General features: G+C 45.0%; 1 protein-coding gene across 1 annotated transcript; it reads right to left on the reverse strand.

Moving 5' to 3' along the window:
* Nucleotides 1-26,220: 26,220 nt before the first annotated feature.
* ENTHD1 (ENTH domain containing 1) lies at nt 26,221-115,987 on the reverse strand. The gene is made up of 6 exons (XM_033932830.1): nt 115,798-115,987; nt 96,083-96,289; nt 73,130-73,248; nt 68,721-68,832; nt 37,332-37,424; nt 26,221-26,519 (listed from the first exon to the last, which is right to left on the reverse strand). Exons 1-6 carry the CDS (start codon nt 115,985-115,987, stop codon nt 26,221-26,223), a joined length of 1,020 nt encoding a protein of 339 aa, XP_033788721.1.
* Between the last annotated feature and the right edge of the window lie 5,909 nt (nt 115,988-121,896).

The following is a 121,896-nucleotide window of genomic DNA, read 5'->3' on the forward strand; positions in this document are numbered from 1 at the left end:
GCCGGGACCCTAGGAAGCTCTATGAGGTTAACATTACTGTGGGCATCATGAAGGTCAAATATCTTTGTCAAAGGTGGCGCTCTCAACCCCTCTCTTTGATGGGAAGAGTTGCCTAGGTTAAAAAAGTTCCTTTTCCAAAGCTTTTGTACCCCATGCAGACTATGCCTGTGTGGGTTACCAGGGCTGATGTGCTTAAGTTCAAATCTCTCATCCGCTCCTTTATTTGGAATTCTAGGGCGGTGCACATTAGTTCTCAGAAACAGTCCAGAGCTAAACATCTAGGAGGCCTAAATTTACCAGATTTATGCTTATATAATATTGCATCTCTCTTTCGATGGATTGCAAAATGCATTTTACTGCATCACTGTTACTCACCTGAGGGGCTGCTGAAGACTTGTTGTTCCCCTCTATCCTTCATTCATGGCTTGCGAGTGCTGAGAGGGAGGGCCCCACTTCTCTGGAGTTCCTGCATCTGAGAGCTTCTTACCATAGTGTTTAGCTTACTCTAATTGGAAGATAATTGTGTACATAAGTCCGATATTTGGTTGGCTGATAAAATTTGGGGGGACTTTTTTCCATTGAATTGAAGAGTAGTATTTCCTTTTCGTAAAGCCTGGCATTGGTGGAGCACTAAGCAGAACAAAGTTGTTTCTACCTCTCCCTTTCTTTCCCTCCTTCGTAATTCGAGTTTTCTACCGGGTATGCACTCCTTACAGGGTCTGCAGGGCTTAGAGGAGAGACTCCTTACACTTGGGGATGTAGTGGATGGGGGGAACACTTTCCTTCCTTTTCACAATTTAGGGAGCAGTGGGGTGTTCCGCCTATGGACTAGTATACACTTTTCCCTCCGTATTCGCGGTTTCAGCAATCGCGGTTTCAATTATTCATGGGTTTTAGCTTGCTGGCTCCTCCCCCCTCCCCCCCCCCCCCCAATTATGTCAGCTTGCATAGAGAAATTGTTGATTCCAAGCTTTTACAGAGAAAAATCACTGATTCCCAGCACTTTCTTCACCGTGTTTTGCCTCTCCTTCAGGAACAGGCCAGGTCTCCCACCATGTTATTTGCGGTTTCACCATATTCACGATGGTTTTTAATAGAAAACAGCAAATAACATATGAAAAAGATATTTGCGGTTCTGTTAATCCCCTATCACAGTGAATATGGAGGGAGTAGTATATTTACCTGCAAATTCAACACTACTACACCTCCGTAGTGCAGACTCGTGCTGAGAAATGGGAGTATGGGCTGTTAGACAGGGAATTACCTTTTATCCCCCCTCACTTGAATAAGATTTGCACATGGTATAGGCTTGGTCAGGATATGTGGGGGTAGGAGTCCTGTCTTCTACCATTGGCCAGGGATTGGTCTCTGGAACTGGGACTGAAGGTGTCTGGTCTTGACTTGCAGACCTTTTCAGAACATTTTCCTTTTAGTGAAAGCAGTGTCCCTACAAGAGACCCAGTTTTGAATCTTATATAGGGTGTATATAACTAGAGTGCAGGGAGCCCGGATGGGCCTCTGGAATGATGATACATGTATTAAATGCCAAAGCACACACAGGCACCTTGATTCACTCTTTCTTTGATTGTTCAGCATTGACATTCTGGTCCGACATACTTTCTTGTGTCGACAGGGTATTGCAATGTGATGTGGACTGAAATGTCATCACTTTGCTTTTGGGAGATGTTCATCATTTGGTGCAGCAGGGCTTAGCTGTCCCAGCTCAGAAATTTGTATTTCATGCTATTCTGTTGGGCAAAAAGGCTGTTCTACAGGTTTGGTCCTCCAAGCAGGCCCCGCAATATTCTCAATGGATCGCCAAATTGCATTTGCAGGCTCAATTTGAACTGGACTCATATGCTAAACGGCATCAAGGTGCAGTGGAAGAAATACTGCTCTATGGACTTGCTGGCTTACTCTCTTTGTCTCGAGTGATTCTTGAGTGTGTTTGGATTGAGCTGACAGATTTTCCCTACCAGCCCAGGTTTTTCCAGAATCGTGATTCGGGACTGCGGGCCTGCTCCTTGCACAGCTCTATATATGAAGGGAGATGGATGTCTTGTAATTTCACACCATGTTCTCACTGTCTATTTACTTCTTGGAACCATTGTTATGTTTTTTTTTGTCCTATTGGTGCTCTGTAGGAATGTACCCACTATGACAATAACAATGTTGAGCGACCTCTCTCTTTTCTACTGTTGTATGTGTATGTTTGGTTGCATGAATGATTGTGTGCATGGATTTATGAGTACTGTGTGTGTTGTGGGGGTGAATGATTTGGGGAAGCGGTTGGGGACTTTATTTCTGTTCTCTTTTCTGAAAAACTGGTGAAAATAACCTTTGTTTTGTTCCTGATATATTGCTTACTGATGGACTGTGTAACTGTGTTTGCCTGATCCTCCTTAATTGCATTCTTTTGTATTTGCATGACTTTCACTTTAATAAACATGATTATACAAAAAAAATCCAGAACAATTTGCTACAATCCATTCTGAATAACTAGAATAAACCAGGGCAATTATTGCATTTATATCATTATGTGGGTTTTGCATTTGTAATGAAATTATGGAACGGATGCAAAGGATCTAGCAAAAGTGCTTGCTTCCTCCAAAATAATTTATCCTGCCTAGTAATTATTTATTAGAACAGGAGACTATTTCACTCTCAAAGATTTTCTGTTCTGTAGAAATATTGTACATTAAATGGAAAAGTTGCTTTAAGAAAAAGTTACTCAACTGTAGCAGGTGTTAGCTGAGGACAGCAGGCAGATATTCTTACATGTGGGTGACATCATCCATGGAACCCGGCACGGACAGTCAAAAAGTGTACTGTCACTTTAAATTTTTTAAGACCGCCTAAACAGTATGGGGCTCATAATCGAAAAAGAAAAACGTCCAAAAACCGGCCTAAGTTGGCACTTGGACGATCATTTCCCAAATACGTCCAAGTGCCGATAAAAAAATGGGTTTTGGATGTATTTCTAAACAACCTAGGCCTTCATAGTGCTGCTGAACGACCAAAGGAGTGTCGAGGGCGGGAGTTGGGTGGGACGTGGGCCGGCTTAGACTTAGTCGTACAGCATGTATAACCGAAAGTTATACAGCCGACGATCGACGGAACTTGGACGTTGTGACTTAGACCATGTAAAACATGGTCTAAGTCACATAAAAACCACCTAAAGTCACCAGAGAAGCACTGCAAACACATAAAACAGACCCACACACACTACCCCAGTGATCCCTGACCCCTCCCACCCCCATAAAAGTATTAATCACACCTTTAGAATTCAGCCTCCAGACCATCATCACCTGGCCGCCTGGCATAGGAAAGCTTAGTCATCCAGCACAGAGGCAGCTTAAGTCGTCTTGGGGGTGGGTTAGGGCCTCATGGAAAGGAGGACCCATGCCCATAAGCCCCTGCAATCACTGCATTGATAATGAAACATGTGCACTCCCCTATACACCCCCAAAACCCTTTTGTACTGGCATATAAGTGGCTCCTGCAGCCATAAGGGCTATTGGGGTGGTAGATAGGTGGGTCTAGGGGATTCTGGAGGTGGTTTGGGGAGCTCACCGTGACCTATAAGGGAGCTGTAGTAAGGAGAAGACATGGCATCCTTTTTGTGATGTTCACAGCAGTGCCCTGTAAGGTACCCCACTATTTAGGTAGCATATCTGGGTGTTCAGTCCATCACTTTGCAGACCCCTCCCATGTCCAACAGGGCTTCTTCTATGCGTTCTTGGACGAAAAGTTAGACGAAAATGTGGTATAAAGATGGACGATTTAGCGACTTGGACGATCAGATCTGCAGGACGTATAATTAGACGATTTTCGAAAGTAAAAAAATTTTGGACGTATTTTTTGAAAATGTGTCCTAGGCTGTTTTTTACTAGAACGACTTGCGAGTTGGACGTAAACAGACTTAGACATCCCTTTCGATTATGCCCTTCCAAGCGTGCTGGTGCTTTTCTGCCCGACATCAGTTCGTGGGACCATTAGTTCAGTAAGAAAGCTAAGAAGCCAACTAGGGGAGGTGGGAGGGTTGTGAGAATATCTGTCTGCTGTCCTTGGATAATACCTGTTGCAAGTGAGTAACTATGCTTTATCCAAGGACAAACAGGTAGCACATTCTCACATGTGGGACTCCTAGTCCCTAGCTGCCAGGATCATGCTTTTGAGAAGAGGGTTATTGACTACTTCAATGAGTCTGGCGAAACCAAAAGAGTTGGAGGGAAGTTGGCATCTAAGTAGAAAAAGCACAGTTACTTACCGTAACAGGTGTTATCCAGGGACAGCAGGCAGATATTCTCACTAATGGGTGACGTCACCGACGAAGCCCTGGTACGGACCATTTCAAAAGTGCATCGCCACTTTAAGTGTTTAGAAAGTTCGCGATAGCCCGCACCACGCATGCAGGCGGGACATTGACGGGAAGACCTCCCTGGCAAGATCGAAGTCGGTGGCCAAGGTTGTACCACAGGCCCCGCCGTGCCGAACCTGCGAAAGAGAAAAAACGAAAATTGTTCTTTCTTTCTTTTTTTTTTTTTTTTAAATCAAAGAAAGAAATAAAGTAAAATGAAAAAATGACTGAAAAGTTCCAAGCCATGAGAGCGGGAAGGCAGTGAAAAAGAAAAAATTTCAACGGTTGTTGAAACGCGACTTCTTAGCTACGCGGAAACTAAGAAACTGAAGGGACCGTGTGCCATCGGGTGTGAAGGCTATCACAAACTTTCTAAACACTTAAAGTGACAATGCACTTTTGAAGTGATCCGTACCAGGGCTCCGTCAGTGACGTCATCCATTAGTGAGAATATGCTGCCTGCTTGTTCTGGGATAATAAATTTTACAGAAATGCTTGGCCGAACCGACTATCCTGTCTGGTATGATTCTGTTAGCTAGCATATGGAACCTTGAAGAACTGTCCTGCCAAATTTATCCAGTGTTCTGCCCTCTCTGCATAAATTCTGGAACTATTAGCTCACTTTAAGGCAAATTTGCTAACCAAGGACTGGTGTTGTAACTGTGAACATAAGAACATAAGAACATAAGCAGTGCCTCTGCCGGGTCAGACCACAGGTCCATCCTGCCCAGCAGTCCGCTCCCGCGGCGGCCCAAACAGGTCAAGACCTGTCTGAATCATCAGAAGGGGCTCCCTTGCCACCTTGGTTTCCCATTTAAGTCCTGCCTTCCTATCGAAGTCCTAGCCCTCCGGTCTTGCACATGCACGACCTGGTTGGTTTATACTCATCCTAGTTTGTCAAATCCTAGGCATGATTGGATTCTGTAGAGTATCCAATTTTCGTGGAACCACTGGAACAGAAAGTGGAGATTCCCAGTTTTTGAATAAGGCTTCCTTCATAAGATTGTACAGAGAAACCTTTATGCAGTCTTTAGGCCACTCTTTGGAGTCAACAGCATCCATGAGCTCTGCTTCAGGCTGACTCAGATTCTATATTAATTTGAAGCATCTGTCCTATCTGTCTGATAAACTTTGCAAATGTCAGACTTTCTGGAGATGACCTTTGATGAAGAGGTGGAGGAGATAGATCAGAAGGAATCCTATAAGACTCATTTGCAGACTAGTCAGGGTAGATACTAGAGAGTGTGGTGACAGGTCTGAGTCATACGCTTCAATGTCAGCCCTTGTAGATGTAGATCGTCAAGGTGATTGTTGAGAATGTCGAGGACAGCGTCACAATGAATACTGAGAGGAGCATTGTGATGATGAACTGCGCTCCCTGGAAAAAGATGGCTGTCTCGTCGACTTACACACTCAATGTCATAGTGTCAGAGATCAATGCCTTGATGGAGTTTGAAGGTGGTGCTTGGATTGGCCTGAGATTGGATGTGTCAATGCAGAAACTTGCACATAATGCAAGTAACATCTCAGCTAGTTCTTTCTGCAGCAGTGCTCTTAGCTGTTCTTGCAAAGATGGCGCCGGTACCAATATTGGTAAGGGTACATAAGGCACAGACTACATCAGGTGTCAAGGTGTTGGGAACTTCAATGTTGAGGCACACCTCAGAGAAGATACAACTGCAGTGATAGCAATCTGGCATCAGTGCATCGATGCTTAGAATGTGTTGATGGATGGCAATGCCTGCTTAGATGGGGAAGCATGTTTATGCTTCTTAGCTTTCTTACAAAGCTCCCTTGACGATGATAGCACAGGTGAGGAAGATGAAGCTGTCGGTACCGGTGTCAATGCTGGAGTAGTTTGAGGTTGAATGTTGGCATCTGAGTCTCTAGGCATAGTCGATGCATGCGAAGTTGACCTGAAAAATATCTGAAATTGCAACTTCCTGGCTTTTAGCGACCTCTTTTGCAACTGAGAGCAGAATGTGCAAGATATATCTCAATGGTTAGGACTTAGGCACTGGACACATCATAAGAACATAAGAATTGCCCCTACTGGGTCAAACCAGTGGTCCATCGTGTCCAGCAAACCGTCAAGCGGCAGCCCCAGGTCAAAGACCAGTGCTCTAAATGAATCCAGCCTCACCTGCATACGTTCCAGTTTAGCAGGAACTTTTCCAACTTTGTCTTGAATCCCTGGAGGGTGTTTTCCCCTATAACATACTCCGGAAGAGTGTACCAGTTTTCTACCACTCTCTGGGTGAAGAACTTTCTTACATTTGTACGGAATCTATCCCCTTTCAACTTTAGAGAGTGCCCTCTCGTTCTCCCTACCTTGGAGAGGGTGAACAATCTGTCTTTATCTACTAAGTCTATTCCCTTCGGTATTTTGAATGTTTCGATCATGTCCCCTCTTTCCAAGGGAGAAGAGGCCCAGTTTCTCCAGTCTCTCACTGAATGGCAACTCCTCCAGCCCCTTAACCATTTTAGTCGCTCTTCTCTGGACCCTTTCGAGTAGTACTGTGTCCTTCTTCATGTATGGCGTCCAGTGCTGGAAGCAGTACTCCCAGTACAGCGGTATGATCCCCTTCTTTATCATTCCTAGCATTCTGTTCGCCCTTTTTGCCACCGTCACCGTACAGTGCATGGACGACTTCATCGACTTGTCGATCAGAACTCCCAAGTCTCTTTCCTGGGAGGTCTCTCCAAGTACTGCCCTGACATCCTGTATTCGTGCATGAGATTTTTGTTACCGACATGCATCGCTTTACACTTATCCACGTTGAACCTCATTTGCCATGTCGATGTCCATTTCTCGAGTTTGATTATGTCACATTGCAGATCTTTGTCATCCCCTTGTGTCTTCACTACTCTGAATAACTTTGTACCGAACACAAATTTAATCACCTCACTCGTCGTACCAATGTCCAGATAGTTTATAAAGCTGTTGAAGAGCACGGGTCCAAGCACTGAGCCCTGCGGTACCCCACTGGTGATGCTCTTCCAGTCCAAGTATTGTCCATTTACCCCCACTCTCTGTTTCCTATGCTCCAGCCAGTTTTTAATCCACGTGAGTATTTCACCCTCGATTCCATGGATCGCAATTTTCCAAAGTAGTCATTCATGTGGAACCTTGTCGAACGCCTTTTGAAAATCCTGATATACAATGTCGACTGGGTTGCCCTTGTCTATCTGTCTGTTTACTCCCTCAAAGAAGTGCAGCAAGTTCGTCAAACAAGATCTGCCTTTGCTGAAACCGTGCTGACTGGTCCTCCTCAGACCGTGTCCGTCAAGGTGATCAATGATGTAGTCCTTTATCAGCGCCTCTACCATCTTTCCCAGTACCGAGGTCAGACTCACCGGTCTGTAGTTTCCTGGATCTCCCCTCGAACCTTTTTTGAAGATCGGCTATTAGTTGGAGCAGTTCTACTATAGTCCTTTTGAGTTCCTTGATGACCCTCGGACGGATGCCATCCAGTCCCGGAGATTTATTGCTCTTAAGCCTATCGATCTGCCTGCATACTCTTCTAGACTGACCATCAACCCTGTTAGTTTCTCGACTTCTTTTCTAGCATATAGCCTGATGGGTTATGGTATACTGTGCATATCCTCTTCGGTAAATACAGACATTTTCAGTTTGTTGGCGATTGCTTTGTCTTCCTTTAGCACTCCCTTTATTCTATGGTCATCCAACGGTCCCACTGCTTCCTTCGCGGGTCGTTTCCCTTTAATATATCGAAAGAATGGCTTGAAGTTTTTCGCCTCCTTGGCTATTTTTTCCTCGTAGTCTGTTTTAGCCCCTTTTACCGCCTTATGGCACCTGCATTGATGTTGTATATGCTTATTCCAATTTTCATCCATTCTTGACCTTTTCCATTCCTTAAACAAAGTTTTCTTGTCTTTGATCGCTTCCTTCACCTCTACAGTGAGCCACGCCGGTTTCTTGTTCTTTTTCCTCTTGGATCCCTTATTGATACACCTCGGTGACTGTGTCCTTAAAAAGGGACCAAGCTTACTCTAACTTATCCTCTTCTTAATCTTCTTCCCCACCATGAATCTCATACAGTGGCGTACCTAGCATATGCGACACCCGGGGCCCATCATTTTTTGACCCTCCCCATCTATATGAAAAACATGATTTTTAGTAACAATCCACACAGCACACATGAATACCTAGGAAAAGGCAGCATCTTACATACTGCAGTGAGCAGTACATCAATAAACCCATTGTAAAACTAAACAAGCCAGACTAGTACAGATTAATCCTACACAGTCACTCCTAACAGAAAACCATGTCTTTTTGAACACACAGAACACAGAAAACACCTTCGCCTAGTATGTAATCACAAACTAACCCCTCCCCCTTTTACAAAACTGTAGTGTGGTTTTTAGCCACGGTGGTAACAGCTCAGATGCCAATACTAAAAAATGCTCTACAGTTTTCTAAATGGGGAGATAGAATAAAAATACGTAGATAAAGGTTAAACTGAAGCACCAAGAAGCTGGACTCTGCATACAATGCAAATCACAGAAACAGCGATGCATCTCACCTAAAGCAAAAAAAATAAATAAATATAATTTTTTTTCTACCTTGTCTTCTCTGGTTTCTGCTTTCCTCATCTTTTTGTCACTCTCTTCCTTTCATCAACTGTCTACCCTCTCTCTGCCCCTTCTATATGGCATCTTCTCTCTTTCTATTCCCCTTCCAAAAACTTTATGCCTCCCCCTTCCATCTCTCCCATCACCCCCATTGGTCTGGCATCCATCTTCTTCTCTTCCCTCCTCCAGTGGTCTGGCATCAATCTCCTCTCCTCTTCTTCCCTCTCCCACATCCCCATGGTCCGGCATTTCACTCTCTCCTCTCCCATCCCCCCACTTCCATCAGCAGCTGCCCCTTTTCTCTCCCTCCAACCCAATTTCCTGCCGTATCCTTCCCCCTTATGTCTCTTTCCCTGCAATTCCATCAGCATCTGCCCCTTTATCTCCCTCCACCATGCTTCCATAACACCCTGACCTCCTTTCTCTCCCTTCACCACCCTACTATGCTCCTATCTTTATCCATCCCAAATCAGCAAGGCGCGATGACTGCTTCTGCTCCGGATGGAAGAGGTAAGTGACGTCGGAGGGGACTGGGCCGGCAGATCAAGTTTATCAAGTTTATTAACACAATTTGATAAATCGCCTATTATAATCACTAAGCGATGTACATAACAAAAATGCAGATGCAGGGAGTTGTGGCAAGATCTCGCGATGACTGCGGCTGCCAGCCACCCCCCTCCCCCGAAATCACTTACCTCTTCCGGAACAGAGGCGGTAGACGGCACAGTCATCGCGGGACCTACGTTCACTTCAGCGCGGCTGCTGACTCTGCTCTGTTATAAGTATGGTAGCCGCGCTGAGTTGTCGTTTGGAGCAGCACGGGAGGTTCCAGATAGAGAATGACACGAGGAAAAAATCTGTCCCCGTCACTGCACCGTCCCCAGCCCACCGGCCCCTTCACTGCCCTGTCACCACCATCCCATTAACCGCCCTGTCACCGTCACTGCCATCCCATTCACCGCCCCATCACTGTCCCTGCAGCATCCATACAAGCCTCAGTACTGCAATATTTAGCTTATTCCTTCCTTATAAATCAAAGTTTTGGCTGCTGAACTGGAGAAAGAGATGTTCAGCTGGTAGGGCTTTGTTTATAAATTTTTATCAACACAACTAATATTCTACTTTATCCTGAAGCAAAAAAAAAGAAAAAGAAATAGAATTTTTTTTCTACCTTTGTTGTCTGGTTTCTGCTTTCCTCATTTTCTCATTCAATTCGTTCCATTCACTGTCTCTCTTCTCTCTGCGTCTTCCATTTCTGTTACTGTGCTTCTCCCTTTCTCCCCCCCTTCCAAATTTGTCTGGCACCCTTCTTCCTTCCGCTCCCCCCATAGTCTGGCATCTCTGTCTTCTTCCCTGCCAGCATCTTCTCCCCACTCTCTCTTCCCCATTTCCCTTCAGCGTCCTTCTTCCCACTCTGTCTTCCCCATGTCCTTTCAGCGTCCTTCTTCCCACTATGTCTTCACCATGTCCTTTCAGCGTCCTTCTCCCCCCTGTCATCTTCATGTGCTTTCAATGTCCTTCTCCCCACTTTGTCTTCCCCATGTCCTTTCAGCATCCTTCTCCCCCCCTCTGTCTTCCCCATGTCCTTTCAGCGTCCTTCTCCCCCTTTGTCTTCCCCATGTGCTTTCAGCGTCCTTCTCCCCACTCTGTTTTATTTATTTCCCTTCAGCGTCTTTTCTCTCCACCCCACATTTCCTCCTCCCTGCCCCTTACCTTTGTGGCGCTTTCACCCCCCCCCCCCCCGGACAACAGGCCCAGCGCAATAAACCTCCCTGCCCTTGACCTGTGGCCGCAATGTCTAAACTGCCTTCTTACATCAGCCGGAGCGTTGTAGTTGCATATGGCTGCCGTAAAGGTCGTCTCTGATGCAACTTCTGGTTGTGTCAGAGATGACCTTTACGGCAGCCACATGCAACTACAACGCTCTGGCTGCTGTAAGAAGGCAGTTTAGACGTCGCGGCCACGAAGGTAAGGGGCAAGGATGGAGTAAGTAGCACTTTAAACTTGGCGGCGGCAGTAAAGAGCAAGGGAGCGCGATAGGTGACCGCGCGCATTCCCTCCCTTAACTGTGGGGACAAGGCCATTCACCGCTCCACGGGGCAGTGAATAGCCTTGTCCCCGTAGCCACGATGGACACATTCTCTAGTTGCGGATCCGGCCGGCTGTGCACCCCCTTGGAGCATGCACCCGGGGCGGACCTCCTCCCCCCCCCCCCACCCCCCCTTGGTACGCCATTGGCCCTTCTTAATTCCCTTTTCGGAAGTTCAGTGCTGTGGCAATCGTTCTGGACCAATGTTTTACCCCTGTGTCTAGCTTGAAGCGGATCATGTTGTGTTCGCTGTTTCCCAGCATCCCTTCTACTTCTACATCTTGTGCCGGTCCTCGCAGTCCATTTAGAATTAAGTCCAGAATTACATTTCCTCTTGTATTTTCCTTGACAAGATGTTCCAGGAAGCAGTCGCCTACAGCATCCAGGAACTTGGCCTCCCTAGCACAGCCGGAGGTGCCTAGGTTGCAGTCTATCCCCAGATAGTTGAAGTCACCCATGATAACTGCGTTGCCTCCCTTGCAGTTGCATTTAATCTTATCCGTCATTTCTCCATCAATTTCTTCGGACTGCACTGAGGTTCAGTAGTTGATGCTGATCTTCGTTTCCAGTCCATTTGTTCCTGGAATTTTGACCCATAGAAACTCTAACTTATTCATCTGTTGTGGCATGTTCTCTTCAGTAGATTCAATTCCCTCTTAAGAACATAAGAATTGCCACTGCTGGGTTAGACCAGTGGTCTATTGTGCCCAGCAGTACGCTCATGCGGCGGCCCTCTGGTAAAAGACCAGCGGCCTAACTGAGACTAGCCCTACCTGCATATATGACGTATTTGATGTATATGGCAATGCCCCCACCTTTTTGAGCCACTCTGTCTCTGCGGTATAGTTTGTATCCTGGTAGCACAGTGTCCCAGATGTTTTCCTCAGTCCACCATGTTTCCGTGATGCTGATGATGTCCACGTTATCTTTTTGTGCCATAGCTTCTAATTCACCCATCTTATTCCTTAGGCTCCTTGCGTTCGTATACATACACTTGAGTTTGCGGCCTGTTCCTTTCTTGCATTTCCTTCCCTCTTGTGTCCCTTTCGATCTGTCTTGCCTGTGATTCGGTGAGTCTTCCCCTCTATCTTCCTGCACGGTATCCTCCGGGTATACCGGTTCCCGAACCATTGACTCTTTCTCTTGGTCTACTGTCGGATTTCCCCTTATTCCTAGTTTAAAAACTTCTCAACTTCTCTTTTGATGCTGCTTGCAAGTAGCCTCATTCCTTCTCTGCTGAGGTGGAGTCCAACCTTCCTGAATAACTTGTTCTTCCCCCAGAACGTCGTCCAGTTGCACACGAAGTGGAAACCTTCTTCCTCATACCAGTGCTGCATCTACGGATCATGTGGATCTGTACCTGAAATGGTCCTTTGGCACTGAGTATACCACTTGAAGCTGCTAAGAGCTTTGAACATTGACGCTTGGTCAAAGCATTCAATTGTCCGGGGAGGTCAAGTAGATGGTATACTGAAAACAAGTCAATGCTCCCGGCCTGAAAAAAGGCTGAAAAAAGCCTGAAGGACAGGAAAAAAACTTGGTAAAAAATATAAAATTTTTAAAACGAAAGAAAATTAAATAATAGAAAAATATGACTAAAAGAAAGGAAAAAATGAAATGAAAAAAAAATAGTTTGACATGCTTAGAGAGACTCTAAAGAACAGCTTCACAGAAAACTGATGATCTCACGAGTCGACATCGGGCGGGAAGGCAACAGCATACATGCGGTATGGGCTGTCTTAAACAATTGAAAGTGATAGTATACTTTTTGACTGACTGTCCATGCCAGGTTCTGTGGATGACGTCACCCACAACTGAGAATATTCTATCTACTTGTCTTCGGATAATTTAACTATATACTTTAAATATAACAACAAAACCATTTTTACTATGTATTCTATTGCTTATCATGTACTGGATTTTTTTTTAAACCCTGTAATCTGATGCAACTATTTTTTACTTATAAATCACTTGCTGTAAATCACTTGGAGCTAATTTTTTAAAAAAGAGAAAATGTCCAAAAAGTGGCATAAAGGGGTAGGTGGACATTTTTTTCTCCAAACCCTTCCAAATTGCTATTTTCAAAATCTATTTTCTAGACAAATTTCTATACTGTTCATCCGCAGTTTATCTAAATCTCAAGTTGATATGTTAGAGGCATGGTGTGGGTGGGATTAGGGCAGGTTTATGACTTGGATGTTTTTCTGTAATAATCAAACATTTTGGAAAATGTACATGGAACAGCTTGGATGTTTGGGGCTAGTCTTGTTTTAACAAAGAATAAGTGACAAACTGACAACATGACCACTGGAGGGATGTAAGCATCCCCCCCCTGACCCTCACTGACCCTCTCACACCTTCTAAAGATGTAAATGAAACAGTACATATCTGCCTGTATAGCAGCTTCAGATGTTATGGGCAGTCCTATGACAGCGGCAAGCAGGTCTCTGGAGTAGCCTGGTGGTCAGTGCAGTAGACTGCAGCAAAGAGGACCCAGCTCATATCCCACTCTAACTACTACACTTATGGTGAAAAGTGTGAGCCTTCCAAAACCCACCCAAAATCTATTGTACCTACATATAGTTGACATCTGCAGGTATTGGAGTGGTATATATACTTGGGTCAAGTAGGTTTTTGGTAGTTTTTGAAGGCGTACAGTATGAGGCGTTATGATGAGATGTGTACCTGGAACCTTTTATGTTCACCCCCCCCCCCAGATGACCCATTTCTCTGTGTGGAGAGTCTACTAAAAAACCTGTCTTATTTTGTGCATTTTTCTTTTAGATGTTTGGGTTTTTTTCCCAAAAATGGTTCAAATAGAAAGATGCACATCTGAAAAATAGCCATTTAAAAAAAAAAAGAAGATAGATGTTTTGCAGTTTTGAAAATGGGCATTTTTGGTAATAGATTTTTGTACATCTTCCACAAAACATCTATACTCAGATTTGGACGTCTTACTGAAAATGGCCCTCCACATGTAATATGAAACCAGACAGAATTATATAATCTTGCTTGGTTGCTCTCTTGCTCATTAAGGGCTCCTTTTACCAAGCTGGCATATGTGCCGCAGCCTATTCAATTTCTATGGGGTGTGTTGCATATGCCATGCTGGGACTTGCTACCACAGCTTTGTAAAAGGAGCCCTAAGTACAAGATGAAAACTCTTAAAATATAGGAGTCATTATTTTCAAGGCCTCTTAACTTACGAATAATACTATACATTGTTTTTACATTATTGATTGGACATCTGAATTACCCTACAAGACACCCTCATATTTTGTAAAAGGATCTCTTGTATACATGTATATCACAAAATGAGGTCTAAATGAAATTTCATGTTTGCAAAGTAGGACTCTATTATTTTGAAGTTTAAAACAATGTCTTTAATTTAAAATTCTATTCCAACATTTCTTAAAATTTGTACAATTGTCTTATAGCAGAGGTCACATTTCTATCTATCAGAACTGCTAAGAATTCCATTATTCCAGCAGGCCAAAAATGTGATTACACTAACAAAAATACAAACAGTCTCTTATGGCATCAGTATTATATTGTATGCTATAAACTAAATTGAATGCTTGGTTTGATGGTAAATTAATCAGACTGATATGAATGCAAGTATTTATGAATGCAAGTACTTAGAAACTATATTTATGAAGAAAAAATGCCATTTCTTGGAGTCTCTGAATTTCTGCAAATCAGTTGTTTCAGAACATTCATATCCTCTGCTTTTCTACATTTATAGCACCATAAATCAAATGCATAGGGAGGAGAATTTTCAAAACAATTCTCATGAAAATCAACTAAAAATTGCTCCATTTTTCTTCGACACGTTCATTGTTCTGCAGCATATCTAATTTTACCCACATACAACAGAGGCATTCCCTGTCCTATGGTTAGTATGGAGATTGCAACAGTGCACATCTTTTTGTATTTCCAAAGTATGTGTATTGCTTTAATCATCAAATGTGCCTGCAGTAAACGGAAGTGCAAATGTCTGGCTTTTTTGGCAGCAATCAAGTGAAAGTAGGCACATAACTTTCACTTTGAAAATTGATGCAAAGTCCATGTGTAAGAAATACCTGCAGATTTCCAACTATTTTATTTATTTAGTTATGCTGCCTTGCCATAACAGTCAATGAAGCTCACAGGGTTACACAGTAACAGTTTTGAAAATTGCCCCTTTATGTGTATAATACCAGTAGTTTTCCCTAGACATAGCAGTAAATTTCCAGTCATTTAGTAAGGAAAGATTAGGTTCTTAACGCAATAATCTTTCTAGTAGACAGACACTCAATTCTAGAATGTGTGGGTAGTTAATCCCTTCTCATGAGAATTCATGTAGGGAGCTTCATTAGCATTCTTTTGCTCTGTCTCCCATCCTTCTGAGCTGTCCTCCAATTCCTCAATTTGTACCAAAGCAGATGGTCAGCCCTGGAGAAGAAATAGAAGAGGGAGGAGTATGGGGATACTCCCCAAGAAACATGTATGTTCCGCTCATATCATTAAACATGTAACAGCTAGACAAAACTTAACCATTTGCAATACATTACAAAGTGAAAACCAAAGTCACCAACTTGAATGCCACTTGCACTAAAAGTGTGGGAGATTTCATATTTACCCCCTAGTTTCTTCAACATGGCAGTCACATCCTCTATTCTTTTCAAGGCTGGACAAAGGAAAGAAACAAGATGTCCAGATTCTGCCCATGAGGAAGCTATGCTTCTAGTACAGTGTGCCTTTATGGATCTAGATGGACATTTTCCACTAACGATATACGCTAAAGAAATGGTCATATGGCTCCATCTTGAAATGATCGCTTTTGAGGCTAATTAACCTTTACGGGCAGTCCCAGCCAATATGAACAGATGATCCAACAACTGAAATTTGTTTGTAACCTCTAGATACCGCAGTAAGAGTCTGTGAACATCCAACAATTCTGCTTTCTCAATCCTGAAGGTAAGCAGACTTCTTGATTGATGTGAAAGGTGGAAGCTACTTATGGGAAGAAAGATGGGACTTTGCATAAGACCATGCCTGTATCTCAAATTCTGAGAAATGGATACCTGCAGGACAAAGCCTGTAGTTCAGGCAGAGGTAATTGCTACTAAAAACAGCATCTTGATGGTGAGGTCCATCAGAGAAGTTTGCTCCAGAGGTTCGTAGGGCACTCCCACCAGTGCCCAGGGTACCAGATTAAGATTCCATGTTGGAAAAGGCTGTCGCATGGGAGGACATAAGCATAACACGCCCTTCAAAAACCTGGCCATATCTGGATTTGCGGCTATGGTGCTCTTTTTTAATCCTAGTTCCAAAACAGGTGAGCCTAGCAATCTGAACTTTCAGGAAGCCATCCGCTAGGCCTTTTTCCAGACCTTCCTGCAGGAAGGCAAGTACCACAGAGATCGATGCTGAGCTCGGGTCCTCACTCCTCTGAGTATACCAATTTTGGAAGCACTTCCAGGCTTTTGCATATACTGCTATAGTTGCTTTCTTCCTACATCTTAGAAGGGTGACCACTCCATCTGAATAGCCATGCCGTAAGATCAAAGTATTCTGGATCCTGCAGGGCAATTAGACCCTGCGTGAGCAGCTGGGGATGACAGGGAAGTTTGAGACTTTGATCCCTTTGCAGACGTACCAGGACTGCATGCCACGGTCATCTCAGCTAGTCTGGTGCTAATACAATCACTGGCCCCTGGTGTGCCATGATCCTGCGCAGAAGTCAGCCTATCAAGGGCCATGGAGGGAAGTCATAAAGAAGACCTGCCTTTGGCCAGGGTTGTACCAGGGAGTAGAGGTCTTTGCTTCTTGGCTCAGGTCTTTGACTGAAGAACCACACTGCCTTCTTTTTTGGCTACTGATGCCATCAAATCGAATGTCAGGTGCACCCACCAATTCACAATGCAGGTGAAGGCTTCCTGAGACAATGACCACAACCCAGGATCCAGGGTCTTCTGGCTAAGTAAATCCGCTTGCACATTGTCCACTCCTGCCACATGTACTGCTGAGAGTGCCAGAACAGGGCCTCTGCCCATCAAAACAGCATTTGCAAAAGCATAGAGCAATGCTTTTGGTCCCCCACCCCAGAAACAGACATAGGCTACCGCTATTGTGATGCCTGAGAAAACTTGTACCGTTTTGTTCTACAATGTCCTCCTTAACTCCTTAAGCACTAGGCAGTTGGCTCAAAGTTCCATGCAGCTGATTGACCACTTCCTCTGGGAAGGGGACCTAAGGCCCTCAACTGGATGCCCTCGCAATGAGCCCCCCAGCCGTTTAGGCTGGCTTCAATTGTCAGAACCACCCATGAAGAGATAAGAAGGGGAACTCCTCTGGAGAGAGACTGGGGTTCCAACCACAAGGCTAGACTGCAACAAGTTCCACTGTCCAAGGCAGCTGCTGGTGAAGTGCATCCCTCTGTGGGCACCATTGGGAGAGGAACGCATCCTGGAGCAGACGCAAGTGCATCCTTGCCCAGGGAGCTATGTCCATGGTTGCAACCATTGATCCCAGTACATGCAAATAATGTCAGGCCATCAGAGCAGATTTGCTCATACAGTACAGTTACTTACCGCAGGCAGATATTCTCACTGATGGGTGACATCACCGACGGAGCCCCGGTACAGACACTTCAAGAACTTGAAAAAGTTATTGACGCCCGCACCGCGCATGCGCTAGTGCCTTCCCACCCGACGTAGGCACGCAGTCCCTCAGTTAAGATAAGCTAGCTAAGAAGCCAACCCGGGGAGGTGGGTGGGTTGTGAGAATATCTGCCTGCTGTCCCTGGATAACACCTGTTATGGTAAGTAACTGTGCTTTATCACAGGACAAGCAGTCAGCATATTCTCACAGATGGGTGACCTCCAAGCTAACAGAGATGGGATGGGGGAGAGTTGGCCAAAGAAAATACAATTGTAAAACAAAATGGCTGAAGTGCCCATCCCGTCTGGAGAAAGACTCCAGACAGTATTGAGAAGTGTAGGTATGAGCTGAGGACCAGGTGGCAGCTGCACAGAGTTCCTCAGTAATGTAACTATAAGGAAAACAACAAAAGCTGCCAGAACTCAAACTTAGGGTCTGGGACACGATATCCCCGTGCCAGGTGAGTCTGAGTAAAGAAGAACAAGAGGGAGGCAATCAGTCAAATGAAAATCATTGACATGAATATAGGATATGCAAACTGAGTTGAATCAAAAGAAAAGTTTGGAAGAAAATCACTGTGGGTCCGATCTGCATAACAAGGAGGACAAAAAAGCCGCTTTTAGGAGAAAACATTTAAAGCCAGGATCCTCGTAGGGAAAAACGAGGTGCAGAAAACAACACAGACAGAAGAACTGGCTGAGCGAAAAGAAAATAGTAGAAGGTACTGTGGACATGAACACAGAATCACCTTGGCTTGATGAAAGACTGTTAAGGAGGTAAGGAGGAAACTGATAAGGAGGAAACTGCTAGCAGAGCATGAAACTCACCGATCCCCCTGGAAGAAGTGAGAGACAGAAGGAAAAACCATTTTCTAGATAATAAACTCAAGTGGAGCTGACACCATTGTTATAAATTGTTATAAATAGCATCAACAACCAGGAAAAACAATTGTTATAAATAGCATCAACAACCAGGAAGAACCACAGGAATAGTCCAGACGACAGAGGGTGGTTATACACATGAAAAATCCCCTGTCATGATACTGGGAACCAGAGGAAAAAACAGAAAGAGGGTGCTCCTCGACAGATCAGAGAAAAAAATGTAATAGCATTAAAAAGAAGTCTGAGAGCTATAGACTCAAGACTAGAAGCAAACAAAAAAAAATTCCACCAGTTAAGAAGGTGGAAACAGGCAGAGAAAATAAAACCACTTTTGATATCAACAAGGGCGAGTGGCTGGTGTCCTGGCAGAATTCAACAAATGGGCTGAGAAAGATGTAAATGAAACGGAAGCAGCCCAAAGAAAAAAATCAATGAAGATTGGAAGAAATCAAGATTCCTGAGTTGGAGTAAACCGAGCAGGAAAATGAGAAGAAGAAAGGGCTCCCTAAAATTTGAGTGGACAAAGAAGGGAGAACCCATGTTGACTGGGTCACCATGCATCATGGTGATAACAGCTCTCATGAGCTTGATGAAAAAGCTCAACAGGAGAAGAAGCGAAGGGAATGCATATAAAAATATGCTCACCCAATCCAGGAGAAAAAGAACCGTTGAAACTGGCTGCTAGGAAATTCAGCTTCCCAAGAAAAGCAGCAAGAGGAGATGACCAATCACCTCCAAGGTCACAAAAACAGGGCCTCCTGACCTAACAGGAGAGAGCCCAGACTCCTTGCTCAATCACATGTAGTGTAAAACCCCTGAATTGGCTGTGCAAGGAAGGAGGACTTGAGGGCAGAGTAGATGATGAAAATCATGAGGTCCTAAAATATCATAAGAAAAAATAGGAAAAAATCCGATGCCTGGCAGTTGAAAAACCGTGAGGTTGTAGAATGTCCATATGAACCCCCCCAGGCAGAAATTAAATGCAGCAAGCATGAAGACTATGCAAGAAGGTAACAAATAAAAAAGGGAACCTCCGTAGAGACTAGAGGAGATCAAGACTAGAGGAGATCAAGATATACAAGCTTTGAGAGACAAGCCCTCGCCTGGTACCACTGGAAAACAAAAGACCACTGAAGAGTACAAGAATGTAGTCCGATCCGTGGCATAACAGAAACAGAGAATGCCAGTTGTTCAAAAGAAACAGCATGTGGAAGATTGAAACAATCTGAAAAAGAAACACTCTCAGAAGAGTGGAGTGAAAAAGTACCCCAAAGAAACACAGACAGGAAAACAGGTACGGAAAATGAAATGGTAAAGAAAATGAGATGGGTGAGAAAAACGGCTGAACCATCTCTCAGGGAAAAAACAGGATGTTCAGAAATGGGAAAACAAGAAGGCCCTGTAATCGAATAGATGTGGCCAGCACAAGTAGATACCCCCTGAATCTGGGATGAAACAACCCAAAACTGGTAAGGAGAACGGTTGAAGAACACAGCTCGAAAGCCGTATGAATTGGAGCCTGTATCAGGAAGCAGAGCCATGAGGTCTGAGATCCAGAAAAAACACCATTATCCAGTGGCCTTGACAATGAAGAGAAAGACCAGTAAACGAAGAGGACTCTGCAAGGGGAATTAGCAGGAGAAAAACAGGAAGGACAGCCTAAGATCCCATTTAGACTCTCAAAAGAAAACAGTCTGAGAATAGTGAAAACAATGAAGGGGATAAAGCCTCCACATGAAAAGAACTCAGAGAAGCTAGGCTCGTAGGAGTACATGAAAACTGATAAGACAGCCGCTGTTAAAGGGAAAACTGCTACACGGATGCGGCCAGAGAAACTCACTATAATGGAGAGGTCCATAATGGAGAGGAAACATGTTCCAGCACAGCCCTAGGAACACCTCCCCAAAGCAGATGTATGCAATAACCAGTCCTGTTGAGTAATGATAAAAACAGACACTCAGATGCAGACCAGATCCATAAAAAACAGATCTGCCAAAACAGGTACTGAAAGTGAAGTGAAAAGCGGCTATATGGAATGTATACACAAATGTATGCCAAGGAAAACTATTCAGGCAGGAGAGGAATCTAGTAAGCCCATCTGGCTAACCGGTCCCTAGCCTTGTCCACTCTGCCCAGAAAGACAGAATCCTACACACTAACCGTGAGGATGAACTCTACCAGGAGGGAAACAATGACACATGTTAACCGCTTCAAAGGGTGTGTCAAAAAAGACCCCATAAAGATCAAGGAAGGGAAGTAAAGGACCCTTGAGATAAGTACAAGGAAGGAAAAGACATTCCATAGGAAAAGAAATGACTGTACAAAGTCAACTCCCAAAGGAATGCAGTTACAGAAAATTCCCTAATGGATCTGTAAAAAATAACATGGCATGCAAATATGAAGGCTATGCAAACCCCACTCATGGGGAAAAAAGCACATGTGATGAAGAAGCACCCACCACTTCAGATAGGATGGGGCGTAGTTCCAAAAGATACCCCAAGCCTCTCAACCAGTCAAAACCAAGACTATTAAGGAATCGATACAACACCGACATCGGTAACTGCAAGGACAACTGGTGTCACGGGGCAGGAGTCAACAAAATCAGAGAAGACTCACGTGAAAATATCCCCGGAATCAAAAGCTGATCTGGGCAGCACTAGAAGAGACAGTGTCGACAGGGCTGAGAACCCAAACAACCGGAGCACAAATGAACATGTCGATGTCGATAAGAAAATCCAACCTCGACCTGGATGTTGATATGGATTGCGACATCGATCAGAACTGACGACAATAACATGGCGTTGATAGAGAAGTCAACATTGAGGTCGACACCTATTAGAAATGTCGACATCACCCAAAGGAACAGTGAAAACATGCAGATGCCAACCGAAGTCGTGAAAGAAAACACCGGTAAAAAGGAAGAACCGGTACCAATGGATATAATGCCGGTACCAAGGGTCAACACTCCCGAGATGAAAAAAGCCGGTATCAAGGCACACAGCACCACCGGAGCAGACGGGAAAGGACACCAGTACCGTTGGCCCATGACCGGTACCCATGGTGTCATCGCCAAGGAGAGAGAAAAGGACATTGGTACCATTGGTCTATGACCGGTACCCATGGTGTCATAGCGAAGCAGAGAGAAAAGGACACCAGTACCACGGGTCCAGGACTGGTACCCATGATGTGATTGCTCAGCAGAGAGAAAAGGACACCGGTACCGTTGATCCAGAACCGGTACCAATGGTATTGGTCCAGAGTAGAAAGAATAAAGCACCGACACCGGTACCAGTGGTGCCGCTCCCGGAGGAGAAACCGGTACCCTGGTTCGATGACCGGTACCATAGGTGGGGCTGCAGAATAGAAGAAAAGAACACCGGTACTGTTGTCTGCTGATGGGTATCAATGGTGTTGCTCCACGCTTCCCAGATGGACATGCCCATATCTAGACAGTCATCAACGTCAAAGTGTAGCCCGAGAGAGGACTGAAAGAAGACAGGAGTAGACTCACTGTTACAAACACCTGAAAGAGAAAACCAACTTACCAAAAGAAGATCTCCGATGGCGCGGACTGGAGAAGCGGTACCAGAAGTACGCTGAGTACCGGATTAACGACTTCGACTGGAGCCGGATTCAGGATGGTGTCGATGGGAGACAGCCTCCAGAGAAAACACATGAAAATGCGCCATAGAGGAAAAAGCAAAGGAAGAAAAAATCAACACGGCCGAGGCCCGATAGTGCTAAAATGACCGAAGGATGTCAGTGAAGAAAAGTGCCACCACAAAACAATCATGTGGAGGAAGAATGGGCAGGAAAAACCAGCCCAGGACAAGAGCCATGAACAGAGGAGAAAAGAAAATGGCGATCCATAAGGCCCCACTATGCCAAACCGGCAACGAAAGAAAAAATCAAATATAAAATATATATATATATTTTTTAAACTAAAAAGAACTTATAAAAGAAATAAAAGAAGAAACTGACAAAAAGTCAGTAAATCACGAGAACGAGAAGGCAACAAAAAGAAAAATATTTCAACAGTCGTTGAAACGTGACTTCTGAGCTCTGTGGAAACTAAGAAACTAAGGGACCGCGCGCCTATGTCGGGCGGGAAGGTACTCGCGCATGCGCAGTGTGGACGTCAAGAACTTTTCCAAGTTCTTGAAGTGTCCGTACCGGGGCTCCGTCAGTGATGTCACCCATCAGTGAGAATATGTTGCCTGCTTGTCCTGGGATAAACTCCAGTATCTGATGCAGAAACTTCTCTCTGTGGGCTTCTGGAAGAAACATAGATACTCCAAGATCTGCACTGGCTGCAGGTGACTTTTCTGAAAGTTGACCACCCAGCCCAGCTTCTGCAGCAGTTGAATCACTCTGTGAACTGCTAGTCTGCCTTTGGATTCGGACTGGGTTCTTAGCCAATCATCCAGATATGGATGGACTTGTATGCATGCTCTGTGCAAGTGTGCTACAACAACTGCCATTACTTTGGTGAAGGACCATGGCACAGTGGCCAGCCTGAAGGGCAAGGCCATGAACTAGAAGTGTTGCTCCAGCATATGGAATTGCAAAAACTTCCTGTGCTCTGGTAAAATGGGAATGTGCAGATAGGTTTCCGTCAAATCCAGGGAGGCGAGAAATTCCTCCGGCGCCACTTACAAAATCACTAACTTTTCCATTTGGAAACATGTATCTTGAGGGTCACATTCACTGCTTTGAGGTCTAGAATCGGCCTACAAGCTTCTGAACCTCTTTTGGGCACAATGATGTATATCGAGTATCTTCCGGAGTCCAAGTCTTCCTCTGATGTGGGTTCTATGGCTTCCATATCCAGCAATCTTTGCACTGTTGCTCTGACTTTGGCTGCTCTTTCTCAGCCTCCCAGCCGGAGAATCTAGAAAAAGGTCTGAGAGGAGATGAAAGAACTTGAGCTTGTACTCACCTTCTCACCCCCCCTGTATAATGATCAGCACCCAGTGATCTGTGATGATCTCCAATCACACTCCCCAATAGGCTGATAACCTCCCTCTGATGCATGGAGGCTCAGTTGACAGCTTGGCATCATAACTACTTTTTGGGAAGATTGGGGGTGGAGAGTTTTGGGGCACCTGCCCCCCCCCCAAAAAAAAAAATCTTTGGAGTTTTGAAAGGATCTCTGGCCTGAAGGTCCTCCCATGGACTGGTGATATTGGCTGGAAGCCCCAAAATCACCATGACCTAACCCTCTAGGGCAGGGGTAGGGAACTCCAGTCCTTGAGAGCCGTACTCTAGTCAGGTTTTCAGGATTTCCCCAATGAATATGCATGAGATCTATTTGCATGCACTGCTTTCAATGCATATTCATTGGGGAAATCCTGAAAACCCGACTGGAATACAGCTCTCGAGGACCGGAGTTCCCTACCCCTGCTCTAGGGGCTTAAAATCCGCGGTCCACTAAACTTCGGCTTGTGATCCCGTATGCTGGCCATAAGATCATCCAGACCTTTCCCAAAGACTAAATGTCCTTTAAATGGTAATTTACTCAAGGTGCCTTAGAGGAGGAATTCCCCATCCACTGTCTGATCCATAGCATCTTGCAGGTGGAAATGGAATAAGCAGACATTCTGCTACAATTCTGAAAAGTCATACAGAGCATCAGCTACATAATCTACTCCAGACATTAAAAACTGGATTTCCCTCCTGACAATAGTCTCTGGATCATGGTGCAAATTGGAGTGGCAAGACCAGGTGACAAAAAACACCATTGCAGCTGCTTTCAAACCTGAGGCAGTGGTTTCAAAAAGCTTCTTATGAATAAAATCCAGCCTGTGGTCCCAGGTATCTTTAATACCATGCCACTTTAACTGGGAAGGGAGGTACTCTTTGTAGCCTTCGCCACAAGTGAATTCACTTTCAGAAGAACAAAGAGCTGGTTAAATTCAGCATCCATCGGATAGAGCTTTGACATTGCTGTGGCCACCCGAAGAGGCCCCTTATGGACCTCCCAGTGGTCCAAGAGCATTTTGGTAATGTCTTGATGAGAGGGAAAATAGGAAGTTTGTGCCTTTGTGATGCTTATAGGCAAGCACAGTGTAGCAGAGGACTTTGGAATCTCTGTTTAATTCCTGGAGGAAGTCCATGATCACCTCCAAAAACGATGAAGCCTTATACAGCCTATGTACAATCAGGTCCTCCCTGAGATCAAGGGCCTCCACCAGATCCTGATCTGGCCCTTCTAGAGATGAAGCAGCATCTCTTGCTACAGAGGACCCTGACCGGAAGAGTAAAGGCATTGAAATAGAGCCCAGCAGGGTGTGCTACTTGAGGGTTCCATGTGGTCCTTGTAAGCTTCAAACATCATATTGATGAATTCAGAGTGAAACCCCTGACAGGATGTCCAGATGACTCCTCAGGATGCTCAAAGCTCCTTTCTGGAGTTTTGAAGCCATGTCACAGCTGTGCTTCACCATGGATGCACTTGCGCTGCTCCCTGTTTCAAACCTGGACTTTTTTCCAGGCCCTTGGACCAACAGGACACTAATAATCCCCAAAGGACTAGAGGAGGCTAAGCCAGAGGCTGCTGCCTCCCCCGCCCCAATGTGTCACAAGGCATGTGGAACATGGACGATCCTCAGATGGCTATCCACCACAAACTTGGCATGAATTCAGGGTAGCCTGGTTGAAGAGTCCATCATACCTGTTGTTAAGCAAAATCGAGATGTTTTAAGGTAGATAGAAGCTTTTATTTTCAAATTGGGAAATCCAAGATGGCCACCGCAACAGCAATTTTAGCACCAAAAAAGGCCCTAGGAGCTACACTGGGGAATAAAAATTAGCAATGTTAGGATTTTAGAGGTGAGGGAATCTATCTCTAAACCCAGAATCCAGCTGTGCTGGGAGTGGAAGCTGTAAACAACTTACATAGAGAACCTCTGCCTCAACAAGTCTGGAATCTGGACTGTTTGTGTCTTCTGACTGCCTCTCGGGCCCAACGAACCGACCATAGACTTCAATCCCCACCGGATCATGCGCACACAAACGGGGAGGAAAGCAGTCAGCCCTGATCCTGGAAAAACCACTATGGAGCTACTCAGCCTGTGCTTAAGCCCACTGCAGACAAACTGAGGCGAGCCTTGTTCCCAAGGGAACTGTTCCTGAGCCCCTGAACTGGTAGTGCAGGCTGTCAAAGTGGATGCACTGCAAAGGAGTCTGCCCCTTGGAAGCAAACCTTTGATCTCAGAATCTACGCTCTCCCACAACAAGAGCTGTCCCAAGAGTGGGATCCTCTGCAGCACTGAAAAGCCTCACAAATGGTCCAAAAAAACCTGAATATAATTGAAAAATATACACGAACAGAAAAGACCGGCTCCTACTATCTTGCTTGTAGAGAGACAACTGAGGAATTGGAGGACAGCCCAGAAGGAGGCAGAGCAAAAGAATGCTAATGAAGCTCCCAACAAGAATTCTCACGAGAAGGGACTGACTACTACACGTTCAGGAATGGAGTGTCTATTGCACTAGAAGTAGTGCTTAAATACAATGAATAGGATTTTCATCTACAAAACCATTCACTTTCTTTGTATTATAAAAAAAAATCCCAATAACTCATTTAGACAATTAGAAAGCAAGGCTAAAAGATGAAAGATGAGGTTAGAAAGATAACTCTTATTCAGTTATAAAAATGGGTTTTTAGAACTCGACAGAGCAGAAGAGAAGGACAGTGGATTATAAAACGGAGGTGCAACTAACGATGAAGCCATCATGGGTATCCTTGTTCCAATCGATGTCACATAAGAAGTAGTCACTGGAGCACTGAATTGTGTGATAGCTGAATACATGCCACCGTAGGCAGGCATGCTACACTGCACTGGTCCTGCAGGTCTAAAATCGGTCTGGAATCCACCAACTCTTAGGCTTGCTAGATTTGGTGCCAGGAAAAATGGCCTGTATACAACTGATGATGTGGGCATAACTAGGAAAGAATAAATATTAATTATAGAAATGTAGCTTACAAGAATATCCACAGACTTAATTAAGTTTGTCATATCATATAGGCCAATATAATAAAATAAGCAGAATGCATACTATTGAGCTGCACCCAAGAAACAAACTGGCCCACATGGGCCAGACTGGCAAGCAGTAAGAAGCAGACCAGTCTGCTCTGTACCCCTTGCTGGTCTGGCCCTTGTGGACCATCTGCCTGTTTATTTCTTGAGTTTGTTCCAGTCTGCTCCTTACCTACTGTTGAGCTGCATACAGGATTACTTTAAATTCAGCCAACTGCACTAAAAATTAGCACTTTTTTATTTCCTCAATCTGAGGTTTCTCTTCACTTCCAGAGATAAAGTTTTAACTTCTCACTACCTTCAAGTTAAATGGGCAACCAAATACTGGAATTCCCAAGGAGGAGTAACCTTGAACAGGGATTCTCAATTTAGAGAACCATGGACATAAATCCCTTGACCCAAGGCTACTAGGTATCAGGAGACCCTGCCCCAGGACCCCTGAGCCAGGGATACTCTGTCCTGGGAAACATGAACCAGAAAGATACTGTACTTGATCTATAGATAAGTGTCTTTGAACCCCTATTTTCTCTATGCAGTCACCAACTTGCACAGTCCGCCCCAATACTTTATCTGAAAAAACTTTATTTTCCTTCTTCAGCATCTGCTCCAGTCAATCACAATTTAAAAAATGGCAGAGGTTCAACTGAAGTCAGTTTCCTTTCTGAGCATGCTGCCAAGACCATTATCCACATCCTCATCACTTCTTGTCAGGATTACTGCAACATGCTCCTTGCAGATATCCTGCAAACCCTTCTCTTCCCCTTTCAATCTGTTCAGAATTCTGCTGCACACTTCATATTCTGCCAGTGTCATTGAGCTCATATTACTCCTCTCCTCAAGTAGCTTCACTGACTACCTGTCTGCTTCCGCAAAAATTTCAAACTCCTCTTACTGACCTACAAGTATACTCATTCTGCAGTTCTTCAACAAGTCTCCTCTCTTTTTTCTCCATACACCCCACCCCAGGAACTCCTCTTGTCTGTACCCTTCTCCTCTACTTCCAATTCCCAACTCCGCCCCTCCTACCTTGCTGCGCCGTATGCCTAGAACAACCTGCCTGAATCAGTACACCAGGCTCCATCTCTGGCAATATTCAAATCCAGGCTCAACACTCACTTTTTCGAAGCTGCGTTTAGGTCCTAACTCTTCCAACTTGTAATACACTGTATTTGTTTCTCATTCCCTCTGTAGCCCTTATCCTTTCTACTTCTTCATTCCAAGATGATAAAGGGGATGGAACTCCTCTCGTATGAGGAAAGACTAAAAAGCACAGTTACTTACCGTAACAGGTGTTATCCAGGGACAGCAGGCAGATATTCTCACATGTGGGTGACGTCATCTACGGAGCCCCAGCGCGGACAGCTTTTCAAGCAAACTTGATTGAAGTTTCAAGTTTGCTACACTGCACCACGCATGTGCATGCCTTCTCACCCACTAGAGGGCGCATCCCACCTCGTGGTCCTCAGTTCCATAACTAGCAAAGAAGCCATCCCCGGGGAGGTGGGCGGGTTGTGAGAATATCTGCCTGCTGTCCCTGGATAACACCTGTTACGGTAAGTAACTGTGCTTTATCCCAGGACAAGCAGGCAGCATATTCTCACATGTGGGTGACCTCCAAGCCAACCAAAAAAGGGCAGGTGGGAGGATGGCAATTTAGGAAAACAGATTACGTAACACCAACTGGCCAAACCGGCCGTCGCTTCTGGACAAAGTGTCCAGACAGTAGTGGGAGGTGAACGTATGAACCGAAGACCAAGTGGCAGCTTTACATATGTCCTCCATCGGAGTAGATCGGAGGAAAGCAACCGAAGCTGCCATCGCCCGGACCTTATGCCCCGTGACTCGACCCAGGAGCGTAAGACCAGCCTGAGCGTAGCAAAAAGAAATACAAGCAGCCAACCAGTTGGACAAGGTGCGCTTGGAAACAGGATGTCCTAAACGATTAGGATCAAAGGACAAAAACAATTGGGGAACCTTCCTATGAGACCTGGTATGTTGGAGATAAAAAGCCAATGCCCTCTTACAGTCAAGCGTATGGAGCGCCGTCTTGCCAGGATGGGAGTGGGGCTTAGGAAAGAACACAGGAAGGACAATGGACTGATTGAGGTGGAAATCAGACACAACTTTAGGTAAAAATTTAGGATGGGTGCGGAGAACCACCTTATCATGATGAAACACAGTAAAAGGCGGGTCCGCAACCAAAGCTTGCAGCTCACTAATCCGTCGAGCAGATGTGAGGGCAATCAGAAATACCACCTTCCAAGTAAGAAATTTCAGAAGAGACTTGTCGATAGGCTCAAAGGGAGGTTTCATCAGTTGAGCTAAGACAACATTCAAATCCCAAACGACGGGAGGAGGCTTCAGAGGGGGACAAACATTGATTAGACCCTTCATGAAACGCGTCACCAGAGGATGAAGCGAAAGAGAACGTCCGTCCAAGTGCCGATGGAAGGCAGAAATGGCACTGAGATGTACCCAAACAGATGTCGTCTTCAGGCCGGAATTAGACAGATGTAACAAATAGTCCAGTACCGAAGACACCGGGACCGAATCCGGATCCAGATGACGCGAGAAACACCAGGAGGAAAACCTGGTCCATTTCTGGGAATAACAAAGCCTGGTCGAGACCTTGCGCGAGGCTTCCAAAACTTCCCTCACCGACTGAGAAACCGGGACCGAAGTCAAGGGGCAAGGAACCAAGCGGTCAGGTGTAACGACTGAAGATTGGGATGCAACAGCGAACCTCGACTCTGAGATAGCAGAGAGGGAAACACAGGGAGAAGCAGAGGCTCCCTGACACTGAGTTGAAGAAGCAGGGAGAACCAGTGTTGACGAGGCCACCGAGGCACAATGAGAATCATAGTGGCTCTGGATGATTTGAGACGAACCAACGTCCTCAAGATCAGGGGAAAAGGAGGAAACGCATAAAGGAACCTCCCTCCCCAGTCGAGAAGAAAGGCGTCCGCTTCTAGACGGTCCAGGGAATACATCCGAGAACAATATAGGGGTAGTTTGCGAGACTCCGGGGAGGCAAACAGATCCACCTGTGGAGTCCCCCAGCGGTGGAAGACCTCGCGCAGGACTCTGGAGTTGAGTGACCACTCGTGCGGCTGGAGAAGCCGACTGAGTTTGTCTGCCAAGCAGTTCTGTTCTCCCTGGATATAGACAGCCTGTAGGAAGATGTTCTGGGAGATCGCCCATTCCCAAAGGTGCAGAGCTTCCCGGCAGAGGGACCAAGAGCCCGTCCCACCTTGCTTGTTCACATAATACATGGCCACCTGGTTGTCCGTTCGCACGAGGACTACCTGATCGCGGAGTAGGTGGCAGAACGCTCGAGCCGCCAGAAAGATGGCACGAAGCTCCAACACATTGATGTGACAGCGGCGGTCCTCCGCTGACCACAGGCCCTGGGTCCGCAGACCGTCGAGGTGGGCCCCCCACGCGTACTCCGAGGAGTCCGTGGTCAGAACTTTGCGATGAGGAGGGACGAGAAAGAGCAAACCCCCGGAAAGATTCGAAGAGTCGGTCCACCAACGGAGCGAGCGTCTCAAAGAAGGAGTCACTGCTATGCGACAAGAGACAGGATCGCGCTCCTGGCGCCACTGAGAGGCCAGAGTCCACTGAGGAATTCTCAGGTGCAGTCTGGCGAACGGAGTGACGTGGACCGTAGACGCCATGTGGCCCAGAAGCATCATCATGCGCTGAGCCGACACCACAGGTAGCTGAGAGATCAGACGGCCCAACCGAACCAAAGCCTCCAAACGAGGAGGAGGGAGGAATGAACGGAGGCGAACAGTGTCCAGCACTGCGCCTATAACCTGAAGTGATTGGGTCGGGCACAACTGTGACTTGGGAAAATTTACTTCGAACCCCAGTCGCTGATAGATAGACTGTAGGGTCGCTGAGATAACCCCCTCCCTGGTCGGGGCCTTGATCAGCCAATCGTCCAGGTACGGGAAGACCTGAAGCCCCCGAGACCTCAGGGCTGCAGCGACTACCACCATACACTTCGTGAAGACTCGAGGGGACGAAGCCAGGCCGAAGGGGAGGACCCTGTACTGCAGGTGTAGCTCGCCCACCTGGAACCGTAAGAATTTGCGGAAGGTGGGATGCACCGGAACATGGGTGTACGCTTCCTTCAGGTCCAGGGAGCACATCCAGTCCCCTTCCTCCAAGAGCGGATACAACACCGGAAGTGACAACATCCGGGAACCTCTCCCGTACCAGGAACTTGTTGTGCTTCCTGAGGTCTAGAATGGGGCGCAAGTCCCCGGTCTTTTTTGGGACCAAAAAGTAACAGGAGTAAAACCCCCACCCCCCCTGATCGGGGGGTACAGGTTCCACCGCCCGAAGCCTCAACAAGGCCCTGGCCTCGGCCATGAGGATGGGGAGCTGGGTCCGATTGTATGGGCAAGTCCCCGGTGACTGTTCCGGCGGCGCAGACCAAAAGTTGAGAGAATAGCCCTCGGAGATGGTCCGGAGCACCCAAGCGTCGGATGTTATCTCGGTCCAAGCCGCGTAAAAGGACCGGAGTCGACCCCCTATGGGAAGGGGGTCCGGCGCGATCGCGGAGGGGGGCCGGCCCCATCCGCCTAGCCCGTCAAAAGGACGGCGCTGGCTTGGACGGACCCTGCGCCGGAGGTTTCGCTTGTCCCCCTCTTCCCTGTTGAGGTGGGCGCCGAGGCGGTGGCCTAGAAAAGGCCGGGGTCGACTTCTGAGGGTACCGCCTCGGGGGGGGGGGTCCGGAAAGGTTTCTGCGGTGTGGCCCGAGGTCTCGTACGGACCAAGGAGGCCAACGAGCGCTCCTGCTCCGACAACCGTTTGGTCGCCGCCTCTAGGGATTCATCAAATAATTCGGACCCCACGCAAGGTAAGTCCGCAAGGCGTTCCTGCAGGTTCGGGTCCATATCGAGGGTGCGTAGCCACGCCAATCGGCGCATAGCTACCGCAAATGCCGACACCCTCGACACCAGCTCAAACGCATCATACACAGCATGAAAAAGGTACAGGCGCAATTGAGACAGGTTGGATATAAACCTGTCAAACCCTTCCTTGCGGGGGTCCGGCAAGGCTTCGCGATACTGGGGCAGATCCTTCACCATGCCACGCAGATAGGATGAGAAGGTAAAGGCATAATTTAAAACCCTGGTTGCCATGAGGGAATTTGAATAGAGGCGACGACCAAACTTGTCCAGGGTCCGACCCTCCCTGCCGGGCGGGACTGCCGCAGAAACTCGGGAGGGTTGTGTCTTTTTGAGCGCAGACTCAACCAGTAAAGACTGGTGGGAGAGTTGAGCCTTCTCGAATCCCTTGGGTGGTATTGTCCTATACTTGGACTCCATCTTGGACGGAACCGCTGTGACCGTAAGAGGTGAAGTCAGGTTCTTAAGCAAGGTCTGATGAAGGACCTTATTCAAGGGTAGCCGAGGGGTTTCCCTTGGGGGAGTGGGAAGGTCCTGCTCCTCGAGGAACTCCTTTGTGTATTGAGATCCAGCCATGAGGTCCAGACCCAAGGCACGTGCCATGTCCTGCACGAAGCTGGAGAAGGAGGACGGTCTGGCGGGCGGCGAGGGAGTCCTCGACCTCTCCGCCGAACAGAAGGGGGAAGCCTCGTGGGAATATCGTGGTTCCCTACCGGACCCCGAGTCCCAAGAGGCCAGATCCAATGGCCTCGAGGGGGTCGGGGAACGTCTCCGTCTCGAAGAACCCCTGGGAGAGGTCCCAGGCGTCCGAGGGACCGAGGCACGCCCCCTCCTCTTCGGCGAGGAGTCACGCAAACCCCCTCTCGCGGGGGAACGGAGAAGCCTCGGGTTATCGAGGCGGAGCTCCGAGACCCGCAAGGCTTCGCCTCCGAGCGGCGAGGAGCAACCACGTCGTCGAGGAGAGCCTCGCGAACGCTTAGGCTTCCTCGGGCGACGCCTCGCCCGAGGCCGGCCCGAGGGTGAGGAGCCCCGGGAGGACCTCGAGGAGGAGGAGGAGGAGATCCGTCTCACCCTGCGCACCTTGTCCCGGGGCCGTACGCTGCTCTCAGGCAGGGCCCCCGAAGCCGAAGTCGAGGGCAAGGTCGAGGCCGAGGTCGGTGGTGCCCCGGTACCCGAGACCGAGGGAGTCGAGACCGAGGTCGCCGAGGTCAGCGCCCCCGAGGCCAAAGCAGTCGAGGTCGAAGCCTGCTGCAATTGTTCGAGGGCCCCAGACAGCTCCGAGGCAATCAATGCTCGGAGCAAGTCCTGGAACGCCGGGATCCCGACCATGGTAGGCAGGTCCGAGGCCGGGGGATGCTCCCTGGAGGGCGACCTCGGTCTCGAGTATTCCCTCGGGGCATTAGTGGCCGGAGTCCTGGGCGGGGCCGAGGACGACCCACCCGCCGTTGAGGAGCCCGCAGATGGCTTCTTCGTTGACCCTGGAGTCGGGGATGGAAAAGAGGACTTACCCGAGGCAGGTTTGGTCGCAGGCATAGGCTTCGATGTCGAGGGACGCGGCGAAGCCGAGGACCCCGAGGCCGAGGTCAAGGCCGGGGCCGAAGCCGAGGCCGACGTCGAGGCCTTCCCGGGCGCGGAGTCAACCGCGAAGAGCTCTGCCATCCTGGCACGGCGTCGGCGGAGCGCTCTGGCCTGAAAGGTGGAGCACCGATCGCAGGAGTCAGTCGGATGCTCGGGTCCAAGGCAGAGCAAGCACCACCGGTGTGGGTCAGTGATGGAAAGTAACCGCTCACACCGGGTGCACTTTTTGAAACCCGTCAAGGGATGGGACATGAAAACCGAACCGACCGAACAAGGAGGCCGGGTCGCGGCTCACGGGAGCCCCCGGAGCCGAACGGAGGAAAAACTTTTTTTTTTGATTCAAAGAAGTACAAAACGAAAATAAAAGAGAAATCAAGTACCACGACCGAATAAAATACACCGGACGCGGCGACAGAAGGCAAAATAGCAGAGCTCAAATTCCACAGGGCTTCTGGCTCCGCGGAAAAAACTGAACTGAGGACCACGAGGTGGGATGCGCCCTCTAGTGGGCGAGAAGGCATGCACATGCGTGGTGCAGTGTAGCAAACTTGAAACTTCAATCAAGTTTGCTTGAAAAGCTGTCCGTGCTGGGGCTCCGTAGATGACGTCACCCACATGTGAGAATATGCTGCCTGCTTGTCCTGGGATAACGGTCAGCGCTCTTAAGTTTGGAAAAGAGACGGCTGAGGGGAAATATGATTGAAGTCTACAAAATCCTGAGTGGAGTAGAACGGGTACAAGTGGATCGATTTTTCACTCCGTCAAAAATTACAACGACTAGAGGACATTCGATGAAGTTACAGGGAGATACTTTTAAAATCAATAGTTAAGCTCTGGAACGCATTGCCATAGATTGTGGTAAGATCAGATAGCGTAGCTGGTTTTAAGAAAGGTTTGGACAATTTCCTGGAGGAAAAGTCCATAGTCTGTTATTGAGAAAGACATGGGGGAAGCCACTGTTTGCCCTGGATCGGTAGCATGGAATGTTGTTACTCCTTGGGTTTTGGCCAGGTACTAGGGACCTGGATTGGCCACCGTGAAAACAAGCTACTGGGCTTGATGGACCATTGGTCTGACCCAGTAAGGCTATTCTTATGTTCTTATTGATTCATCTTTTGTCCTGTATCCTGTGTGCCTGTCATAATTAGATTGTAAGCTCTTTCGAGCAGGGACCATCTCTTGTGTGTTTAATGTACAGTGCTGCAACCATCTGGTAGTGCTATGGAAATAATAAATATAGTAGTAGTAACCCCTGACAATTTTTATAATGGAAGCTGGCAGGAACAGATGCTGAACGACTAGGACATTTTCCATGAATAAAGTATGTATAGAGGGCTTATTAGGGAGGCCTAGGACTAGCATTAGGGGTAGGCAAACAGGGCAATTGCTATGTCGCAGAGGGCCCCAAACCTACCTCGTTGAAAGAGGAGCAACCTGCAAGCAAGCTTTGGGGCCCCCTTCTAAGCATCCTTCCTGGGCCCCATCATGTCCCGAGGAGGCCTATATGTGTATGAATGGGTAGATAAACAAATAGGTGGGGTTGGGACTAGTGCTGCCCAATTCGAATCGATTCAAATCAATTTGTTCTCTGAAAAAATCGACTCACCAATTCAGTGACCCAACCCCCACCCCACACTTGCTGAGACCTGAAATAACCTCCAGGCCTCTTAGAGCAGCAGCAGCGGTTGTCAGCCGGCAGAAGAGGTGCTCTGAACAGGCTGCCTATGGCCTGTCCCGTTGGGGCCTTCCCTTTGCCGTGTCACTGATGACACAAGCAGCCTGTTCACAGCACTGCCTCTGCTGGCCAGCCACTGCTGCTGCTGCTGCTGCTTTAGGAGGCCTGAAAATATGTCAGATCTCATGCTGGGGGGCTTGGTCGGTTGGTACTGCACAGGGAGATAGGAGGAAAGGATGGAAAGCTGTGAACAGGGGGATAGGAGGGATGCAAAGCTGCTACACATGGGAGGAGAGAGGAAGAATTGTTGGACATGGGTGGAAGAGAGGAATGGAGAGATGCAACAAAGAGGTAGAAAGGGGTGAGGAGAAATCCTACGTATGGTGGAGGGGTGGGAGACATGTATGGAGAAGAGAGAGGGAGAAATGTTGGACATAGGGTGAAGGGCAGGAAGAGATGATGCATGGGGAGAAAGAAATGTTGTACATGATAATGGAGGCGAGGAAGGGAGAGATGCTGCATAGACGGGAATAGAGGTTTGATCCAGGGCACAAGGCAGAGAGAGAAAGAGATGGTAGACAGTGGGAAAGAAACAAATGTTGGATATGGCAGTGAAAGGGAAGGTACAGAGATGGAAGATAGATGGTGAGCATGGAGAAAGAAGAAAATGTCAAATGGGTAGGAGACTCTGGTGAGAGAGTTAACAGAAACCAGAGTCTGGGACCAACATGATTTGAATAATGAAATGATCAGACAACAAAAGTTAGAAAAAATAATTTTATTTTCTATTTTGTGATTACAATATGTTAGATTTGAAATGTGTATCTTGCCAGAGCTGGTGTAAGACAGCGAGTGTGAGCTAGGACCTAACAGAGAGACGAAAAGTCTCTTAGTTTGTTAATTTTGTTTACACCACAGCGCTGGCGAGGGGTTGGAGAGGGTAAAGGGGGATGGGGTGGGTAAAGAGGCTACAAAATAAATAAAGGCTCTGGCTCTAGTCCCAAGAGCGTTGAAAGCTCCGGTTCTGATCCCGATTACTAAATAGCACAGAATTGAAGAAGCTCAGAAATGGATGAATAATGAAAACACTAAAGATAAGTAATTTTCTGTGAGGTTTTTCAAATCCTGAAGCGGTCTGCACTCAATTAGTTAATGTGCAAAATAAGAGATATAAGTTATAACAAAAAAGTTTTTAAAATAGTTTTAAAAAATAGTTTAAATTAGCAGAAACATAATATGGATAATGAAATAAAAGAACAGGTTTTTGGCCAGTGATTTCAGTACGGAGTACGTGTTTGGAATACACCTACGCTGGTAATGATTACCACTGAAATTATAAGTATAGTACTCCTTATTTCTGAGGCCTTTTCCTGAACGAATATCAAGCTCCAAGTATAGATAAACTATAAAAGTGGAGTGCGAGTGTTTGAGTATAGACTTCTTCATAGGAGTGGAGATTTGACTTTTGTGATAAAAAATAAATCTGCCAGGATGTTTGAAAAAAAAACAAAAACAAACCAAAAAACCTGATTGGGCGGGAAAAGCATCCCTCCTGCCGGGCAACTTCGAGAGGGGGTTCAAGGGGTTGTGGTAGTGGGCATCCCTCCTGCTGGGTAATTTTCTTGTGGGGGTCCAGAGGGGTGGCAGCAGGAGGGAGTAGGCATCCCTCATCAACTTTGGGGGTACTTGTGGGGGGTCCCCTGCCGCAACCACTCAGGTGAATGTGGCAGGGGTATTTTTTCCCTGATCAGCCACGTCTTTGGGGAGGCCTGCCAGCTCAGCTGATTGGGGATTCCCTTGCCGCGATCATCTCAGCTGGCCATGTCTAATTTTAGCTTTTGAAATGTAGGCCAGTATTTTGCTGTCTTACATTTCAGGCATGTGTTGCAGCTCTAGGAAGAAGCCTAGTGTTGCTTAAGCTCACCCAAGGCCACTTCCAGGCGAAACTACACCTATGCCCAGCCTTGAGCAAGCTTAAGTGTCCCTAGGCATCTCCCTGCTCCCGCAACAAATGCATACAGTGTAGGCAGCCTGCCTTGGGTTTTTTTTAACATGCATCCCGATTGGCTGCCAGATAGCAGTAGGACAGCTATCACCACCTACAATCAGAGGACACCCTTTTATAGAATCTGCCCCTTTGTGGATTTTTTGAAAGATTTTTGTTTTTAAGTTATTTGGATGCTTATTAAATTACAAACTGGTACAAATGATCTTCTGTTCCACAATCTTTTTGTTGTTTTGCTGCTTCATTTCCTTTGTGGAACCTTTTGGTACTATTTGGATTTTGTTGTTTTGTCTTAAAGATAATCTCATAATGAGCTCATAAATGTAGATTGTAACAATAAATAAAGCTGTAAAACTTCATGTTGAAATTCCATGCAGCTGCTGAGAAAACACCAAAAAAAAAAAAACCAACCCCCAAACAAAACAACCAACAAACAAACAACTAGACTGTTACTTTTTTTTGCCTCACCCCATATCGTATGTTGGGAACATTCTATATTTGTACATTCAGAGACTTATGGATAAAAGCAATAACCTACTGATTTTATCATCACTGGTCATTTGTAGCATCCTCATATTTTGTTCAACAGTTTCTGGACTTCTTAGGCTGGTAGATGATGAAGATGACATTCCTGCAATAAAAGTTCAGAGAAAAATCATCACTGGGCAATACACTAGAATAAAAGGTAAATGTGTATTTGTACCAAGAAGAGATACAGACTCTGCTACTGAAGACGTTATTGTTTTTGCATTTTATCAAATTTTCACATACATTAATAAGTATCAACACTTGTGTAGAAAAACATAGCAGAATGAGACTTACAAAAAAGAAAAATACATAAAAAGGAAATGGAATCCACCAAACACATACGGTATGGAGGAGAGGGTGCTCAAGGAAGAGTGGAATAACTACAGTGTAATACTCGTACTTCAAATGTTTTACACAGAAAGACAGGAAACAAGTCAATAGCTATACCAAGTTTTTTAGGTTAATTATATTCATGAGTCACTGATATGATATAAAGGAGATATTCTGAGAGGTATCCATCAGCTTCTGCCTTGGCGTAGCTCCCCCAGGAAATGGGGAGACCCTGGCGCCTGCTTAGAATGATCAGGTTATACTGAGCAGTAGACACCACAAAAATAGGAGACCAAGGCAAGGTAATATTGAACCAAGACTTAGGCTTAGATTCACTAAGCCCACCGATCTTACCCAATCCGTGGGTGATCGGAGGCAGGCCAACCGATTCTCCAATCCTCTGCATGTAAATGGGGGCGATCGGAGGCCCGCCCCCATCCGACAACACAGATCGCTGGGTAGCGATCCCGACGCATGCGCAGACCATCTACTTTGCCTGTAGATGGTCTGCGCATGCGTTTGCTGTCCGTTTTTTAAAAACTTTTTTTTTACTGGCCCCGACTCTCCTGTTCTCTGCCGCCCTTCCCTGCAGTGCGAGTCTGTGGTTTTAACCTCTGGGTTTAAAGCGGGTTAAAACCATGGGCTTGCACTGCAGGGAGGGCGATCCCCGGTGGCAGAAGTCTCTTCGCTAACTCAACACCAGGGATCCCCCTGTCTCCTCCTCCTAGGAGCCCCCGATGACAGGTCAGTAGACAACAGCAATGAGCTCCATTCAAATAAAAGGCACTTCTTTAAAGATGCTCCGGCACAGAGGCTCGCAGAGAGGCAGCAGCCCACACAACTTCTGAATTTTTGCCTAGCCCACACTGCTTCTGAATTTTTGCGTCAGCCCGCACGGCTTCTGAAACTAGCAGGAACACGAGAGTCTAGGCAGAGAGCAGGGCGTTCTGACCACGGTTTTTGCACAAGCAACTGGTCCTCACCAGTCACTTGTTTTTGGATCGGCCAGCCCAGTCGGTGTGCCTTCTTTAGCTAGTGAATCGCATCCTTCCTACTTTGCATGCCATTTCCCCTCATTTGCATGCGTGGATCGGAGGATAATTAGCACAGAGGTTAGTGAATTGGATCAGGGTCGCAAAGGGGTCGCTAAGTGGTTGGGACATGATCAATGGACTTGGTGAATCTAGCCCTTAGTCTTTATTTGGTACTTTAGTCTGTCTCTATTGAGCACAGCCACCTTTAGTCATGCAGTTCATAAACAGAAAACAGTTCAAACACTTTGCAGTAATGCTGCCTGATTCCCGATTCGAATCGATTCACCGATTCACTTTGGGTGAATCGATTCAAATCGATTCATATTTTTAAAAAATCGGCCTTGCCAATTCAGGGCCCAACCTTCCTCCCCATGCCACAGCTTCTAAACTTCAATAAATGGCAGCACTTTTGGCAAACCTGAAAGACAGCAGAGGCCTCTCACGGAGCACAAGTGAGGAGAAAGTAATGTAATACCCTCCCCCTTCATCAGCCACAGGCCGCACACGTTCGTGGGAATGCCGTACCATTACCGCATTGTCCCAGTCCCGGCATCTGGTGCACTTTTCCCAAGCCCTGCCTCCCTGCTTGCTCCCTCGCCAGTTTCGCTGTTGAAATAAAGCCGTTCGCCTCATGACAGCTGCTTCTCCAAAACAAAAACCTGAGCTTCCATCTGAAGATGAGCTGTTGGTTTAGCGAAGGGAGGGGAAGTTTACATGTTGCTTTGTAGCCCTTTTTTCCACCCACCCCCCTTTCAAACCTATAGCTTAGCTCGATCTGATCTGAAACTACTGGCACAGATTCTTGACCCTGGGGTGGTGGGGAAAGAGGGAGAGATGGTGGATGAAAGGGTAGATGAGAAAAGGAGAGATGGTGGATCTGGGGATGGTGGGGTCCATCGCTGCAGCTGCGGGGATGGAGACAAAAAAAAGGAAAGATGCCAGACCTCCGGGGGAGGGAAGGGAAATGGAAGGAGAGGACAGAGATGGAAGATGGATAGTTAGCACGGAGAAAGAAGAAAACAAAAGGGCAGGAAACCCTGACAAGCGAGTTATCTGATTTGAATAATGACCAGACAACAAAAGGCGGAAAAATTAATTTTAATTTTCTGTTTTGTGATTACAATGTGTCGTATTTGAAATGTGTATCCTGCCAGAGCTGGTATTAGACCACGAACATGAGCTAGCATTTAAAGAGAGAGGAAAAGTATTTTATGTTTGTTTACATCACAGCACCAATGTGGGTTAGAGAAGGCAAAAGGGGGTGGGATGGGTGAAGAGGCTATAAAATAAACCCATCAGGATGTTTGAAAAAAAACTTTACTTCAGATGTTTGAAAAAGAACTTTACTTTAGACCGTTCGTGCTGCCGTTGGGGGGGGGGGGGCAGTAAGGGGGGTGCAACCCCCCACATTATAGAGAAAACTTAACTTTTTCCTAAAATATTGGAAAAAAGTTAAATTTACTCTATAATGGAGGGTTCCAACCCCCCCCCAACAGCAGCACAAACAGTATGAAGTAAACTGGGGGGTTCCCCACTCACACCCCGCGTCGGAGCTCTTTAAAAGTCACTTTTAAGACGGCGCGCTAGTGTCTTGCACCGAATTGTTGGCACTGCAATGTCGGCGCACTGAAGTCTCACGCGCGAATGACTATGAACCATATTCCACACATCCTAGATGAGGATGGAGTGATCTATCATAAGGCAGCAAAAATAAGGCAGATTTTTTATACTCTCTTTAAAAGTTTATATGAAGCCCAACCCCATGTATAGGCCCAAATATGGCAGATTATATAGAGGATTCAGATTTTCCACATCTTACAGAGGAAAAGCGAAGGCATTCAAATGCACCTCTTTTGGCTAAAGAGATCCAAAGAGCTATTACGGTAAGCTTTCCAAAAACCACACAGCTTCAGGACCTGATGGATTTTCACTGGAAATGTAAAAATTTTTGATCTCCCATCTATGTGGGCCCCTATAAGCAATGCATACTACTCACACATTATCCAATATGGGACCACTGCAGAGACTAATGAGGCATGGATAACTCTCATATCTAAGCCTGAGAAGTCTAATTTATCCACTGAATCCTATAGGCCAATATCCTTAATGCTAATCGTAAGTTTGTAGCCTGTATCTTAGCAACATAACTTCCTAGACTGATGGAAACTCAGTTGGTTTTGTAACAGGCAGACAGTTTTTACTAAATGTGCATAAGGTCCTCTTTGCTATGGCCCTTGCTAAATACAACCAACTCCCTACACTAATGGTCAGCCTAGATACAGTGAAGGCCTTTGGTAAGGTAGACTAGAGATACCTTTCTTGTGTATTAGATCATATAGGTCTGAATGGGTGGTTTCTCCAAGTGGTGAAAATTTTATATGCATCCTCTACAGTATGGATATTAATTACAGTAATGGAACTATAACTGCTCCTTTTTCAGTTCAGAGAGGAACTCGTCATGGTTGCTCCTTCTCACCTCTTTTATTTTTGTTATATCTAGACCCATTTTTACGTGCTGTCCAGAAAGATCCTGCTCTTGAGAATTTCTCACCCGCACAGAGTGATTATTTAGTTTGTTTTTAGCTATTAATTCACAAGCTTTTATATCTGGATCTTTAGCGACCCCATCGTCGAAACACAGACCGTGTTGGGTCCATAGCTCCCACACTTTGGGTCCTAGATATATTTTATGTGGATTATTAAATTGTATTTTTAATAAAGCCTGCATCTTGAACATCACCATCTCCATTTAAGACAAATTTAAAAACATTTCTTTTTCGTGATGCTTTTGTGACCTAAATGCCCTTTTTAGGGCCACATAGTTTTATTCCCTCCCTTATTGTTTTTTCCCTATATGTTCTCTCTTTTACTTGATAAATTGTAGTTCTACCCTTCTTTCCCTTTTTTTGGTTCCTGTTTGTTATGTATTGTTTTTAAATGTTTTTAACAATGATTATTGTTTTAACGGATGTATAGTTACCCCATACAAGTTTTTAACGTAATGTTCACCACCTAGAAGACCGATTAGGCGGTTTATAAAATTCTTAAATAAACTTGAAACTTAAACTCCACAGCGGTTTTTGTTTCTACTGTCTAGAAAGATCCAGCCATTGCGGGGGTTTTAATACACACTCAAATTGTGCTACTTTTTTCAGACTTGCTTTTAATACTCACCAAAGTCACAACAATCTCTGGGTGCCCTTCTTCAAGTAGTGGAGGAATTTAGTTTCTATTTGGGTTTTGTACTTAACTTGCAAAAATCTGTAGCCATGCCAATACAGTTGGAAGTTTGTAATGGCTGGGTTGGGACCTTTCCTCTCACTTGGGCGGGCAACTATAAAATATATTTATGAGTAGAGCTTTTAACAACTTATCCATGCTATATATTCACAATATTGAACCTTTGTTGTCAGCTACAAAACTTAGACTAGTCTTGGCTATCTTTTCCATTATCTGTGATGGGGGAGAGTGCCATTATATAACATGATTGTTTTACTACAGTGGTTATACATATTTCAGGTTTTTCCTTTGCTTCTGTCTTTGGCTCATGACAAACTATTAGCCAAAATGTTACAGTTTTATTTATGAAAATATAAAAGTGCACGAATGCTGATCTCCAAGGCACATTTGCCTAGGGATAAAGGGGTCTTGGGTTAGTTGAATGTTCAACCTTCCTCTCTGGGTGTGGGATGAGACACATTAATGATTGGTTTCAGGGTGTTTCTCATTTTTCTCTCATGGCCGGTAAAGACTGGCCTTTTATACCCATATCATTTTAACTATATACTACATCACAGGTGTCAAAATCACGGCCCACGGTCCGATACCCCCAGTGTTACCTTGTGGCCGGCTCCCACCTCCTCACAGCTGTAGTGCGCACGGAGCTATGTGCAGCGGCTCCTCATGCATCCCACACCTCATCCAGAAGCATTCCCTCTGACGTTGCGACATCAGAGAGAAGGCTTCCGGTTCAGGTCCAGAGGAGCATGATCAGTGGTAAGGTGTGAGAGGGAGGGGGGTAAATGCTTCAAATGTTTGAGGCTTCCTACAGATCCCTGGTGGGAGGAGCAACCCACTTATCCTGGAATACAGTGGGATTATACAAGAAAGATCAATATGTCAGGGACAAATGTGAGGGAATAGAAAAAGACAGGAGGAGCTAGAATAAAAGGTGAATGGATGGTAGGCCCTGGAAAGAGGTAATAGATGACAGACAGGCAAGCTTAAGAATAACCATACTGGGTCAGACCAATGGTCCATCTAGCCCAGCACATATCCTGTTTTCAATAGTGGCCAATCCATGCAGCATTTTCCTTTATTGCCCAAATTATCATTAAATCAGTTAATGTTAGTTTATACAATTAATTTTTGCCTGGATTATGCAATTACTTCAAATGTCTCTGTTTGCAGAGATAGAGTAATTGCAGTTATAAATGTCAAAAATGTTATACTACTATGCAGTATTCCTACACCTCCACTCAGCTATTCATTTATGCCACCTGGCTGCCAAAAATTCTGAGAAGAAGGCTGTTATATCAAAAGTGTAAATGCTGAGAAAAACACCGATTAGTCCATGATTTTGTCCATAATGTTGCATATTTGTCAGGGCTTGAAGTTGGAGTCTTGGAATCTGAGTTGGAGACGGAAGCAATTTTAAGTGGAGTCTAAGTTGGTCAAAATGTACCAACTCCAGCTTCAAAATAAAAACTTACATTATAATATATGATAAATTTATTATTTTATACATAATTATTACAGGATAACAACTGATACATTCAAAGCTCAAAACACAGTAATAAGTTGTTCAATTGTGGTCACTGAAAGGCACTGCATTTCAAACCTGGTTACAAAATTGTGAGGGAGAAAAAAGCACCATACAACAATCAGTATCTTCCTCACACCACACCCAAGCTTAGAAATGAAAACTGCCAGTCAGGTGCAGAAACAGGACTTTTTCCTATCCACTGTGCCCAAAACTTGATCATCGTCTCATAGCTCCCGACAAGATACCTTGTTTTGCCGACTTCTTTGGCTGCTTCAGGGGAGAAATTCAAATATCCTCCATGCACATTGCCACGTCTAACAGCAGTCTTGGACAGCAGGATGCCAAACATTCACGGTCATAAATACTTCTGGTTTCATGATGTCATCTCTGAGTTCCTAATTTATGAGTTCCTAATTTACTCGCAAAACTAAACAATCATCCGGCAGGTTAATAAAAAACATGCCACTCGATTCTTTGATTAAGTCCTTGTAAAAGCACAATTTTAATGGAAAAATCCAGCGCTGTTCAATTTGATGAAATTTCTTTCTGATATCATTCCTACATTGGGAAAGAGTTAAAGGGCTCCTTTTACAAAGCCGCGGTAGTGGCTTCAGCGCACACGACTTTTAATCACGCGCTAGCCAAAAAACTACCGCCTGCTCAAGAGAAGGCGGTAGCGGCTAGCATGGCCGGCGGTTTAGTGCACGCTATTATGTGCGTTAAACTGCTACCGCGCCTTTGTAAAAGGAGCTCAAAGAGTCCAACACAGTACATTTTAAATCCTGAAATTTATGTCCTGCCGTAGCGCAAGGTTGACCCAGTGCATTCACTCCTTTATGATGATTGATGTTATGGCGATGTTCAAATAGACGAGTCTTAAGTGGGAGAGAGGTTTGTCCAATGTAACAACAGGCATATGAGAATGTAAATCACAAAAGATGTCATGTGATGACACAGTGTAACTATATGTCTCAAAGGGACTTTATCTGCTTCCAACATGTTCTCACATACTCCACATTGGTCATATTAAAATCAATAAAATCTTTAAACTAAAAAAATTTCCTCTCATCCCATCATGTGGCTCAGTCCAAACATCTGACCTACATAGTTGATCCTTCAGGTTAACATCTCTGCTGTAGGCAAAGCATGCAGTTCATATTTTTAAATTTTTGATGAACTTGAAGCATTCTCCAGTATTTCTTAAGGATCGAGTTGGAAAAATTATTTCGCAAGATTCAGTTGAAATTACATTTTACAGAGGAAGATGGTTTTTAAGATCGATTTGTTGTGAACTTTTTGAGTATTTTTTCATTGCAGTTTGATTTTATCTTTCCTTCTCCACAGCCCACATCCTTCCTCAAACACTTGCAGGATGTGCAAACACATGTTGGAGAGATATCAATCAGCAATGAATATCACTTGTATAAAACTGAAAGGTTCAAAGATATTATCAGTGTTTCTTGGGTTTCAAACAGCCTCACCTCTTTCTGGTGATAAAACTTACCATATATGTGAGTTTTTGAATCTACATATTACTATTTAATGGCTTCTAGATTGTATAAAATTTATTAGATATAATCACATTCTCAAAAATTATTTCTTTAGTGTCACAATTTGGGCTTATACAACTTAGCATAAAAGAAACTTAAGAAGTTGCCTCCGCTGGGGCAGACCAGAGGTCCATCCTGCCCAGCGGTCCGCTCCCGCGGCGGCCCATCAGGTCCACTGCCTGAACAGTGGTCTCTGACTAATTTTTATAATTTACCTCTAATCCTGTCCCTATAACCTTATCTCTATTCCTATCTGTACCCCTCAATCCCTTTGTCCTCTAGTTACCTCTAATCCTGTCTCTATAACCTTATCTCTACTCCTATCTGTACCCCTCAATCCCTTTGTCCTCTAGGTACCTGTCCAGACCTTCTTTGAAGCCCTGTAGCGTACTTCTGCCTATCACATCCTCCGGCAGCGCGTTCCATGTATCCACCACGCTCTGGGTGAAAAAGAACTTCCTGGCGTTTGTTCTAAACCTTTCCCCTTTCAATTTCTCCGAGTGCCCCCTTGTACTTGTGGTTCCCCTTAGTTTGAAAAATCTGCCCCTGTCCACTTTTTCTATGCCCTTCATGATTTTGAAGGTTTCTATCATGGTCTCCCCTGAGTCGTCGCTTTTCCAGGGAGAAAAGCCCCAGCTTTTTCAGTCTGTCAGTATATGAGAGGTCCCCCATACCCTTTATTAGCTTAGTTGCTCTTCTCTGGTCTCTCTCAAGTACCACCATGTCTTTCTTGAGGTACGGCGACCAGTACTGGACACAGTACTCCAGGTGCGGGCGCACCATTGCATGATACAGTGGCAGGATGACTTCCTTTGTCCTGGTTGTGATTACCTTTTCTTAATGATACCCAACATTTTGTTCGCTTTCCTTGAGGCTTTTCCCTGAAAATTTTCCAAATTTCTCTATCAACTCAAGCAAGTATGGAATAGTAATTTCTGGATTTCTCAAATAAAGCAGTATAGATGAACTTTCTTTTTTTCTCCACTCTAACATCCTATAAATGAATAATTTAGTTAATCATCTCCATAAACTTCATACAACAGTATTCAACTTCTATTAATTAATTCATATTTTTCTAACTTTCTTCTATATCCTTTTTAAGTTTTACCATGACCATTCCAAAATGCATCAATTTTCTTTTTCCATCTTGTTGGTAGATATTAGTCTTTTTCCTTCTTTATAGTCCATCCTTTTCTTTAAGTTAACTTGTCCAAAATCCTCAAAAATATTGTATATCTGCTTTTCATAAGGCATTTGACAAGGTTCCGCATGAACGACTTCAGAAAATTGTGAGCCATGGAATCGAGGGTGAAATACTCACATGGATTAAAAACTGGCTGGATCATAGGAAACAGAAAGTGGGGGTAAATAGACAATACTCGGACTGGAAGAGCGTCATCAGTGGGGTGCCACAGGGCTCGGTGCTTGCACCCGTGCTCTTCAACATCTTTATAAACGATCTAGACATTGGTACAACGAGTGAGGTGATTAAATTTGCGGATGATACAAAAATATTCAGAGTAGTGAAGACATAGGGGGATTGCGAAGATCTGCAACGTGACATAATCAGGCTCGAGAAATGGGCAGCGATATGGCAAATGAGGTTCAACGTGGATAAGTGTAAAGTAATGCATGTAGGTAACAAAAATCTCATGCATGAATACAGGATGTCCGGGGCAGTACTTGGAGAGACCTCTCAGGAAAGAGACTTTGGAGTTCTGATCGACAAGTCGATGAAGCCGTCCACGCAATGTACGGCAGCGGCAAAAACGGCGAACAGAATGCTAGTAATGATAAAGAAGGGGATCACGAATAGATCGTAGGTTATCATGCTGCTGTACCAGGCCATGGTGCGCCCTTACCTGGAGTACTGCGTCCAGCACTGCTCGCCGTAAATGAAGAAGGACACGGTACTACTCGAACGGGTCCAGAGAAGAGCGACTAAAATGGTTAAGGGTCTGGAGGAGTTGCCGTACAGTGAGAGATTGGAGAAACTGGGCCTTTTCTCCCTCGAACAGAGGAGATTGAGAGGGGACATGATCGAAACATTCAAGGTACTGAAGGGAATAGACTTAGTAGATAAAGACAGGTTGTTCACCCTCTCCAAGGGAGGGAGAATGAGAGGGCACTCTCTAAAATTGAAAGGGGATAGATTCTGTACGACGTAAGGAAGTTCTTCTTCACTCAGAGAGTGGTAGAAAACTGAACGATCTTCTGGAGTCTGTCGTAGGGAAAACACCCTCCAGAGATTCAAGACAAAGTTAGACAAGTTCCTGCTGAACCAGAACATACGCAGGTAGGGCTAGTCTCAGTTAGGGCGCTGGTCTTTGACCAAGGGCCGCTGCGTGAGTAGACTGCTGGCACGATGGATCTAACTGCGGCAATTCTTATGTTCCTATGTTTCTTCCCCATGTGCAACTTTAAAAATTGCTGCTCCTGCTACATGTGGAAAGTCTACACGTGCAATCTTGAGCCTATTTTAGAAGATGCTCTGCATTTGACAGAGCATCTTGTAAAATACTCTGGGCATTCTCCACATACTGATCTGGATGTATACTATGCACCTCTCCATGAACTAAAATCTGCCTTTAGTGTTTCTACATCGGTCAACATATTAATGTTTCTGAAAAGCTTATTGTGTCAGTGTTTCATTTTTGTTTTTCAAGAAATTGCTACCTCTTAATCTGTTTAAGACTTGCTTCTTTGGAGCTTCTGATGAATATGTAGCTTTTATACACTATTGCAGTGGTTCTCAGCTAGGGAAGTGAGGGCAGTCCTGAACTGAGATCAGAGGAAACACAGGAAGAAGTGCTGAATAAGAAGGAGAGAGGAAAATGGACTTAAGAGAAAGGAAGAGATAGGGGATTTCTGTACATGAAATGGGAAAGAAAGGGAGATGCTGACTAAGGTGGAGGAAGGGAAAAGAGAAAGGAGAGATGCTGACTGGAGGGGAAGGAGAAGAGAAGTGAGAAATGCACTGTTTATGGGAAAGGAAGGACAATGAAGCTACACTGTCTGTTGAGGGAGAGAAACGAGGGGGAGATACTGCTGTGTTGGGAGAAGGGAGAAGCTGCAGTGTTGGGGTAGGAACGGGAAAGGAGATAAGCTGCAATGTAGGGGAAGAAGAGAAGAGGGGAAAGCTACAGGGTTGGAGGAGGAATGGGAGAAGGGAGAACTGCAGTATTGGAAGGGGAGGAGAAAAGCTGTAGTGCTGGAGAGAGAAGAAAGGAGAGGGGAAAAGGTCATGGGCTACAAGGCTGGTAGGAGAGAAAATAAAAGAAAGATTTTATGCTGGACTACAGAGTTGCAGGAGGGAGATGGAAGGGATATATTGGACATAATGGAACCAGGTTGGAGTGGCTATGGGAGATTGTCAAGGAGATGAGTAAGAAAAGAATGGTGAGTGCAGAGGATAGAAATTTAGTAATAGGTGAATTAAGAAGCTTGTTTTCATAAACACAGTACCCCTGATATTCAGACCACGGGAGATAAGCACTTGTTTCCTGCGGTCTGTGGTAAATACAGAAATTCAATACTAGCACTATTTCTGGTGATCAGCATTGGATTTTGGTATTTTTTTGGGGGGGGGAGGGATAGTCAAGACATAGCTGGTTAAGCCAATATTCATTGGCTGGTCAGCTGAGTCCTCGCAGCTAAAGACAGACCTGCTTCTTAGGCACGTTTATCTGGCTGCTGAACTTAGCCAACCCACCAATGAATATTGGCAGTGACCACCTATGTTGCAGACTATCCACCGAATGGGATATGTAGCAGGAGATAGCCAGCGATCTCCTGCTGAATATCGGCGTATAGCTAGCAGGGGAAGAGGCGAGAGCTAACTCCGCCCACCCCTGACATCACCAGCCAAACTCCCCCCATAAAAGGGGACGAGCCAACGGCGCGCAGCGAAGGGCCTCAAGAAGGGCATAAAGAAAGGGCTATCAACTATAGCCGGACTCCCAACTTATAAGACTAGCTAACTAATCAATTGTCTTCAGTCTTTCTTTAGCGTTCTACCAAGTCTTTAACTATCAATCTACAACTTTCTACCAAATCTTTAACTCTCAATCTTACAACTTTCTATCTCACCAACAAGCTACTAAATCTTTCGCACTAAACAGGCACACTAACAAACAGACGTTCTTAACTGACAATTAACTAACTGTTAACTAACTAACTACTACTACTAACTAACTAACTAACTACTCCATCCCTCAGACCAAGAACTAACTAACTACCTCTATCCCTCCCTCAACACTTACTGACCAACACCTAACAGCCCCCACCCTAACAAACATCCTAAAAAAAAAAAAATAATAATTTTAAATTAAGAAATAATAACAATAAACCTTTGTAATGGCAGGTAGGACTAGAAGCAGCAAGACTTCAATCAAAACAGGCAGTTCAGTCACCGAGAGCACCCAGGGGATGGCTATGGTCCGAGTACAGATGGAAGGAGAACCAGGACGGAGGGCAGAGGTCTCTGTACAGACCGAGGCCATCCCCTCAAAGATGTCTACAGTCTCAACGCAGACAGAAGTAATGGTTCAACCGGACGAAAGCCTTTTGATGGAGCTAAAGAGCCTGAGAGAGGAGGTTCAGCGCTTAAGGAGCATCCGAGACGACGAGACCTTCATCGATGGAGTCATCCAGGAGCTGTCTCAGATCGCTGAACAGGAACCTGACAAGACCACCCTGGGAACACCCATAGCATCCAAAACGGCCACCTTGAGACAAACTACCGGAATGCAGGAAGTGGTTGGAGATGCTGACTCCTGGCAGTTGGTGACTTCCTCCACAAGAAAATGCAGAGGACCTAACTCTGTCTCTTTTTCCCCCATACAGGACAGCTCAACAACGACACCTCATATCGCCCTGAGGAACAGATATCAGCTGCTACAGGAAGGTCTGGAGAAAGAGCTACAAGTAGTTGTTCAGCAGACGGTTCCAACTCCGGAATCAACAGTACAGCCCACCCCTAAGAAGCGCAGAGTGGTGGTCATCGGAGATTCGCTGCTGAGGGGCACCGAGGGACCAATCTGCAGACCAGACCTACAATCAAGAGAGGTCTGCTGTTTGCCAGGGGCCAGGATCCGGGATGTCACTGCTTGCATTGACAGACTCATCAAGCCCCGAGACCACTTCCCCATGGTTCTAATCCACGTCGGAACCAACGACACCTCAAGGAGCAGCCCGGACAGCATACCTGAAGACTTCAGGGCCCTGGGGGAGAAGCTGAGGAGGATGGATGCGCAGGTAGTCTTCTCCTCGATTCTCCCAGTGAGGGGCAAGGGCAGAGCCAGAGAGGATCGAATACAAAGGGCGAACGACTGGCTGCGAGGATGGTGCAAGGAGATGAACTTCAGGTTTCTGCACCATGGAGAAGCATTGCAAGGACTACAGGGACACGACGGGCTACACCTAACCAGAAGAGGGAAGAATGTCCTTGGACACCGCCTAGCCCACCTACTCCACAGGGCTTTAAACTAGGTAAGTCGGGGGAGGGTACAGGCACAAACAACATACCAGGCGAACTAAAATGCCAATACATTTATGAGGCTGAGGAAAGTAGACACCGAAATTCTGGGTCAGGGGTGAGTGCACACACTTTTGAGTCGGGAGTAGGGTCACATCATATTTATGGGTCACATTGTAATTCCGGGTCTAGGGGGAGTACACACTGTAGTTCTGGGTATATGGGGAGTACACATTGTGGTTCTGAGCCTCAGGAAAGCACAAATAACACAAACAATGCTAAAGGTGTTCAAATAGCTCAAACAGGAATATCCCCACTGAGACATAACAAAAATATAACATGGAGGGCTATGTACGTCAACGCACACAGTTTAGGAAACAAGATCCTGGAATTGGAAACAGAAATAAGGAATGCCGACCTGGATGTAGTGGCGATATCCGAAACCTGGCTCACAGACTCCCACGGGTGGGACATGGTCATACCGGGTTACAACTTGCTTCGCCGGGACAGAGAGGGTAGGAAGGGGGGGGGTGTAGCATTATATACTAAAGATGACATTAAGGTCACGAGAATCTCAGATGTCCAGTATACTGGGGAATCCCTTTGGGTTAATTTGGCCAGAGGAAAGGACAAATGCTTGTATCTTGGCGTAATTTACAGACCCCCAAGACAACAGGATGACCTGGATATGGAAATAATCGAAGATATAGAAAATATCACCTTGCGTGGGGACACAGTATTGCTAGGTGACTTCAACATGCCTGATGTGGATTGGGTTACACTTACCTCTGCTTCCGGCAGCAGCAGGAGGCTATTAAACTCTATGAAAGGAGCAAGCCTCAGGCAACTGGTGTTGGAACCGACAAGGGATCAGGCAATACTGGACCTGATACTTACCAATGGAGAAAGTGTCACAGAGGTCTCGGTGGGCGACACATTGGCCTCCAGTGACCACAACATGGTATGGTTCAATATAAGGAAAGGTTTCACTAAATCTACTACACTAACCAAAGTCCTCAAATTCAAGGACACAAATTTCAAAGAAATGGGAGACTTCGTTCACCAGGCGCTACAAAGCCAAGAAGAAACCGATAACGTGGAAGACATGTGGTCGACTTGGAAAGCAACCATACAAGAAGCAACAAACCGCTATGTAAAATCAGTAAGTAAACGGCGAAGGAGCAATAAGCCACAGTGGTTTACTGCGGAGATCTCAGACCTGATCAAGGAGAAGAAAAAAAGCATTCATCTCTTACAAACAATCAGGGAAGCAGGACTCTAGAGCAGACTACCTGGCCAAATCAAAAGCCGTCAAAACAGCAGTCAGGGAGGCTAAATTCCTCATGGAGGAGTCTCTAGCAAAGAACATCCAGAAGGGAGATAAATCCTTCTTCAGGTATATCAGTGATAGAAGAAAAAACTCAGGCGGGATTGTACGTCTTAGGAAACCAGACGGAGACTATGTGGAAAAAGGATTCGGAAAAAGCCCAACTATTAAATGAATACTTCTGCTCAGTCTTCACCCGAGAAGCGCCAGGGCTCGGCCCTCAGCTACAGACAAGGGTTGGCTCAGTTGACCCGTTTAGTAACTTTGAGTTTACGCCCAGCAGTGTCTACGGTGAGCTGTCAAAGCTCAAGGTTAACAAAGCAATGGGGCCGGACAACCTGCACCCCAGGGTGCTTAGGGAGCTGAGTGATGTCTTGGCGGAGCCACTGTCCGCGCTCTTCAACCTCTCCCTTAATACAGGCAGCGTCCCGTTGGACTGGAGGACGGCTAACGTCATTCCACTCCACAAGAAAGGCTCAAAGATGGAGACAGCAAACTACAGACCAGTGAGTCTAACATCGATAGTGAGCAAACTAACGGAAACTCTAATCAAACATCAATTAGATAAGATCCTGGATGAGGAGAATCTACGGGATCCCCGACAACATGGATTTACTAAGGGGAGATCCTGCCAATCCAACCTGATCAGCTTCTTTGACTGGGTAACGGGAAAGCTGGATATTGGGGAGTCCCTGGACATCGTGTACCTGGACTTTAGCAAAGCATTCGATAGCGTACCACACCGCAGGTTACTGAGCAAGATGAGTTCTATAGGATTAGGTAACGCATTGACGAAATGGGTTGGGAGCTGGCTTGGAGGTAGGCTCCAAAGGGTGGTGGTGAACGGCACCCCCTCCGAAATGACGGTGGTGATTAGTGGAGTACCACAGGGCTCAGTCTTGGGCCCAATCCTATTCAACATCTTTATAAGAGACTTGGCAGAAGGGCTTCGAGGTAAAATAATATTATTCGCCGATGACGCCAAACTGAGTAATGTAGTGGGCAAATGCACAACAGACGAAGATTCAGTGCCCGACAACATGATGCACGACCTACTCCTACTGGAGCGATGGTCTAGGACATGGCAACTCAACTTCAATGCCAAAAAATGCAAAGTTATGCACCTGGGCAGCCAGAATCCATGCAAGTCTTATACCCTTAATGGCGAGATCCTAGCAAAAACGGTAGCAGAACGAGACTTGGGGGTAATCGTCAGTGAGGTCATGAAGTCTGCCAATCAAGTGGAGCAGGCTTCGTCCAAGGCAAGACAAATCATGGGCTGCATACGAAGGGGTTTCGTCAGTCGTAAGGCGGAAGTCATTATGCCATTGTATAGATCCATGGTGAGGCCCCACCTGGAATACTGTGTGCAATTCTGGAGGCCGCATTATCGCAAGGATGTGCTGAGACTGGAGTCGGTGCAAAGAATGGCCACCCGGATGGTCTCGGGACTCAAGGATCTACCATACGAAAAACGGCTTGACAAATTACAGCTATACTCGCTCGAGGAGCGCAGAGAGAGGGGGGACATGATCGAGACGTTCAAGTATCTTACGGGCCGCATCGAGGCGGAGGAAGATATCTTCTTTTTCAAGGGTCCCACGACAACAAGAGGGCATCCGTTGAAAATCAGGGGCGGGAAACTACGAGGTGACACCAGGAAATTATTTTTCACTGAAAGAGTGGTTGATCGCTGGAATAGTCTTCCACTACAGGTGATTGAGGCCAGCAGCATGCCTGATTTTAAGGCCAAATGGGATTGGCACATGGGATCTATTCACAGGGCAAAGGTAGGGGAGGGACATTAAGGTGGGCAGACTAGATGGGCCGTGGGCCCTTATCTGCCGTCTATTTCTATGTTTCTATGTATAGCCAGCTAAGTAGTATTCATCCGGCTAGGAGCTCTTCTCGGCCAGCAAAATAACACTGAATATCAGGTCCAGTGATTAAAATAACGGTCAGTACAACTGACTGATTGCATACTATTTACAGACCAAAGACCTGCAATAGCTGGAAAGAGAAAAACTAAATCTAAAATACTGCCTTGCTCATGAGTTGAAACAAAAGATTAGGTTCTTACTTTTTCTAATCTTCTTTCTTGTAAATCCACACTCTATTCCTGGACAAGTGGGTTATGCCTCAGTCACATATTTTTTCTGACCCTCCCCTCTTACCTCAGGACTGCACTCTGACTTCCAGTTAGTTCAAAAGCAGAGAAGCACACCTACAGAGGACACAGAAATAAGGGAGAGGTACAAGGACACTACCCCGGAAAAAAGTCTAATTTGCTCATACCATGAAACTGAACAACAATGTGAAACAAACATGAATAATTAGAACAGGAGACATAGCCTGCACTAATGGTCTGGGCGACTGGGCCAGAACCCCCCCCCCCCTAGATAAAGTGCACAATACGGTCTGATGTAACTCTTAGAAAGGCTGGTCAATGAATCATAAGTCCAACTTACCAGTACTCACTGAGGCAGATATGGGCTGCTGAGAGAGACAGAAGATGAGTTTCCGCCCAACAAAACAACATGCGAGCCTCTTGGCCCAAGGGGGGGCACTTCTTGTGCCCTCTTGACTATTTACGTACACCACCGTGCACACTGCTTTTTCCTCCAGAAGTGGCTGGAGAGCGAGAAGTAACAGCCAAAGTGCTCGGAGCTCCAGACAATTGATCGACCAACGTTTCTGATGAGGAGTCCACTGCCCCTGAATGAAGTGGGCCTGCAGTGAGCACCTCAACATGACAGGCTGGCATCCATCATAAGAGTCATCCACTCTGGAATCTGAAGAAGCCAGCCCTGGCAGAGAGCCTCCCCCTGAAGCCACCAGCTCAAGCAACTGTAAGCTGGCTCCATCCAAGGGAGTGGCATCTGAAGGGGAGGACGCTACGGAGATCACTGAGAGAGAAGGGGCTCTTGTAAAGGGTGCATGTGCGCTCTGGCCCAGGGGACCGATTCCAAGGATGCTGCCATGGACCCCAGAACCTACATATAATGCCAGGCCGTGGGAGCCAGACAGTCCAGAAGATCTCTGATCTGATTTGGAAGTTTGCATATTGTAGAAGAAACACATGACCCTGTCTGGTGTTGAAAAGAAGGCCCAGATACTCCATGGACAGGGAGGGTGGCAAGTGGCTCTTCCCAAAGTTGACCATCCAACCCAACACCTGCACAAGAGACACCACATCTCTACCGCACTCCTGACGAGATGCGGCCCGGATCAACCAGTTGTCCAAGTAAGGATGGATCTGGAGCCCCTGCTGGCATAGAAAAACTGCCACAACTACCAACACCTTGGTGAAAGTTTAGGGCACTGTCATAAGGCCAAAGGGCAGAGCTGCTAACTGGAAATGCTGTTGCAGAACATGGAAGCGCAGAAACCTACAATGCTCCGGGGAAATTGGAATATGGAGGAAAGCATCTTTCTAGAAGGACAGTAGTTAAACTTAAACTACTGTCTCCTGTTAACAGTGCATTAGAAACTTGGGAATCAAAATATATAAAATTTTACCCAAGTAAAAATAAGGAATGGAGAAATGAGTCAAGATAGATGTGGCCCTGAGTAGTAGATAAGTACCACATGAAAACACGTGTACCTAAGAAAGTGAATAAGAAAAACAAAGTAACAAACCTGTGTCATTGAACTCCTGTACCCTCTTACTTTGCTATAGAAGAGGGATCATGGGTAACCATAGCTTAGCAGTGTGGTACCCAAAAAAAAAAAATATCAAAGAAATTACTCCTGAGCCAGTGGCATCAATTGAAGGTAAGGAGATACTGTAGAGTTGAGAGTGACCTAACTAAACGAAAAAAGGCAATGTGCCTGCAGAGTTGAGCTGAATAGAATCTTCTTGGGAGCAACAGAAGTACTTCATGAAAAGTGGTCATAAGTAGCAGAAAACATGAGAGGAAATAGACAACCAAAAGGAGAAAACTTCAGTGTTACACAGAGAAGTATGCAATGGAGAAAACCAAAATGAGGAGAACTAAAATTGCTGGAACAGAAGCATAATACCAGAGGTCCAGCAAGAAACCAACGTAGACTCAGAATAAGGTCTTGTGTGTGAATTTTAGAAATAGAAACCAGAGAAACGTGCAAGAACATTTCCCGCATCCAAACTCATTAAAGGAACTACGAGTAGGATGAAATACACACCACAATATTTCCTGTTATGTTAGAATTGCATGCAAAGTCATAGTCCTTGCTATCACTTCCTAGTGAGTTTTCTTTCCACCTATCAGAATCAAGATTTAGGTTCAGAGCTAAAGCATTCAGTGGTTTGGAAGTCGCAACCTGACTGGCAATGCTGTGCTGCCAAGTAATTATGCCACTTAGTAATGTTTCTTTCCCTCTCAGGATTAGGGCTCTGACATCCTGCAAACACTACAGCTTCTTCTTTTAGAGCAGAGGGTTTTACCTTGAAGTATGGCAAACTTCCCTCCTGCTGCAAGCTTGGATGCCCTGGAAACTGCTTCCACACGGTGATTGCCTTCCTGTTCCTTTTCCAGCTGAAGACTAGAGAGTTGTACACTTCTCTCTCTCTGTATTCACGGTTTCAGCATTCGCAGTTTTGATTATTCACGGTTTTTAGCTTGCTGGCTCCTCCCCCCAAATTACATCAGCTTGCATAGAGAAATCGCTGATCCCATGCATTTACAGAGAAAATCGCAGATTCCCAGCACTTTCTTCACCGTGTATTTGCCTCTCCTTCAGGAACAGGCCAGGTCATCCCACCATGTTATTCACGGTTTACACCATATTCACGATGGTTTTTTAACAGAAAATAGCGAATAACATATGAAAAAGTTATTCGCTGTTTTTCTGTATTTGCGGTTCTGTTAATCCCCCCTATCACAGCGAATACGGAGGAAGAAGTGTACTCCCCCAACTGCCTACTTATTTCTGCTTCCCTGTTTTACATGCTCAGCATGGGGTGAGGTTTATTGGGTTAAGAATTAACTCTCTGCCTGCTGTCTTCAGAGCTCTGTCACAAGCTCTGTAAATTAAACGCTTTACCTCACTTCCCCCTCTGCGTTTTGTGCAGGGACCTAAATTACCCTTGTGTTTAGACTGTTTTTAAAGGGACAGACTCCTTATCTGAGAATAAATAAGTTTGTCTAGAGGAAACCTTGTGTTTGGTGTTTGTTAGCTGAGTGCAAGTGTCTTCCCCCTCTGGTGACAAGGGAAGTTTCTTCCTGCTGGATCCTGGATTCAGGATTTTTACTGGGCTGCACAGCTTCCCTGTCACAATATATACCTGGTTATGCTAGTATTCTATAAAAGAAAAAAAGCACCTATTTTCCTTCATAGAATAGGATTCTACTGTGCATCCTCTGAACATCTACTTCTAGGGGTCCTGTAACAGAATTTTTACCCATATCACACATTCAAAGCAGATATAAACTAGAGGTCTGCACGGGAACGGGGATCGCGGGGATCCGCGGGTCCCGCGGGGATACCGCGGGTTCCCCCCCCTGGCCCACGGGACTCCCACGGGGACCCCCCCTGGCCCACGGGACTCCCACGGGGATGCCCCCCTGACCCACGGGACTCCCACGGGGACGCCCCCTTGCCCACGGGACTCCCACGGGGATGAAAACAACCTACCTAAATTCTGGCGATGCAAGTCTGGCGTCGCGTCGGGAAATAGCCATGTTGAGCAGTGAGCTCAGCACGTACACAGATGAAAAGCCTTGCTTGCTGATTGGTCCGGCGGCCCCGCCCCACCGTGCCGCCGGACCAATCAGCAAGCAAGGCTTTCATCTGTGTACGTGCTGAGCTCACTGCTCAGCATGGCTATTTCCCGACGCGGGCATTAGGCTGTTTTTTGTCATTTCGGCTGGGGGATGGCAGCGGCAGCAGCAGCCTGAAAAAGAAATCATCCTGGCCGGGGTTCGGTGTCATGCTCCGGAGCTTCTACAGCCTTCCTATCTCCACTCTCCCTTCTACCTGCGGCTCTCTTCGGCAACTTAGCAGCAACGATTCGACACAAGCTTCTGGCGTCGGGGCCTACCCTCTGCGAGTCCCGCTTGTTTCAACTTCCTTTTTCCACAAAGGTGGGACCTCGTAGAGGGAAGGCCTCGATGTCGGCAGCTTGTCTTGATCACCGCTGCTGACGAGTTGCTTAAGAGAGCCGCGGAGCAGGGGGGTGTTGCCAGGTGCAGGTAGAAGGGAGAGGGCCAGATGCAGGACTCGTGGGTGAGGGAGGAGAAGAGAGAGGGGAGAGAAACAAAAGGAAATATTTCATACTGGGCTGGGCCGGAGTGGAGAGAGGGTGGAAAGATTCTGGCTACAGGGTGCATTAACAAAGGAAAAAGGGGGAAAGCTGAAAATGGAGATAGTGACACAAAGAAGAGAAAGGGTAAGCAGGACCTTCTGAATAAGGATAGAGATACAGAGGGGACATGAAGAGGAGGTGAAATAGAGACATAGAAGTAATGCTGAAAAAGTGTGTGTGGGGGGGGGGGGAGATAAAGACATTGAAAGGGCAAATGGTGAATATGGGGTAAAGACAAGGACAGAGACAAATGAAGATTCTGAAAAATGTGTGAGATAGGGATATAGGTGAGATGGACACAAAGAAGGGGTGATGCTGAAAATAGGTGGAATGGTAATTCTGACAGGACACAGAAGGGAATGCTGGATCAAGGAGAGATGGGGCTCAGGCTGGATGGAATGAGGAGAAATGCCTTGTTGCCCGGAACTTCCTCTCCTACGTCAGAATTGATGTCAGGGAGCGGAATGCTGGTCAGCGCGACGCTTCTGCAGGGAAAGCTTGGGACAGCGGTGGCTTGGGGACTATTCCCCGATGGCGGTGGCAGCAAACCGAGTGGCTTGGGGGAGGGCACGGAGAAAGAAAGAAAGGGGGCAGACAGAGAGACAGAAAGAAGGGGGAACAGGGAGACAGAAAGAAAAAGTTGGGGGAGAGAATGAGGTCTGGAGGAGAGGAAACATACAGGAGGCTGAAAGAAAGGAAGAAAGATTGGATGCACAGTCAGAAGAAGAAAGTGCAACCAGAGACTCATGAAATCACCAAACAGCAAAGGTAGGAAAAATGATTTTATTTTCAATTTAGTGATCAAAATGTGTCTGTTTTGAGAATTTATATCTGCTGTCTATATTTTGCACTATGGCTCCCTTTTACTAAACCGCAATATTGTTTTTTAGCGCAGGGAGCCTATGAGCATTGAGAGCAGCGCGAGGCATTCAGCGTAACTCCCTGTGCTAAAACCTACTATTGTGGTTTAGTAAAAAGGGAGGGGGTGTATTTGTCTATTTTTGTATTTTGTTACCGAGGTGACATTGCATAGAGTCATCTGCCTTGGGAAATGTATATGGCAGATATCTTTGTTTTGTGTTCAAAAGAAAAGGAAATGCATTTCTGGTTTTATTTCTACAGTGTTGAAGTACTTGTTGGCCCTTGCTGTGACTGGTGGGGATCCCCAAGCACCGCCAGCAGAGGACCTCCTCTAGAGATGGTCAGAACTCCCCTCCACCAAGCGCAGCAGTCGCTGGCAGCATCCATGAGCCACTGAGGTGCCAGCATCTGTGACTCAGGGACGCTACTGCTGCCTGCCAAGCTTGGCAAAAGGGACCCCAGGCCAACTGCAAAGGAAGTCCTCAGCTGACAGTTTGTGGGTTCTCATCAGCTGAGTATTTATATTTTATATTTACATTAGAGGTTCTGGTAGAAACCCATTTACAAAGTATGTATTCTTCCCAATTAATATTTCCAAATTAATAGTCTCTTTGCTTATTTGTAAATGGGTCTCTACCAGAGCCTTTAATTCAGTAGCATAATTAAATAAAATAACTATTTCTGAAGTTTATAGGAAGGATGGTGACGGAGGGGATTCCTCGCGGGGACGGGTGGGGGACGGAGGGGATTCCTCGCGGGGGAGGGGGGGGGACGGAGGGGATTCCTCGCGGGGACGGGTGGGGACGGAGGGATTCCTCACGGGGACGGGTGGGGACGGAGGGATTCCTCACGGGGACGGGTGGGGATGGGTGGGATTTTGGCGGGGACGGGTGGGGACGGGTGGGATTTCTGTCCCCGCGCAACTCTCTAATATAAACTCATGTTTGAGGGTTTGTATGGTACTGGTATTTAGGGTTACCGTATGGCTCCAGAAAAAGGAGGATGGATTGATACATCTGGGTTTTACTTCCATTGCTGTCAATTTAAATAAAACCTGGATGTCTCAATCCATCCTCTTTTTTCTGGAGCTATATGTAACCTTACTGGTACTAGTTCTGGGTGTCTAGTTTATAAATGTACCTAGATGCTTATGTTGCCTTTCTAAAACATAAGCATATGGAGGGGGTGGAGTTTCTAAAGAACATCGAAGTCAGAACGGGATGTAATGCTTGTAATGTCCAAAGAAAACATCCATTTCACAGCCATTTTCAAACAATAAAAACATTAGAAATTTCTGTTTGAAAATATGTGAGAAGGATGTTTTTCAACTACATCCAATATGACCAGTCATTTTCCAAAATGAAATGTTCAAAACATGATTTAACAAAAAGCAGGAACAACATCTGTCTGGCGTCATTTGAATAAAAATTGTCACACAGATATCCCTGCAGAGCAGTGGGGAAGTCTAGTGGTCAGTGCAGTGGACTTTAAACAATGGGGCCCAGGCACAAATCCCACCTTAATTCCTTTGTATGTTATTGTAAGCTCTCCAGGGACAGATAAAATTCTAAAGAAGCACCACTACAATAGCCACCATGCTTACAGATGTCTTATAAATTTAGATACAGAAGGTATTTAATAGCCATTATGTTTGCAAGTATTTTATAAATTTAGATATAATCAAGTTTCAAGTTTTATTTTAATTTGATGAGTCGTTTATTTAGATTTAGATTTTATGTTCTAGAAAAGCTCATATTTCTACAGAAATAAAAGAGTTAAAAGCAGATTTATACCTAGGTCCCATTATTTAAAGTCCACTGTACTGACCACTAGACTATTAATTTTACTTCCCCTATTAATTTTCCCTCCCCTACTCTCCTTCTGTCTCATGTATGTTAATCCGAATGTGTCTAGTATTTTTAATATTTGATAAAATATTGTTTTTATTTACCTACTAGCTGATGCCCCGGCGTTGCACGGGTATTTAATTATAGCAATAACACTGTAAATGATTTAAAAAAAGATACTTTATAGTGGTGAAAGAAATTATTTTTTTACAGCTTTATACAAAGTACAATATTCAAATTATAATGTGAAATATTTGACAAAATGAATACAATACAACTAACAGAAAACTTGATTATAAACAACATTTTTAGTTTCACCTCCAGGAGCAAGAACATATAAATTCTTGGGTGAACCCACCCTTGACCCAGAACATATCACCCCAGGTAGTGTTTTATAGTTGGAATTACAGTGAGAATGGCAGCTTTTTACAATTTGTCCATTGACACGAATGGGTGAAATCTGATTTTCTGTTGGTAGCTCCGCCCACGTATGCAGGTGTGCCGCGAGACCCCCAGAACATATCACCCCAGGTAGTGAGGGATCTGCATACCAAGTTTCGTTCAAATCGGTCAAGCCGTTTTTGCGTTATCGCGGCTTTTTACATATTTTCCATTGACATGAATGGGTGAAATCTGATGTTCTGTTTGTAGCTCCGCCCATGTGTGCAGGTGGGCCGCGAGACCCCCAGAACATATCACCCCAGGTAGTGAGGGATCTGCATACCAAGTTTCGTTCAAATCGGTCAAGCCGTTTTTGCGTGATCGCGGCACATACACACATACACACATTCTGTTTGTAGCTCCGCCCACGTGTGCAGGTGGGCCGCGAGACCCCCAGAACATATCACCCCAGGTAGTGTTTTATAGTTGGAATTACAGTGAGAATGGCAGCTTTTTACAATTTGTCCATTGACACGAATGGGTGAAATCTGATTTTCTGTTGGTAGCTCCGCCCACATATGCAGGTGTGCCGCGAGACCCCCAGAACATATCACCCCAGGTAGTGAGGGATCTGCATACCAAGTTTCGTTCAAATCGGGCAAGCCGTTTTTGCGTTATCACGGCTTTTTACATATTTTCCATTGACATGAATGGGTGAAATCTGATGTTCTGTTTGTAGCTCCGCCCACGTGTGCAGGTGGGCCGCGAGACTCCCAGAACATATTACCCCAGGTAGTGAGGGATCTGCATACCAAGTTTCGTTCAAATCGGTCAAGCCGTTTTTGCGTGATCGCAGCACATACACACATACACACAATCTGTTTGTAGCTCCGCCCACGTGTGCAGGTGGGCCGCGAGACCCCCCAGAACATATCACCCCAGGTAGTGTTTTATAGTTGGAATTACAGTGAGAATGGCAGCTTTTTACAATTTGTCCATTGACACGAATGGGTGAAAATATGATTTTCTGTTGGTAGCTCCGCCCACGTGTGCAGGTGTGCCACGAGACCCCCAGAACATATCACCCCAGGTAGTGAGGGATCTGCATACCAAGTTTCGTTCAAATCGGTCAAGCCGTTTTTGCGTGATCACGGCACATACACACATACATACCACCGATTTTATATATATAGATTTTAATTTTCCTTTACAATCTTTTTATATTGTACATGGACATTTGTTTGATAGACGGTATATCAAAAATAAAGAAACTTGAAACTAGCTATTCCTTATACTTGCTTGTGGCTCTATTAGGAATGACAAAGCACAGTTACTTACCGTAATAGGTGTTATCCAGGGACAGCAGGCAGATATTCTTGACTGATGGGTGACGGCACCGACGGAGCCCCGGTACGGACAATTTTAGAGTGATTGCACTCTAAGAACTTAGAAAGTTCTAGCTAGGCCGCACCGCGCGTGCGCGAGTGCCTTCCCGCCCGACGAAGGCGCGCGGTCCCCAGTTAATATAAGCCAGCTAAGAAGCCAACCCGGGGAGGTGGGAGGGACGCAAGAATATCTGCCTACTGTCCCTGGATAACACCTGTTACGGTAAGTAACTGTGCTTTATCCCAGGACAAGCAGGCAGCATATTCTTGACTGATGGGTGACCTCCAAGCTAACAAAAAGCGGGATGGAGGGAAGGTTGGCCATTAGGAAAATAAATTTTGTAAAACAGATTGGCCGAAGTGTCCATCCCGTCTGGAGAATGCATCCAGACAATAGTGAGATGTAAATGTATGAACTGAGGACCAAGTAGCAGCCTTGCAGATTCCCTCAATGGAAGTGGAGCGGAGGAAAGCTACAGATGCTGCCATAGCTCTAACTTTGTGGCCCGTGACAGAACCTTCCAGTGTCAGGCCCGACTGAGCATAACAGAAAGAAACGCAAGCAGCAAGCCAATTGGATAGAGTGCGTTTAGATACCGGATGACCCAATTTGTTAGGATCAAAGGACAAAAACAGTTGGGGAGATGATTTGTGAGTGCGTTCAAGATAGTAAGCCAAAGCACGTTTATAGTCCAAGGTATGCAAAGCCTGTTCACCTGGATGAGAATGAGGCTTTGAAAAAAATACAGGTAGGACTATGGACTGATTAAGATGAAAGTCAGACACAACCTTAGGGAGAAACTTTGGATGTGTACGGAGAACCACCTTGTCATGGTGAAAAATAGTGAAAGGTGGATCGGCCACTAGTGCATGTAACTCACTGATCCTCCTGGCAGACGTGAGAGCTATAAGGAAGACCACTTTCCAAGTAAGGAATTTGAAATGCGCTGTGGCCAAAGGTTCAAAAGGAGGCTTCATTAAAGCGGAAAGAACCACATTGAGATTCCAGACCACAGGAGGGGGCTTGAGAGGTGGTTTCACATTGAAAAGGCCCCTCATGAACCTAGAAACCAAAGGATGAGCCGAGAGGGGTTTTCCATGAATTGGCTCATGAAAGGCAGCAATAGCACTAAGATAAACTCTGATAGAAGTAGATTTGAGACCAGAATCAGACAAGGAAAGAAGATAGTCCAACACCAGTCCCACTGCTAGAGACATGGGATTATGGTGATGTAAGAGACACCAGGAAGAAAACCGAGACCACTTCTGCTGATAACACTGAAGCGTGGCCGGTTTCCTGGAAGCATCAATGAAAGAACGGACAGGCTGAGAAAGGAGTGAGTGAGCCGAAGTCAGCCCGAGAGATACCAAGCTGTCAGGTGCAGAGACTGTAAGTTGGGATGAAGTAGGGTCTGCTGATGCTGAGTAAGCAGAGAAGGAAACAGTGGAAGAATTATGGGTTCCCTGGAACTGAGTTGAAGTAGAAGGGAGAACCAATGTTGCCTGGGCCACCATGGAGCTATGAGAATCATGGTGGCTTGTTCCCTCCTGAGCTTGAACAATGTCCGCAACATGAGCGGTAGAGGAGGAAATGCATATAGGAATAGATTGGTCCAATCCAGGAGAAATGCATTGGGTGCCAGACGGTGAGGAGAGTAGAGTCTGGAGCAAAACAGGAGCAGCTGATGATTGTGAGGAGCTGCAAAAAGGGTCACTTGAGGAGTGCCCCATTGGGCAACAATGGACTGGAGAGTCAAGGGGTCGAGAGTCCATTCGTGAGGTTGGAGAATTCTGCTGAAATTGTCTGCTAATGAATTCTGTTCTCCTTGAATGTAGACAGCTTTCAGGAATAAATGACGAGCTGTCGCCCAAGACCAAATCCGTTGGGCTTCCTGACACAACAGGCGAGAGCCTGTCCCTCCCTGTTTGTTGATGTAGTACATTGCAACTTGATTGTCTGTGCAAATGAGTAGTACTTGAGGAAAGAGAAGATGTTGGAATGCCTTGAGGGCATAAAACATCGTTCGGAGTTCCAGGAAATTGATGTGGTGTTTCTTTTCCTGGGCAGTCCAAAACCCTTGAGTTTGGAATTCGTTCAAGTGAGCTCCCCAGGCATAAGGGGATGCGTCTGTGGTGATCACAAAATGATGAGGAGGTAGATGGAACAGCAGACCTCTGGATAGATTTGAAGATGTCAACCACCAAAGAAGCGACTGTCGAAGAGACGAGGTCACAGATATGTGTTGTGAGCAAGGATCCATCGCTTGCGACCACTGGGTTGCTAGGGTCCATTGAGGAGTACGCAGGTGGAGACGTGCGATGGGGGGTGACATGTACTGTGGACGCCATGTGCCCCAATAGCACCATCATGTGATTGGCAGAGATAGTAATCTGTTGAAACACCTGCCGACAGAGATGAAGGATGGTCTGAAGGCGGTTGGATGGAAGAAATGCCCTCATCAGAACAGTGTCCAGAAAGGCTCCAATGAATTGAAGTCGCTGGGTCGGAATGAGGTGCGACTTGGGTAAATTGATTTCGAAACCCAACAGTTGAAGAAAGTGAATGGTCTGGTTGGTGGCAAGCAGAACCGCCTGAGGAGAATGAGCCTTGATCAGCCAGTCGTCCAAATAAGGGAAGACTTGAAAATTGTGAGAGCGGAGATAGGCCGCTACCACAATCAGACACTTGGTGAATACCCTGGGAGAGGAGGCCAGACCGAAGGGTAGCACCTTGTACTGATAATGAGTTTGATTGATGAGAAAGCGTAGATATTGCCTGGATGTCAGATGGATAGGAATATGTGTGTAAGCCTCTTTTAGATCGAGAGAGCATAGCCAGTCGCCCTGAGTGAGAAGAGGGTAGAGGGTGGCAAGAGAGAGCATCTTGAACTTCTCCTTGACCAAACATTTGTTGAGATCTCTGAGATCTAAGATTGGTCTGAGGTCTCCGGTCTTTTTGGGAACTAGAAAGTACCGGGAGTAAAATCCCTGACCTTGCTAATCTTGAGGAACTTCTTCGATGGCATTGAGAAGAGGGAGGGATCGAACCTCTTGAGCGAGAAGGAGGGACTGAGACTTGTTGGAAGCAGACTCTTTTGGCAGGCCTAATGGCGGAGGAGTCTGAAAATTGAGGGAGTAGCCGTGGGCTATGATAGAGAGCACCCACTGGTCGGTGGTGATTACTTTCCATCGATTCAGAAAAATGTTTAGTCGACCTCCTATGGGCTGTGGAAGAGGACATGAGGAAGACTGGCAATTTCCTGAAGAAGCGAGTCAAAAGGGCTGAGTCGGTTTAGGCTGAGTAACAGACTTTATGGCAGGCGGCTGTTGTTGTTGAGCCTGTTGTTGCTGCTGCCGTTGCCTCTAAGGCTGAGGAGGATGAGGTTGAATCGGCCAAGCAGAAAAACGCCTTTGGTACGACGTCTGTTGCCTAAAAGGACGAGGAGGAAGGGGTTTCTTTTTGTTTTTCAATAAAGTGTCCCACCTCGTCTCATGGGCAGAAAGCTTCTGAGTGGTGGTATCCAGAGATTCACCAAACAGCTCATCACCCAGGCAGGGAGCATTGGCAAGGCGGTCCTGGTGGTTCACATCAAGGTCTGAGACGCGAAGCCATGCCAATCGTCTCCTCGCTACAGACATAGCAGTAGCTCGGGATGTCAGTTCAAAAGTATCATAGATGGAACGGACCACAAACTTCCTGAGTTGCAAGAGACTGGCAGTGCATTGTTGAAAAGCAGAAAGCTTGCGGTCAGGAATATATTTTTGAAAAGTGGCCATCTGCTGGATAAGATGTTTCAGGTAAAAGGAGAAGTGGAACGCATAGTTACCTGAACGGTTGGCCAACATAGCATTTTGGTAAAGTCGTTTACCAAATTTGTCCATGGCCTTGCCCTCTCTGCCAGGAGGGACAGAGGCATACACACTAGAGCCTGCAAATTTTTTGAGGGATGACTCCACCAGCAAAGATTCGTGTGGAAGCTGAGGTTTGTCAAACCCTGGAATAGGAATAACTTTATAAAGTTATTCCAATTTCCTTGGAGCTCCTGGAATGGTGAGAGGAGTTTCCAAATTTTTGTAAAAAGTTTCCCTTAATATATCATGAAGGGGTAACTTTAAAAATTTTTTGGGAGGTTGGGTCAAAGTCCAAAGCATCCAGGAATGCTTTTGACTTTTTAGAATCAGACTCCAAGGGGAGAGAAAGGGTGTCTGACATCTCCCTCAGAAATTTAGTGAAGGAAGAGTGCTCTGGCTTACTAGCAGGATCCTGCACCGACGGGTCAGCCTCATCAGATGAAAAATCCTCCTCGGTACCGAGGGGATCCTCGGAATCATCCCATAAATCAGGGTCACGTACCGATGGAAGACGGCCCTGAGATAGAGGAGTAGAGGATTCGGTATGCCTGGTTTTGTGTACTGATTTGCCTGAACGCATCGACACCATACCCGGTGACTGTAAAGCGGTATGGGTGTCAGAGAGCGGTACCGGATCAGAGGCCGAGTGAGCCGTACGTCGAAGAGACTTTGGCTCTGCCGATAAAATAGGCATAGACATGGAAGAGGCAGATTTAAGCGGTGCCGATAATGTCGATGCCGACAACATAGGCTGGTCGACGATCGGTACCGTAGGCTCAGTGGGGACCGACACCGGAAGGTTCGGAGTTAGCAGAGCCGGGAGCAGGTGTTGTAATTGCTCCTTAATCTGGACCTGAAGGATGGATGCTATACGCTCATCCAGAGACGGTCCCGATGGCACCGGTACCGCTTTTTTCTTGCTCGGTACCTGCGGTGCAGCTCGACACTCAGGCAAAGTCGATGCCGATGAAGAGGCAGTGACTTCTATGGGAGCGGAGCGTTTGCGGGGCCGGCGCGCAGTCTGCAGGACTTGGCTCACTGCTTGTTCGACTGGCGGGCCAAGAACAGTAGGGGATGGCTTCTTAGCCGGCTTACCTACAGGGTGCGACACTGACGATATCTCTTGCGGTGTTGAAACCACCGGTGTCGACTTAGAGGAGGTTGCCGGAGTCGATGCTGGTGGAACTTCCATAGCGGCACCGAAAAAAATCCGCTGTTGAATCTGGCAATTTTTCAAAGTTCTCTTTTGAAGAGAACTACAGCGGGTGCACGTTTCTGCCCTATGGTCCGGACCCAAACACTGGAGGCACCACTTATGCGGGTCGGACAAAGAAATAGGGCGTGCACACCGCTGACACTTTTTAAAACCCGGTGAAGGGGGCATGAAGGGAAAAACGGCCGTAGCAAAATCGAAGCCCGAGGCTTTGATGGTGCCAACAGGCCCCGCCGGGGCCGACTGAAAAAAGTAAAAAAAAATAGACTTTTTTTTTTTTTTAAATTAAATTTAATCAAGAAATTAAGAAAATAATAAAACGTGAAGAAATTCATGAGAAAAAATACGCGAGCGCCTTCGTCGGGTGGGAAGGCACTCGCGCATGCGCGGTGCGGCCTAGCTAGAACTTTCTAAGTTCTTAGAGTGCAATCACTCTAAAATTGTCCGTACCGGGGCTCCGTCGGTGCCGTCACCCATCAGTCAAGAATATGCTGCCTGCTTGTCCTGGGACAATAACACTTACAGCTATCATAACCTGGTATTCGTTGTCACTTCTTAGGGGTTGGAAAGGGGTCAGTATCCACTGGAGTTTAAAGAAGGGTCAATCCTTCAATTGTCAGCTGTTCAATTAGGGCATCTTTTTATATCCTGGATGTAATTGATATAGACCTAGATAAAAATGTCCTCCTTTTTTGCCTTGGACATTTCTTTCTGTTCCATTAGTGCAGAAAGATGCCATAATTTTGGGCCTGCCCACATCACACCCAAAATATGTCTCCAACATACCCCATTGCTATCTGGATGAATTGCAGTATAAAACTTCCAGATTCTGCCTTTCAAAAATTGCTTTTTGGACCTCTTTGGCAGATGGATATTTTTTGGGCCATTTTGAGATGTCCATCTGCTTTGAAAATGAGCGCCAAAGGCTCTTTTTATATAATTACAACTATACTGTAAAAAAGTATGTAATACTTTTATGCATATTTGCTCCTTAGTGATTTTATAAGTTCCTACTTTCACATGTAAAACACTATTCAACAAACTCAAGTTGTTTATAAATTAACTCCCATAAACTATTGTTATAGAACTCACTGGTTGTTGGAGGCACTAATGTATTATTCCAAGTTGGAGGGCAGGATTCTGATCTAGCTTTCATCTTCTCTGATAAAGAAGATGGCTTCTCATCAAAAAATGATATTAAGTCCTGTGGTAGGGCGAAAGGAAGATAGATTATTTTTTTTTCCAATTCTTTATTCATGATTTCATCTTACTTCAAGTACACAATATTACATCAATTGAATCATACACATCACTTGAAATTCTTTCCATTGTCATCTTAAATATATAAATTATCTCCCTCCCCCACCCACCCTTTTCACAAATATTGTAATCAAAAAATATCATACATGTGTTATATTCATAGAATTAATTTCAGTTGGCAGGGCTTAGGAATCCCCACTAGCTCAAGTTTTATAAATTACACTCAGGCAGGGAGAAACTCTGGTACCCATCCACTAATTTTGGGCTCCAGTCCCTCCCCCAAATCAGCTGTATATGACTACGCCACTGAATACAAAAATAATTGTGATGCACATATCCCAAGGCTAACATATTCCAGTTAATAAATTCAAAATAAAACAATTTTTTTTCTACCTTGTTGTCTGGATGTTTTGTTTTTCCATCATCTTGGTCCCAGTTTCTCTTTCTGCTTTTTCTCTATCTTCAACTAATTCTCTTTCCAGTGTCTACTGTCCATTTTTTTCTCCTCTTCATTTCCTTCTTATGCCTGTCTCCAACGTTTTGATTTTTCCCTTTCAGCTTTCTTAACTTTATCTTTTCTGCCTCTTTCTCACCCTTCTTCTTTTTAAATGTTCAGCTACCTCTCATTTCTCCATCTTCTCTCAGTCCCTAGCTCTCCCATTTCCCATCTCACTCCTTTCCCACTCAAATCTTGCCTTCCTTTCTCACCCTTCTTCTTGTTAAATGTTCAGCTACCTCTCAATTCTCTATCTTCTCTCAGTCTATAGCTCTCCCATTTCCCATCTCACTCCTTTCCCATCCTCCTATTCCCTTCTATCTACTCCCTATTCCCACATTTCTACCACTGTACTCACTGCTCTCTCACTCATCTTGTCATCTCCCTTTTGACCTCATCCACATAGCTCACCACTTTCAGAATCCCCCTCCCTCTCTCCACTGGTCAGGCTATAACTCCCTGTCCCTTTTTTTCCATCCCCTAGCATCATCTTATCTCAGCTCTCTTCCCTCCTGCTCTTCCATGGTTCCATCTCTCCTCTACCTCCATGGTCCATTTTGCTCCCTCTCTTTTCTGTTTTTCTTCTTCTCTCCCCCCTTGATGCTGAACAATGAAATGGAGAAAAAAAAGGAGAGATGCTGCATCTCTCTGCCTTCCATCCACAGGCCTAACATTTCTCCCTCCCTCCCTTCCCCAGATCCAACTTCTTTCCCTTTCTCTTCCCAACTGCCCCCATTCCATCTCTCCCCCTGTCTGCCTGCCTCCCTTCCCCAGGTCCACCATTTCTTTCTTTCTCTTTCCAACAGTTCTCCCTTCAAGTATCTCTTTCCCTCTTCCTCCACACCACCCCAGGTCCAACTTCTCTCCCTTCAGACCATTGCCCACCATCTCTCTTTTCTGTTTCTGGTCCCATAAACTATCCCCTCCCCCCAAGCCCAATCTGGCACTTCTTTTAATACCCTCCCTTCTCCTTAAAAAAGTCCAGGAGGTTTATTAATAATAATAATAATAACAACTTTATTTCTTCTATACCGCCATAATTGTATAACTTCTAGGCGGTTCACAGTGAAGAGAGCTGGAAGTCAGCGAATTACAGAATACAAATGGCAAGGATGATACAGTACAGTCAGTGATTTACAGATTACAATTAGTAAAATACAATACAATACAATACAGTTAGTACAGTACACATATTTCTCAAGTTATCAGCATGGAGTTAATCGTTTAGAACTGGCAACTGATTAGGAGATAAATCTGTTGAATAGTGCTGTCTTAATTTCTTTCCGAAATGCGACGTAGGTCAGCCTAGCTCTGTTGATGTAGTTGCCTAGCCAGGTCTGCGTTCCCTCTGACGTCGCAACGTCAGAGGGAACACTTCCGGGTCAGCCGCAAGAGGCACATAGGATCCGCTGCCTGCAGCTTTGAGCAAATGCTACAGCAAGACGGAGGAGAGAGCTAGCAAAACAGTAAACACCCAGGGGGCGGCAGAGGAAAACACCGCATTGCCCTCAAATGGGGCCGCACAAAATACTTCACGGGACCGCATGTGGCCCGAAGGTTGGACACCCCTGGTCTAGCCCTTATGTCTTCTGGTGTCACCAATATGGCAGTATAGTGGGTTTTTGGTAGGTTTTGGTGGGTTCACATTTTCCACCACAAGTGTATTAGTTAAGGTGGTATATGGACCTGGGTCCCTTCCTCTGCAGTCCTCTGCACTGCCCACTAGGCTACTCCAGAGACCTGTTTGCAGCTCTACTAAGACTGGCCATAGTATCTGCAGCTATCATAGAGACAGATATACTGTTTCATGCAAATATTTGTGGGGAGAGAGGGAGGTCAGAGACTCCTGGGGGAATGTGTGGGAGCCATATTCCTTCCAGTGGTCATCTGGTCAGTTTGGGTATCTTTTAGCTCCTTATTTGTTTTAAAAACAAGTCTAGCCCAAAACATCTGAATTGTGCCCTAGACATTTTGTAAAATGTTTATCACTGTAAAACATCTAAGTGCTAAGCCTGCCCTAATCCTACCCACATACGCCTCTTAACACTCCCTTTTAAGATTTAGATGCACTGGAGACAAAATGACCAGAAAGACATCTAAAAAGTCAGTTTCAAAAATGCCCACTTATTTGTTTTGACTTTGCTGGGGTTTTTTTGTCTATATATTTTTTAAATGAGCCCCCGAATCAATATTCAATACCTTTACTTTGACTGGTTTATTCTTCAGAGTCCCGGGTAGGAACTCCTGAGGCTTAAATATTAGACCAGAAAAAGACAAGTCTTAAGGGATAGATTCCGTACGAATGTAAGAAAGTTCTTTTTCACTCAGAGAGTGGTAGAAAACTGGAACGCTCTTCCGGAGTCTGTCATAGGGGAAAACACCCTCCAGGGATTGAATACAAAGTTAGACAAGTTTCTGCTGAACCAGAATGTACGCAGGTAAGGCTAGTCTCAGTTAGGGCACTGGTCTTTGACCAAGGGCCGCCGCGTGAGTGGACTGCTGGGCACAATGGACCACTGGTCTGACCCAACAGCGGCAATTCTTATGTTCTTATGTAGCTGCTTGCCAACCAGAAGATCACAGGTTCAAGACTGGCTGGTATGTAATAGCTATCGAACAAAAAAAGGCTTCAGGAAAGTTCCACTCAGAACAAAGGCAAAAGGCATAAAACCCGTGGAACCAATGATCTAGAGTTATGTTTTATTCATCAATGGTGCAGATGCATATACAGTAAAATGTCCAATATCACAAAAATTACATGAAAGATACAACACAAATGTGGCATAGACCTGACACAGGCCATGTTTCGGTCGTGACAGCGACCTTCTTCTGAGGTCTGGTCTGACTAGGAGCCACACGTATAAAAATGAAAAAATGCAAAAGCATAATTCCAAATGTGTACGAAACGAGCGGGTCTATGCCACATTTGTGTGTATCTTTCATGTATTTTTTGTGATATTAGACATTTTACTGTGTATGCATCTGCACCATTGGTGTAATAGCTATCAACACTGGAGAAAAAAGCTGAAGTTGATGACTGGAGGTTTACTCCTACCTTTTGGGTTAGAAAGAATATGAAACAATAGGGGAAATGGTGTTTCAAATGAATGCCAACAACAAAAAACAAAAAGGAACAAAGGTTGTGCTGTGTGCAACCTTCAATGTTTAATCCTTCTTAATTCAAAGAAACATCTCATTTCCTCACAGGAAACATTGAAGGTTGCACACAGCAGAGCGGGTTCTCTGAGGAAGCCATCGGGCGAAACGCGTCAGAACCTTGCCGGATCATCGCTGTATGGACATTTAAGTTAAGTTTTTGTTTTTCACTACTTTTGGAGTTTCAAGTTGTTTGGACATTTAATTAATTTTTTTGGAAATTTAAAGCTTGCATCGTTTATTATGAAGTATTTTTAATCACCTTTCTACCACAAAAGTTGGTGCAATGATAGATTCTGTGAAAGACTCTATAGGGGCTTGTCCCCCGTTTTGAGCTTTTCCATTCCATTTCTTGGATTCTGAGTGCCATCCTGATTTTAAAGGTATTAAGAATCCTTTGTTTGTTCCTTTTTGTTTTTTGTTGATATACTATTTTTGGAACAAATTCTTTGTATACTATTCACCCAGTTGTTTGTATTGGGTTTCAAATGAATGTACATTTCTAATAATAACCTGCATAGAAAATATACTGAACAGGAAAGAATTTACTGCAATGCATTGTACCAATGTCTCCTTTGTAATGGTTTACCTGTACACATGCCTCCTTTGTAGTACCTTCAGGTATCTGTTCTTCAACTGCTGTCATTCCTTGTGTCTGAGGTACACCCTGTTCACATTCAGTTATCACTGGTTTTGAAGAATCTGCTCCTAAGAAAGTAAAATAAAGGTATCAGGTTGTTGTTTTTTTCCTGTTTGTTGTTTTGATCAGTCAGTTTTCTTCTGCTCTTTGGGTTTCCTGCTCAGTCAGAACCAAAACTAGATCTGGTATTAGATCTGAGCCTTAGTATTTTTGAAGGTATAAATACATATAGATAAGGGTGAGCTGGTTGATATAGTCAAGGCGTTTGAGTGGGACGGCAAACAGGGCACCTGCTCTGAGCCCCATAGCTCTAGGGGGCCCCAAAGGCCAGAATATCTTCCCCTTCTCTCCACTCCCAACTGCCCTCCACTTCACTCCCCTTGCCTTTCCTTATTCTTTGCAAGGGGTAACTGGCGCTGCAGTGATTCCAACAAGCTGTCCATGGCCTCCTTGGCACTCTCCCTCTGCCATGGTCCACCCTATTCTGAAGCAACTTCCTGTTTCTGCCTGTGCAGACCACAGCAGAGGGAAAGCACAGAGGAGGCTGTGGGAAGCCTGTTGGAATCGTTGCAGTGCTGGTAACCCCCCCCCCCTGTGAAACACAAGTGCATTTTAAAATTAGACCAGTAAGATGAGGGGGGACATTGGATAGTGGTGGAGAGAATGAGAAGACATGTTAGCACATGGGAGCCCTCTGAAGTAGTTATTTTTAAAGTAGTCTGGGGGAAGGGGGTGCAAAGAGAGAGAGAAATGCTGGACTAAGGATTATTGAAATGATATTTGCCTAGCTGGGCCTGAAAAGTAATTAATTTAGTGGAATTTTAAAATTGCAATCAAAGATGAATTTGGCAATGTTTATATTCAACAACCTGATAGCCTTGCCCAATTTCTAAAATATTACAAGGATTTATATTCTTCTGATGTGAATTCAAAGGAGACAACTAATGCAACAAAATTCTTGCATTCCATTAATGGTCCTAAATTACCAGATCAAATTTAAAAAATCTCTTGATATGCCAATATCGATATCTGAACTCCAGTCACCATTAAAATCTCTTAAAGCAGGTTCAGCTCCAGGTAACGATGGATATACTGTTGAGTTCTTCAAAATATTTCAGTCAATAATACTTCCTCATCTTTTTCAATTGTTCCAATCATAGTTGGCAAAAGGTCAGATAACTGGTATCATGGCAGAAGCCTTCATACTAGTGCTTCCAAAGATCATATGCTGGTAACAAACTACAGACCAATTTCCTTAATTAATACTGATGGGAAAATATTAGCCAAACTTTTGGCTTTGAGACTAGCAAAAGTTCTCCCTCACATCATAGGAATGCATAGGAACGGGTTTTATTGCTCATAGACACTCTACTAACAACACAAGGTTAGCATTCCATTTGATTAATTTGGCAAAATCCTTAAATATTCCAGCCTTGTTGGTATCATTGGATGCTGAGAAGGCCTTTGATTGAATAGAATGGTCATTTATCAGACTATGAATTGGTTTGGAAGGTCCTGTATTCGTTCAGATCATAGCCATATATAGTTTTCCCTCTGCTAGATTGGGCATTAATGATGCTTTTACAGAAAGATTTCATCTAGCAAGAGGGGTACGTCAGGGATACCCTTTGTTTCCTCTACTATTTGGTATAGTTTTAGAACCGTTATTATTGACAATTCAACAAGCAGAGGGGATACAGGGAATTCCGTATGCCAGCAGAATATATAAGGTTTCAGCATACACAGATGATATCTTGTTACATTTAACTGATCCGGAACAAATTATCTCAACTTTGCTCCAATTGATTGAAAATTTTGGGAAATTTTCTGGTTATAAAATCAATTGGAGTAAATCTGAGGTTCTCCCGTTAAATGTTTATTGTGTTAAGGGATTACTCGATCCATTCCCATTCATCTGTAAAGAAAAAGGATTAAAATATTTAGGAATAATTATTCAAAGGAAACTATGATTTCCAATGGAAAAAGATTATTGACAACGGTTAAAGAGATGTGTGAGCGATGGAACTCGTTGCATCTTTCTTGGTGGGGGAGAATTCATTTTTTTTTTTTATATATATTATTTTTTATTTTCAAATTTTACAGAAAGTGTACAACATATTAAAATATAATTGATGAATATACAATAACACTTTTATATCTAATACATTATGTTCTAAATATATTTTTTATCCCCTCTCCCTCCCCCCACCCTTCTATTACTTCTCATTCATACAATACATATTGTATAATATATTATAACATATTATGTAGAAATTATTTTCATTACCCCCCCTCTATGTGTGTCATAATAAAGATATTTAAAAGAAGAAAAGAAGAAGAAAAATTCTACTATTTATTCATTACAATATTTTGTCAATGGCCCCCATATTTTTATAAATTTAATATATGTCCCTCTTTGTATTGCTATTGCTCTTTCCATTTTGAATATATGACATATTGTGTTCCACCAAAATGTATAATTTAGGTTATTATAATTCTTCCAATTATTGGTTATATGTTGAATGGCAACCCCTGTCATAATTAATAAAAGCTTGTTATTTTCTGGTGAAATTTGACTTTTTTTCCTCATCATCATTCCAAATAATATTGTATCATATGATATTGCAATATGATTTTCCATCAATTTATTAATTTGTGGCCAAATTGAATTCCAAAAAGTTTTAATGTAGGGACAATGATACAATAAATGATCTAATGTCCCTGGTTCTAGATTACAGTGCCAGCATTTATTGGACTTAGAACTGTCTAATTTTTGCAAACGTGTAGGGGTCCAAAAAGCTCTATGTAATAAAAAGAACCAAGTTTGTCTCATAGATGCTGACACTGTACATCCCATTCTCCAAGACCAAATTAGTGGCCATTGAGATGCATTAATTTGATGCTTAATCTCAATGCTCCAAATATCTCTTAGACCATTTTTTGGTTTTTTATTCAAATATCCAGATATTAATTTATACCACAATGCGGCTTGATGTCCTAGGAAGTCTGCTTGAAAACATAAGAACTTTAAACTATATTGATTATTCAATGTTTTCCATTCAGGGAACCCAACCTGAATGGCCTGCTTCAATTGCAACCATTTAAAACTTTGTGTTTTATTAAGACCAAATCTATGTTGCAATTGTGAAAAATCCAGCAGTTTACCTTCTGAAATAACGTCATCTAAAGATCTAATGCCTGCAATAATCCAGTTCTCCCAAAGGATTTGAGCTCCGCCAATTTTGATCTTGGAGTTTATCCATAGAGATTGATTAGTTGATTTGTTTATTGGGATAGGTGTTAATTTACTTATAAATCTTAACGTTTTCCAAGTATCCATTAAAATTTTATTTTCTCTGTATCTTCTAGGCATGTTAATACTTGGAAGGTGAACTAAAATTTAGGGGAAACATAAGGCGCCATTCCAAATATAACCAATCTGGTGCATTATCTATAAGTTCTGGGAGGATCCAATACATACCCTGACGTAGAATATAGGCTTGATGGTACCTATAAAAATTTGGAAAATTTACCCCTCCCTCCTTAATTGATTTTTGCAAAATTACTAAAGCTATTCTAGGTGTTCTACCAAGCCAAAGAAATTTCGTTAAAATGCTATTAAGCTTTTTATAAAAGGACCCCTGAAAATAAATAGGTATCATACTCATTTGGTAGCAAACTACAGGCAAGATCATCATTTTAATAGTTTGAACTCTTCCCCACCAAGAAATATGTAATGGGTTCCATTGCTCACATAACTCCGTAACTTTTTTTAATACATATTTTTCATTCTCTTTTACAGTATCTTCAATTGTATTTTTAACTTGAATGCCAAGATATTTAAATCCTTCTTCTTTCCATATGAATGGAAAAGTGTCAAATAATCCTTTTACACAATGAATATTTAAAGGTATAATTTCAGATTTATTCCAATTAATTTTATAACCTGAAAATTTGCCAAACTTATCAATTAATTCCAATAAAGAAGATAAGGTAGACTCTGGATTTCTCAAATAAAGTAAAATATCATCAGCATAAGCCGAAATTTTATATTCCATATCTGAATATGGAATACCTTGTATCTCCCTCGTTTGCTGTATTGCTAATAATAAGGGTTCTAATACAACATCAAATAACAAAGGAGATAAAGGACAACCCTGTCTAACTCCCCTCTGCAATTGAAATCCATCAGATATCTTATTGTTAATATTTAATCTTGCAATCGGGAAGCTATACAGAGTTTTTACCATTTGTATAAATCCAGAACCTATACCAAACCATTCTAAAGCCTGATACATAAAATTCCATTCTACCCTATCAAACGCTTTTTCTGCATCCAAGGAAACTGTAAAAGTTGGTTCATCTATTTTTTTTGATAAATTTAACATATGAAACAATAATCTAGAGTTATTAGAGGAATGTCTTTTAGCAACGAAACCCGTTTGATGCATATCTATAATATGTGGGAGAGCTTTGGCTAATCTCAAAGCCAAAATTTTCGCCAAAAGTTTATTATCCACATTTATCAAAGATATAGGCCTGTAGTTTGAAACCAAAGTAGGATCTTTATTTGGCTTAGGTAAAACAATTATTATTGATTCAGCCATAGTACCTTTAATATTACCTTTTATAAGTTGTGTCTGATATAAATTTAGTAAATATGGGGAAAGGACATTTTGAAATGTTTTGTAAAATTCTACTGTATATCCATCACCACCTGGAGCGGATCCAACTCTAAGAGATCTCAATGCTGTTTCTAATTCTTTTAATGATATAGGTTCATCTAAACTCCGTTTTATATGATCAGGAACCTTAGGTCCATTAATTAAATCTAAAAAATTTTTTCCATCTTTTTGTCTCTCCAAATAAGGCTCGGAAGAATACAGGTCCTTATAAAATTTTAGAAATTGTTTTAATATTATATTTGTTTGATTTGTTATTATACTATTATCATCTTTTATTCCATTAATGTTAGTTCTTCTTTTTTTTGCTTTAAGATAATTTGCCAATAATCTCCCCGCCTTATTAGAATTTCCATAATACATTGTTTGCTTGGAAAACAAATCTCTTCTTATCATTTTTGAAGTTAATTCATTATATTTACCTTTTGCTTTCAAAAGAGTTTGCAAAACTTCATATTCCCATTTACTTACCAATTTAGCTTCTAATATTTTTATTTCTTTTTCTAATTCTATATATTGTATTTTAATCTGTTTCCTAATAAAAGCTGAATATGATATAATATTACCCCTCATAGTTGCTTTAAATGCATCCCATACATTCTCTATAGATGTATCTTCCACTAAATTTATTTGAAAGAAATCGTTAATTTGTGTTTTAAAATTTTCCAAAAATTTGTCATCCACAAGCAATGCATTATCAAATCTCCAAAGAGGTCTACCATTCTCTAATTGATCTAATTGTAATTCTATCCATACTCCCGCATGATCCGAAATAATAATAGGATCTATGGAAGCTTTAATCACCTGTTGTACTTTATTTGTTGAAACAAAAATATAATCTATTCTTGAAAATGATTTATGAACCTGTGAGCAAAATGAAAATTCCTGATCATTAAAATGAAGAATACGCCATATATCCTTCAAATCACATGATTGAACCAAATTATCTAAACCTAAAGATTTTATACTTTTACCTGGTTTTTTATCCAATAATGGATCCATTACAGCATTAAAATCTCCAGCTACCACTAAATTAGAAGCAGCCAGTGGTAATAACATGTTCTGTAACTTTTTAAAAAATTCTGATTGATTCGAATTAGGGGCATATATATTAAACAACGTCAGGGCATCATTTCCCATACCTATATCAATATGTATCCATCTTCCATGTGGATCTGAATTTATTACCTTAATCTTGGCCATACATTTTTTATTTATAAGAATTGCTACCCCTGCTTTTTTACCCTCTGCTGGAGCAAAAAAACATTCCTTTATCCACCCACCCATTAGTTTCTGTGATTCCTTTCTACTAAGATGGGTCTCTTGCAGACAATAAATATCCACATTTTGCTTTTTTAAAAATGTTAATACTTTTTTCCTTTTGATTACATGATTCAGGCCATTGACATTAATAGAGTATATCTTAAAAGACATTATATATTCTAATATTTCTCATTATAATCTCTTTCCCTTCTTCTTTCATATTTAAAATCCAAAAATTATTCTCTATGGCACACATATTTACCCCTGAAGTATCCAATCCCTTATTAATCTTTTCTTTAATCATTCTAATAAATCCCATCATTTTCCCTCCCTTTCCCACCCAGTATAGTGACTGCTTAAGGACACACATTGGAACAGCAACCCGAACATTCCCCTCCCCCCTAGGCAACCAACATTCAATCAATATCCCTTTCTATCTAACTATATTAATCTTTACTATCTTTAATCATTTTTTGTTCTTAATATTTCATTAATGTATCTTTATTCTTTCATCAATTTTTAAATTATATTATCCTATCATTATAATCTGCTTCATAAATTTATATCTTAAACATATATTAAATATGGTATTGATATTTTTCCCTATATCTTATACTTTTCTCTTTATATTTTTATTGTCTTTTCTTTAGTTCATGTTTTCCTTTCTTCAGTATTTCAATTTCTCCTATTTTTATAATTTTTCACAATGTCAACAAAACCGATCTTGGAGATTATATGTTAAAATGTCATAGGTTCTGAGTTTGAAAGAAAGGCTTTTAGTTTTTCTGGATCTTCAAAATACAAAGATTTGTCTCCAGATGAAACTCTCATTTTTGCCGGGTAATATAGTCCGTATTTATATCCCTTTTCTTTTAGTTGAGGTCTCATGTCTAATAGTCTCTTTCTTTTATTTGCTGTGTTTTTTGCAAAATCCGGTAAAAACCATATTCTGGATCCTTTGTAGTTAAGATTTTTGTCTTTCTTGGCAGCATTTAATATTTCTAATGCTTGTTGGTATCTAAGCATTTTGAATATTAGTGGTCTTGGCCTGCCTTTATTTTCTACATTTTTTACTGGGATCCTATGAGCCCTTTCTATTTCTAGTGGTTGTTTTAAGTCCAGTTGTAATATTTTAGGAATTAAGTTTTCTAGAAATTGTATAGCATTTTTCCCCTCTAAATTTTCTTGTATTCCAAAAAGTTTAATATTTTTTCTTCTTCCTCGATTTTCATAATCTTCCAGTTGATCTTTCAATTTATTCAGTTCCAGACTATCATTTTTGCATCTGTTTGCTTCACCTTCAATAACCTCCATTTTTTCTTCTAAGACAGTTGTTCTTTTATTATTTACTTCCATTTGTCTATGGATATTTAGAATTTCTTCCTTCATTTCAGCCATGTTGGTCACAGTTTCTTTAATCATTTGTTTAATTTGTCTCAATTCTTCCATAACTTCTGCTTTGCTCAATATATCAGGTTCTTCAATAGGAAGTGGGATCTTGCTTGGTGTAACTTGATCTTGCTTCTGTCTTTTTGCTGACATACCAGCTTCATTTTTATTTTGTCTGGTAGTTGCCATGTTGTTTTTTTCCGTGGAGTTTACTTTCTTCACAGATGTTAGATGACACAAAAACCTCTTTAAGTCACTATTCCAGTAGTTTTGTCTTTAATATTTTGCTATATCAGTTTAGAAGAAAAAATAGTGAGGAAATATCAAAAAAAATTTTAATTTTCCTTTCTTAGGTTTTGTCTCTTAGGTTTAGGTTTGGTTTCTTAGGTTTTTAAGCCTTTCTCTCTCAGGATTTTATTCAATCTTTTGAAATAGAAATTTTCTTAGCTGTTTTTTTTTTTTTTTTCCCTTTTTTATCTGCCCCAATCTTGCACTGAGAAAGAACACTCCTCTCTCAGGATCTGTTTTCACTTCAATACTGGCAAGAAAGGCTATTTCAAACTGCCATATTTTAGAGATTGACAGTTATCAGTATTCTACTGATATCAGTCCAAAACTCTTCTCCTTTTCTCTCTGTCGTCGGGTAAATCAATGTCAGACCACCACGATCTTTAAACAGGCACAAATCTTTTCTTCACAGTATTCTTGGAGCAACTGTCAGTTATCTGTCTCCAGTGCCTCGCCGTTCTAGTGCTGAAAAAATGTCGGTAATCCTTTCCTCTGGCTCCTCTCTCAAGCCCCGTCTCAGCTTCGGTGGAGGAGGATAACACTCAATCCAACAGTTTTCTTTTCCTCTAGGTTCCGTTCAGCCACGGCGGGTCAAATCTTTTTTCAGATTTAATTTTACCAGCTCTGTCAGTCACTCGCCATCCGTTGTCGCGCCGCTTTAGCGTTGAAAAAAAAAAAACCGGCAATCTTTATTCTTGATTTCCCTCTCACAGTTCTTGTCGTAGTCTCAGAATAGGGCAATATTTAATCTGCCAGCTCTCTTTCCTCTAGTTTCGTTTAGCTCCACTCCGATACCTCGTAGCTTCAGTGTTGAGGGAAAGAAAGTCATCACATGGATGGATAGAATTGTCTCTATAAGGCAGGCTGGTATCATTCACACTGTGAGCTTTTTTTTTTTTAAAAAATGCCCCGTCGCTACAGCAACAGTCATCCTTCTGTCATTAAAAAACCGGCAAAAGAGAAACAGACCTTTACTCTTAACTTTCCTCACCCAGACTTCACCCGACTCTCAGCAGTACCTCTTTTTTCACTCTTCAGTAATCTCCAAGTTTCTTTAAAACTATATAACTCTCACGAATCAGCGATTCAAGCTTCAACACCGCCTCGTTCCAGCACTGAGGAAAAACGGCGCTCTGAATTCTCCGTTCCTGTTCTCTCAGGCTACACATCTACTTCGGCGTAAGAGGGTAATATCTATTTTTCATGAGTTTAGCCTTGTTAATAATTATTTTTTTTGATGAAATCATCAAGAAGGGAATTATATTTTTATCTTCCGTTGCCTAGATGAAGAGGAGCTTCGCGATCACACGTCCATTCGTGTTCGCGTTAAGCCACGCCCCCTGGTGGGGGAGAATTCAAACAATCAAGATGATGATTGCACCTGTAGTTTGTTACCAGTTGAGTATGTTACCAATTTTTTTTTAGTTATCCTTTTATAAAAAGTTAAATAGAATTCTTTCAAATTTCCTATGGTTAGGTAAAAATCCCAGAGTTGCTATGTCATCCTTACAGAAATCTAAATCAGAGGGTGGAGTAAATTTTCCTAATTTTCATATATACCATCAGACCTTTATATTGCGTCAAGGTATGTACTGGATTCTTCCAGAATTATTTGATGAACTACCGGATTGGTTAATTCGTGAAAGTCAATTGATGGCCCCTCTTCGTCTTAAACACGTGGAGGGGCATAATCGAAAGGGACGTCTAAGTCCGTTTACGTCCATCTTGCAAGTCGTCCAAAGTAAAAAACAGCTCAAGACACATTTTCGAAAAATACGTCCAACTTTTTTTTTGTTTCGAAAATCGTCTAATTATACGTCCTGCCGATCTGATCGTCCAAGCTGCTAAATCGTCCATCTTTATACCACATTTTCGTCCAACTTTTTATCCAAGTCCAAAACGCCTAGAACAAGCCCTGTTGGACGTGGGAGGGGTCTGCAAAGTGACTGCACACCCAGACATGCCACCTAAATAGTGGGATACCTTACATAGCACTGATGTGAACTTCACAAAAAGAGTGCCATGTCTTCTCCTTACTACAGCTCCCTTATAGGTTACGGTGAGCCCCACAAACCACCTCCAGAATCCCCTAGACCCACTTATCTACCACCCCAATAGCCCTTATGGCTGCAGGAGCCACTTATATCCCAGTAAAAAAGGGTTTTGGGTGTGTATAGGGGAGTGCACATGTTTAAGTATCAATGCAGTGATTACAGGAGCTTATGGGCATGGGTCCTCCTCTCTATGGGTCCCTAACCCACCCCCAAGACAACTTAAAGCTGCCTCTGTGCTGGATGACTAGGCTTTCCTATGCCGGGCTGCCAGGTGATGATGGTCTGGAGGCTGAATTTTAAAGGTGTGATTAATATTTTTATGGTGGGGGGGGGGTCGGTGATCACTGGGGTAGTGTGTGGGGGTCTGTTTTATGTGTTTGCTGTGCTCATCTGGTCACCTTAAGTGGGTTTTTGTGACTTAGACCATGTTTTACATGTTCTAAGTCACAACATCCAAGTTCTGTCGATCGTGGGCTGTATAACTTTTGGTTATACATGCTGTATGACTAATTGTAAGCCGTCCCACGTACCGCCCAACTCCCACCTTCGACACTCCTCCTGAAATGCCCCGTTTAGCTTTGGTCATTCAGCCGCACTATGAAGGCCTAGGTCGTTTAGAAATAAGTCCAAAACCCGTTTTTAGTATTGGCACTTGCACGTTTTTGAGAAATGTTCATCCAAGTACCGACTTAGGCCGATTTTAGGACGTATTTCTCTTTCGATTATGAGCCCCTTATTGAGTATTAATCTCCCAAGAATATATAAAGGTAATTTGATTTTTCAAACAACTTGGAAGACTTTAAAATTAATGGATAATTTGCTCCCAACTCCTATTATGAAAACAAAATCCCAGTCTTTATGGCTAAATTCTAAAATTGTGGTGGGGAAAACAAAAATTATATGGAAAACATGGTTGCAAGCTGGGATTAGAACCCTAGAAGATATTTGTCATCAAGATAAATTGATGTCTTTTCTACAATTGAAACAGTCATTTGGTTTACAATCTAGTCAGCACTTTAAATGGTTACAATTAAAACAAGCAATTCTAAATGGTATTCCGGATTGGCAAACTTTAAAGGTCAATACAGCCTTCCATTTTTCTGTTTGTAAGTGGCGTTACATGGACACGAGGCCTCTGCATGGTATAAGTTAATAAATGATTGTTTACATAAAAAAGTTACTGGGGGCCTACACAGTGGCGTACTTAGCATATGTGACACCCGGGGCCCATCATTTTTTGACCCCCCCCCATCTGTACAAAAAACATGATTTTTAGTAACAAGCCACATGTCACACATGAGTACCTAGGAAAAGGCAGCATCTTAAATACTGCAGTGAACAGTACAACATCAATACACCCATTGTAAAACTAACAAGCCAGACTAGTACAGATCAATCCTCCAGTCAATCCTAACAAAAAAACCATGTCTTTCGAACACACAGAACACAGAAAACACCTTCGCCTAGTATGGAATATGTAATCACAAACTAACCCCCTCCCTCTTTTACAAAATTGTAGTGTGGATTTTAGCCACGGTGGTAACAGCTCCGACACTCATAGAATTCTGAGCATCAGAGCTGCTATGACCATGGCTGGTGCTAAAAAACGCTCCACAGTTTTGTAAAAGGGGGGATAAAGCACAGTTACTTACCGTAACAGGTGTTATCCAGGGACAGCAGGCATATATTCTCACACATGGGTGACGTCATCTACGGAGCCCCAGTGCGGACAGCTTTTCAAGCAAACTTGCTAGAAGTTTCAAGTTTGCACACTGCACCACGCATGTGCTAGCCTTCTCGCCCACTAGAGGGCGCATCTCCACCTCGTGGTCCTCAGTTCCATATCAAGCAAAGAAAAGCCATCCCCGGGGAGGTGGGCGGGTTGTGAGAATATATGCCTGCTGTCCCTGGATAACACCTGTTACGGTAAGTAACTGTGCTTTATCCCAGGACAAGCAGGCATGATATTCTCACACATGGGTGACCTCCAAGCCAACCAGAAAGAGGGCAGGTGGGAGGATGGCAATTTATGAAAACAGGTTACGTAACACCGACTGGCCAAAGCGGCCGTCACTCCTGGACAAGGAGTCCAGACAGTAGTGGGAGGTGAACGTATGAACCGAAGACCAGGTGGCAGCTTTACATATGTCCTCCATAGGAGTAGAACGGAGGAAAGCAACCGAAGCTGCCATCGCCCGGACCTTGTGCCCCGTAACTCGACCCGAGAGCGGGAGACCAGCCTGAGCGTAGCAAAAAGAGATACAAGCAGCTAACCAGTTGGATAAGGTACGCTTGGAAACCGGATGTCCTAATCGATTAGGATCAAAGGACAAAAACAATTGAGGAACCTTCCGATGAGACTTAGTACGTTGGAGATAAAAAGCCAACGCCCTCTTACAGTCAAGCGTGTGAAGCGCCGTCTCACCAGGATGAGAATGGGGCTTCGGGAAAAATACCGGAAGAACAATGGACTGATTGAGGTGGAAATCAGACACAACCTTAGGCAAAAATTTGGGATGGGTGCGAAGAACCACCTTGTCATGATGAAACACAGTGAAAGGAGGATCCGCAACCAAAGCCTGTAGCTCGCTAATCCGACGAGCGGACGTGAGCGCAATCAAAAAGACTACTTTCCAAGTAAGAAACTTAAGAAGAGCTTTATCGATCGGCTCAAAAGGTGGTTTCATCAGTTGAGCCAAGACCACATTAAGATCCCATACTACAGGAGGAGGCTTGAGAGGAGGATGAACATTCACAAGACCCCTCATGAAACGAGAAACCAGAGGATGCAGAGAGAGGGAACGACCCTCGAGATGTTGATGGAATGCAGCAATGGCACTAAGATGCACTCGAATGGAAGTCGTCTTCAGACCAGAATTCGACAGATGCAACAGATATTCCAGCACCGAAGACACAGGAACTGAACCCGGGTCAAGGTGGTTCGTGGAGCACCAGGATGAAAATCTGGTCCACTTCTGGGAATAACAAAGCCTAGTCGAGACCTTGCGAGAGGCCTCCAAAATTTCCCGCACTGACTGAGAAACAGGAATCGAAGTCAAGGGGAAAGGAACCAAGCCGTCAGATGTAACGACTGAAGATTGGGATGTAACAGCGAACCCCGACTCTGAGACAGCAGAGAGGGAAAGACAGGCAGAAGCAGAGGCTCCCTGACACTGAGTTGAAGAAGCAGGGAGAACCAGTGCTGTCTTGGCCAACGAGGCGCAATGAGAATCATAGTAGCTTTGGTCGATTTCAGATGAACCAGCGTTCTCAAAATCAGAGGAAAAGGAGGGAATGCATAAAGGAACCTCCCCTCCCAGTTGAGAAGAAAAGCATCGGCCTCGAGACGGTCCCAGGAGTACATCCGAGAACAGTAGAGGGGTAGTTTGTGAGTCTCGGGTGAAGCAAACAGATCCACCTGAGGAGTCCCCCAGCGGTCGAAGACTGCGCGTAGAACCCGGGAGTTCAGCGACCATTCGTGCGGCTGGAGAAGACGACTGAGTTTGTCTGCCAGACAATTCAGGTCCCCCTGAATGTAAACCGCCCGCAAGAAGATGTTCTGAGAGACGGCCCATGTCCAAAGGCGCAGGGCTTCCTGGCACAGAGGCCAAGAGCCCGTCCCCCCTTGCTTGTTTACGTAATACATGGCCACCTGGTTGTCTGTCCGAACGAGAACCACTTGATCGCGCAGGAGGTGACCGAAGGCCCGAGCAGCCAGATAAATGGCACGAAGCTCCAACACGTTGATGTGACACCGACGATCCGCGGCCGACCAAAGGCCTTGCGTCCGTAAACCGTCTAGATGAGCCCCCCACGCATACTCCGAAGAGTCCGTCGTCAGGACCTTGCAATGCTGAGGGACGCGAAAGAGCAAACCCCCTGACAGATTGGTAGAGTTGGTCCACCAACGGAGCGAGCGTCTGAAAGATGGAGTCACAGTCAAACGTCGAGATACTGGGTCGCGGTCCTGACGCCATTGCGAGGCCAAGGTCCACTGAGGAATCCTCAGATGCAACCGGGCAAATGGGGTCACTTGGACCGTCGATGCCATGTGCCCCAAAAGCACCATCATGCGTTGAGCCGACACTACCTGCAGTTGCGAAACCTGCCGGCCCAAGCGAAGCAGTGCCTCCAGCCGTGTAGAAGGGAGGAAGGCACGAAGGAGAACCGTGTCCAGCACGGCTCCTATAAACTGTAGGGATTGAGTCGGGCGCAAGTGAGACTTGGGAAAGTTCACCTCGAACCCTAGACCCTGAAGAAGCGTGATAGTCTGTTGGGTCGCTGAAATAACTCCTTCCCTTGTCGGGGCCTTGATCAGCCAATCGTCCAGATAGGGAAAGACCTGCAACCCCCGGGAGCGCAGAGTAGCCGCGACCACCACCATACATTTCGTGAATACCCGAGGGGACGAAGCCAGACCGAAGGGTAGTACACGGTACTGCAGGTGCAACTCCCCGACCTGAAATCTTAAAAACTTCCGAAAGTCGGGATGCACCGGAACATGGGTGTACGCTTCCTTCAAATCCAGGGAGCACATCCAGTCCCCCTCGTCCAATAGAGGATACAGAATCGGAAGCGATAACATACGGAACTTCTCCCTGACCAGGAACTTGTTGAGCTTCCGGAGGTCCAAAATGGGGCGCAAGTCCCCGGTCTTCTTTGGGACCAAAAAGTAACGGGAATAAAATCCCCGGCCCTGCTGCTCGGGAGGCACCAATTCGACCGCCCGGAGGCTCAACAAGGCCCTGGCTTCTTCTCGGAGAAGGGCCAACTGGCTCCGATTGGACGGGCACGCCCCGGGAGGCATGTCTGTAGGCTGCCTGGAGAAGTTTAACGAATAGCCCTCTGAGACGGTCCCGAGCACCCATGCGTCTGACGTAATCCCTGACCAAGCCATGGCAAAAGCCTTGAGCCGACCCCCGATGGGGAGGGGGTTGGGCGACCTCGCGGCGGGGGCCAGCCCCCGGCAGCTCATCCCGTCAAAAGGACGGCGCCGGCTTGGATGCCCCCTGCGCAGCGGGCTTGGAGGGCCCCCCTCTACCCTGTTGGGTTGGGCGTCGGGGTGGAGGTCTCGAAAAGGCCGGTGTCGACTTCTGAGGATACCGCCTAGGTGGCTGTTTAAATGGCCTCTGAGGTGACGGCTTAGGCTTCGGGCGAACCAGAGACGCCAAAGAGCGCTCTTGGTCAGAAAGCCTCTTGGTAGCCGCCTCTAGGGAGTCGTCGAATAACTCTGACCCGACGCAGGGTAGATTGGCCAATCGCTCCTGCAGGTTGGGGTCCATCTCTAGGGTCCGTAGCCACGCCAACCGGCGCATGGCTACCGCACAAGCCGATACCCTCGAGGCAAGCTCAAAAGCGTCATAAACCGCATGAAACAGATAGAATCGTAGTTGGGACAGGTTCGACGCAAAAGTGGCAAACCTATCCCTGTGAGAGTCCGGGATCACCCCCTGAAAATCTGGCAGATCCTTAACCATAGATCTGAGGTAGGAAGAATAGGCGAAAGCATAGTTGAGGACCCTCGTGGCCATCTGAGAATTTGCATACAGACGACGGCCGAATTTATCGAGGGTCCGACCCTCTCTCCCCGGGGGGACAGCAACCGAGACTCTAGAAGGTTGCGAACGCTTAAGAGCCGACTCCACCAGGAGCGACTGATGAGAGAGTTGCCCCTTGTCAAACCCCTTAGGGGGAAGAGTCCGGTATTTGGATTCCATCTTGGTGGGCACTACCGCTACTGTAAGAGGTGCCTCAAGGTTCCGCAGCAAGGTCTGGAGGAGGACCTTGTTAAGTGGGAGGCGGGGAGATTCCCGCTGAGGGGCGGGAGAATCCTGTTCCTCCAAAAATTCTTTGGTATAGTGAGACCCAGCCGACAGGTCCACCCCCAAAGCCTTCGCCATGTCATGGACAAACTTTGAAAAAGAGGATGTCCGTGCAGGCGGAGAGGGCGACCGAGACTTCTCAACGGAGCCGAAGGGAGAGGCCTGGCGAGAATACCCGAACTGCCCGGACCCCGAACCCCAGGAGGCACGATCTCGGGACCTCGAAGGGGTCGGGGACACAGTCCGCCGAAGGGACCCCCTGGGGGAACCCCCCGGGGTACGGGGTATGGAGGCCCTTCCCTTCCGCCTCGGCGAGGAGGCACGGGAACTCTCCCGGATCGGGGACCGTAAGAGATCGGGGTTGTCGAGGCAGAGTTCCTCGACACGCAAAGCCCCGCCCTCGGGCGTCGTCGAGCGATGACTCCTCAGAGGCGAGGCTCGGGACCGCTTGGCCTTTTTGAGGCGGTGCTTCACCCGAGGCTTGCTCGAGGGCGAGGAACCCCGTGAAGACCTCGGGGATGAGGACGAGGAGATCCGGCGTACCCGGCGCTGCTTGTCTCGGGACCGCACACTGACCTCAGGCTGTCTCACCGAGGTCGGATCCGAGGGAAGCGTCGAGGTCGAGGCCGAGGGAGCTTCGGCCGCTGAAAGGCTGGTGCCCGAGGCCGAGGTCGCCAACTGTGGGGCCGCAGAGACCGAAGTCGAGGCTGAAGCCTGCTGCAAGGTCTCAATGGCCCCGGAGAGCTCCGAGGAAATTAAAGCGCGAAGCAATTCCTGGAACGCCGGGATCGTGAGACCCGGAGGCAACACCTGGGGGCGCTCCGCAGAGGGCGACCTCGGTTTCGAGTATTCCCTCGGGGCTAACCCCTTCGACACCTTGGGCTGGGCCGAGGTCGACGGTCCCGCCGACGAAGAGCCTGAGGATGGCTTCCTGGTAGATGAAACTGAGGAAGGAAGTGGAGACTTACCCGGGGCTTGCTTCTGCGAGGCAACCGGCTTCGAGGTAGCCGCGGGGTCCGAAGTCGAGGCCGAGGTCGAGGCCGGGGCCGAAGCCGAGGCCGAGCTCGAGGCCTTCCCCGTCGGGGTATCGACGGCAAAGAGATCAGCCATACGGGCCTTGCGACGATTAAGGGCCCGTTTCTGGAAGGTGGCACACTTAGGGCACGATGCTGTCGGGTGATGGGGCCCCAAACACCTTAGGCAGCACCTGTGAGGGTCAGTGATGGACAAAAGCCTATCACACCTACCACACTTCTTAAATCCCGTTACGGGCCGGGACATGGGCCCAAAACAAGGCCGGGAACAACCGAGGTTCCTCGGCCACGGCTACCGGGAGCCCCCGGAGCGAACGGAAAAGTTAGATTTTTTTTTTTTTTTTTGAAAAAAGAAGAAAAGAAAGAAAGAAAACACAAATAACGCAGCGACCGCGTCGAAATTCCGCACACAGCCGCGGCGACAGAAGGCAATACGAGCACAAATTATCCACAGGGCTTCTGGCTCCGCGGATGAAAATGAACTGAGGACCACGAGGTGGAGATGCGCCCTCTAGTGGGCGAGAAGGCTAGCACATGCGTGGTGCAGTGTGCAAACTTGAAACTTCTAGCAAGTTTGCTTGAAAAGCTGTCCGCGCTGGGGCTCCGTAGATGACATCACCCATGTGTGAGAATATCATGCCTGCTTGTCCTGGGATAAAATAGAAATACATAGACAAAGGTTAAATTGGACCAGTAAGAAGCTGGACTCTGCATACAGTGCACCACAGAAACAGTGACACATGTCTCCTAAAGCAATAAATAAATTTTTTTTCTGTCTTCTGTGGTTTCTGCTTTCCTCATCTTCTTGTAACTCTCTTCCTTCCATCCACTGTCTGCCGTCTCCCTTCCCCTACAGGGCATCTTCTCTCCTTCTATGCCCCTTCCAGAAACTGTATGCCTCCCCCTTCCATCTCTCCTTTCACCCCCATTGGTCTGGCATCTCTCTCCTCTCCTTCCCTTTCCCTCTCCTCTCCTTCCTTCTCCCAACCTCTTCCCCTTTTTTCCCTCATTTTCCTTTTCAATTTATTTTCTGCATGTCTAGATTACATTCTTACTACCCTCTCATCAATGTCCTTTTTTACTGTCTACCTAAAGCTTGCCACCTCTTTCTCTCACCCCTCCATTGTTTCCCTAACTCAATCCTTTTCTCCTCATCATGTGCCCTCCTTTTATTTATCCCCTCCTTCCATCATGTACCCTCTTTCTCCAACCCTTCCATCTAGTACCTTTTCCTCTCTATGTCCATTTCCATCCAGCATCTGCTCCCCTCTTTCTCTCCTCCCATTTCCTTCCTGCATTTGCTCCCTTATCTCTCCCATCTGCACTTCCATTCAGCATAGGCTCCCTACTACCATACAATGTCTGCCCTTTCTCTCGCCATCCACTCCTCTTCAATCAGCATCTGTCCCCTTTCTTTCCCTCCAATATCCTTCCCCCTTATGTCTCCCCTTTCTCTGTACATCAATTCCATCAGCACCACCCTTCCATACCACCCTGCCCCCTTTCTTTCCCTCCACCACTCTTCCATTCCAGCAATCCTGCTCCTTTCTCTCCCTTCATGCAGCAAGGTCCCACGATGACTGCAGCTGCCGGCTGCCATCCACCCCACTCTGACGTACTTGCTCTGGAGCGGACTCAGCAGCCGCATGCTGGAAGGTCCCGTGATGACTCGTCTGCTGGCTCTGTTCCGGAAGAAGTAAGTTACGTCGGATGGGGTGAACCAGGCAGACGCAGGAAGATGTCTGATCTCATCCGCAAAAGCACTGAATAATTATGATTTTACTAGTGTTATAGCCCGTTACATTAACGGGTGCTAGAATATTTGTGTGTGTCTGTGTTTATTTCTTTCTCTCTCTCCTTAGCCACTTTCTATATTTCTGTCTTTCTTTGTGTCTTTATTTTTTCTTGGCTGTCCATCCATTCTCCCTTCCTTTTACCTTCCCTGTGTCCACCACCACCCCTTCACTGCTCCCCTTATCCAGCAGCAGTCCTTCTCCCTTTTTTCATCTCCCCCCTGTCCAGCAGCACCTCTTTCCTGTCCCCCTGTCCAGCAATAGGCCTCCCTTCCTTCCCCTGTCTGTTCCCCTGTCCATCAGCACCTCTTTCCTGTCCCCCTGTCCAGCAGTAGGCCTCCCTTCTGTCCCCCCCGTCTGTTCCCCTGTCCATCAGCACCTCTTTCCTGCCCCCCTGTCCAGCAGTAGGCCTCCCTTCCTTCCCCCCTGTCTGTTCCCCTGTCCATCAGCACCTCTTTCCTGTCCCCCCTGTCCAGCAGTAGGCCTCCCTTCCTTTTTCTTCCCCCCCGTCTCTTCCCCTGAAAGAATTTCAGCCCTGAGCACAGAATCCTGTCCAGTCTTGCAATATGAGTTTTCAAAACCTCAAAAAGCTAACAGACTCCAAAGAGCAAAAAAACAGAAGCGAGGGAAGGAGAAATTCTTTCGGGGTTGGGCCAGCCCATTTGGATTTTCTCCTCTGATTTTGAAAGTGACATGAAGTTTAAACCACGCATTTGGATGCTGATCAGGAGGCGATGGGAATGAAGGAGAGACTGGGGAATGTTGGTGGGAGACGTGGGGACAGCGAAGGCGTTGCTAACACCCCAGAGGTGGACGGATGAGACAGCTGGAGCAGACCTGCTGGAGAAACCGGGGCATGGAGGAGTGAAAAGCCCAGAGGGAACAGAGGGATTCAGGCAATTATTGGGCTGAAGAGTTCCTGCTGCAGAGAAAGGCCCTCACCTCGGTCGGCTGTTGCTCCCTCCCTCTCTAGCTCACCCGCCACTTCCCCCACCAAAGCGCAGCTTCCCGATCTCTTACCACCTGAAGCCGACTTCTGGGAGAGACAGCGAGGAGATTTGCGCGGCCATCAGAAGCCGACAGCCTCCGCGCTGCCTGAAGCCGACATCGGGGAGAAATTTGGAGCTTTGGTCTGGCCTGCTCTCTGCTCGCCTTGCCGTATTGTACTTTTTAGTTGAAAGACGCGGTGGCGGCTCCTCTCATGATGATCCCCACCTGCGTCGGAAGTCCGACGCAGGCGGGGATCGTGAGAGGAGCCACCGCCGTGTCTTTCAACTTAAAAGTACAATACGGAAAGGCGAGCAGGGAGCAGGCCAGACCGAACAACAAACGATAAACAGAACCCTAAGCGCGCATGCGCACTCCTACCTGCGGGGCCCTACAGCTCACGGAAAACCGGCGCACGCAGTGGGAGTACGCATGCGCGGCTAGCCTTTTATTATATTAGATATTGAACTTATTTTATTAAAGTATAAAAAGAAACAATATTCTGTACAACTGTCATTTTATAAACACAAATAATACAGAGCAAGGATCAACAAAACCACTGTCTCCCCTCTCCTCCCCTTCACAAATATCCTCTCCACTAACGAGAAAAAGGAATAAGACAAATTACTACAGAATGCTACACAAAAAATCATGCTAACAGAATACCTCAGTCACACATGACAGGGATAGTGTTAGGGGAGTGCAACTAGGGCAACTGCCCTCTGGTCAGACAGAGCCCTAAGCCAGCTGGAAGCTAAAGAAGCATGGCATGAGCTTTGTGGTCCCCAGTTATGTCTAACACCAGCTCTAGCAGGATACATATTTCAAATCTGATAAATTCTAATCACAAAATAGAAAATAGAATTATTTTTTCTACCTTTTGTTGTCTCGTCAATTTATTCTTCAAATCTTGTTGGTCTCAGGCATTGGTCTCTGTTTTCTTATGTCTTCTTAACTCACTTTCCAGGGTCTCCTGACCATTTGATATTTCTTCTCTCTCAATGCTCACCATCCATTTTCTATCTCTGTGTATATATTGTTCCTCATATTCAGCATCTCCCTTCTCTATGTCTCCTATACGTCCCTTTTTAGTATTTCCCCTGTGCCCATCTCCCTGTCTTTATCATCTCATCATTCTATGATTCCCTCCCCTGGTGTACAGTATTATTCCTCTATATCCCTATGTCCCCTCCCCCTTTCCAGGATCTTCCTTCTGCGCTCTTATTCTCCTCCATGTCTAGCTATCTTCTCTCTGTGTCCATATACCCTCCCATGTTCAGCAATACCCCTCTGTGTCCATATATCACCCACGTGCAGTATTCTCCTTTTTGTCCCTGTTCCTATGCTCCCATCCATGCCCACCATTTCCCCTCTCTTATTCCCTTACACCAATGTGTCTTTCACACTCTCTCTTTCCTCCTTCCCTCTGCTTTGTTCAATATTTCACTCACTCTTTCTTCATCCCCTTGGTTCAGTTTTTCTCTTTCCCTTCCTTTCTCTCTCTTCCTCCCTGCAGGTCCTGCACCTCTCTCCCCTTCCTCTAGCCCTCTTCCCATGGATCCAACACCTCTATCTCCTTCCTTCAGCACCCAGGTGTGGGTCTGGCACAGCTCCCTTCCATTCCCTCCAGCTCCATTCCACCCACCACATGGGCCCAGCATCTCTTTCCCTTCCCCACAATCCACAGACCAAATCTAGCACCTGTCTCCTTTCCCTTCAGCTCCGGCTGATCCAGTAGCCCAAGAAACACCCTCCCTACTTCACGAGTGCTGCAGCAGCCCCCCTCGTGAATCCAGCAGTCCATTCCTCCCTATCATGGGTCCAACAGCCCCCCACTCTCACTCCCTCCCATGTTCCCAATTGTGGGTCAAAACCGATGAAACCAAAAGTTACATTGGAAGGAGAAACTCGGCCTGAAGAAAATCCAGGAGTAGGCCTTTGATGCTGCCTCTTCATAGATGAAGCTTCAAAGAGGCTGGTAGTCTTGGAGCGGGAGGCACATAGGAGCCAAGCCAGGGGAGTCACAGGTTTTTTTTGACAGTTTTGACCAGTGATCGGGAGCGAGGAAGGGTGCAAGGGAGGGGGGATGTTGGACCTGGGTTAGGGAGGGAAGCAGTGAGACTGCTGGACCTGCAATCGTGAGGGGGACTGCAGGCCAGAAGGGGTGGGGAGAGAGGCAACTCACAGCAGATCCTTTACTGCAGGGACAAGGCCATTTACTGCTCTGCAGGGCAGTGAAAAGTCTTGTTCCCAAACCCACAGCAAATGGCTGATTTTTTCCCCCCTTCCTGCCACTATCAGACACAGCTTACCATGGGAAACAGTCCCCAGGTCATTCTCTAATCTGTACTTTTGTGCTGCTCATAAGTGAGCACTATGTGGCTGAGGACTGCAAAGTCTCAATCTTTAATTCTGTGATTACCTCCATAAGCTCAGAGGGCTTGAACAGCTTGCGCATTGTCAGGTCCTTTTTGAGATCCAGGGCTCCACCAGATCCAGATCCAGCCTCCCTAGACATGAAGCATCATCCCCTGCTACTGAAGACCCAGATTGGAAAAGTAAGGGCATTAAAACAGAGCCTTCATTGTTCCAGTCCTTCTTCAACTGAACATCCCCGTCCTGTGCATAGCACTGTTGCTTGGAAATTGCATTCTTAGAGAGGGGGGAATCCCCATCCAGGACATCTAGACGGCTCCTGTGGATGCTCATGAGCTCCTTTCTGGGGTTTTGCAGCAGCTGCACAGCTGCGCTTCACTGGGGACACACATGTGATGCTCCCCAGCTGAAACCTAGATCTTTATGCCTGGCTGTCGCACCATCTGGGCACTAACACTCCCTGAGGGACTAGAGAAGCCTAAGCCAGTGAGGTCGGATGGAGAAAAGCAGTCTACCCCGATCCTGGAAAAGCCACCACACAGTCACTCAGCCTGTGCTCAAGCTCAGTGTAGACAGATCCTGGGGCGAGCCTTGCTCCCAAAGGAATGGTCCCTGAGCCCCTGGATTGTTAGTGCAGGCTGTCCAAGTTGGTGCATTGCAAAGCAATATGCTCCTTGGATGCAAATCTCTGACCTGAGAGTCTGCGCTTTACTGCAGCCAGAGATGTCCCATGACAGGGATCCTTTGCAGCACCGAAAAACCTCACAAACGGCAAGCAAAAACTGAATTTAAAAGAAAACTAAGCACAAGCAGTAAAACAGGCTCCTACCATTTCACTTGTAGAGAGACAACTGAGGAATTGGAGGATAGCTCAGAGGGTTGGGAAGCTGAGCAAAGAATGCTAATGAAGCTCTCTACAAGAATTCTCATGAGAAGGGGTTGACTACCTGAAGGTTCAGGAATAGAAATAAAAATAGAATTAGGGGGAAATGTGTCTGACTTTTTAAAGCCAATAGTCATTGAAAGTACTCCAAAAGTAATAAAATGTTATTCAGTATAAAAATATTTAACAGATTTAAAGCATAGGTAGTATCTAATAAAATTAAATGAATTATTATTAAATAAATGAGTACATTTAAGCCACTCATATTATAGTCAGAACTTATCATATATCAATAAACAGTCACCGCACACTTTATCCTAGAGATACTTACTCTCACAATTCGCAACAGGAAGTTCTTCTTTAGCATGGATGATAGACAGTGGTATGAACTGGTTAGCACAGGCAGCTATATGGCTTGCAGGAAAGGTCTGCAACATACGCTTTCTAGTCCTTCGTGCTGTTCTACGTTCACGGTTCAATAGGGCATCATCTGTGAGCAATGCAAGCACTTGTCTGGATTTTTCACGCACATGAATACCTGCTCAAAAAAAAAAAAAAGAATATGCTGAGAATCTTTTATGTTTTACATAGATCTGTGTAGTTATACATTCATAAAGGGGACAATTCTAAATACTTTGCATTATTACAAGACACACGTGCACCTATCCCAAAGAGCATCTTAATTTAATTAAAACAAGGTAGAAGGTGTTCTCCAAGAGCAACAAAATACAAGCCTTCACTGCTGAGTAACATCATCTGAAGAAACCAAGTATAATGAAGAGAGTTACTAGCTCTTAAAGTTTACCAAGCTTGCCATATACACTTGTGCAGGACTTTCTGCATTTGTGTTATTACATGGAGCCACCTCAGTTCTATGTCATGCTAATAGTATTTGGAATGCTGGAGAAGTCAATTCCAAGGGGAAATAGGCTAGTACTGTGAGGATCTATACCAGGGGTGTCAAACTCAATCACATAAGGGGCCAAAATCTAAAACACAAACTAAGTCGCAGGACAAATTTTTTATTAAGATACTTAGGGCTCCTTTTACTAAGGTGCGCTACGCTTTTTTAGCCCACGCTAACATGTCCATAGACTTGTGGAGGGCATAATCAAAAAAAGCGTCTAAGTCCCCTTTTGGCCTAAGGCTCTAAATGTTGAAAGTAGAAGCAGGGAAAATGTCCATTATAAAAAAAAAGTCCAAAAGGAGGTTTTTTTTGGATAATGGCCTGCCTCTTCATTGTGACAAATCTAGCTCTCTTCCTAGCTTTGACACAGGAGAAGATCAGTAAACCAAGATGCAGGAGGACTGACCAGGTTGACCCTGCAGAGTATGAAAACGCTGACTTCCCTTGGTCTATGCCTGCTGAGCTAGACAGTATCAACCAGGGAGCTGTTAGGGCTCCAAGGAACCAGGGGGGGAAGAAACTACAGCTTCCAGAAGGCCAGCCTCAGCACAGGAAGTTGTCACTGAGGCAAGCTCAGCTGCAGAGAGATTTTTCTCCCTTCCCCCTCTTCAGGGCAGGGAGGGGAAGTTAGAGGGAGTTAAAACAGAGCAGCTGAGACAGAGAGGGGTGGGGGGAGGAACTGAGGAGGCTTCAGAGTGAACTCCCCAGCGAGCCCCCTTCTCCTCAACTGAGGCCTGGGAAACTTACCCCCGATTGTGACATGGTGGATATGTCTGATGTGCCTGAGTATGTTTGTTTTGTCAGTTTGTTTTTTCCCCTTTTTTAAAAACTGTACAATTTATATTTTATTGTTAATCGCTTAGTATGTAATAAGCGATTCATCAAACTTGATTAAACTTGAAACTTGATGTGCTGGGGATTGAAGCAGAGGGACAAGTCCAAAGTTGTGAACCCATGGACATTGGAGTTTCAAGTCTGCCCAGCGAGGGGTTTGAGGCCATGGACCTTAACTGAACAAAGGTGGGGAATGTGTGGCTTTGTTTTGTTTCTTACCTGTTTTTTTTCTGCTTAAAAGTTTGAGTGAAACAGTGCTTGTATGCCAAAAGCTGGGAGCTTAGCAAATCTTTAAAGCACTGCAATGCTTGAAATGGGACATTGTACTGACTAGCATTGCAAACCAGGGAGTGTTTGTCTTTTCTCTCTCCCAGCCCAGCTGGAGACTAATTAGAGGCAGATTAGATTCTGTCATAACGGCAAGCACAGGAGAGCTCCTTTGTAAAAGAAGTTCCTTATCTCCAGGCACTTGGTAGCAGGGCTACAACATTAGCAGTTTTTGTCTGGTTGGGGAAAACTGTATTTCTGCTTTGACTACAAGAATGTTATTTTTGTTCCTACCTTCTACCTTTGTGCTGTTGGAAGGAATTCTGCTGAGGTTGTCCTAACACCCAGAAGGCTGGTGAAGAGAACTGTGATATAAGGAACTAGAGTCCAGCCTAAAGGGTTTATTTAATTTGGGGTTTTTTTTTTTTTAATTAGAGCTAAGCTAAGATTTGTAAAGCCAGACTGGGCCAGATTGGCCTGAAGTTTTCACTAATAATAATAATAATAACTTTATTCTTCTATACCGCCACAATCTTGCAACTTCTAGGCAGTTTACATTCAAGAGAGCTGGACATTCAGTGATTTACAATATGTAGAAGGAGTACAGAGACTTTAAGAAATCGAAATTACAAAATATACTGTTTGCTAAGAAAAAAAGAGGAAATTACAATATACAGTTTGTTTAGAGATTCAGACGTATTAGAAGAAAGGTCCTGAAATTACAAATGCTGCTCGATTAGGATTTCAAAGGGCATTTTGAAAAGAAACGGAGTGTTTGGTGAGGTTCTGTTTAGGTGATATATCTGTCGAATAAGGTAGCTTTTAGGAGTTTTTTAAAAGCATTGTAGGTCAGTTCAGCTTTATTAATGTAACTGTCTAGCCAATGTTGTTGTTTGTTTGCTTTGTGCATGAAAGGTTTTGTATTTACAATTGGTTATGCTTGGGTATGCAAAAAGATAGCTGTTTCTGGTTTGTCTTATTGGGCTGTAGAATATAAAGTGTGTTTGCAGGTAAGTAGGAGCTAGTCCCCAAACCAGTTTGAAACATATGCAGGAGAACTTGAATATTATTCTTGCCTCGACTGTCAGCCAGTGCAGTAGTTTGTAGTAGGGGGTGACATGGTCATTCTTTTTTATTCCATATATCAAGCGGACTGCTTGATATATGGATTAAAACTTTGCATTGAAAATATTAAACTTTGCATTGAAAATATTGCTATTCATTACAAATATCTTGGCAAGAAAATCAGAGGTATAAGAATAAAATTTGTCTTTACTGTTTTTCTGGACATGCTTGCAGTGGTGTGGCTTTTTGTTTCCCTTGCCTGATTTTTCCAAGGACAGTGACTCTATTATTTTTTTACCTGGGACATCTGCCGGAGAAGGCCTGAAGGATTCCCTGGTTAGAGGAAACACTGTGCAGGTACAGTCACGGAGATCCCAGCTTGCTACAGGGATCAGGAGCCCACGGGTTGTGACAACGTTCAGCTGTTTAAACGCCCAGACCACCACTATGTCTACACTAATAACATATAATCAACCTAAAAAAAAACCTAACTCCCAAACGCCCAACACAAGAGCTTTTAGGTGAAGGAGGAGCCAGTCCTTCGCCTAAAAGTCGGATTCTGTAACCGGTGTCTGTCAAAAACAACACCGGCTACAGAATCCACCCCCCCCCAAACAACAATTGGGCCAGGAGAGAGCCCAAGCCTTCCTGGCCCCACCAAGTACGATCGGGGCAAGAGGGAGCCCAAGCCCTCTTGCCCCGGCGATCCTGGAACCCTCCCCCTGCCGATAATGATTGGGCCAGGAAGGAGCCCAAGCCCTCCTGGCCATGCTACCCCCCCCCTACAAGATCGGGCAGGAGGGAGCCCAACCTCTCCTGCCCAGGCGAGCCATCTACCCCCCACCAAAATACAGATAGGAGGATCCCAGGACCTCCTGCCCTCGACACACCCACGCTCGCCCACCACCAGCCCTTTCCCCTGTTCTAAAAACACCTCTTTTCGCTCTATGCATTTAGAGGCAGGGGAAAGGCATAAGCTGGTTTTAGATACGTCTTAAACTAGCTTTGATTATGGGTACTTGGACAATCAGGCTTTTTGATCATCCAAGTACCCATTTAGGCCACTTTTTAGACTTTTTTTTATTATGAGCCCCAAAATGAGTGCATTCGTGTTTAGCATGCATGTATATTTAGCGCACGCTAAAACGCGTAGCGCACCTTAGTAAAAGGAGCCGTATGTCTTAGTAGAAGTATAGATCCTTCTTCACTCTGAGACACCATTCCAGCGATTTACTTAGTTATTTTCACCTCATAAATGTTACCATACTTAATCACAACTTTATTCAAATAGTCATTCTAGGCATAGGCAGCGGAATGCTTTTTGGATTTGGGGGAGGCCCAAAAGCTCAGCCCCAGACACCGCCCAATCTCTGCCCCCATTAACAGTACTAATTGTAATACCATTTTTTCCATTCATTTGTCATATATACACCCACAATATAATCTTATTAGCAACACATAATGGTTAACCACAAAATTAAACTACACAAAGCATACTGTATGCTTCTCAACATTCATTCCTACCAGAACTTAGATAACCCCTATGCAAATACAGGACCACAAACTAAAAGTACTAATATTTACAAATGAAATCCTAAGATTCAAGACTCTACATGCAGTACAACCCCAGAGAAATAGAAACAAATGCATTTCTTCCTGAACAGTGCAAAATATAGATAGTACATGTAAATTTTCAAAACTGACACAATTCAATCACTAAATTGAAAATAAAATCATTTCCCCTACCTTTGTTGTCTGGAGATTTTGGTTTTCAAACCATCTTTTCCCAATCTCTGGCTGCACTTCCTTCTGTTTGTGCTCTTAACTGTGTATCCAGGGCCATCTTATCCATTTGCTGTTTTTCTCTCCTTCACTTTCTGCCATATATCCATCTTTCAAAATAGAACAAAACACAAAAGACCCCCCTCTCATCAATACTGGGCAAGTTTCTCAAATAATATGATCATATAACATTTAAAGGCTTTTGAATATTTAAATATGCTCATAAGCTCTTCAGCAAGGCGCCATAGCAGCGGTACAATGTCGCTGGAAAGGTGTTTGAATTTTAATCATAACACATTGCATGGAGCAAGGATTCTCGCTTCTACTGGAGTGGCAAATGTTATGGCTCTACAAAAGTTGTTTAACAGTAGACCACTTATCTGAAAAGGTCAGTTCACAGCTCCAACACAGTCTGTGTTTCGCTACGCTACATCAGGAAGCTGGAAAGATAAGCTTTTTATATTGTTTTTATTTGCAGTGTGCAGTGCCTGAGTCCTTTGGTCTAAACACTTGATGTTGAAAAAAGACGTCCCTCAGGCACTGCACACTGCAAATAAAAACAATATAAAAAGCTCATCTTTCCAGCTTCCTGATGTAGCGTGGCGAAACACAGACTATGTTGGAGCCATGAACTGACCTTTTCAGATAAGTGGCGCCTTGCTGAAGAGCTTATGAGCACGTTTAAATATTCAAAAGCCTTTAAATGTTATATTATTTGAGAAACTTGCCCAGTATTGATGAGAGGGGGGTCTTTTGTGTTTTTGTTCTATTTTGAAAGTATTGCCCCCTCAAGTGGACTGTAATTTTAAATCCCCAGTCTGTTTGGATCATACATCCATCTTTAGCATTAATTTTTAACATTCAACTTTCTTCCATTTTTCTTTCTTCTCAAACTTTCTACTTTTTTATGTCATCCCTTCCCATCTATCCATATGTACCCTCTTTCTTCTCCCTTATTCCTATCTTTCAAGCATTTCTTCATATCTCTTCCCTGCTGCACCCATTGCTGTGCACCATCTCCTCTCTCTGTCTCCCCTTCCCCTTCATTCCTGTGAACCATCTCATCCCTCTTCCATGGTCAGACAACTCTGTCTTCCCCCCTCATATGGTCTGGCATCCTTCTCCTCTCCTTCCCATAGCCTGGAATCTCTCTCCTCTCCCATGGTCTGGCATCTCTCTCTCTCCTTCCCTCCCTCTTTCTGAGGTCTAAAATATAGGGACGCCATTCTGAAACAGGGTGAAATCGGCACACTGATTTCACCGCCCCTGTGAAAGAATCATGAGCTCCTGTGAGGAATTATGAACTATTCCCATTCCCTTTCCTTTCTTGCCATGCAGCCATTTTAAGTAAAGGAAAATACTAGCATCTTGTCACAAGACTTTTGCCACATATTAACCTGACACAGGTTTACCCTTATCTTATCTCTTATCTTGTTTAAGCATCCCTTATATGGGCAACAATCAGACTTTGCCTATGTGCCAAAGCAGACCCTGACTTAAGGCTAATCAAGAAAGCTTAAGAAATATGCATTATAACCTTTGGACTGTCACATGCCATAGTAAGATTGGATACAAAAAGAGAGGCAAAAATGTCAATAAGGACTCTATGAGTGGGTCTATCAGCCAATCACTTCTAGCAAACCAAACCATACTAATAATAAATGTCAATTTAGAGATAGGGACGCTCTCAGTGTGAGGTTATTAGCGACGGGAGAACAAACTCCAGTGCTTCCACTTACAAAGGTGAAGGTGAATCACCCCGCCTGCACACCATCATCGGGCGTCCCTAGTGTGCAAAATCAATAGTGCAAAATTAATATAATAAATAAGTCACAAACTGTGAACAAGTGAGAGAGTGAACAAACTGAAAACCCACTCATAGAGTCCTCCCCAGCCTGATCCCCAAGATGTAAAATGAAACCACAGCCAACTTAGCTTTTAAAACGAGCCAAATGAAGTCAATGAAAATTGCAGGAGACCAGAATAGTTATTGGATCAACCGGTTTCGGGTGGAACCCTTCATCAGGATCATATGGCTGGAGCAGAACCGGCTGGGAGGGAAGCCGGTTCTGCTCCAGCCATATGATCCTGATGAAGGGTTCCACCCGAAACCGGTTGATCCAATAACTATTCTGGTCTCCTGCAATTTTCATTGACTTCATTTGGCTCGTTTTAAAAGCTAAGTTGGCTGTGGTTTCATTTTACATCTTGGGGATCAGGCTGGGGAGGACTCTATGAGTGGGTTTTCAGTTTGTTCACTCTCTCACTTGTTCACAGTTTGTGACTTATTTATTATATTAATTCTGCACTATTGATTTTGCACACTAGGGACGCCCGATGATGGTGTGCAGGCGGGGTGATTCACCTTCGCCTTTGTAAGTGGAAGCACTGGAGTTTGTTCTCCCGTCGCTAATAACCTCACACTGAGAGCGTCCCTATCTCTAAATTGACATTTATTATTAGTGTGGTTTGGTTTGCTAGAAGTGATTGGCTGATAGACCCACTCATAGAGTCCTTATTGACATTTTTGCCTCTCTTTTTGTATCTTTTTAAGCACCTTTTGGCAAACGTTGAGGAGTTTATAGTAATAGTAAGATTGGAGACATATCAGAAATGTACACATTGGGAATCACTTTATTGTAACTGTTATTATGTATTCATATGTCACGTGAGATAGTAGCTTTGTGAAGCACATGAAATAGATAACAATAAGTTACCTTGGTCTAATCCTCACTGTAAATGCATTATGAAATGATAACCTTGTAGAACATTAGCTAAGTAATTAATGGAGCTATGATTCTCAATAAAAAGGGGGAGACCATTCATTTGCAGCGCCTCCTCCCGATTCTAAGATTGCGTGTGTGTGTTTCTTTTGTGACATTCCTACACTAAAATCTCTCTCCTCTCCTTTCTGCCATCTGGCATCTCTCTCCCCTCCTTCCCTTCCATGGTCTGGCATCTCTCTCTCTCTCCTTCCCATTCCAATGGTCTGACATCTCTCTGCCCTCCTTCCATCACCCTTCTCCAGAATCTGACATCTCTCCCTTCTTTGAGTCATCTCTCCTCCCTCCCTCCTCTCCATCACTATCATGTCCAACAATTCTCCCTCTTTCCCATGTATACAACTCTCTTTCCCTCCGATGCCATACACCTATGCCAAGATTTTTTTTTCTCTTTCCTCACCCACCAGCAGCATCTCTCTTTCCCTCCTTTCCTAAACCCCAGCTCGTGCAGCATCTGTCGTTCTTGCTTTCCTCCCCCCTTCCCCCCGCAGCCCATGTAGCATGTCCTTCCCGCATTCCCAACCCCAGCTCTCCTCTCTCAGCTGGATCCTATGGTACAACAGTCCCCAGTCCCAGTTCCCAACTCCCCCACCTCCCCGCTGCTGAAATTTAAAATCTTCGGGTAGCCGACGCAAAGCCAGCTTCCTGCGGCCTGCCCTTGGAAGTGTTCTTTCTGCATCACTTCCTCTTCTCATTTAGGCAGGACGCTGCAGAAAGAACACTTCCAGGGCAGGTCAATGGCGGAAGGGGTTGGGGTGGTAGGTGGGAGTCAGGACTCAAGGAGGTTTCTGGACAGTGTAGCGTCAGGTGCATAGTCACCGTGGGCCACATAAAACGGCCAGGTGGGCCAGATTCGGCCCTTGGGCCTTATATTTCACACAAGTGATCTATACCCTTCTGTTTTCAAGAAGCACCCGTTATAGATAAGCTATTTTGCTTTCTCAAATGACAAGCAAGATATAAAGTCCTTACTGATGTAAATCCCTGGCTACAGATTATCTTAAAAGGAAAATGGAAAAAAATTGTGCCATACAGTAGTAACTTGTTTTTATTTGCCCTGAAAGGGTTGAAGATGGACTCTGTACCTCAAAATCATTTTTCAAGACAGGTTCACCAAGCCTACAGACAAATCAGTAATGTGATGGACAGAAGCCACATCACAACTTCCTAGATCTTCTCCTTGGAGTAATACATAGTGATTAATTACAATGAAATATCAATGAAAGCATGAAAGCTTTCCAATGAATGCATGAAAAGCATGAAAGCATTCCAATGAAATATCAAGGGGAAACATTGGGGTTTGGGCATGATGAAGTACAGAGGGAAAGATAGAGGGATGATCAGAATGTGACAAAGTAATATAATTTAACATTTATATGGAAACAATAGCCTCTGAAGTCTCTGTAAACTTCAGAATTTTAAATTCTACTGCCTTGTCATTTTCTAGTCACTTATCAATCTCTCCCTCTCTTCTCCCCCTCACTCTTCACCTGTCCTTGAGACTATTATTGTAATGCCTTTAGGATTCACTTACATATTTTAGTATTGTCATCTTCTGTGCATACTCTTCTGAGGAAAGGTTTTGTTGTTGTATTTTTATTTATTAACCTTTGAAGTGGACTAACACAGCCACCACACAATTTTATCCCTGTTTATTGTCATAACACAGGGCAACTTGGTTGTCCATTTTAATTAACAATCAGCTGTCTCAGAAAAGATGGATGAATGCTCAAAGGGTATAAAAATTGACTCAAAGCTCTAGATGATTGATGTGAAATATTTTTGAACTGTAATCATATGCCTTGGGTAAGGTAAGAGTCTATGTGAACTGCTTACCTGGTGTTGGAAGCATCCATTGTTAGGACACATTGATAAAAGCAAAATGGATACCTGCATCAAGCTGGGTAGTGATGGCCATCACTGTAGCATGGTTTGAAGCTGAAATGAAGGCTCATGAATGTTAGGAAGAGAAAAGAGTTTGGGTATGATGGTTCCTTGTAGAATTTGAAATGCCTTTGACACCTTCTCATTTTCAATCGAGCAAAAGGAACTACATGGATGGTGATTTCCATATGTCCTAGCATTAGTAAGTAGGCTCTGATTATGACTATCATTGGAAGTTTGAATATTGTAGACCAGGGATGCACGCACTTTTTTGGCTTCCGAGCTACTTTTTAAATGACCAAGTCAAAATGATCTACCAACAATAAAATTTTAAAAAACACAAAGCACACTGTATGCAGAGAAATGTTAATTATCATTTATATTCGGGGGGGAGGGTGGTTCAAAGAGGTCAAGGCAGATGACTTTAAAATATGCAATGTCACCTCAGTAACAACTTTACTAAACCGTGATAGCGATTTTTAGCGCAGGGAGCTGTGCTGAATGCCCCGCACTGCTCTCAACGCTCATAGGCTCCTTGCACTAAAATCTGCTACTGCGGTTTAGTAAAAGGGGGCCATAGTGCAAAATATAGACAGCAGATATAAATTCTCAAAACGGACACATTTTGATCACTAAATTGAAAATAAAATCATTTTTCCCACCTTTATTGTCTGGTGATTTCATGAGTCTCTGGTTGCACTTTCTTCTTCTGACTGTGCATCCAATATTTCTTCCCTTCTTTCTGCCTCCTGCATGCTTTGTTTCCTCCAGATTTCATTCCATTCCCCAACCCACATTTCTGTCCTTCCATGAGTCCAACATTTTCTTCCTCTCTACCTGCCCCCTCCCCTTTCTTTCTTTCTTTCTTTCTCTCTCTGTCTTTATTTCTGTCTCTGTCCCCCCCTTTCTTTCTTTCTGCCTCCCTGTCTTTTCTGTCTTCCCTTTCTTTCTCCCCAAGCCACTGCTAGGGCTGTCGTCTGGGAACAGGCCCCCCAAGTCACCACAGACGCCGCCGTTGCCAAGTTCTTCATTTTCTGACGCTGCAACAGGCCAGCAGCCTTCTCCCTAACGTCAATTTTGACATTGGAGAGGAAGTTCCGGGTCAGCCAGGCAGCGATTGGCTGGCCCAGAACTTCCTCTCCGACGTCAGAATTGATCGGCCCGGTAGATCGCGAAGGCATCGCGAGTCTATCATGGAGCCCGGGATGGGCTCTGCGATCGACTCGCGTTGCCTTCCAGATCTACCAGTTGATCATGATCAACGTATTGGGCCCCTGTTGTGGACATTAGGGATCAGAGATCACAATCTATCTATCAGCAGAAAAGCTTTGGCATATATTGTATCACAAATTGCTTTTATAAATGAAATATTATTTGAAGAATACAAGGATGAGTTTTAGAAATAGATAATGAAGCCTAGACTCTGGTGGGTGGATTATTATGTCCCTAAATGGTAGAGGTAACCTTTCCAAGGAAGCTGCCAAGAGCCAGTCATCAAAGTAAGAAAAAGCAACATAACTATGCTTTTCTAAATGAATGGCCACCACCATTAAGTGTTTAGTAAAGACTCTGGAAGCCAAAGAGAAGCCGAAAGAGATGACCTTCTGTTGGTAATGGTCAGTATGAAGGAGGAAGCAGAAATATTTTCTGCAACGGGGATTATGGTATATAAGGATTCTGTCCCCATATTCATAAAAACAGGCAGTTTATTGTTTTGTATAGAGTATTCATTGCCTATGAATTTACAAGATGAGATTGTGCTCTTGGACTACAAAATTATGCAACTGTAGTTCTCTCTTCAATAGGCTCCTTCAGAGCAGATGTGGATTATGGGACTATTCCTATTACCGTATTTTCACGCAAATAACACGCACCCGTATAAAACGCGCACACGTATATAGCGCGCAGAAATCACGATGATAAGCACAAAAACTTTGGTATAACGCGCTCACGATTATACCGCGCATGCTGCCCGACTCTCCGTTCACCCCCCTGACTTCCGTGCACTGCCTCGCCTCTCCGTGCGCTGTCCCGACTCTCCGTTCACCCCCCCTGACTTCCGTGCACTGCCCCGCCTCTCCGTGCGCTGTCCCGACTCTCCGTTCACCCCCCCTGACTTCCGTGCACTGCCCCGCCTCTCCGTGCGCTGTCCCGACTCTCCGTTCACCCCCCCTGACTTCCGTGCACTGCCCTGACTTTCCGTGCGCTGTCCCGACTCTCCGTTCACCCCCCCTGACTTCCGTGCACTGCCCCGCCTCTCCGTGCGCTGTCCCGACTCTCCGTTCACCCCCCCCTGACTTCCGTGCACTGCCCCGCCTCTCCGTGCGCTGTCCCGACTCTCCGTTCACCCCCCCCTGACTTCCATGCACTGCCCTGACTTTCCGTGCGCTGTCCCGACTCTCCGTTCACCCCCCCCCGACGTCCGATTCATCCCCCCCCCGGCAGGACCATTCGCACCCCCACCCCGAAGGACCGCCGACTCCCCGACAATATCGGGCCAGGAGGGAGCCCAAACCCTCCTGGCCACGGCGACCCCCTACCCCCACCCCGCACTACATTACGGGCAGGAGGGATCCCAGGCCCTCCTGCCCTCGACGCAAACCCCCCTCCCCCCCAACGACCGCCCCCCCCAAGAACCTCCGACCGCCCCCCCAGCCGACCCGCGACCCCCCTGGCGACCCCCACGACGCCCCCACCCCCCTTCCCCGTACCTTTGGTAGTTGGGCCAGAAGGGAGCCCAAACCCTCCTGGCCACGGCGACCCCCTAACCCCACCCCGCACTACATTACGGGCAGGAGGGATCCCAGGCCCTCCTGCCCTCGACGCAAACCCCCCTCCCCCCCAACGACCGTCCCCCCCCCAAGAACCTCCGACCGCCCCCCCAGCCGACCCGCGACCCCCCTGGCCGACCCCCACGACCCCCCACCCCCCTTCCCCGTACCTTTGGAAGTTGGCCGGACAGACGGGAGCCAAACCCGCCTGTCCGGCAGGCAGCCAACGAAGGAATGAGGCCGGATTGGCCCATCCGTCCTAAAGCTCCGCCTACTGGTGGGGCCTAAGGCGCGTGGGCCAATCAGAATAGGCCCTGGAGCCTTAGGTCCCACCTGGGGGCGCGGCCTGAGGCACATGGGCCCAACCCGACCATGTGCCTCAGGCCGCGCCCCCAGGTGGGACCTAAGGCTCCAGGGCCTATTCTGATTGGCCCACGCGCCTTAGGCCCCACCAGTAGGCGGAGCTTTAGGACGGATGGGCCAATCCGGCCTCATTCCTTCGTTGGCTGCCTGCCGGACAGGCGGGTTTGGCTCCCGTCTGTCCGGCCAACTTCCAAAGGTACGGGGAAGGGGGGTGGGGGGGTCGTGGGGGTCGGCCAGGGGGGTCGCGGGTCGGCTGGGGGGGCGGTCGGAGGTTCTTGGGGGGGGGGACGGTCGTTGGGGGGGAGGGGGGTTTGCGTCGAGGGCAGGAGGGCCTGGGATCCCTCCTGCCCGTAATGTAGTGCGGGGTGGGGTTAGGGGGTCGCCGTGGCCAGGAGGGTTTGGGCTCCCTTCTGGCCCGATATTGTCGGGAAGTCGGCGGTCCTTCGGGGTGGGGGTGCGAGTGGTCCTGCCGGGGGGGGGGGATGTATCGGACGTCGGGGAGTCGGCCGGGCAAGAGGGCTTGGGCTCCCTCTTGCTCCGATCGTGGATGCGGGTGCGGGTGGGAGCGCGTGCGAGTGGTCGTTCGGGGTGGGGGTGCGAGTGGTCCTGCTGGGGGGGTGAATCGGGCGTCGGGCGGGGTGGGAACTATGTTTTAAAACTTTCGTATACCGCGCTCACGCATATAACGCGCGAGGGGTATGCGCGGTAGGTAAAAACACGTATAACGCGCGCGTTATATGCGTGAAAATACGGTAGTTGCTTACTCTCAAAGCATGCTAGGATAGTAGTCCTTCTGTTTTCTCCTCTTGTCCCTGCCCTGAGATCAAGGCAACTAGCAATTCTCTGTACAGCTAATGCCTGCCTGCAGAAAACCACTGTAAACCCATCAAGTTTTCTACCCCTTAGTACTCCATGGCACCCAAGCTACAGTAGAAAACAAAACCAGAACCGCAGTATAATGTACAAGGTGCAGGAATTTAATTTAAAAAATCATTAAAACACATATAACATACAAAAAATAAATATAATAAAAATCCAAAAGCTGGTTCTAGTATTCATGTGGACCAGACCCAACACGGTCTGTGTTTCGAAGAAACACTTCTTCCTCAGTGCTACACAGGAGAATTTAACGCCTGTTCCATTTGATTTTTTTTTTTGTTTTCTAATCTGATTTTTTAATACTCCACGAACCATCATCCGGGACCCCTGAAGAAGTGTTTCTTCAAAAGATGGACTGTGTTGGGTCCGGTCCACATGAATACTAGGACTAGCTTTTGGAATATTATTACATTTATTTTATGTGTTTTATACATGTTTTTATGATTTTTTTTTTATTATTAAATTCCTGCACCTTGTACATTATACTGCAGTTCTGGTTTTGTTTTCTGTTTTGCTACAGTACCTCCTAAAGTACTCTACAGTATACTGTAGTATTGTACCAGACCTAGTACCATACTAAACCATACTGTGGACCCTGAGGGCCACTAGGTAAGGATAGAGCCCCCCCCCCTCCTTCAGAAAATATATACTATGAAAGATTTGTGAGATCAGGGTTTTGCATACACTGTAAAATGTTAAGACATAGAGCAGAGCTTTGCTATGAAATGAAATCCTTGAGAAAGAAATGCCATGTTTATAGTTTCTAAACAGGAGCAGCTGTAGTCTTAAGGTCAGAACAGAGAGCTAACTGTATCACACTTACTCATATGATAATGAAACAACAAAGAATGAATATTAATGGTGAATAAGACCTGTCCTCAGTGACGGAGTAAGCAATGAGTGTACTAGTGTAACCATTCCAGCGCTTAACCATGAAAGCTGAATAAGAAGGAGTTACAACTCATTTCCAGCTGCACACCTTCATAGAGCACGTCAGTGTGTATAAATCAATCGGTGACAATAATAAATCCAAATTAATATGTTGAAAAAAAATGTGTGGTTATTTCATTGAAACTGTGTGGCACTCTAAGGACCAAACCTCCTCAGCGTATGAATGAAGAAAATAGCACTTAGCTTTGTGTCTTCACACAGTTTAGATTGGCATGAAACGCGGTTACATTTATTCTAGTGCACCTCAGTGGAAGGTTCGACCAGGCTTGGTTTCAGGGACTCGATGCGCCCCTTCCTCAAGAACCCACTACTAAACAAGTAGATTGGTAAAGGATACTGCAGAGATTGAAGCAGGCGTTCAAACGTGATGAAAGCTCCTCCTCCCAGCTTTCATCACTGCTGACAAAGAACAGTCTTTTTAAACATGGAGGTAAGAGGAGGGGACGGAGGAGGGATAAAATAAAAGGTGCTGGACTTGTGAAAGGTGAGGTTGCTTGTGACAGTGGCGACAGCATGGGGGTTGTGGTAGTGATAGGGTGGAGGTTTCCAGGCAAGTTCAGAGGGCCACCAGGAAGAGGGGAAATGCGATTCATGTGTTAAAATTATTAACATGTTAATATTTTAAGGCAATAATCACTCTACGGAAACAAGACAGAAAGAAGATTGAGTCATTTTAGCTTTGACGCTGGAGAAGGATTTTATACATGTGGACCACCAGAAGAACTCACAAATCGATTCTGAAAGAGATCAAACCAGCTATGTCACTCAAAGCCCAAATAATGAAGTTACGACTGTCTTATTTTGGTCATATTATCAGAAGAGGAAGATCATTGGAGAAGGACATCATGTTTGGGAAGATAGAAAGAACCAGGCGAAGAGGGCGACCTGCAATCAGATGGTTGGACATGCTGAAAACAACCATGGGGATGACGTAGGAGGACCTTACCAGACCAGCACAAAACCAATCTCTTTAAATCTGTAATTCATCAAGTTGCTAGGACTCGAGCACAAGTCGATGGCACATAACTAACTAACTAATCACATTTAAAATGTGCTAAATTTGCAGCCCTAATAAATTCCTAGAGGTAAAATCTATAAAACATTATTAGGGAAGACCTCTGGAAAGCCACTGCTTATCCTTGGGGGTAGATAGCATAGAATCTTGCTACATTTTGGGATTCTGTCAGGTACTTGTGACCTGATTTGCCAATGTTGGAAGCTGAATATTGGACTAGATGGGACTTTGGTCTGACCTAGTATTACAATTCTTATGTTCTATGGTACCTCCTAGAAGAAGCAGCTGGGTCAGAAAGGAGATGAAGAAGCTAGGTCCTAAGAATGCCATTTATGTTGCTTAATTAGCGTAATAGTCTCCTACATCTTGTTTCTCTCTGAAGAGATTCTCTCCATAGCACGACATATCATCAGACGTTTCCATCACTTCATATTTTAGGGTTGAAGCCTAGATCCAGTGAGTCTGCAGGCATCAATACTAATTGCAGAAGCTATCAATGCTATATCAATAATATCATACATCACACAGACCAAGTATTTTCCATACTATTTCTCTTTGGCTACTATCGTGTTTCCCCGAAAATAAGACTTACCCCGAAAATAAGCCCTAGCATGATTTACAGGGTAGGTCCTAATATAAGCCCTACTCCCAAAATAAGCCCTAGTTGGATTGACCCCCAAAGCCCCTCCCGAATGTCTCTGACACTCCCCAATTTGCCGGCGGCAGCACTTTCTCCCCCCCCCCCCATGTGCATCTTTCCTCTCCTCACTCAACCCTTGCGCATCTTTCCATCCCTCTTTCCCATCCCGCACAGCAGAACCCCGCCGACCCTCCCACCATGAGGACGACATACCTCCATTCTAAACAGCAACGGCGGCAGCACTGAACAGACTGCTTCACGGCCTTCCCCATCATCAGTGACGCAGCACAGGGACCCAAAATTAATATGACAGTGTCTTATTTTCGGGGAAACACAGTAGTAATTAGAGTTTTTCAGCCTTTGCCATAGGAAGAGTATTAGCAAACTCCCACATTGTACACAATTTCACACAAGTAAATGCTTATATAGAACTGAGAGTATATATTATATGGGATGTTAGCATAGTATTCTGAAAATTATTGCTCCCAAAGGACTCCAATGTCCAAACTTCTCACCCTGGAGCATCTTGCCTCTTTTGAGGGTGAATTCAACCACCATAGAAGAAGGGAGTTGCTGCTTCACAATCCTAAGAGCCTTCTGGACTCTGAACACAGAGTTGGTTTTCTTGTTAATAGGAGGTATAGAAAGGGGTGTTTCCCATACTCTCATCTGTAGGTCCATTAGGATTCTGTGACTAAGCACTGTCATAGTCTTTGCGGGGGGAAGAGGAGTTAAGAAATTGGATAATATCCAATATTTCTGCCCTGGGCTCCACCTTCATCGCTAACATAAATGGGATTTTTTTTCAATGGAGGAGAGTAAACAGTGGAGTGCCGCAGGGGTCTGTACTAAGACCGGTGCTATTTAACTTATTTATAAACGATCTGGAAATTGGAATGACGAGTGAGGTGATTAAATTTGCAGATGATACTAAACTGTTCAAAGTTGTTAAAACGAATGCAGATTGTGAAACATTGAAGGCAGACAGATGAAATTTAATGTGGACAAATCTGAAGTGATGCATATTGGGAAGAATAACCCAAATCACAGTTACCTTGGGGGTTAGCGCCCAAGAAAGGGATCTGAGTGTCATTGTAGACAATATGATGAAACTTTCTGACCAATGTGCGGCAGCAGCCAAAAAAGCAAACAAGATACTAGGAATTATTAAAAAGGGATGGTTAACAAAAGTAAAGATATTATAATTCCATGGTGCGACCTCACCTGGAGTATTGTGTTCATTTCTGGTCTCCTTATCTCAAAAAAGATATAGTGGCACTAGAAAAGGTTCAAAGAAGAGCAATCAAGATGATAAAGGGGATGGAACTCCTCTCGTATGAAGAAAGACTAAAAAGGTTAGGGCTCTTCATCTTGGAAAAGAGAAGGCTGAGGGGAGAGATGTGATTGAAGTCTACAAAATCCTGAGTGGAGTAGAACGGGTACTACTGGATCAATTTTTCACTCCGTCAAAAATTACAAAGGGTAGGGGACACTCGATGAAATTGCAGGGAAATACTGGAAGTACAATTGATTGATTGAGATGAAACTCAAACACAACTTTAGGTAGAAACTTTGGATGGGTGTGGAGTACAACCTTATGTAAATGGTGGATCCGCTTGCAGACTCTGCGAGCAGATGTTAGAGAAATGAGGAAAACTACATTCCAAGCGAGATATTTAAGATGAACCATAGACATTGGTTCAAATGAAGGCTTTATCAGTTTAGCAAGTACCACATTGAGATCTCAAACTACTGGAGGTGGTGTGAGAGGTGGTTTAACACTGAATAGTCCTTTCATAAATTTGGAAACCACAGGATGAGCAGAGAGAGGTTTTCCATTCAGTGGTTGATGAAAAGCTGTAATGACACTGAGATGGACTCTAATAGAGGTGGATTTGAGGCCAGACTGAGATAAATGAAAAACATAATCTAGAATCAAAGACAAGGAGATGGATTGTAGCTCCTAATGATGAAGATTGCACCAAGCAGAAAAATGAGTCCACTTTTGAGTATAACATTGTCTTATGGCTGGTTTTCTGGAAGCTTTTAAGATGTCCCTGACAAGTTGAGAAAATGGAAGGTCAAATGAGGTCATGCCGAGAGTTACCATGCTGTCAAGTGTAAAGACTGCAGGTTGGGATGAAGAAGAGAACTTGACAGTGTATGAAGAGAAGGAAAAATTGCTGCTGAGTTGAAGTAGAAGGGAGAACCATGGTTGCCTGGGCCACTGAAGAGCTATCAGAATCATGGTGGCTGATTAGTGTTTGAATTTGAGAATAAGTGGAAATGGAGGGAATGCATAAAGGAATTTGTTTGTCCAGTCCAGGAGAAAAGCATCTGCCTCCAGGCAATGAGTAGAGTAGAGTCTTGAACAAAACTGGGCCAGCTTGTTGTTGTGGGAAGACGCAAAAAGGTCTACCTGAGGGGTTCCCCATTGAGAAAAAATTTGAGAGCTACTGAGTTCAGCATCCATTCATGAGGTTGCAGAATATGACTTAGTTTGCGAGAGCCTGGGTGAATGGGAATGTGAGTGTAAGCAGCCTTGAGGTCCGGCGAGCATAACCAATCGTTGTGATCCAGTAGAGGGTACAGGGACACCAGAGACAGCATCCGAAAATTTTCTTTGACAAGAAATTTGTTGACAGATCTGAGGTCCAATATCGGGTGAAGACCTGCCGTCTTCTTCAGGATGAGGAAATACCGGGAATAAAACCCCATGTTCTGCTTGTCCAAAGAAACCTTCTCGATGGCATTGAGAATGAGCAGAAAAGAGGACTGTATTGAGTTGGAAGGAAACGTCGTCTATATTTGTACCCCATTCACGTCCAGAAATTAATCCAAGTCAAAAACACCTAGAACAAGGCCCTTTTGACGAGGGAAGGGCCAGAAAAGTGATGGATTGCCACCCAGACATGGCTTCCGTCTCGTGCTTCCATCTCGTCATTGAGGCCTGTCCTTGGCTTCTGATTCTGTGTCACCCAGACATGGCAACAGAGTATTGGGGCACCTTACAGGGCACTGCTGTGAACTTCACAAAAAGGGTGCCATATAAAAATCTCACCACAACTCCCTTACAGGTCATGGTGAGCCTCCAAAACCTACTAGACCCACCTGTCTACCACCCCAATAGCCCTTATGGCTACAGGTGCCACCTATATGGCAGTACAATAGGGTTATGGGGGGTTTTGGTGGGTGCATATGTTTCACCATGAATGCAGTGGTTATAGTGGCTTATGGGCCTGGGTCCTCCTCTCTATGGTTCACTAGCCCATCCCCCAGACTACTTAAGCCAGCTCTGTGCAGCTCTACTAGGATTTCCTATGCCAGGTGCTGATGTTCTGGAGGCAGGTATACATTTTTATTCCAATTTTTATGGCAGTGTGGGGGGTCAGTGATTACTGAGGGAGTGTTTGGGTTATCTGTACTTTGTGTCTGCAGTGGTTATCTGGTCACTTTGGATACCTTCTGGTTTTAGATCGCCTAAGTCACAACGTATACATTCCATCTAGGCAGTCTCATTAAACTTACTTGCAGTACGACTAAGTCTAGGTCAGCCCACATCCCGCCCTTATCATTCCTCCTAAAATGCCCCTTTCAGCTCTGGGCGTACAGCAGCACTGAAAATGCCTAAGCTGTTTTTAGATACGTCTAAAACCTGTTTTAAATCATGATACTTGGATGACCTATTTTTTGATTATCCAAGTGCCGATTTAGGCAGGCTTTTAGATGTATTTTTGTTTTGATTTGAAGCCTCAAAGTTTCATTTTTACCAGCAGGTGTGGGGACAAAATTTATGAGTTTCACTTAAACCATATTACTAGTCCTAGCCAGCATAACACAATCTACCTGTTATCAAGTCTGGCCTCTAATGAAAAAAAACCAACTTGAATAATCTATAAGGTTACCTTGGTCCCTTCCAGCCTCATCAATATACAGGAATTCTTTTAATGTCTGAATGTTAAAGAGACCTTCCCGACACTGGTGTATGACTTTTTCTGACCCATTCTTGATAATGTAATCCAGCAGAGTCAGAGACTTGTAGACATGGCGCCAATTCTTCCCTTGATCATTCAGTCTTTTCCATAGTACACTCATAATCTCAGATAGAGAGGTTGCATGGTATGTTAGGTCAGCAATCTCTAACATTAAGGAGCTAGAAGGGCCCCAAGGGTCATTTGATGTTGCTTCCCTAACTTTTATCACTGCTACTGAATAATTTTTCAGAAAGTTTTTCAAACTCCTCCGGAGAGACATTGCTTCTGAGCCTTACAGTGAATAATAAAACAGAATTATCCTTCAATGTGTCTCTGTTTTATGATTTTCCATTTCAAATGGCTTCCATATTTCTGGAAATAAAAAGGCAAAATAAAGCAAATTATTATACATTAATCAATTCGGCAGTTACTTTATGGTGATTAAAAACCATAATAAGAAGATATTTGATCTTTGTAAGTAAAGCTAATTGATATAATACAAATAACACAATGAACAGAATTTTAAAGGAGAAATGGAATGAAAAAAGGTGAAATGGAATGAGACCTTAAAACGAGATATGACCTATTTTATTCTAAAGGAGACCAAAGATTAAGACTTTAGTAAAGCTGCTCAGGCCTACAGGGACCATGGTTGCAATAAATCTATGAGAAATGAATCCTAGTTATTGCTCAAAGGCTTGCTCTCTTAAGAATATACACTTGAGTTGCAATCTAGATCAGTGTTCTTCAACCTTTTGACACCTATGGACCGGCGGAAATAAAATAATTATTTTGTGGACCGGCACCGGTCCACGGACCGGCACCGGTCCATGGACCGGCAGTTGAAGAACACTGGGCTAAGTCATGGGCCAGACCCGCCCATCTTCACCCAATCTCCGCCCCAGACCTTGTCCCCATAATAGTACTAATTGTAACACCATTTTTTCCATTCATTTTTCATACACACACACACACACACAATATAACTATATTAACCACAAAATTAAACTACACAAAGCACAATGTATGCTTCTCAATATTCATTCCTACCAGAGCACAGATAACCCCATGCAAATAAGGGACCAAAAACTAAAGTACTAATAAATACAAACAAACCCTAAGATGCAAGACTCTGCATGCAGTACAACCCCAGAGGAAAAGAAACAAATGTATTTCTTCCTGAAAAGACAGCAGATGTAAATCAATCACTAAATTAAAAATAAAATCCCCCTCCCGTTGTCACCCTCCCTCCATGTTGTGCCTTGCCTTCTGGCCTGCCCTCCGGTGTTATCCTCGGGCCGGCTCCCTCTTCCTCAGTGCTGCAATGAGCAGCGTCTCCTCGCGTGTCCCACGCCTTATCAGGAAGCCTTCCCTCTGACGTTGCGACATCAGAGAGAAGACTTCAGGTTCAGGTTGAGATGAAGTTGGCGCTCATTGGCTGTAGGGGGCACTATAATGCGTTAATGGAATGGATAGTGTGCAGGACATGGTGCAGTATTTTGTGGGTTTTTTCTACGTTACTCCAGCTTTTCGTATGGTTCTGGGTAAAACTAGTTAGAAGTACATATGAAAGTTAAGGCTATGCCCAATAGAAACGTACGGAAAAGTGGGCGCATGAAAATCTGACTATGGATGTAGCCAAGGCCAGAAAAACACCTTTACAGGTTAATATTAAGGAAAAGCATAATAATATTCTCTTTAGGTATTTTGCTGTTAAACCAGGGCATAGAGGAAATCAGGTATAGGTATACATAATACATAGAGGTATTAATGACTCCATCTTGTATTAATGACTCCATCTTGTTTTCTGTCTTTCTGTGTGTCTCTTCTTGGGGTAAAACATACTGCAGTTTCCCGCCTTGAGCCTCATGGACTAGGCAACAGCCTACGAGGGATTGTCAAGCACTTGGAGGGCATGTCAGAAGAAGCGATCATGGAACTCAACCTGCCCACTGGCATCCCTGTTTACGAGCTGGACAAGAACCTCAAGCCCATTAAGTCTATGCAGTTCCTGGGGGATGAGGAGACTGTCCGTAAGGCCATGGAGGCTATGGCTACTCAAGGCAAAGCGATCAGAGTTCATTAGAAAATGAGCTTCAGACAGCAATTCCTCCTCTTCCTCCTCCACATACCCAATCGCTGTATGCTTAGGAAGTCTGAAATATGGCTGTCAGTAAGATTGCAAAAGTACTTAGCAACTCATACTGAATAATTAAACCCCGTTTAAAATAAATACAACAGCATGGATAATGATAGAACTAAATGGACCAGCACCTTTTTTTAGTAGACATGTTTACATTTTTCCAGAATGGTTACTTTTGCTGAGTAGTGAGTTGGATTAAACCCTATCTCTAATCCATCTAAGTAGGTTTATGCACAGTTTACAAAGATTTGGCTCCCAGTTGCATTATTGGTTAAACTTTCTGTGTAGTGGTATAGAAGAATAAAGTTAATATTATTATTATTATTATAATTGATAACAAGAAATGAGCCTTACAAAAATTTCATGTGTTAGTAATATTTGACAGGCTCATATTTAAAATAAATGCAAAAAACAGGCATAGATGTGTGCTGTTACTTTCAGTTTTGCTCTGACACACACACGTTTGTTCCTTCCTATCTGTCTTTACAATTTGTGAGAGCCTTCTGCTTGTTAAAGAAGACAAAACCATAAGTTTAATGTGAAAAATTGACAAGAAACTTCAAACCTTCTAGGCTGCTCCTAATCTAGGGAAAATCTTTCTTCCAAATAGGCCATTACTGTATTTCTTTCTATGCATTCCAGCATTCCTGTCTGTGCATTGGAAAGGAATACTTGACTTCCGGTGACGTCACTAACCTCGATGGTGGGTTGAGAAGGAAGCGTTGACCTCGGCGGCTCCGAACCCCCCTCTATGTGAAGCTTAAAAGATACGGAAAATAAAAAAGGAAAAGCAGTATTTGAAGACTCTATAGAGAATTGGGAGAAAAGATGCCAGTGAAAAAAAAAACCCCGAGGAGAGTCGCCCTCGGGAAGGAGGGCAGGAAAGAGGCAGTCTCCGTCGAGAACTGGGAGCCGCCCACGAGACACCATGTGAGTCAGGAAAGAGTGTGTCAGAGGAGGAGATAGAGCGAGCAACTCTGCCCCGGAGGAGACATGGTGATCCAGCAGTTTTTTCCATAAAGGAAGAACTCCAGCAGTGGGCCCTGGAAATAAAGAGCGAAGTGGCTGTGGTGAAAGGGAAAATTAAAGATGCTGTAAAGGAAATAAGGCAAGATTTGGCGGACCTATTGGGGCGAGTGGCGGAAACTGAGCAGCGAGTTGGTGAGCAAGATATATTGCTGAAAACAATCGGTGGCCAGGTAGGGGACACTCAAAAACAACTGAAAGACTGTGTAAATCGTATAGAAAACTTGGAGAATAGATCTCGGCGGCAGAATTTGAGGACACGAGAAGTCCCTGACACTGAGGTATTTAAAGATGCTGTGAAAGTGACACAGGAAATATTTGCCTTTATGTTAACATCTGAGAGCGCAGAAGAAACCTCCCTAGCCACAGTGAAAATAGACAGGGCCCATAGGCTAGCAGGTTCCAGAATGTCTGAAAAGCCTCGGGATATAATTGTTTGCCTGCATAATTTTGTGGATAAAGAGCAATTGATCCGCAAAGCCAGAGAACTGGGTACGGTAACCTGGCAGACTTATAATATTGAGATATTTCATGGCTTATCTGCTATCACTTTACAAAAGAAGAGGGAATTGTGCCCAATTCTTACAGTGTTGAAACAGAAGAACTTGCGTTATAAATGACTGTTCCCATTTGGCCTTCTAAGAACAATCAATGGTACTCATAAGAAAGTTGTTTCTGTGACTGACGCAGAGGATTATCTAATTAAGGAGGGCCTGATGGAATCAACTGGGCCAGTTACTGGCTCAACAGCATTACAAAAATTGGAAAAGTATCGTTGGCAGGAGACTACTGTTAGATTCAAGAAAAGGCAACAGGAGGAACAGCAATTGGAGCCGGGGCAGGAATCTAAGGGTGTTTTGGCCCCTGCCTCATAGTCAGATTGGTGCAGGACTGAGGACCATGATACAAGGCATTTGATTGAAATTAAGAAGATGATAAGTTTTCTATTTGAGTAGTTTGGATGAAGTAATGAATATGATTGGATATGGATGTGAAGGGTAAGATTGGGATGGGTGAAATGTTGAAAGGGAGGGGGGAGAAGCTTGAAGTTTGATAAATTATATGGAGGTGGGTGAGAGAATCACACGAAATCTTGGAGGAAGGGATGGAAGGCGGAGGGGAAAGTTGGGTAATGGAGAGGGGAGGGGACAGGACAGGGAATTAAGGAGGCCTGGGGATGGAATTGTAAGATCTGTAAGAATAGGATAGTTGAGAATGAAATGAAAAGGTTATTGAAGGAATGAATGGAAATAAAATAAGGTTGGGAAGTTTAACAGCCTGTTTTACAAAGCCGCGTTAGCGGCTGCCGCGCAGCAACAGCCCCAAAGCCCTTTAAATCTCTATGGGCTTCGGGGCCATTACCGTGCAGTAGCCGGTAGCGCAGCTTTGTAAAACAGGCCCTAAATGTGAACGGTCTTAACATACCTCAAATGCCAAGAGGGGCATAATTTAAAAAAACGTCCCCTTTCGGCCTAAGGCCTTAAACATTGAAAGCAGAAGCAGGGAAAATGTCCTTTATCAAAAAAAAAGTCCAAAAGGAGGGTTTTGTTTTTTTTATAATGGCCTGCCTCTACGTTTAAATGCTCAGACCACCACTAAGTCTACACTTACACCATATCATCAACCTAAAAATAGCCTAAGTCCCAAACGCCCAAAACAAGGATTTTTAGGCAAAGGAGGAGCCAGTCCTTCGCCTAAAAGCTGGATTCTGTAACCGGTGTCTGTCAAAATCAACACTAGTTACAGAATCCACCCCCATCCTACAACGATCGGGGCAGGAGGGAGCCCAAGCCCTCTTGCCCCGATGAAACCCCGAACCCCTGACTATGATCGTGGCAAGAGGGGATCCCAAGCCCTCTTGCCCCAGCGACACCCTGAACCCCCAATTACGATCGGACCAGGAGGGAGCCCAAGCCCTCCTGCCCAGGTGAACCCTCTACCCCCACCCCCACTAAAATATGAGCAGGAGGGATCCCAGGCCCTCCTGCCCTCGACACACCTCCCCCATGACCGCACCCCCCCGAACCCCTGATCGCCCCCTGCCAACCCCTCGATCCCCCCAATCCCCCCGTACCTTAAAATCGTACGGGATCCGGCAGGCCAGCCATCCCTTGAATGGCTGGCCTTAGGGTCTGATTGGCCTAGACGGTTCAAACCCCACCCACAGGTGGGGCCCACCTCCCGCCCTTTCCCCTCCTCTAAAAACGTCTCTTTTCGCTCTATGCGTTTAGAGGCAGGGGAAAGGCCTAAGCTGGTTTTAGATACGTGTAAAACCAGCTTTGATAATGGGTACTTGGACGATCAGGCTTTTTGATCATCCAAGTACCCATTTAGGCCACTTTTTAGACTTTTTTTTTTTTTTTTTTAAATTATGAACCCCCAATTGTTTTTAAAGGAGATGAGAAGGTTGAATTATGATATTTGTTACGTACAAGAAACACATTTACAAAAAATGGGAGAAAGGATGATTCGTTTTAAAGATTACCCGGTACGAATTTGGGCTTCCAATAAGAAGGAGAAAAAGAAAGCAGGGGTGAGGATATTATTTGATAAAAAATTGAAAGTCCTTACGAAGGCTGAATGGAAAGACGATGAAGGGAGATGGGTGGGGGAGTTGAATGAGAAAAAGGTAACATTTGTGAATTTGTATGCTCCTAATATTAACCAAGGGAAATTTTTTGAAAAACTTTTGAGTATAATTTTGAAAACTTCAGAAGGATTACTATTGGTGGGAGGGGATTTTAACTTGGTTTGGGATCATTGTTGGGATTCTACAAGTAATAAACTAAAACTAAAAAAACATTTAGACGCATTAAATTTACTAGATTGTTGGCGGATACAACATACACTAGAAAAAGATC

Source organism: Geotrypetes seraphini, chromosome 2 (assembly GCF_902459505.1).
Source record: "Geotrypetes seraphini chromosome 2, aGeoSer1.1, whole genome shotgun sequence".
Classification (NCBI taxonomy): domain Eukaryota; kingdom Metazoa; phylum Chordata; class Amphibia; order Gymnophiona; family Dermophiidae; genus Geotrypetes; species Geotrypetes seraphini.

What these genes read in the sequence shown, in the direction of transcription:
- ENTHD1 (XM_033932830.1), bottom strand. Translation starts at nt 115,987, where the DNA reads ATGAGTGTACTATGGAAAAGACTGAATGATCAAGGGAAGAATTGGCGC. An exon ending in TGAGGCTGGAAGGGACCAAG is followed by an intron (nt 96,290 to 115,797) that starts GTAACCTTATAG and finishes TTTTTTGAGCAG; the next exon opens with GTATTCATGTGCGTGAAAAA. An exon ending in ATTAGTGCCTCCAACAACCA is followed by an intron (nt 37,425 to 68,720) that starts GTGAGTTCTATA and finishes CTTTTATTGCAG; the next exon opens with GAATGTCATCTTCATCATCT.